Below are 133,835 nucleotides of genomic sequence, written 5' to 3' on the forward strand. Positions count from 1 at the left end.
AACCGAATACAGGGGAGAGAGGCACCGGGGGCTGGGAGGGGTGGGGAGACAATGGAAAAGGCTCCTCCAGGAATGGCCGTGTGACAGGGTGTTTTGGGGCCTGTGAGCTGGTGGGCATGGCGCTCCCAGCAGCCAGGCGAAGAGAGAGAACTTGGTCAAGATGAAGAAGGAAGCTGACTCATGGAGAGGAGCCCCACTCGCCAGAGCCCTGCCAGCGCGGCCCACGGAGGGGGAGAAACTGTCTGCAAACCACGTATCCGATAACAAAGAGACCCACTTCCACACACAGAAAGACGCACACAACTCGGCAGCAAAAAGCAGCAGACAATGCCGCTAAAAAATGGACCAGGGATCTGAACACACATTCTCCCAAAGAGGACACGTGGACCGCCGACGGCTCCGTGAGAAGACGCTCAGGCTCACTAATCATCGGTTTTGCACATCGAAACTGCGGTGAGGTGTTGCCTCACCCTCAGCAGGACGGTCATTACCAAAGAGGCCAGAAGTGAGTTTCGGGGAGGAAGTTGGAAAAAGGGAACTCTTGCCTATCGTTCATGGGAAAGTGAGCCCATGTGGCCGCTGTGAAAACCCGTCTGGACATAAAAATACTTTAAAATAGATCTACCACAGCATCTAGCAATTTTGCTTCTGCAGGGGTGTGTTTGGAGGAAATAAAAAATACTAACTCTGGAAGGCGTCAGCTCCGCCATGTCCACCGTGGCGTTATTCGTGGCAGCCAAAGCCGCGGGAGCCACCTGGGTGCCCAGCGACGGCGGAGGAAGAGGCGGTACGGTTACCAAACGGACCATCACTCAGCCTTAACGAGAAGGAAACCCTGCTGTTTGTGATGACACGGACCTTGAGGGCATTGTTTTAAGTGACACGCTAAGTCGGGTAGAGAAAGACAAGTACCGCATGACCTCCCTTACGTGGAGATTTAGAAAGAAACAAGCCCTGGCTGCTGTGGCTCAGTGAATTGAGCACCGGCCTGTGAAACAAAGGGTCGCCAGTTCGATTCCTGGTCAGGACACACGCCTGGCTTGTGGGCCAGGTCCTCAGTAGGGGGCGTGTGAGAGGCAACTACACATGGATGTTTCTCTCCCTCTCTCCCTACCCTCTGTAAAAATAAATAAATAAAAACTTTAAAAAAAGAAAAGAAACAAAAACATGTCACTCATAGACAAAGAGATCGGACCTGTGGTCCCCAGAGGTGGAGTGATGGCGGGGGAGGGAATGGGAAGGAGGGGCTCAGAAGCTACAGATGTTCAGTTGTAAAGGGGTAAGTGTCCAGCGTGGTGGCCGCACAGGACACTGCTGAGTGGTGCAGGCGAGTTCAGAGTCGAGCCTCGGAGTTCTCACAGCAGGAAAACAGCTTCTCCTTTTTGCTTGTGTCTCAGCCAGAGGACGGCGCTAACGAGACCCGGGCCACCTCTCCGCAGCTCCGTGTGCCACGCGCCGCACGCTCACCCGGTGACGAGCCTCACTGGCGCGCAGCCCCACACAGCTGCGAGGACGCGAGAACTTCCTCCCTAGGTTCCCCTCGGGTTTCACCTTCCTGACTCCTTCCTGCGGCCTTGCCTTGGGGCCTCTTGTCGTTTGAATACAGTTCCCTCTGGCACAAGACAGCCGGAGCTCGGTTTTCTGTCTCCTACTAAAGATGTCAAGTAAATCTGGCCTTCCGGGCAAAATTCTGTTGTCAGGTCCAAGGGCGCACGGGGCCGATAGGAGTGACAGGCCACAGGAGCGAGAGGCCCACGGAGCCTGGGCAGAGGGGCGGAGGTGGCAGAGCACCCAGGGTCGCCACAGCCCCCCGGTCAGGCTCCCCACGAAAAGCCACGCGGGGCAGGCGGTGTGGGTCTCCCGCTCGTTGCTGGGGTCTCAGCACAGCCTCGTCCGTCTTCTCCGGCGGCTGAGCACCATTCGCTGAGCGTGCTCACCAGTGGCACACCGATGTCGCTGGACTCTCTGTGGCTTGACGGGCAGAAGTGGCCGTGGGAGAGGCAGCCGGGCGGTGATGGTGCGGCACAGGCACACCGGCGGACTGGTGCTTCGTACCGAAGGCCGGGGCTTGTGAACACCCGCTTTTGCGGGTGTGGGAAGGGGCTGGGGTGTATTTTGAGTTGGGAAAGGCTGCAGACCAGCGAGTCAGATGACTTGATCTATGCACAAGTGTGTGCTTGTGTGTGGGAGCGTGCAATGCTCCTATGGGCATGTAAATGCTCAGAGAGAAGTCTAGAAAGAATTTTACCAACATACTAGCGAGGGCCGTTAGAGAGTTTCTGCTTTCTTTGTCTGCCTTTGTATTTTGTTTAACTTTTCTACAGTGAACTCATATAAAATGTAGGCCCTTTTCTCCAGAATCTAGAGACTTCCACACACCTCCTAAGGGCCTTGGGCCTGCACAAAGCCCCGTGCATCCCACCGCACATGGACCCCTCGCAGCCCAGATGCGACCCCACTTTGACTCCCCTGGCTCCCGGCGGACCCCGCTCCCGCCTCGGATGCACAGGAAGTCCCTGGACCCAGCAGCGTTCGCACGCTGGTGTCCTTTGCAAGCCCTATCGGGCTGTGCATCAGGTAGCACTTCCTGTCCACAGTCACCACGGGCCAGCTGCCTCTTCCTGCCCGCGCCCCCCACTCTCGCCTGGGGCCGGAGGCCCGGGAGCCGCCAGGGCGCCTCGCCTAACGGCTAACGTGGCGGAGCAGGCGGGCACTCAGCCTGGCGGGAGTCCGCGCCGCGCTCCCCGGCACGCCGAGGACGGGCCGGCAGCCAGCCCCGAAGGGATGGAGGGCACTCCTCCGGAGAGGGGCGGCGCTGCAGCTCACGGCGCACGCTGGAGGCAGAGCAGGTGCACGGAGGGCTGCAGCGACCGCACTGGGCGGCAGGCTAAGGGGCAGGAGCAGGCAGAGCAGGGGGGTGTGCAGGTCTGCGCGAGAGGCGGGGCGCGGAGACGCGGCCTGTCCGCGGTGGCTGGGGACAGGTAGCGCCCGCGGCGCTCGGAGCAGGTGTGGGGGGCTCGCCGGTCTCGCCGACGGGAGAGGCTGCCCTAGTCCCAGGACCACCTGCTTAGACAGCCTCGGACGTTCAGACGCTCGGAAGCTCCGCCTCCTTCCCTGGAGCCACGCCCACCCGGGCTCCCGCCTCCTTCCGGCGCAGGACCGGCTCTGGGTCCGCTTCCGGCTTTTGGCTTCCGGCTTCCGGCGGGGCGTGCGGCTTCCGGCGTCATGGCGGCCTGAGCCCGGCGGTGGCGGCGGCGGTGGCGACGCGCGGTGGGCCTCTCCCTGCGGAGCGGCCGGTGGCTGCGATGTGACCCGCGGGCGCGGCCGGCTGCCGGGCTTCGCGTCAGCGCCGCGCCGCCCTCAGTCCGCGCGGATGGCGGGGTCCGGGTGCGCGTGGGGCGCCGAGCCGCCGCGCTTCCTGGAGGCCTTCGGGCGGCTGTGGCAGGTGCAGAGCCGCCTGGGCAGCGGGTCGTCGGCGTCGGTGTACCGGGTGCGCTGCTGCGGCACCCCCGGCTCGCCCCCCGGCGCGCTCAAGCAGTTCCTGCCGCCCGGCGCCTCCGGGGCCGCCGCCTCGGCCGCCGAGTACGGCTTCCGCAAGGAGCGCGCGGCGCTGGAGCAGCTGCAGGGCCACCGCAACATCGGTGAGGGCGGCGGGCCGCCGCGCCGCGCGGCCCGGCGTGCGGGGGCGGGCGGGCGCGGGCGGGGAGCGCAGGTGCCCGGCCCCGGGACAGCGGGCGTGCCTTTGCTGCGTCGTCCGGTCCCGCGTGGGAATTTTTAGCCTCTGCAAGGCAGCGGGAGACGGACCCCTCTGCCCCGCTGGCGACGCCGGTGGACGCGGCCTGGATCCGCAGGTAGCCTGGCCTGGCGAGACATGACTCAGTGGTTCACGGGGGCCCTCGTGGAAGTGCGGCGGCCGCACGCCCCGTGCGCTCAGGGTTCTGGCGCCGACGCCCAGACTGGGAGGTCTGAGCTGGTCGCGGGTGAGGGGCCCACCACAGCGGCCCCGTTCCCCGCCGCCCCGCAGACCCCCTTTCGGGCTCTGCCTAATCCCTGCTCGCAGCCCGGGCGGCGTCATGGAAGATGGGCCTCCGGCATCTTACCGCTCGGGAGCACTGGCCACCGGGGCGTTTTCTCGTCTGTTGGTTCTCAGCTTGCCGCGTTTTGTACGTAGCCGTGGCCTTTCCGGGGGAAGTCTTGGCCGTTTTGCAGGTCTTGTTGAGTCTCTGAAAGACTAGACGTGTCTTCCCAAGGCACACTCCCTTCTTTTAAGGTTGAGGAACCAACCTTCAAATTCTGTTTGTCCCCATCGTGACATTCACCTTGGGTAGTATGTAATATTTGGTCCTTACCTTAAATTTGTTTATTGATGTCAGAGGAAGGGAGAGAGAGAGAAACATTGACTTATTGCCCCACTTACTGATGCCTCGTTGGTCGACTCCTGCGAGTGCCCCGACCGGGGGTGGAACCTGCAGCCCTGGAGCATCAGATGATGCTCTGACCCACTGAGCACTTGTCCAGGGCTGGGTATTTTGTTTTTGTTTTTTAATTTTCACTTGTGCTCAACCTTGCCGGGCACCCTCAGTGCATATGCACCCACCGCGAGCGCGTGGTGGAACGCAGCCTGAATTACTGTGCCTCATGTGGTATCTGTGAACAGTCGCCAGCGGCTGAAGGCCGACTCGTTTTATGTTGTTGAAATGAGCCAGTGGCCCAGAAATCTCCCTCGTGGAAAAGTAAGTTGCCGCAGGGGCTTCCTTGCCCATCAGAGCTGCTCTTCTGTAGTCTGTCCCGGGCTCGCGCCCTGCGGTCACCTGCTTCCGTGGTGGCTCCCTCGCCCGGCCTGACTCCTGAAGCGGCGCCGCCCGTCTCTCTCCCCAGTGACCCTGTACGGGGTGTTCACCATCCACTTCTCCCCGAACGTGCCGTCCCGCTGCCTGCTGCTGGAGCTGCTGGACGTCAGCGTGTCGGAGCTGCTGCTGTGCGCCAGCCCCCAGGGCTGCTCCCTGTGGGCCATCCAGCACTGCGCTCGGGACGTGCTGGAGGCCCTCGCCTTCCTCCACCGCGAGGGCTACGTCCACGCCGATCTCAAGCCGCGGAACATCCTCTGGAGCGCGGAGAGCGAGTGTTTCAAGCTCATTGACTTTGGCCTGAGCTTCAAAGAAGGCAATCAGGTGAGAAAGGCTCCCGCCCACTCCGGGGTCCGAGGCGGGTGTTGCGAAGAGCAGAGGCGCTTCCGCGGGGGCTTCAGACCTGCGTGTGGCTGTGGTTCTGAGCTCCTGGGGGCGAGGCAGGCGGAAGCAGCTCATCGCCAGCGTGTGTCTGGTCGGGGCGGGTGACCAGTGACATGCGAAGGGGCCTGACACTGTCGGGGGCGACTGCCCTGCGGGGTGCTCTCTTGTTTTTGCTGCATGACTGGCGCCCGCACTGCTGGGGACTCCACGGGTGGTGGGTCCGGCACCGCACCCCCCTTGTCTTGGTTCGTCAGGGCTTTGCCCAGTGTCCTTGATCACCAGCGGTCCCTTGCAGGCGTGAGGTTGTGGAAGCGAGGGGCGGCCCCGGCGTCCAGTTGGCAGTAGAGGCAGCGCCGAGGTGGGTGGGTGGGTGGACGGACAGCGGGCGGTGTTTCACTGGGCGCGGTATCCACTCGTCTGCTCAGGACGTGAAGTACATCCAGACGGACGGGTACCGGGCCCCGGAGGCAGAGCTGCAGAACTGCCTGGCCCAGGCCGGCCTGCAGAGCGACACGGAGTGCACTTCGGCTGTGGACCTGTGGAGCCTCGGGGTCATCCTGCTGGAGATGTTCTCGGGGACAAAGCTGAAGCACACGGTCAGGTCTCAGGAGTGGAAGGTAACGGCGCCGGCGCTCCCCCCGGGGTCCCCGGTCCCAGCGCCCGGGGCCCCAGCTCATGAGTCTCGTGAGTGCTCTGCCTCGTGCCCCCTGCGGCGGCGGCCCCTCCCACCCAGGCCGCAGCCGCGCCGCTCAGCGACCCTCCCTGCTCCTGGGCCAGGGCCGGAGCGGGGACCCGGGCCTTTTCCCCAAGAAGCAGAAGCGGTGTCTTTCATCTTGTAGTGCAGTTGTGCCACTCCCTGAAACACTGGCAGTGCAGCGGTGCGTTGCGGGGTGAGCGGTGCTCTCTGTGTCACGCGCACAGTTTCTGCGTCCCGTCGATGCGTTTTCACGCACAGACTCACTGAGTTCTCCCGGTGGTCCGGTGGGGACAGCGAGCGAGGGCGCAGGCCACTCTGTCCAGGGGAGCCGCAGGCTCTGCGGGGGCCACACGGCTGCCCCTGCCTCCTGCCTCGGGCGCTGCCCGCAGCGCTGCATGCCGCCCTCGTGGTGGCGCATTGCGCCTTCTCCCGGTGCAGCGGCTGCTCTGGCAGCTCGGGCCCTGAGCTCCCAGCCCGGGCGCAGCAGGGAGCTTCCCGCCTGTCCCTGCGCAGTGCGGCCTGCGCCCCCTCTCCGAGAACACTCCCTGGGGCGCGAGCGCGGCGGTGGCCTCGGCCGGCTCCAGGCTGGAGAGTCGAGGGCACAGCGCAGAGGCGTCCCTGGTTGTGGCGGTGACGCCTGAGGCACGGAGTGTGGCTGTCAGGGCCCAGGCGGAGCGCTGCCGTGGCCTGGTGCGCGTGCCGGGCACTCACCTTTGGCACGGAAGCACGGCCGAGCGAGGGGATCAGTGTCCTTTTTTGTCCCCGGCGCCCCCGACAGTCAGACCGGTGCCAGTCTCTGGTGCCCCCGTGGGTGGGCCCTGACCGCCTGAGCCCCCGGGACGGCGTCGCTCAGCCGAGCGAACAGAACTGGGTGGTGGGCGGACCCTGTGTGGGGAGACGCGGAGAGTGTGCACTGCGGGCGCCCAGTGTCCCGCCCCCAGGCGGAGACGTTGCAGTTGCACGTGGAGTCACCTTCTCCGCGGGGCTCGTCGTGTGGAGGCCCGAGGCCTGGCCGCCGTCTGCATGACGAAGGGGACGGCAGCGTGCGACCCTGTCACGGTGTCGGGGGCGGAAAGGAAGCGCCCGGCACTCAGCGTGGGGTGCCGGTGGCACGTGTCCGGTGCGTTTCAGTGAGCCTGCTCCTGTGCACGCCTCCGCACACTTGGGGCGCGGCGTCGCACGCGCAGGGCTGAGAGGGAGTGACGTGACGCCACGTGCTCCCTCGTGCCCCGAGCGGAGCGCTCGTCCTCCCCTCCGCACGCACACTGAGCTCCGTTCTCCCCGGGGCCGCTCCAGCGCCGTGGTGTCTCCAGTCATGCACCTGGTGCACGCCCGTGCGGGGCCGGCGGCGCTGAGGACCGAGGACCCCCACATGACTCCGGGCACGGTCCCTCCCTCCAGAGTGCGGGGCGGGGGAGGTGGGGTTTCTGGGGGTTTCGCAGGGCACCCGGGCCTGGCCCTCGGGAAGCAGTGGCTGAACTTGAACCACCAAAGGACGACTTCTCCCCCTCTCCAGGCCAACAGCTCCGCCATCATCGACCACATGTTTGCCAGTAAGGCGGTGGTGAACGCCGCCATCCCAGCCTACCACCTCCGGGACCTCATTAAAAGGTACGCGGCCACGCCCTTTGCCCCCCCCCCAGCTCACACCGAACAGACGCTTCTGCTTCTGACCCTGCACATCTCCCGGTTGCTTTTTGTGTGCAGTGATTGTGGGTTCGCGGGAACTCGGGGAAGGGCAGCCGAGAGGCCGGTCCTGCAGCCAGCCCCCCGCAGCGGGGCCTCTCCGCAGCTGCGGTGGGGGGTCTCCCCTGCAGGCGACAGTGCGTGTGTGGCGCTGCCTCCCGCCCCCCGCCATGCTTGTGTGTGACGGAGTGAACAAACCGCTGTCGGTGTCTGGACTGGGTGCCTTGTGGGGCATTTCGCACCGAGAAGAGGCCGTGCACGGCCAGGACGGGCTCCGCGTGGTCTCTCCCCGCTGGGTCCCCGAGCGGCGGTGTCTGGCTCTCGCTCACCCCGCCCGTCCCTGAGCGTCTGGGACACGCTGCTGCCGCCACAGGAAGGTCGGGGGGACTGCCCGTCCCGTCCTCTGCCCGGGGGCCGCCGGGGCTTCCACAGCGGGGCACCCGGCCACTCAGTCAGGGGCACTTGCTGGCTAAAACTGTCGGATGGAAATGACAGCGGCCAGCACAGCCATGGCCGTCCACTGAGAATGAAGCTAAGTTATACTTATTTTTTTTTTGTCAGATCAGCCAAAAATAAAGTTTTTGGGTGTGCTGCAAAATTTCGGCAGTTTATGCTGCCACAAGATGAAGAAGTTTCAAAATATTTGCTTTATATCAAGAGTCATTTGGCCTTTTTTTCTAGACGGCCAAAGGATTTTATCTTTCCATAGAAATCCCGAGATGGTCCCGGAACACCTCTCAGTCTTGGTGGTCTGGGGCTGGTGGTCTCGGGAGGTGGCGCTGCCAGGCCCTCCCGGGTGTCTGCTGGGGGCGGCTGTCCCTCGCCTCGTGTTTTGGCGGTTGTCACGGTTACCTGGTTCTGCAGACGCCGCCCGTGGGCGTTTGGTCTCGCCGTCGTCACGTCCGGGATGTGGGTTGTGGCGTGTCTCTAGAGGGCGTCCCATGGGCAAGCAGTCGGCAGGCCGCGCCGACGCAGCCCGTGCCTCGGCGAACACGCGCGCTGCTTCCCGGGACGGTGACGCCGGGCCCTGTCTGTGCCACAGCATGCTCCATGACGACCCGCGCCGGCGAGTGCCCGCCGAGGCCGCGCTCTGCAGCCCGTTCTTCAGCGTCCCGTTCGGTGAGTGCGGCTCCTGGCGTCCCCGGACCCCGGGCAGCTGGACGTGCGTCGTGACCAGCTCTGGGGGGCGGGGGGGCTCGCGCCTGACCGCGCCGTCCTGCCCGCCCCGCAGCCCCTCACATCGAAGACCTGGTGATGCTCCCCACCCCGGTGCTGAGGCTGCTCAACGTGCTGGACGGCGACCACCTGGAGAGCGAGGAGGGCTACGAAGGTCGGTGCTGCCCCCGGGCCCCGGGCCCCGGGCCCCGCGCCCGCCTCGCAGGCTGGGCCCGCCCCCGAGGTGCACCCCCGTGCGGAGAGGGTGCTGGGGTCACACCCAGTTACACCCCCGGGGTTCACGGGCCTGGCCCTGTCCCCTCTGTGGCAGCGCGTGGGGTCGACGCCAACCTCGGGGCGGGGTGGCAGGCGGGGGGATGGGTGCGAGGGCCTGGGCTGCTTCTGAGCCCCTCGGTCCCGGGCTGGGCCTGGAGTGGGGGTGGGGGCACGGGGCCAGGGTGGGGGCGGGGGTGGCGTTCACAGGGAGGCCGCTCACAGGTGAACCTCGCCCCCTGTCTTGCTGTGTGACGCTGTTTTTTCCTCCTAAATACAGTGTTTAGATGTTGTTTGGACGTAGATATTAAATCTTAGTGATTAAGTGTCTCACACGAATACCTCTGTTCTGATTAGAAGGTCATTGTCAGGTTATCTCAGATCGGGTAAGCTTGCTTGGTTAGGAGTCCCGTGTGGGGATGGCTGGCTGGCTGTCTTGTGACCTTGGCGGGGATGGTAAGGAAGTGGGACTCCAGCCTTCTGCTTCAGACCAAAGTGCGCTCTCAGTCCGGCGGGGGCTCTCAGTCCGGCGGGGACTGTACCGTCCAAACGGCCAAGCCCTCCACGAAGCGGGGGGTGGGGGGGGACAAGGCAGGGACAGGAGAGAAAGGCGGGCGGAGAGAGGGAGACGGGTGGGAGTAAAGGAAAAATCTAACTTAGAAAATCATGGGGGATTTTTAAAAATAATGTTCCCAGCACCGAAAGGCCTCTCCCAAGTTTACCACAAAACTCAGAAGCAGTGAGATGGTAATGCGACACGTTGCACCTTGACAGAAGCTGAAGAGACACAAAACCATCTTGGAAAACCCGTCCCGGCCCCAGAGAGGCCGGCCGGGGGTGGGGGTGGGGGACGGCCAGGCCCTTCCCGGAAGGGGTGCCCGGAGCTGCTCCCACGGGTGTCTCCTCCTTGCCTGTGGGGACACCAGTGCCCCCGCGCTGTGCAGCCTGCGACCCGCCACGCGAGCCCCCGTCACGGGCTGGCTGGCGTCGGCGAGCGTCTACGAAGGGCTCGTGGGTCGTGCTGACGACGCCCAGGTCAGGTCGCGTGGCCGCAGCCCCGTCTCCGGGAGGCAGCCTAGAAACGTGGGGGAGGTGGGGCCTGCTGGCCCGCCCGTCACGCTCTTGTGGGTGGGTGACGGCAGAGGACACGGAGATGCTGCTGCGGCTCGGCTGTGGGGGCCGGGGGCTCGCCCGCCGTTCCCGGGGGGCAGTGCCGCCGGACGGCCGAGAGGTGCGGGCGGTCTCAGAGACCCAGTGCCGCGCTGCTTGGGCTTTGGATTTCGAGTGTCTGGCTGTCGTGTCGGCCCCTCGGAGGGCTGCGCCAGAAGGAACCCTGGAGAGCGGTGGGCTTGTCGCGTGCTTGCGCTGCGCTTCAGAGGTGCCGGGAGAGGCGGCCGGCAGGGCCGGGTCCCGCGACTCCCCGTCAGGGTGGCTGTGCTCGCACCCGCAGACGCCGTGGAGGACGTGCGCGAGGAGTGCCAGAAGTTCGGGCCCGTGGTGTCCCTGCTGGTCCCCAAGGAGAGCCCTGGCCGCGGGCAGGTGAGCGGGCGTCCCCGGCGGTGGGGGGGGGCGCGGGGGGTGGCGCACGGCTGGGCGGGGAGGGGCGTGCTCGGCTGGGACCGGGCGGTGTCCTTAGGGAGGCGGCGTCCGCCAGCGTCCCCACTTCTCCCGGGGTCTGTGCCAAGTGTGCATCTGGCCTGTCCATCTGTCCTGTCCGCCAGCGTCTGTCTGTTACAAGGTGCCCGCCTGCCGTCCAGCCACCGTCGGCAGTGGCGCCGGCGGGACGGAGCCCTGGCGAGGGTCGGGGTCAGCTGCAGTGGCAGCTGGGCCCGCTCCACCCCAGCGAGGGCGGGTCGGGGGCCGCGGAGGGCGGGGGGCCGGCCGCCGGAGCCTCCCTGTGCCGCGCGCACTGGCAGCAGCAGGGTCGAGGGTTCCTTCAGAAGCTGTGGCTCGGGGTTGGGCTTCGGGGCAGAGAAACCTTCCTTCTGGGGTCAGCGTTTCGGGTTCTGGGGGCGCAGCCCGGAGCGGGCCTCACTGGCCCTGTGCTCGGGCGCCCCCTGCTGGGCTGGCCGGGCGCTGCGGGCAGCTCGGTGGCTCGAGGCCTCCCCAGGACGGTGCCCTTCCCCGCCCTCAGCGCTGACGGCCAGGGGGCCTGCAGAGGCTGCCAGGTGCCGTCCCCCCGCCCCCCGGGGAGAAGCCCCCTCCAGTTACGGATCGTCGTTTTGTCTTATGGCTCATGTCATGGGGGTTTGGGGAGACCGAAAAGGAACTAAGCTTCACTCTAGCTGCAGTGGCAGCGACTGCCGGTCTGGCGCCAACCCTGTTCTCCCGTCGGGGTCAGGAGGGCACCCGGCCCCTCACTGCGCCCCTGCTGTGTGCTCCAGGCGCGGGGAGAGGGCGGGGTCAAGGACAAGGGCACTGGGTACACCGTGCTGGGGAGGGAAGGGAGGGGCTGGAGGGGCCTTGCGGTGGGCGGGGAGGGGACAGCCGCCGGAGGCAGGGGGTGCCGGGGCTGAGAGTGCTGCAGGCGGGGGGGTCGGTGCGACCTGGGGGGGGGGCGGCCTGCAGGCAGGTCACGGGCCTCTGGGGGGCCGCACACACAGGGTGGCCCTTCACAAGCGCTGTTAGTGTGAGCCCCCGACCCTGTGGCCGAGAGGGCCGCCCCCCTGCCGGGAGTGCGGAGGCTGGAAGTGGCCGTGGCGGGGATGAGGCAGAAGCGGCCTCCCCTCCGTGCCACGTACAAACTCAGAAAGTCCACGTGGGCCTGGAGTCCCCCTCAGCCTCTCGGGGGCTCCTGCGGGGGCGGGGGTGGGGCCCGGGCTGGCACGGCGCTCAGCTCGCCGGTGCGGGGAGGGCTGGGAGGCGCGCGGGGTCTCGGGTGGAAGCGCTGTCCCCGGGCGGCCGGGCAGAGACAGTCACTGTGTCCTCTCTCCTCCCAGGTCTTCGTCGAGTACGCGAACGCCGGCGACTCCAAGGCGGCCCAGAAGCTGCTGACGGGCAGGATGTTCGACGGGAAGTTCGTGGTGGCGACCTTCTACCCGCTGAGCGCCTACCGGCGGGGCTACCTCTACCAGACCCTGCTCTGAGCGGCGGCGCCCTGGGCCGCGTCCCCGCGCTCCTCTCCGTCTCGTGGGTCCCCAGCAGCTCCCCTCGCCCGGGGCGGGGGGCTTCTTTGTACATTTGTGTTACCTGCGCAGCTGCAGGCGCCGGGCAGGACGGGGCCCGGCTGCTGTCCCAGGGGGCCCCTTGCTGTGGGTGGTGCGCTGGGGGGGGGGGCTCCCCCGTGTGTGGCTCGGACTGCCGTCGTGCGGGTGCTCGTGAGGCAGGGGCGGCTGCTGGGCTGCAGCCGGGGGGGGGGGCGGCTCCCGTGTCGTCCACGTCCACGTCCGCGCGGGCGCCGGGTGCGCCGTGTCCCCCTCTGCCCCGCGCTGCTCTGCGGACGCGCCGGGGAGTCCCGTGCCGAGCGTCCCCGCAGAGCAGCCGCAGTGAGCCCGTCGGCGTGTACGTGCGCGCATTAAGGCTTTTAAGGCAGGAAGCAGGTGCTTGGCGTCGCGTGGCTTGCTGTCCGGGGTGTGTGCTCCCGCGGGTGCAGGTTTCCTGCGGGTGCAGGTGTGAGTCCTGTGAGCCGCGTGGCCCCCGCCCCCTCGTCCCTGCGGTGCGCGCCTGTCGGGGCGAGGGCCGGGCGCTCCGGGGCCACCTGTGTGACGGGACCTGGGGAGGAGCCAGCTCCGGCCTGGGAGGCGCAGGCGGGGGGGCCAGACCGGGCCCCGCCGGGACTCGCGTGACCCAGCGGGTGGGTCCCGTGCCTGTGCCCTTCCTGCACCTGCGCTAGCTAGACCCTCTGGGAGCCCCTTTCCGCGGGGTGTGCTGTGGTTGTCGTTAGCTTTCCCACGGTGCAGTTCGCCTGCTGTGACAGAAAACGGAGGTGGTCTGGAGAAGGAAGAGTGGGGTGTTCGGTGGAGGGAGGAGAACCCCCAGAGATAGACAGTGGGTGACCAAGGGCTCTCCTGCTCCTGCTGCTCCCCTCCCTCCCACGCCCACCCTCCGCCCGGCCCTTCCTCCGCTGAGGGCAGGGCCGGAGGGACCACGCCCCACGCGGCCTGGTCTGGAGGCAGGGCAGCTCCGGGCGGTGCAGCTGCGCAGGGGAGCGAGGAGGGACGGGTGGAGAGGCCCCCCCCACTCCCCGCAGAGAGGGTGCTGGGTGCGAGGTCCTGCACACAGCTGGTCACGGGCTCCCTCCCACCTCAGGGGGTTGTTAAAGTTCAGGAAATCTTCATAAAGCACTGATTATATGTACACGAAATAGGATACAGAGTATGGGTTTTTCCTTGCTATTTATTTGTTTTTTTCCCGAGGGAGCCGGCTTTCACCTCTTTCCCTGCTGGCAGCCTCCTGCCTGGGCTGTGAGGTCCCCGAGAGCCCACACGGGGCCCCCGGGGGAGGGGAGGGGCCCGCTGCCCTGCTGGTCCCGCAGGGACCGCTTGACGATGTGGGGACCACCAGCTGCCCGTGGCTCAGGCCCCCTCCAGCGTGCACAGGGAAGCCGGGCTTGGTGTGCGGGGGCCAGCACATGAGTTGCCCCAGGCCTGGGCCCCAGAGGCGCATGCCCCCGCGAGCTCCCGGTATGTGCCCTTCCAGGGCCCTTCTGGCGGCGGGCGGGCCAGGCTGCCTGCAGATGCCCATTCGGGAGGGTGCGCCCCGTGCGGCTGACGCCTGCGCCCTCCTGGGACAGACGTGGGGGTGTGGGGCCGCCTCTGGGCGACGGGGCGCAGGTCCCACCGGGGGTCCTGATGGGCGTGTGTGTCGTGGGCGAGCGCGCGGGCCTCTCATTCCCCCGCCGCTGCCTCCAGGAGCCGGGTCCCGGGCGGGCTGCAGGTGGGCTGCTGGGCACGGCGGCGCGGGGGCCGCGCACGCCCCGCGCTGGGTCTGATAGCGTTTCGCATCTCCGTCCTGCCCTGTGCTCACACTGGGACGTGGCCGCCCACGCTGGAGGGCCCCGTGGCGGGAGATGCTGACCAGACTCGCAGGGAGCGGAGGGAACACTCGATGAGCCTAAGCAGCCGCTTACTGAGTTGGATGTTTTATATTAAAGCCACAGAGTTGGAAAAAGATGCCTCCTGTGATTTAAATTATTTTATCCCTAACCCTTAGCCTGTTGCCACCAAAGATGACATTTGTAGATTTCTCCTTCCTCTTCTCGTATTACCAGATGTGCAGTCTTAGTATCTTTCTAAACCTCAACCGAATATTATCAAAGATGCAACTTTCAGATTCTGTTAGGGTGAGATGTGTACCCAGAGACTCAGGCCCTTTGACGTTGCTGAAACCCTAGGGATTCTGGGGCGTCGGGTGAGGAGTCCGGGGGCCGGGTCTCCCCGCCCCACCCCTTGGGAACGTGGGATCTCAGGTAGTTTTTCTCTTCCTAAGTCGGTGTCTGTGCCCCCCCCCCCCTTTCTCTGGTATCCCTGGTGTTGAGGTGTGTTTCTGCCAGACAGGCCTGCCGGCGGGTTCTTTGGGGGCGTTTTGGTGGCCAGGAGACCTCTGAGGGGGTCGAGTCGAGACTTTGAGGAGGTTGGCAGGTAGCGCCTCCCCTGCTGCAGCGCTGGCGGGAGGCAGTTTCGAGGCGGCACTCGCCCGGAGGGAGGAGGAGAACCCCGCTCCGCCCCTGTGTCCTCCTCCGGGGGGACCGCGGGCCGCGGTGGCTCCAGAAGGGGCCCGAGCCTGGCCGTGCGCGAGCCCGGGCGGCCTGCTCTCTGGCACCCGGCCGCCGGGGCGCAGCAGTCCCTGCAGAAGTCAGAGGCGGCTCTGAGGGCCGCGTTGCTGTGTTGTTTCCTCCCCTCCCCCACGCGGGTTCCTCGCGAGGGGCGCTGCCGCGAGCCCGCCTGTCCTCCCCTCGGGCCGCACGTCGGGCTGCGCGACACACGCGAGGCCTGTCTCTCCGAACCTCCTGGGTCCCCCTGGGCAGCGCGCCTCCTGTTCTGTGCTGTCCTTCAATGAAGATCAGCACCGCGGTGACAGGCAGCAGCCGGGCAGTTTGGTTCTGGGTGAAGGGGTGCTCAGGATCCCGGCCGTCTCGCCAGGCCGGGGCTGTGTTTTAGGGCGGGGTGGGGGGTGCAGGTGTGTCACCGCGAGGCCTAGTCTGTTGGTGAGCGGCGGTCTCACTGGAGCAAGTGCCTTGTGGTTCCCGGAAGACGCGGACGCCCCTTGGGGTGCGAGCTTCCCAGGGGCCGACGGTCCGCTGCCTCTGGGTCTGCTCTCGGGTGTGACCTGCGGACTTCCTGTGAAGTGTGCTCACACGCACAGCAGCCTGGGTCCCGCCGCGGCTCCAGCTGCCAGCGAGCCCCCTTTCCCGGGGCAGGTCGCCTTTCCTGCGGGTCTGACTCCCGGCTGCCGCAGCCTGGAGACCCCGCCGAGCCGGGGGGTGAGCCGAGCCGCCTTCTGTCGGTCGCAGGGGGGTGTGGGTGTCCAGTTCCTGAGGCCCCTGGAAGGTGGCGGATCCGGCCTGGTTTCGTGGAGGGTTAGCTGCTTTCTGCCCGACACCGACGGGGTGCGTTGTATCTGTCCCTGCACTTTCGTTTGTGACGGCTGCTCACGCTGCCCGTGAGGACCAGTGGGTCCCACAGCGGTGGGCAGTTGGCAAGCGCTAGGGGTATTTAAGAAGAAGGCAAAACAGTCTTAACTGTGTCTGCTGTTAGAGGATGTTCAGGAGACTTTATCTGTGATGGGTGGTCATGGGGGGATACGGGGGGTGGGGGCGCAGCCCTCCTAACCCCTGTTCCCCTGATGAGAAGCTTCCGCTCCTCCCCCTGCAGCGGGCACCTCGCGCCTCCCGCTGCTGGGAGGGCTCACGCTCTGCATCTGCCCCGTCCGTGCTTTTCCGAGCTGCGTCCGTGGCCCCGTCAGTGCTAGGATCCGTGGGAAACTCGCCGGGTGACTGCCGGGGCGGCGCGTCCCGTGGAGCAGAGTCGCCGCCCGTGCCCCGGAGCAGCCGTGGCCGCCCCGCAGCTGCGCGTGGCCCTGACCCGGGGGGGCAGTGTCTCACTTCAGGGCCCAGGGAGGCAGCGGGTCTTACCTGCCTTAACGACCTCGCATCCTTCTGCAGACAAGAGCGAATGTTGTTCCACTCCTCGTGTGGTGAAGAGAAGCCACGTTCTGGGTAAAAGGGAAGACCGAGACTGGAATTGCTCGTTCTCGTGCTTCAGGGCCACTTGTGGTGGAAAACTCGGAGCCCAGCCCGGCCGTGCGGCCCTGGTGGGGTCGCTGCTGGGCGCTGGGGACGGCCAGACGCCCGGGCCGGGCCTCGCGGCGGGTGGGGCTCCCCCAGCAGGTCCCCTCCTCTCCCCTTCGTTCCTTCCAGACGGGTTCGGAAATCTCCCGTTCCCACCGGCGCTCCTGGCCGCATCCGCCTGGGGGCAGGTCTTCCCCAGCCCGTCTAGTCCTCCCGGCCGCCCCAGGCTGGCTGTGCGCGCTCCGTGGGCGGAGGGGGGCAGGGGAGGCTCCGCGCCCAACTGTGCCCCCTCCCGGGTTGACCCCTCCCCTGAGGGACCCCCTCCCCGCCGGCCCCTTCCACCCGCGCCCAGAGCCGCCCGCACAGTGCACGGTCCCGCGCGGTGACCGCGTCTCACCACCCGGTGGGGCTCCTCGCGTGCTCCCTGCCGAGAGGGTGTCTGCTCGAGCCCCAAGTCTGATTTCTCGTCGAGTCTTTAACACTTTTTTCCTTGCCGAGTAGCAACGAACCTTTTCTTTGCACTTTCCCGAGCACCTAAGGAGGCCGGGCCTGTGTCCCCGCGCGCGCGCTGCGCGTGGTTTCCGCGGAGACGCCCGTCCCCTCCGCTGCCTCTTTCGGTCTCGTGCTGTGAACCGACCCGTAGGACGCACCGCCGACGCGCGTCCCGGTGTGTGTGTGACGAGGTGACACAATAAAGCTCACACCTGAAGGAGCGGCTCCTGTTTCCGTGTTTCGTGTAAGAGCGCGCGTCGGCCTCGGAGGCTGCGGCACGTTGTTCTGGCGCCCCCCGCACAGCGACCCCCGCACAGCGAGGACCCGGCTCTTCGGTCCTCGCGGCAGAGCGGGCCGGTGCGCGTGCGCAGCAGCCTCGGAGCCAGGCCGGCTGCGGCCGGCGCCCACCGCGCGCTGGTGGTTCACGCAGCAGGTGCTGCGTGGGCGCGGCGTGGAGGACGCAAGGCATCGTCCGAGCATGAGCCTCAGCCCTCACGTGCATGTGAGCGCGCAGCCTTGGCGCCCCCCCGCGTGGCCGCGGAGGCGGAGGTGCACGCGGCGCGGGACCGCGCTCCTGCTGGAAAACACGCACCGGCCCGGAGGACCGGACCGCAGCAGCGCGCCCTGCTGTGCGTCGAGGGGGCGGGGAGAGCGCAGCCGCGCGCGCGCTCGGAGGGACCTTCCCAGGGTGGCGCTCAGGTCTAGGGGGCTGCGCTCGGGTGAGAAGCAGCGAGTCCCGCAGGCAGCGCGGACGTTTGGTCCCCGGAGCGTCCCCGCCCTGGGCCGTCACTTGCGTGTGCGCGGGCGGACCGGGCATCGAACTGTTAAAACGGTTGCCGAGGAGGGAGGCTCACGGAGGCAGGACCGAGCGTGTGAAGGCGGGTCCTCAGCCCGGCAGGGAGGGACCAGCTGGGGGCGGCGTCCCGGAGCCCGGGGCGCCGCGGGCCGTGGGCGGGCGCCGGGAGTCTCGGCCAGAGGCCTGCGCACAGAGAGTTGGGAGGGTCCGCCGCCCGCGGTCTGCAGCCCCCTGAACCAGGTGGCCATGCCCCCCCCCGTTTGCTTTTCCCTTGCCCCCCCCCCACCCGCCCGATGAACATAATGCAAGTGTCCGTGTTTTCTGAGCATGGGAAAGGCGCAGGCGCCTGCGGACTTGGGCGGGACTGCCCTCCAGGGGGCGGCGTCCTTCCTCTGTGGCCCCCCCTCATGGCCGTGGGGACACAGCCGCCGGCCGCACACACGCAGCTTTTCTCCGTTGTCCCCTCGAGTTCTGGGCCCTCCTGTCCCTGCCCGGGATGCAGTCACAGCTGTTGCATTGTTAAAGTGTCGGCTGAGAACCGTGGGGGGTCAGCGCTGCGCAGACCGCAGCTTGGGGCAGACGGGCTCAGTCGTGTGTCCCCGTGGGCCCCTGGTCGTCGTTGACCGAGTGCGCGGCTGCATCAGGTGCAGCCCTTTCCTTCGGGGGAGCGGCGGCGCCCGGGGCGCGAGTGTCGCCCTTGAGGGCTCTGAGGTCGCGGGGAGCTGACCGCACCCAGAGAGCAGCAGCACCTGGGGAAGCCAGCTGCTGCGGAGGGAGCCTTGGACCCTGGATGTGCGCTACCTGCTACCTGTGGACAGACCCACGGTGGGTGGTTACAATTCTGTTTCTAATTACAACTTCTTTTATAATCCCATGCTCAACACAAATTTGGACAAAGGACATTTTTCTTCCGCTCTTTTTTTATGTCACTGTGGGTTGGGGGCGGGGGCGCAGGGGAATGGCATCTGTTTGGGGCCTAAACTCTAAGACGGTGTTCTGATGGGGGGACTTGAAGAGGAAGGGGACGGAGCAAGCAGTCGCCCAAAGAACCCGCTTAATTGGCAGCTGCCCTGCTGGTCATCAGTTAAAAAACGAGCTATTCCACGAAGCTCCGGGACAGCAAACGCCTGGCATGGGCTTGGGAGCCGTGCGGGACCGACCCGGGAGGCTGAGGCTGGGGGCTCGTCCCCGTCCCCGAGCAGAGCCGTGGGCCGCGCCTGGGCCCTGCGCTCTGAGGAGGCGGCCCGGTCCCCCGAGGGCCCCCGGTCAGGTCAGCCGCCGGTCCCTCCCAAATGCGCGGGTGTTCTCGCTCACCAAGGGGGTCGGACGTGCACGTGGAGGTCGCCCCGACAGCCCTGTCACTGCCGGTTCCTTACGCGCCATTGGGTCGGCCACGGGTCTGCAGACCGCAGTCACACGTGGTGATTCTGGAGTCCGCGGGGGCCCTGCCGCGGCCCCGCTGCGGGGGCGTTCCTGGTCCCTCGGAAACAACGCGTCTGACTTCCCGGCGGGACCGCATCCGTGCTCCGCGGCTCGTCCTTCGCAGGCCCTTCCCCGTGAGCCCAGGGACGCGGCCATCCCCCCCCCCCGAGGACGCCCCACACAGGCCCACCCGGCCCCGCCCCCCAGGCCTCCTCTGGCCGCTCCACTCCTGGGGCCTGCGGGGGCGTCGGCCTCGAGTCGCCTGCTGTCCGTGCCGTCCCTGTCCCTGTCCCTGTCCCACCCAGAGCAGCCATGCCACTGAGCCGGGCGGCCCCTCCAGCCGATCCCGAGTCCAAGGCTGAGTGATGGCGACCCCCTGCAGTGCAGCCGGGCCTCCCGCCGTGTCAGGAGCCGGAAAGGGCAGCCGCCTGAGTCTCCAGGCCTCGCGGTTCTCCGTCTGCCCTGTGATGGCGGGGGCAGGGCGCTGCGGAGGCCCCTGTGGCCCCCCATAGCCCTGTCGGCGTGAGGGTGGCCCGGCCATCCTGCTCCAGCCTGGCAGCGGCTGTCGGGAGCATCTCGGCCTCTGGCCACCCCAGGGCGCTCTCTGCCGGCAGTTTGAACCCCCCCCCCCGCCTCTGGGGGCTCTGCAGTAGCTCCCCCAGGGCCAGCGCTGCTGCTGGACTTGCCTGACCTGGAAGCTGCCTGGGGTGCTGACAGAAAGAAGCCCCCAAGTTCCCCCCCGCCACCCCCAACTCAGTGTCTGCGGAGAGCGGCCGCCTGGGTTTCCAAGGAGCACGCCCTCCCGGCTGCCGCCGTCCAGGCCCGGGTCTCCCCTCGGCGCCGCGGGCCTGCCGCTCGCCCTCTGCCAGACTCCCCTCCCTCACGCTGGAGGGCGCCTTTCTGTCCCCTCACGGCACGTTGTGAGGCCTTTCAGAGGGGTCGGAGGTCTCACGGAGGTCGGAGGTCGCAGCGGGAGGTCGCAGCGGGAGGACGTAATGCATGCAGCAGGAACGCCCGCCTCCAGCCACGAGGACGCCAGGGAGGGAACCCTCCCCTCCCCCTTCTGCATCCCGGCCTGAACTTCGGAGGAAAAGTGGTCAGCAGGTGGGGCTCGGGAGGGTGCTGTCCACGGGTAGGGGTCCCGGAGAGCGCAGGCCGGTGCCCGGCGACGACACACCACCCCACCGCGCCATGGAAGAGGGCCGCTCCCCCGGCCCAACGAGTGCAGGACAGTCATGGCCAAGCTGACCGATGCCTGGCTTTGTCCCCAGAGGGGCGGGTCAGCTCTGCCCCTCAGCAGGTGAGGGAGGGAGGGAGGGAAAGTGAAGGTGGGCCGGGGCCCTGCGGCAGCCCTACGTGGGGCTCGGGTGGGACAGTGTCCCCTGACACGGAGGCACGGGCTCCCAGCTGTCATGGCCACACGTGGGCTCAGAGGCCTGTGGTCTCGTGGCAGCAGGCAATGCCGCCACCCCGGCCCAGGCTGCAGCCCCCTGCTCTTGGCCCCTCAGAACGGCTTCCGCGCACACGGCCGGGACACAGCCGTCCCCTCCTTCTTCCCGAGGAAAGGGTGGGAGTCAGCTGAGGGGCTGGCCCCGGGGCCACGAAGCTCCCGCAAGCCCTGGTCTCTTGCGGCCGTGGTTGGTGCCCCGTGGACGGAGGGGCAGGGTGAGGGGACAGGTTCTTTTCCTTTTCCGGCCTCTCTTCGGGGCGGGATTTCTCCCAGTGCCTTTGGGGACAGAGCACCGGGGCCGCTTGCCTGCTTGCACAAGGCCACGTCACCAGGGTCCGAGACAGAGGCGGCCAGACACCCCGTGGGCGTGGGAGTCACAGAGGGGACGCAGGAGGAGGAAATGACGGGCTGTGTGCGTGTGTGCGTGCGGCTTCCTCGCGTGACCCCCACGACTTGCGCAAGCCGCTCGACTCGGCACACCGTGGTGCCCGCACTCGGCCCAGCCACCCCGTGTGCGAACGGTCGTGAAACGGTGACTCGGCGCCTGCTCGGGCACCCGGGGGGGCAGCCGCCCTCTCCCCGGGGCCCGGCCCCGCTGGCGTCCCACGTCCCGCTGCGGGGCGTCCGCTCGCCACGGGTTCCTCCACGCCCCTGGCCGTGCGGGCGCGGTTTAGATCTGGATAGAGCTCGATCCTGGTTGCGGGGGCGGGGCAGCAGTTTGTGGGCCTTCGGGTGAAGTCAGTGCTCACGGGGCATTTAATGAGGGGTTCTGGGGGGTGGGAGGGAGCCGATGTGTTCATTTCAGTCAAAAGGATTGACCCCGCCCTGGCTGGTGTGCTCAGTGGACTGAGTGCTGACCTTTGAACCACAGGGTCACCGGTTCGATTCCTAGTCAGGGCACATGCCTCAGGTGCAGGCCAGGTCCCCAGTGGGGGGCGCACCAGAGGCAACCGCACAGTGGTTTCTCTCCCTCCTTTTCTCCTTTCCCCTTTCTCTGAAAATAAATATTTTTTTAAAGGATCTATTCCAGTCCTGGGTGGTCTGTTTATATTTGATCACTCTTACTGTAACTGCTGGGAGCACAGTTTAACTAAATTCATTCTTTTTTCCGTCTGGAGAAGATTCCAGAATCTGTTTTAAAAACAGTCTCTACGGCCAAGACGGACGCAGTCAGGTCTGGGTGAGGTGCCAGCAAGGCCGCGGGCTCCCGAGCGAACCCCAGAAGGTCTCGTCGAAAGCCTGTGGGTGGGAAGCGAGCCCAGCGGGCCGGGTGTGGCTTCGGTACGCCACGAGGCCCCTCCCAGCCCCTGGGTGGTCCGAGAGTGCGAGTGAAATGTAACCGTTAACGGAGCGGTTTGCCGTGGCAGGTCCTTGGGGCGATTTCCTCTCCTGCCTCCTTCCTCCCCACCTCCCCCTCTTCTCCCCTTGCTCCTTCTTTCCCTCTCCTGAACATTCCAAATTTTAATGCTTGTAATATCTGTGTAATAAAAAAAATTAAGAAATGTCTTTAAAAAAACTCCAAAGTTTCTGGCTTTTGAATCTCAGCCTTACGTCACAGACAGGAGCGTGAAGGAGCCTCCGGCTGCAGCAGCTGCGCGCGGGGGTCTGTGTGCTGCTGCCGCCCCGCCGCCAGGCCTCCCAGCCGCCTCGCCACGATGGGGCCTGGGGCCCGGGGCCCGGTGGTGTGCGGGCTGGGAAGTCAGCTGTCCACCTCTGCCACTCATCCCAGGCGCAGGGGCGGGAAAGGTGCTCCGGACAAGGTCGGAGTTCCAGGTGGCCGGCATCTGGTGGACCAGGGCGGGACCCGGAGGACAGGGGGCGGGCGGGGAGGTTCCCGCTGGGCCTTGTTTTTCAGCAGTGAGTTAAGGAGCCGTGGAGGGAGGGGTGCAGCAGGTGTCCCCTGGAGCGGCAGAGCTCCTGGGAGCCGGCCTTGGCTCTGAGCGTGGCCAGGGCAGGGGCTGTGGCCGAAGCAGGGTGGCCTGCCTGGAGGCAGAAGACACTGTCCGGGACGCTTCAGAGACAGAGCCCAGGGACTCCCTGGGGGGTTGGATCTGGCCAGAGAGATCGTGCCGAGGACGACTCCGGGGCTTCCGGCCCGAGGAGGGAGGAGCCCGGGGTCAGCAGAGTGCTGAGGAGGCGCTTGGTGGGGGGTGGGGGTGGGTGGAATGGGCGTAGACCAGGAGGTCGGTGAGGACCAGCCAGGCTGGGGACCAGCACTGCAGTGGGCAGGCCGGGCAGGGCGGGCACAGCCCGTGGGGACAGGGGCGGGACAGGGAGCCGTTTGCCCCAGGCACGGGGAGATGCTGCAGGAGGACAGAGGGCAGGACAGAGGGCAGGACAGAGCGTAGGACAGAGGGCAGGACAGAGCGTAGGACAGAGGGCAGGACAGAGGGCAGGACAGAGGGCAGGACAGAGGGCAGGACAGAGGGCAGGACAGAGCGTAGGACAGAGGGCAGGACAGAGGGCAGGACAGAGCGCAGGACAGAGGGCAGGACAGAGGGCAGGACAGAGGGCAGGACAGAGCGCAGGACAGAGGGCAGGACAGAGGGCAGGACAGAGCGCAGGACAGAGGGCAGGACAGAGGGCAGGACAGAGGGCAGGACAGAGCGCAGGACAGAGGGCAGGACAGAGGGCAGGACAGAGCGCAGGACAGAGGGCAGGACAGAGGGTAGGACAGAGGGCAGGACAGAGCGTAGGCCAGAGGGCAGGCCAGAGGGCAGGACAGAGGGCAGGACAGAGGGCAGGGAGGGCAGGACAGAGGCCAGGGAGGGCACGCGGTGGGCAGGTGGGGGGTGAGCCCGCAGCTCCATGGGTGAGCTCCCCGTTTCTGGTTCCTCGGTGAGAGGAGAGCAAGGTTCTCCCAGGGGTCCAGGGGACAGCAGTGACAGCCGGCGACCGGAAAGTGGGGGGAGCGACCGTGCTGGCGACAGGCCTAGTAGCCCGGGGGCCGCGGGGTCCGGTGCAGAGCGGGACGGTCGGAACAGCTGTGTTTCTCTGCAGCCCCGTCTGCTGCCTGGGAGGGCCCTGCCCCCTCGGGCCGGCGGCAGGAGTGACCTTCTGTGGCTGCGGCCCTGCCGGGGTCAGGGCTGCACGCTGGTGTTTTCCTGCCCGAGGCCACCGGCAGCCCAAGGAGAGGTGCAAACTCCGCCCCCCCCCGCCCCCCCGCCGCGGGCCCTCGCCGGGAGCAGCCCAGAGCCTGGCACCCGGGCCTGACGTCCCGTCCCAGCCCTTAGTCAGAAGCACGTCAGGGGGCCAGCCCACACCCAAGGGTGGGGACCCTCCCCTCCACAGGGCGGGCCCCGGGGTTCGGCTTAGTCACTCGCTCTGCGCCTAATCCCCGACACCCCACAACTTAGCTCATGTTATTTTTCTTATTCTGAGTCAGAAATGGTCCAGGCACTTTAAAAAGGTTCAACCCAAACAGCCCTAGTAGGTAGGGCCTGTCATTAGCCCCATTTCACGGGCGGGGAATGCGGGACTTCAAGTGACGTCAACTAACCTGTCCAGGGTCGGTCACTCGGTCGCTCGGGGCCAGGGCTCAGACGCACGCTCTGCCTGCGGGGGCCAGGGCTCACCCGCTGTGCTGGGCAGTCCAGGCAGGAGGCGAGCGAGAGACCGCCGCTGGGTGGGGGGCGCAGGACACCGGTGCCCAGCGGCTGTGCGCTGGGGCTGCGTCCTCGTAGCTCAGCTGTGACGCCGGGGCAGCCGGCGCCGCCAGGTGTGCATGGCCGTGCCGGCCCTTCTGTTCGCGGGAAGCAGCTCGGGGGCCGAGGGGAGGACGGGGCCTGGCGCGAAACCCGTTGGAGCACCCGGCCCACCGAGCCAGTCTCGTCCGTTGTGGGTTCGGAGGAGGAGCATGTGCCCGGAGGGGTGTCCAGCAGTAGCCCCTGCGCCCCATTCGTACCGAGTTGAGGAGCACAGGGCAGAAAGTACAATGAGCCCGAATACATCACCCCTCCCAGAGAGCCGAGGCCAGGCTGTGGGCGGGCGGTCACCCAGCCGACCAGGCACCAGGTAGGCGAGGATGCAGGCTCGCCTCGAAACTCGGTGCCCTCGGGTAGCAGGGAAGGTCAGACACCGATCCGGGCGGTTCCCTCGGGGTCTCCCCGCGGACACGCCCCCGTGCATCAGAGTCAGGACTGAGAACTCCACGGCGACCAGCAGCCGCCTGCCCCTCGGGTTCCTCCGTCCTAAACCCCCGGGTGGTTCTTAGAGAAGCCCCCTCACTTTGGGGGGATCCTGCTTTCTTGTCTGTGAGCTAGGTAGGGGACGTGGCCCGGAGGACCGCCGGCCCACAGCCCTGGGATGGGGGCCTACTCTCCCACCCGAGAAAATGCACTCAGTGCGGAGCCCCAGGCGCTGGTCTCTGTGACGGTCACATGCTGTCACGCTCGCCTGCTTTCTCCCTGGTCCATTCCATTCTGTCCCCGACACCCCTCCTCAGTTCCAGTTGCCCCCCTTTACCCGCGGGGGACACACTCCAGGACCCTCAGAGGGTGCCCGAAACTGTGGATGCCACCAAGCCCCGTCCGCACTGTTCCTGCCTGCACACACCTGTTCACCTGGACACAGGGGGTCCAGCTCGCAGCCCACGGGCCGCATGCGGCCTAGGATGGCCGCGAGCGCGGTTCAACACAGAACCGTAAATTTACGTGAAGCCTTTATGTTTGCTCATCGGTTTTCACTACTGTCTGCGTATTTAACGCATTGGTCCCGGACAACTCCTGTTCTTCCGGTGCGGCCCAGAGAGGCCGAAAGGTTGGACCCCCTAAGCGGAGCCCCTGCGGCTCCTCACTGGCAGATTGGACATGCCGTGGTCGCTCCTCCTGCGCGGTGGGCCCTTGTGCAGTGAAATAACGGCGACTGGAGCGCAGGCACGGAGACGTCGCGACGGCTCAGCCTCTGAGCAAGGTGGTCCCGAGGGCGGACAGGCGGGCAGCGCTGCAGCGTGGGCGCGCTGGACACGGCGTGACTCGCGTCCTGGGCGGGACCCGGCGGGGCCAAGCGGGCTTTCATCGCGCCGCAGAGAACAGCCCTCAGTGTGAAATCAGGAGTTGTTTGTTTCTGAAATTTTCCATTTAATATTTTTTGTGGGCAACTGAAACCGTGGATCTCAAAACTGCAAATCAGGAGGGACCGGGATGGTCGGTTTCAAGGAGCTGTAGTTTGGCCAAAATAAAAACCCAACATTTAGCAGGGTGGGTTCGTTATTTCACAATATTTCAGAACACACGCTGAGCTGCAGGGCGTCTGGAGTGCGGGAGGGGCGGTGATCTCCCGGGAGCAGGAGGTGCCGTGTCCTCGGAGGGTCAAAGCCCGGCCTCCACTCCAGCCGCCCGTCTCCTGGAAACGGTGACCTCATGCGGGCTCAGGCCCGGCCTTGACCCCGGCCCTGAGCCGGGCCAGACTCTGACGAGGGAATGCACTTCTGGGAAGTAAGCTGGGTCCTTCCAGAAGACGAGATGTCTGGCCTGTCCCTCCTGTGTTTTTGTGTTTTTTTTTTTTCTTTTCCCTGGAGATAAGCAGATATATACGTATTTTTCTAATGTCCCTGTGTTTCGTTTGTGAATACTCAGGCGCACTTTGCTTTTTTCCTTTAACAATATTTCCTGAAAGACGCTTTGTGGAAGTTCTCAGTCTCTCTCTCTGTCTGTTATTTCTTGGTAGTTAGGTGTAGTATGACTTGTTTTCTTCCAGTACTTGTATGATTTCTCACTTTACGCTGCCATCTCTGTTGAAGTTTATTCTCGTGAATGGTGTGAAGTGTGGGTCTGGTTTCACCTCGTTTCAAGTGGCTACCCAGTCGTCCCTCTTGCTACGACAAAAGTCGCTTTTTCGCTCCAGTGCTGGGAGGTGCGTCCTTTGCCAGACGGTCCTCGGGCCTGCCTTGGACCGTCTAGTCTGTTCCGCCAGTCACTTGCGGGTCCCACGTTGTTTGAATTGCAGAAGCTTCTTAGCATGTTTTATATCTGATGGGCAGGCTTCTTCTGTAGCTTCATGTTCCCCCCGTGTTTCCCTAGCCATTCTTTCTTGTTTCGTTGTCCATGACCACTTTGGTATCAGCTTGGCTGACTTACACATTTCTAATTCAACAAGGACTGCAATTTATAAGTTAGCTGGGGGTGGTTTTCCATTTGACCAAGCGTCTTCCGCAGGAGCGTTTTACAGCTTTCCTCAATGGGGTTTGCACATTTTCCGTGAGATTCATACTGAGTTGTTTATTTTTCTCTGCTGCTGCTGTAAACGGGGTTTCTGTGCATCACGTCTCCTGAGCACTGGTCGCGTGTGTCCGTGAGAACTCCTGTCGCTCCTGTGTGCGCCTGCCGCCTTGCTGACATGCTTGACTGAGCCTCATCGCGGATTTTCACAGCTGCAGTCAGTCGCGTTGATGTGCTGGGGTTTCCCAGGTGCCCGCTCCTGCCCTTTGAAAATCGGGATTGTTCTGCGCACTCTTTCCTATTCTGAAGCCTCACGAGACTTCCCTTGTCCAGCTGCCCCCGTTGATGCCTCCCATCTGCCGTTGAATAGTCACGGCCCCGGGAGCATCCGGCCGTGTGGGCGAGAAAGGTCTTAAAGGGTAGAAGTAACTCTTTGGTGTGAGAAGTGTCTGGGTATTTATCCAGCAAGAGATGAAAACCTTTCTTATGCCTTGGAGCTAGAAAACCAAAATTAGCAAAAAGGGTAAAAGTAAAAAATCTGATTTCATCATAGTTCACTGCGCACACTTGTGCTAGGCCCCGATTCTCCCTCTTTTCTCGACTCTTTATAAAGATTTTGTTCTTTTTCGCTCACTCCTCTGGGAGTGATGCATGCCCGCAGCCCTCCGGGCCCTGCCTGAGGCTCCTGCTCACTGACTTTTGCTGTGCCCACCTGCCCGTGCGAAGGAGGCATCGCCCTCGCTTTGGAAAGGGGGAGACCGAGTTCAGCGAGATTGGAGGACACGCTCCCTGTGAGGGTGGCACTGGGACTGTGAGTCTGTGTCGCCCGGTTCGAGTTTCTCCAAGCCCTCGTGTATTTCTTTCTCGAGGAGTCGGAATGTTGAGGAGTAACAATCAGTATCTTTTTAGAAAACAATGGTCTTAAACTCTTCCCTACGCTGAAGGTGACAGTGGTGGGCAGGCTCCAGGTCTCTACGTGGGACCTGGCACCACTGATGGAGTGGTTTTTCTTCTCCGATGTCATGGCAGATTTGAGAGGAATGTTCCCCGTGACGTCAGGGTCCAGACGGCAGAAGGCTTTCCCATCGACGGGATGTGTATCAAGGTTTCCAGGAGCTACTACAGTGCCCGAGAAAGGAAGCACTCAAATATCAAATATCAAATATCAAAAATTAGGATTTATTTAGTATTTATTCTATTCTACATTTGTTATTTGTGTTTACTGGTTTAATCCTCAGCACAACCTTAAGGTGGGGTTGTTTTTTTTTTTAAGAGAGAGGGGAAGGGTGGGATAAAGGGGGAGAGACACGTCGTGTGTCAGAAACATCCATCTGTTGCTTCTCATACACTCCCTGACCAGGCATGTGCCATGACTAGGAATCGAACCAGCGACCTCTCACTTTGCCAGATGATGCCCAACCTATGGAGCCACACACGTCAGTCATGGCACGGGTATTTTAAAAAATTGTATAGATGAGGAATAGATGCCCGAGAGTTAATAAACTTGCCCAGCAAGAGACCCCAGCAATATCAGGCGCTGACTCACACTCCAGGCGGCTGTCAGATGCACAGCTAAAAGGGCGAAGTTCTGGGGTTATGAGAGAGGAGCATGTTCAACCCCCTGAATGCAGGCCTGAGCCCAGCAGGACTCAACCTCCTGAATTAGTCTGTTTCTTCATGCAGTGGCTGCTGTTGCAACTCACAAAGGAAATGAAAAGGCCACTTGCACTCGGGAAGGAGGAAGGAGTCACCTAAATGCCTGGAATTCTTCATGTATCGCGTTAATTCAATGGTGACTCAGCATTCGTGTTTCTTGCAAAACTGCCAAGTGCATCCCAACTTCACACGCAACCGACGATTCTAAGGGCCAAGTGCCGAGCCCGCGCCTGCACGTGCAGCACGTGCACGAGGCCGGGGCAAGCCTGGCGGTGCACACGGGAGCTAAAACACAGGCCCTCCGTGGCCTCGGGGTCACTCAGCCAGAACCCGAGGAGGGGAAGGCCACAGTCACCCCGGGCGGGCCCTGGGCTTGCTCTCACTGCCTCAGTTTACCTAATCCCTGCACTTCCACGCCCTGTCTCCTTTCGCGCCTGTTTTGCAAAAGCAAAAGGGCCTGGCCTCACGCTCAGGACCTTCTGAAAACGCGAGACTGGCCGGCGGGGCGCTGCGGGCACCCGGAGGAGTGGAGCCGGAGGTCCAAGGGTGAGGCCCGCCCGCAGGCATCTTGGCTGAGAAACCGGGTCTTTCGCAACCGCCACGCGGGCGTCCGGACACGCGCCCGGGGCCGTGGCCCGCCCCGGAGCCGGAGTGCGGGCACCACTGGCGCAGCTGCCGCGCGCGGGCACCAGGCGGGCGGCATTCTGGGCTGGGGCACGTGGGCGGGGCCGTGCGTGACGGAAGCCCAGCGCCGCCCGCATTGGCCGGGAGGATGAGTGACGTTGGCGGCCCCACCCCGCGCCGAGGCCCCGCCCCCGGAGCTCAGGCCGCGCCCCGCGCTCGCGGCGCTGACGTGTCGGCGCGCGCTTCCTCCTCCGCGGGGCAGCTGTCCGCCGCCGGAGGGGCGGGCTGGCGGGCGGCGCTCCCCGCCCGGCCCCCGGCCAGCCCCCGGCGCGCCGCCCGCCCGGACCGCGGTATTTATGCCAGCGGCGCGGGCCGCGAGCCGAGCCCAGCGGACGCCGTCGCGGAGAGGTCGTGCGCTGAGAGCCGCACCGCGGAGCGACGAGCGGGGACCAGGTGTGGGGCGGGGCCCGGCGGCGGGGCCGGGGGCCGGGGGCGGGGTGTGGAGCCAGCGGTGGTCGCACGTGGACGGGGCCGGGGCCAGGCGGCAGCTCGGCCCGCGGGGGCTCCGGGGACGGGGTGGCGGGCACCGATGGGCCGGGGCCCCGCGGGGGAGGGGGCGACAGCGGTTCCGAGGGCGGCGCCCCGGGGGCGCGGGTGCCGGCGGGACGTGACAGCGGCACGGAGCCCACGCGCGCCGCTCGCGGCGTGGGACAGCCCTGGAGACGGCGGAGGGCGGCCGGGCGCGGGGACGGGAGGGCTCCGGACACGTGGAGGGTGGGCCGGGCCCGCCGGTCGCAGGGGTGGCGCTGTCGCGAGCGGGCGGGAGCCGCTCGGAGGCGGGTGATGCCGGGTCTGTGGTCGTCGGGCGCGCGGCATCGGGCTCGGAGCGCTGTGCTCGCGCCCGCCGGAGTCAGGGGACCAGGGCGCCGCCGCCTCTGCGGCTTCTCGGCCCGAGAAAGTCCCACACACGCCGCCCCGAGGGCGAGGCCGGGCGGCCCGGGCGCCTTATTTGCTCGGACTGGTTTTCTCGCCCGGAGGTGGGTGGGTGTCAACGGCTTTTAGGAAAAGGTCAGCTCGGAGCTTAAAGTGGGATACTGCCGTGTGCGCGCCTCGAGCACTCGGCCCGCGGGCTGCCGGGCAGCGTCCCCTGCGTGGGCAAGGGTGTGCTCAGGGGGGTGACACCGCTCGCATGGCGTCCCCACGGCGGGGGAGGGACCACGGGCGCGGACTCCTGCTCTCAGGTCTCCCCCGGTGCTTGGAAAAATCGTTTCATAGGAACCTGTGTCTCCCAGCTGTCTCTTCAACATGGTATATTTTCATTTTATTATTTTAAAGATGGTATTTATTTATCTTCAGAGAGGGGGGAAAGGAGAAAGAGAGGGAGAGAAACATCAGTGTGTGGTTGCTTCTCGTGCGCCCCCTACTGGGGACCCAGCCCACAACCCAGGCGTGTGCCCTGACTGGGAATCGAACCCACGACCCTCTGGTTTGCAGGCCTGCGCTCAGTCCACTGAGCCACACTGGCCAGGGCACATGGTGTGCTTTTAAAATTCAGCAACGGCATCCTATCTTCTGAAGCCCACGTGTGCCAGCAGAAAGGCCTCTGACATCTCAGGGAGCCCCCTGCTCTGCCTGCCGGCCGCCCTCCTGGGGTCCCACCGAGCCCTGACTCGGGTCTTGTGTGCCCGTCACCTCTGAGCTGCAGGCGCCTGCGTGTCGAGTCTTGTCAGCTCTTCCCTTGGGATGACTGACCCTCGTCTCAGACTGCCCACGGCCCTCAGTGGAGGTCGGGCCTGCCTCTCCGCTCACGCGTCACCAGGTCTGCATCTGCCCCTGCGCGTCCCCACCTCAGCCACCGTGTGGAGCCGTGTCGTCTCTCGGGGAGACAGTCTGGTGGTTCCACGACAGCCAGCTGGCTCCCCTTGGGCCTTCGTGACCGTCGTCCCCAACACGGCAGCGAGCCGTCCCGCCAAGCCTGCCTCCGACCAGCACACTGGCTGCTCCGAGTGCCCCCCTGACCCCCAACCCCCGCGCCGCTGCCTGGACCACAGGGCCCTGCGGGGAGAGGCCTCTGCTCGTTCCCCAGCCGCCGTTCCAGTCGCCCCAGCTCTGGTCCCCCCTGCTGTGGAGGCATCAGCCTCCCGCTTCCCTCCAGCGGGCTGAGCGCCTGCCGGGCCGAGTGCCTGCCGCCCCGCAGCCGCTGCGCCCGAGGCTTCCCCTCCGGAGCAGAAAGGAGGCTGCCTGAGACCCGAGGCTGCGTGAGGGTCTTCCGGGGCAGCTCGGGGGGCAGAGGGGGCGTGCGAGGGGGGCTGACGGCGTGCGGGGGCGCGGGAGCCCGGGAGCCCGTCTGCCTGTGCCCACATCCCGCTCAGCCGCCGACGGCAGAGACGAGGGGAGGACCCACGTCACGGCCTTGTGGAGGCTGAGCGAGACCATGCAGGCGAGGGGCTGGGGCAGCGCCCAGCAGCAGGTCACGCCGCGTGCCAGCTCATGGCTGCGCCGGCTCACGGCCCCGCTGTCGCGCGGGACTCGCGATGGGAAGACAGACGTTCGTGTCTCGCCCTCCAGGTCCCGCGTGCGCTCGTTCGTCGTGAGAAACACCCGTCAGGTTCTGAGGGTGGACCTTGACCTTCCGTTGATCCTTCCTCCTGCAGGTTTATAGGAGCAGAAACCACCCCCGTCCTCGCAGAGCGGGCGCCCGGAGCATCATGGATGTCACTGGCCTCAGACTCAGGCTGTCCCGGGCGGGGCAGGAGCACCTGCTGCAGTTCTGGGACGAGCTGGACGAGGCCCAGCGGGAGGAGCTCTACGCAGAGCTCCAGGCCATGGACTTTGAGGAGCTGAACGTCTTCTTCCAGAAGGCCACGGAAGGGTTCGGCCAGTCCTCTCGGCTGGAGAAGGTGGACGCGCGGATGGAGCCTGTGCCCCGGGAGGTGCTGGGCAGCGCGACGCGGGACCAGGAGCAGCTCCAGGCCTGGGAGAGCGAAGGTGCGGGCGGGCGGGCGGGCTGCTCCGGGCTCGGCTGCCAGGTGCGCTGTGCCGCGCTGGCCGGCGGGCTGTGTGATGGGCGCCGGGACCGTCGCGCTGCCTCGGCCAGGTGACCGTCAGGAAGTGGCGGTAGTTCTGCTCAGACCCGCGCCTGCCGTTGCCAGTCCCTGGTCCCCTGCCCGCGCCCATGCCCGACTCGGGCCTCTTCCTGTGCAGGTCTGAAACCACCACGAGTCCCTCCCCCCCTCAGTGCCCCCGCTCCCAGCGGTCCCTGCCTGAAGCACGACCCACGAGCTCGTGCTGCCCGACCCAGCAAGCACCGTCTCCGCCTCCTCCCCCCCTCGCCAGGCCTGCTGCTTTTCCCCCTGGGCACCCCAGGGGGGCCTCTCCTGCTTCTGCTCACGCTGCCCTGGGGCCGCTGTGTGCCCGCCTCCTGCAGCTCTGCCTGGGGGCCTCTTGTCCCCGTGCCGCGCCTCACTGCGCACTGTCTGGCCCACGGCCGTGTCCGCTGGGTGCAGGCCCCAGGTCCCAGGAGCCAGGAGGGCGCTGGTGCAGCCTCGCTTTCGTCCCGCCTGCGGTGAGGGTTGCTCACGAGCCCGGCAGAGCAGCCCGAGGCGCGCCCCGCGGACTGCGCACCACACGCCGCTGGGAGCAGGTTTCCGTTGTCGGTCGGTCGACATGTTTGCCAAGTCCCCGGTGCTTTTTCCTCTGAAGCGGAGCAGGAGCCTGCCCCTGTGACTAGCACTAAGTCGTGCTTTTGCGGTCGGGGGCACCCCTCACGTGCCGCTGTGTGGCTGGAGGTGAGGGCCGGCGCCTTGTGACCTCGTCCCCTGGGACAACAGTCTGACGGGGCGCGCAGCCCGGGCCCTCGAGTCTCGCGAGTGCTCCCGGTCAGCTCCGGACCCATTGCCCAAGGGCGTGGTTGATCTGAGGCCGGTCCTTCTTTTTAAAAACCACGACCTTACTGCAGAAGTAGCGTCAGAACGGCAGGAACGGCACAGAGAGGCTGCTGTCAGCTCCTCCGCTCTGTGGGGTTTGCGCCCCCGCCGCCCGGCCCCGATGACCACTTTCCTCAGGGGGCAGTGGTGGCAGTGGGGGTGGGCCTCGTGGTCTGTGCGCGCGCCCCCTGTGGCTGTTTGTCCCGCCTCCCATCCTCGGGCACTCACTGCCCTCCCTCCCAAGGACAGAGGTGACTGCTGTCACCGGCCCTCTGTGTAGCTCTCTGTGTTTTTGTCTGGACTTAGAGACCAGCCGACTTTCAAACTGTGCTCCAAAGAGCCCCAGGGGTCCCACTCCCGGACACTGTCTCGGGTGGGCTGGGGAGCGGAGTCTGAGCAGCTGGGTCTCCATTCCCCTCCCCTCCCTTCCCACCACGGGAGCGGTCCTAGTTGACCTGTGGTATGACTCTGATCTTTGCGTGAGTTTTATTGAAAGGGCTGGAGACATAAGACCACTGAAAACAGGTGGACAATCTTCAAGGAGGGCCTCGCGGCTCTGAAGGGCTTGGTAGTGACAAGCCAGCTTCTCTTCAGCGGAGGCCCCGCCGCTGAGCTGGGGGAGCAGCTTCCAGACAGCCCTGGGCAAGGAGGGCGTCTGAGGGACCGTGACCCCTGCTGCCCGAGGACTCGCCGGTCCGCCTCCTTCCCCGCGCCTCAGAAAGGCCGGGACTCCGGCTCCAAGCCCCACGAGCCTTGGGTCCCCCCCCAGGACCCCCACTGCCAGCACGCCCCGCAGCCCCGGGGGCGCGGCGTCAGGTCAGCCCTTGTGGACAGGACGGCCACGGCGCTGACCTTGCGGCGTGAGGGCCAGGAGTGACTCTCCAGGCTCCAGAACCCGAGTCTTTACGGCCTTTTGGCTGGAGCCCGTCCAGCTAGCCTGCACGTACGGCTTCTCCTCTAGATCGCACGCGGGGACCTGTGCGCCCTCGCGAGTGCCAGAAGGTCCAGAGCAAACTTCCTCTTGGCTCCGGGTCCGGGGAGATGTTTACTCGTGGGTGTGGAGAAGGAGACTTTGTCACTGGCGTTGTGTCCTTCTTGCTCAGCCCCACACTTCCACATGTGCAACCCCCTGGCAGGGCGCGGTTCCCGCAGGGGCCGTCGGGGGGGGAGGGTGCCCCCGTGAGCGTGGTGACGCCTGTTCCAGGAGGGACGCACCCCAGGGGCCGGTGCTGGGGCGGGAGGCGGCGTGTCCCCCCCCCCCCCGGGACGGGACTGGGGCAGAGGGCAGCGCTGCGCGGTCGTTCCAGAGTGCCTGGGGGCTGCCGACGGGGAAGACCGCTGACGAAGACACTCAGGTGGCCACAGTGCTCCCTGCGGAGGACAGACTCTGTTTTAATTCTTCTAAGCGTCCCGGCCAGCTGTGGGGGAGCAACCAGGAAACCTCCGTCCTGCCACGCTGAGCTCTCGAGAGAGAAGCAGAAGCTTCGGCCAGGAGTCATTTTAGGAAAGACGCTCCATTGGGAAAATACATTTGCTTAATACCCCCCCGCCCCTCTTTCAAAAACAACTGCGTGTTTACGCTAAGCACAGAGGAATCTTCCAACTCCACAGTGTGGTCGCAGGTCCGCACCCGCGGCCGGCCCTCTCTGCCCGGGGGACACTGGACGACTCACCCCCAGGGGGCTCTCGGTCGTGCGGCCGCCGGGGAGGGGTCCTCGGGGAGGGAGTTCACTGCCCTCTTCCCGAGACGGCACACTGACGTGTTCCACGGGCTCGTGTCACTCCACAAGTCACGCGTGCTCCCGTGGGAGGGGGGGGAGTCACTGACGGTCACGGGCCGAACCGGACACTGCCGCCACCCACGAGCCAGAGGCGGCCATGTGGTGGTGTGTTCTCGCACGCACACATGCACACGCACACACACGCACGCTCGCACGGGTTATGGTGCGTGTGTAGTTTCGTAGCCTGCTTCAATCGTTTGCTGTGATGAAACATTTCAAGCATGTTTGGGAACAGGTGTTCAGAGAGGAAAGCCGTGAGATGAACCCCCCCGCCCCCCCGCAGCCCCATCCCTCGGTTAGTTACCAGAAAGGTGCGACCTGTGCTCCAGCCCGTTTCGTCCCCTGCTGCTGTCGCACCTGAGGCAGGTGTGCAGCCCCCGCAGAGCTCAGCCGCGCCTCTGAGCCTCGGGGAGCGTTCCCCCTGCCCACACGTCATGTCACGTCATGTCACGTCACGTGACGTCGCTGCTGTGCCGGTGAAGTTCGCGGGGATCCCCAGTAACCGCGGTGCTTCAGAGGTTCCCTCGACCGGCCCGCTCACCCAGCGTGCTTGAAGTGCGCTCGACGTGTTGGGGAAGAGTTCACCTGTGACGCCAGTGTCGGCCGTGGTTAAAAATGACAGACAGGGCCTCTGCTCTGCCCCCTCCCCGGTCAGCCGCCTGTGCCCCCCATGCCCGGTCCAGGTCCCACACTGGCAGAGCGGCCTGGCAGCCTCCTGCCCAGCCAGGCAGGTGCCCACGTCAAGGTGTCTGCGGGGGGGAGGGGGGGGAAGGGGGGGAGGGACTTGCCTGAGGGGGAAGTTACCCAGGAAGTGCTGGAGCCGTGACACGTGGCTGTGAACTCTCTGGTGCCTGGAGACGGCGCCAGGAAGCGTGTCCGGGACGCCAGGGAGGGGCGGTGGGGCCCAGCCCCGGGCGCGGCGCCTGTGCCCTGGCCCTGGGCTCTCTCCTGACCTCTGGTCGGCCCCGCTCTCGGCCCCCACCCCCGGAGGAAGCTGTCTAACTCTCGTGTCCAGCAAGGGAAAGATGCCGTGGTGATCCAGCGATGTGTTTTTCTGGGGTTTCCGTATTCCTGCAGATCTGGAGGAGGGGAAGTTCGTAGTTTCTGGTGACACTGGACGGCAAAGACCAAGGCTCAGGAATGTTAACTGGGCATAAATGTACTTAACCCAAATGCCAGTCAGGAAACTGAGTGCTAGTTCACTGAAGTGTGTTGTTTGGCATTTGTTGGGTTGTGCGGGTGAATTTCTCCCTCACGCAAGTGTTCTTATCCACAAGAGAGCCCCTAGGACTGCGCGTGGGCCCCACTCGGTTCGTGGGAGGGCGGCCTGTGCCTGTGCGTGCCGGACCCCGGGGCTCCGCTGACCCCAGCGCCCCCTTCCCAGGGCTTTTCCAGATCTCCCAGAGCAAGGTGGCCGTCCTCCTCCTGGCCGGCGGGCAGGGGACCCGGCTCGGCGTGGCCTACCCCAAGGGCATGTACGACGTGGGCCTGCCGTCCCGCAAGACCCTGTTCCAGATCCAGGCGGAGCGCATCCTGAAGCTGCAGCAGCTGGCCGAGAAGTGCTGGGGCCGCCCGTGCACCATCCCCTGGTGAGACGCCCGGGGCCCGCGGGTGGGGGGGGTGCGCCTCCCCCACGGCAGACTCGGCGCCTGGCCCCACTGCGGGCTCGGGAGCTGCGGCTTCACAGGTCGGAGGCCGGGCGTGTGAGGGCGACCCAAGCAGGGGTCCCGCCCCTCAGGGAGCAGCACGCACGCTCCTCCAGCGCTGGCCCCGGCCGGCCCCCGTGTGTCCTGGCGGCGGGTGCGCTCACTCCGGCAGCCTCGTGCTGGTCGGTCGTCTGCCGTGTGTGCGGCGTCTGGTCGGACACCCGGATCTTTGAGACGGGAAGGCTTTGCTCCACTGTTCCCGGCACCGCGGTCCGCGGTCCCTGCTGCCCTGGGTTCCGCTGGTCTCTCTGTCCTGCCTGGACCCCAGTCGGCAAACAGACGAGGAAGGGGCAGCTGCTGTCTTCAGCCCCCGGGAGAGTCGCTCCCTGTCCTGAAGTCTAGTCTGATCAGGGCTGCTCCTGCAGCCCTGACACCTTCCGGACATTCTCCCAGGGGGCCTGGCGCTTCCCGCACGGGCTGGCCCACCTCCTGTTTCGTCTCCGTCCCTCTGGGGACGTCGTCAGAGGGACATTGGTGCTCTGAGCGGCCACTGTCGGACCCGTAGCCCAGGCCTCCCCGGTCCCGTGGCTTTCCTCCTCCCCTCACGGCACGCGAGTCCTGCTTCTTGTGGGCCCCTCTGTCACCCTGTGAGTCGTGCCCAAGCTGTTGGCATGCAGACCTCCAGGTGCCCAGGGCGCTCTGTCGAAGACACAGACACCAGCGGGGTGGGCCCGCCCGTCTCCTCCCCGAGCCACCTATCAGACACCTCGGGACGCTGCTGCTGGTGCCCCCCATAGACGGGAGCCCCCCTGGGCCTCCTGGCTGGGCCGGGCCTTCGGGCCGCACAGGGCGCAGCTCGCTTTGTGGTTTCGAGGCCGGTAACCAGACCCAGGCTCCGTTTCCAGACGGTCGCAGCAGGCACCAGAGAGCTCGTCAGAGTGTACTGCAGTCGCCTTCTTGTCCCTATTCACGTAGGGCAGGGGTCTTCATCGCGAAGTCCACCTTCCCAGAGTTCGGGGACAGTCGGACTCGCTTCAGCGGGCCGGGGGCCGTGTGTTGCGGGGTGTGTGGCGCTGTCACGCGAGCCCTCGGGTGCCGCGGAGCGTGAGGGCGGCGGGGGAGCCCCCTGCAGCAGGCCCGGCCCACTCAGCCCTCCTGCGGGCGGGAAGGGGGCCGCGCGGCCGCTCAGGGGGCGGGCTTTCTCTCGCAAGGTACATCATGACCAGCGGCCGGACGATGGAGTCCACCCGGGAGTTCTTCGCCAGGCACCGGCACTTCGGCCTGCGGGCGCAGGACGTCGTCTTCTTCCAGCAGGGCATGCTGCCGGCCCTGAGCTTCGACGGCAAGGTCATCCTGGAGGAGAAGCACAAGGTCTCCATGGCTCCAGGTGGGCGGCCTCGCGTGGGCGGCGGGGACTAGAGGCGGCCGTAGCCAACACCGTCGAATTCTTACTTTCTTTTTAACATGGGGGTTTGGGTGTTAAAAATTAACGTACTTTTTTTTTCAATTGGCAGTGGTTTTTAAAAACGTCACAGCCTGCGGGGGCAATGGGTGTGCTTTTACCCTCTGTGGGGTCTGCCCCGGCCGCACCGGCCCGGCTCAGGCTCTCCGCCCCGCGCTTTGCACAGCGGTGGCCGCGGTGCCGCGGCTTTGGCCGCGGACACGGGCGGCTCCTGCAGTTTGGGACGGGACGGGCCGGGCCGAGTCGGAGTTTGTCCGCCACGCCCCTCCTCACAGAGCGCTGGCCTCGCTGTCAGAGGCCCCGGGTGTGGTGCCCGGGGAGGAGCTATGGGGGGGTCCTCGTGCCCACGCCGGCCCGCGCGTGCAGGAAGCCTGGAGGAGGCGGCCGACAGGACACGGGCCGTGGCGCTCTCAGTCCGCTCCCTCCCCTTCCGCGCGGTTCTCTTCAGTCCGTGCGAGCAGCGCTCTTCCCCGTTCCCTCCCTGACCTCTGGGCTCTCGTTCTCCTTTAGGCTGCGGCCCAGGCTGCCCACGGCGGGCGTGTGTCGGGCGGCAGCAAACGCAGACGGGGTGGGGGGGGCGGTGGCCGGCGTCAGCCTGGGTCAGACCCAGGGTCTGGCACGAAACGCTCGTTCCCGCGGGAGGCGGGCGCCGTGGGCGGGCCGTGCGCACAGAGCCCATCGGGTTGTGGGACCGGACCTGTCCCAGACCGTCGCCGGCCGGCACACGGTTCTGCGCCGCCTGCCACGGCTGCGCGGTGAACGGGGCAGATTCCAGAGGAAGCCACGCCCTCTGGGGTGGACTTGTCCCTCCTGGGCAGCGTCCCGCTCCGGGTGGCCGGGCCGCGTCCCCTTCGAGGTCTCGCAGCGTGGCGACGCCGCATCTTCCCTGTGGGCGCCCCGCTTCCCTGGCCCCGGGAAGCCGCCTCCGGGGGGGGCGGGGGGGGGCCCTCCCGGGGGCGTGGCCGTGCTGAGGGCCTGTCCCGCCCGCAGACGGGAACGGCGGCCTGTACCGGGCGCTGGCGGCGCAGCGCGTGGTGGAGGACATGGAGCGGAGGGGCGTGGCGGCCGTGCACGTGTACTGCGTGGACAACATCCTGGTGCGGGTGGCAGACCCGCGGTTCGTCGGGTTCTGCCTGCAGAAGGGCGCGGACTGCGGGGCGAAGGTGAGTGAGGCCTCCGTCCTCCGGGCGCGGCCCCCGCGGTCCTTCTCTGTCGGCTCCTGGGTGTGCGCGAGTCCCGCCGGGGTCACTGGGGTGACCGGGCCACCTGAGGCCCTTCCATCCCCCCGAAGCACTCGGCCGCCCACCCCCACCTTAAACTGGCAGCGTTTCCCTCTAGAAGGAACTCGGTGCACTCGCCCGCGACAGCTCCCGCCCGGGGATGGCCCGTCAGTGCCGACGCACGCCAGAGCAGGCCGCGGGAGTCGCGGGTGCGGGTGGCGCAGGCGGTGGACTCAGATGTCAGCAAGGCGGGTGACAGGGCATCCCAAGGGTGTCCCGCGACAGGACCGCTGGGCAGGCCGGGGAGAGGGGTGGCTGGCTGGGTTTAAGAACTGCCGAGTGGCCCCGAGCTGACCCTGAGCTGGGGGGTCCGTCCGGCCGTGCGGCACGGCCCTGCCCCCGGCCCTGGCCCGCTCAGCATCTCTGTCGCTGCAGCGCCGACGCTGGCGGGTCGGGGCACCTGTGGGGTCGGTCTGACATCACACGTCCCCACGTTTCCCCCTGATTTCCGGCACACCTTCCCCGGCTCCCCACCGACCCAGGGCCATCGGCAGACGGTCAGGTCACGGTCTGCAGACTGTTTTGAAAGCGTAGCAGCTCCCACGCGAGCTCTGGCGTGGGAAGCCGATCAGCTGGGGGGCCTTTGCGTCCCAAGTTCCCATAGGGCCCAGGACCTGCCCGCTCTGCCCCGCTGCCTGGCGGGGCCCCGGCAAGTGAGGCCGGTGCTGCGTTGGGAGGGAGCTGAGGGAGGCGCCGCTTTGGAGCGGGAGGGCGGCTGGCGCGGTGCCAGCTAGGGCGGAGCACCGCGGCCCCTGGCACCTACGTGCGTGCGTGGGGGGGCCGGCTCCGCGCGTGCACTGCTCCCAGGCAGGCGCCTCCTCTGGGCTCCGGGTCCGGCGGGCGCTCCGCCCCCTGGTTGGTTGGGCGTGAAACCTCGCTTCCGGCTGGAAAGGGCCTTTCGAGGAAGATGGAGGGGCAGGTGACCGCCTGGAGGTGAAGATCCCTCTTGACGCGACGCCGCCGCAGAGAGAACGTAAGCGCAGCCGCGAGCGTGGCCTCTGGGAGCGAGCGGCCGATGCAGTGGCGGCTGTCTGTCCGGCGCAGGTGGTGGAGAAGACGAACCCCACGGAGCCCGTGGGCGTGGTGTGCCGCGTGGACGGCGTGTACCAGGTGGTGGAGTACAGCGAGATCTCGCTGGCCACGGCGCAGCGGCGGGGCCCGGACGGGCGGCTGCTGTTCAGCGCGGGGAACATCGCCAACCACTTCTTCACCGTGCCGTTCCTGAGGGACGTGGTCAGGTACCGGCGGGGGCGGGGGCTCGGGCTCTGGGGGCGGGGCTCTGGGGGACTTCCTTCATCCTCGGTCAGGAACGGAGCAGCGTGGGAAGTGGGAGGTGCCCCGGGCCGGCCCTGCAGAGCCCGTCCTCGTCCTGAGGGGCCCCTTCACCGGGGGCAGAGCCTCACACCGTGGCTGCCGGTTGGTGGGCGAGGAGCCTGCTCCCGGGCCGTGAGCCGAGGGCACAGTGTCGCCCTTTCTCCTCCCCCCGCCCCCTGCCAGCCAGGGCCTGGGGAAGTGCGGGCTGAAAATGACCCCGCCTGTCCCGCAGCTGGACACCTGAGGGTGCGGATGTCCTCAGGCTGCTGGGCCAGCCCTCCCAGAGGTGGACGTGGGGTGGACGTGTGCTGCGGGGCCGCTCCGGCACTTTAAGGGAGCGGGCCCCCCGCCAGCCTGGAGGAGCTGGTGCGGTCGAGTGGCCGGAGCAGAGCCCGCGGCCGGGGTGGAGGCGGGGCGGTCCGCCCTGAGGCCCAAGTGGGGGACGCACTGTGTGTCCCCAGGCCTCAGGGTGGAGGGCGCTCTGCCGCCCGGTGCTCCACTGGACAGCCCCGGGCCCTCGGGGTGACCGCCCGGTCACTGCGCTCAGAGCGTCAGCGCCGGGCCCACGCCGCTCCCCTGCCCACGGTGCTGCTCGCGCCCCGTTAGTCCACCGCAGTGGCCGTCGATGCCCGACTGTCCGCCCGACCTCGGCTCCCGGGAGAGCTCTGACGGGAGAACGGTTACGAAACCTGGGGTCGGGGCAGACCTGGCGTGAGCGGTGGGCGGGCGCTCTGTGGCCTGGGGAGCCTCACGTGGCACGGGGCTCTCGCGTGGCGGCCAGGGAGATGTGGCGATCGGCGTCCGCACAGCGGCCTCTCCCGTCCTGCGCAGCGTGTACGAGCCCCGGCTGCAGCACCACGTGGCTCAGAAGAAGATCCCCTACGTGGACCCCCAGGGCCGGCTCGTCAGGCCCGACAAGCCGAACGGAATCAAGATGGAGAAGTTCGTCTTCGACATCTTCCAGTTCGCCAAGTAGGTTCCGCGTGGCCGGCCAGACGAAGCAGGTGCCCGGGACCTGCCTGGCACTGTCCCCGGTGGGACGCCGTTCCTGGCCCGATGGCGGGCGTGGGGTCTGGTGGGGTCTCAGCGCGTGTGAGCTGCGGCCCGCGGGTGGCCGGGTGCCCCTGAGGCTGCTCTTCGCAGCCCCTCGCCCGCCGCCCGCTGTCCTGCCGGGTGGTTCGGGTCGCTGTTTGGGCCGAGACCACGGGTCAGGCAGAGGGTGGCCCTGGTTGAGGGCTCTTCGCCACCTGAGAGCAGGCGTCTCCACCAGGGCCACCCTGGTCTGAGACGGGCGTCTCCGGGCTGACCGGTGTGCAGATGCAGAGACAGGCCGGCCAGCAGTGGTCTTCCCACCAGACACGCTCCGTCCCTTCCTGCTCCCCGGAGCGGACGCTCCTGGCGCCTCTGTGCGCCGAGGTTCCTAGTCCGCCCGAGCCGCCGGGGCGGGGGTGGTCTCACTCCGCGGTGGAGACCAGCCTTGCTTCTCCCGCCCCCGCCCGCAGCCGGGCCAGAGAGCCTGCAGGCGCTGCGCGGAGGCGTAGCTGCCGGAAAGGGGGTGGGGGCGGGGGTCCCTGTGCGGAGCTCCGCCTCCAGCCGGGCCTCCATCCGTCCGCGTGTGGTTCCGCGCAGGAGGTTCGCGGTGTTCGAGGTGCTGCGCGAGGACGAGTTCTCGCCGCTGAAGAACGCCGACAGCCAGGACGGCAAGGACACGCCCACCACGGCGCGGCACGCCCTCATGTCCCTGCACCACTGCTGGGTGCTCAACGCCGGCGGCCACTTCGTGGACGAGAACGGCTCCCGCCTGCCCGCGATTCCCCGGTAGGCCGCCCACCGCACCCCGCCACGCCCGCTCCCTGGTGTCCCCCGCCCCTAACAAAGGCAGGTCCCTGGGGGCGCTGGCCGAGGTGCACCCACGACAGCTCCGCCCTCTCAGAGGGGAGTCCCTGCCGAGTCCCTCGGGTCTTCAGGCCGTGTCCACTGTGCTGTGAAGTGGCCCCGCCGGAGGACGGTCGAAGGCAGCCCCCTGGTGCGCCCTGCGGGCCAGGCCGGCAGCAGCAGCCGTACCAGAGGCGGGCGCGGTGGTCTCGCTCACCTCTGTGGGCTCACACCTCTGTGGGCTCACGGCACGGCTCGCTGTGGGGTCCCCCGAAAGTCCCACCACCCCCACGGACCTGCGAGACACAGGGCCCCGGCCCCGCGGGCGCCCTCAGGTCACAGAGACAGGCGCCAGGAGGGGAGGGAACGCCCCTCACCGCCCGGGGACCGCAGCTGTCTGAATGCTCTGGGGTTTCGGGACTAAAACGAGGAGGGGCCTGCTCAGCGCTGGGGTGAAGCCCTCCAGGCTCAGTCGTGTGTTCCGCGAGCAACCTCCACCGGCACCCAGAGCCCCGCCAGGTCGGCCCGTGGGCGCGCTCTGCCGGGAGGTTTGCGTTCCCGCGGACGGCGCGTCGGGCACAGGGGCACCGAGCGGCCGCACGCCAGGGCGCCGGCCGGCTGCTCGGTGCTGCCCGGGCGCGCTCATGCTCCGCCGTGGCCGTAGGGGTGCGTCTCAGCCGCACCCCCCCCCGCCCCCGCCTCAGCGCCGCCCCCCCCACCCCCGCCGCCCCCTCTCTGTCGCCAGGTGCACCGTTCACCGTAAACGCCGCCTCCCGGTCGCGTGCACTTGGCGGTCGCACGTCACTGGCGCGCCTGGTTCGCCCTTTCCCATTAACGCTTCTCTGTTCCCACCCAGCGCCGCTGCGAGCCGACAGCCCGAGGCCGGCACAGCCGATGTCAGTGACAAGTAAATATACCCGCCTGCCGCGGCGCATGGTGACGGGCTGCGCTTCCCCGCACTAACGCGGCGCAGCTGGCTCTGCCTTTCCGCGGCCGGGCGGGGGCTCCGGGGGCTCCGCTGCTTCCTCGGTGGCAGGCGGCTGCCTGGGCGGCACTAACTCGGACGCGCGGTGCATGCTGGGCGCGGGCAGCATGCTCACTAAGACCCACCCCCGGTGTCTGGGCGCGCGGGGACCCGCGAGTGCAGGGGCAGTAGGACCCGGCGCGGGGCGCGGGCCGGGAGCGCCCACTCCGCGTGGGCACAGCCGGGCGAGAGACACTCTGTGCTGTGCGTCTCCCGGACGGGACCGGACCGGACCGGAGGGACACTCAGGCTGCGGGGGCGGGGCGGGGGCGGGGGCTGCTAACCGGGCTGGGCAGACCACCGCTCTCGGGTTTACTCTCGCGCGAGCAGCGCCCCTTTTGGCCTCTCCACGCCCCTTTCGTCACTTACTGCCCTGCTCCGAGGCACGAGTCTGTCTGTCCCCGGAGCAGGTCACTTTCACCACGTGTCCTCCCTCCTCTGGGCGCCCCAGCCAGGAACAGCCATCACCTTCAGGGCTGACGGCCGGCGTCCTGTGCTTGTTCCACGACCACAGGGACGAGGTTTAGGCTGCGTTTCGCGTTGTTGGCTGGGGGAACTGGGGAGCGTGTGCAGAGCAGAGGGGCCGGGCCGGCCGTTTCTCCGCTCGGCGGAGCGCTGGTGTGGGTCTCGCCCGCGCGCTCTCCTGCCCGAGCCGGTCGCCTGTGCCCTGCGGGACGTGGCCCTGACCCACCGGACGGGCTCCCAGCCTGGCTTCCTCTCGGAGCCACCGATGGCCGCTGCCCCTCACGCGGGGCCGCCGGGGGCCCAGCCCTTCGCTTCCTGTCCCTGCAGCGTTTGGGAGCGGGCCGCCTTTGTGACTCAAGAAATAAGTGTGGGCCCCCAACCTCCTTCTCGCTGCACCACAGCTTTCCACCTGGAAAGTGACGGCTGCTTACCCACATGCCTGGCCGTCTGGGACGCAAGAAGTCATACACAGCTGGGCCTCGCTCGAGTGTGTTCAGTTAGTGCTCTTCTCCCCATTTACTTTGATTGAGCCATTTGTGGAGTAGTTGCCCTGGAGCCATTGTCCCCAAACGAGGTCACGTGGCTCCTGCTGAAACCCCCAGGTCCCCCAGAGAGGAGACGGCGTGAGCGGTGGGGGCGGGGGGGGGGCAGTGGGGGCCGCCGGGGCCCTGAGAATGGGAGGGAGGGGGGCTGGGTTCTGGCGGAGGGACACCATTTCTGTGGTCCCCTGCTGACCGGCATTCGCCTGTGAACGCAGGCCCGGCGGCAGCCTCCTGGGGCCCACTGCCCTCCCCTGGGATCTTAAGTTGGCGACAGGCTCCTGTCCTCCCTCCTCAGGGCGCCCGCTTTGCGCACTCACGTCGACGTCCTCGGTTTCTCCGGCCTCCGGGGCGGAGGGACGCTGAGCCCGGACCAGCTGCGTGCTCCCCGGGTCAGAGCCCCTCCGGGCCTGGCACCCCCGTCCCTCGGGGCTGCGGGCGGTAGGGCCCCGCCCGCCGTGTGGTGCACGTGGCTCTGAGCCGCCCTGGCTCCGGGCGTCTGGATGGGACCTGACGGGGTCGGGAGGGCCGCCGCCCGGACCCGCGGGTGCCGTCAGTGCGCCCAGGGCAGCAGCCGCTCGCACCAGGGCACACGCTGTTCCTGGCAGCCCGCTGGGAGGGGCGGGCGCGCACACGCGAGGTGCGTGTCCGTGTGCTCCGTGCTCCGTGCGGGGCACACGCGGTGGCGGCCCCGGGAGGCGGTGCCGGCATCTCTGGAGCCTCATCGCAGACGAGGGAGCGAAGGAGGCCGCTGCCGGGAAGCGGCGGTCGGGGAGGCCGGGCCCGGGCTGCGTCCCAGAGGGTGGGTGGGCCGCAGGGTCGCAGGCCCCGGTGGGGGGAGCTGGCACAGGCCTGAGAGCGGGGGAGCGGCCGGCGGCATCCGCTGGGTCCAGTGGTTCTGCTGGGCAGAGACCCCGGGGGGCTGCCCCAGGGCCCGCTGACTGCTGCCTGTGCCGTGGCCTCAGGCCGCTTGGCGGGGTGGGGACAGGGCCCGTGGGGACGTGGGCTGTGGCACTGGTGAGGGAGACGGGCCCCGGGGACCTTGTTGCCGGGACCCTGAAACGGCGAAGAGCTTGGAGGGCCCAGGACTTTATGGCGATTTACACGCCGCCGGTCGGCTGTTGCGTCCTGCGGTTCAGACACCGAGGCCGCAGGCAGCTGTCAGTGTGGCCGGTGACCGTGCCGCCTGTGCACGTCACCGCCGCCCTCGCCGCCCCCAGGGCCCCTGGCGGGAGCTGCGTAGGGGCCGCTCTGCGCCTGCGTCTCCAGTCGTCAGGATGCCTGGCCACGGGGCACTGGAAACGTGGCCATTACGTGGCAGAGCTGAGTTCTAGAGTCACAGCGAACGTTCACAGTTCTGGGGAGTTTGGGTGGCCCCACGTGGTGGCGAGTGGCTGCCGTGCGAGGGACCTCAGCGTTGGCAGCTCGGCTCACACTCCTGCCCGGGTCTCTGGGCCGCGTGCGGGACTGGAGGGGGGCGTGAGGGACCATGGCACCCGGTGACTGACCTGCAGCGCGGTGCGCGGTCAGCGCACGGCCCCCGCTTCCTCGCCTTAACCAGTGGCGCGATGGGAGGAGGCTCAGGGGAGGGGCGTGTCCCGGCGCAGCGAGGCGCTGGAAGGGCTGAAGGGGTGCACCTCCCAGACGGCGTCTTCTGACCTTGACCACTTCAGGCCAGCTCGATCCCCAGGGGACCCAGGGGCCGGCGGGGCCGTTTCTTAGCGGAGCGTTGCTGTGGGCAGCCTCTGGGGGCAAGCGCGCTGGCCCCTTCGCTCTGGCGGAGCACGCGGGCGCGGTCCCTGACGCGCCTGGTCTCTTCGCAGCTTGAAGGATGCCAATGACGTCCCGATCCAGTGCGAAATCTCTCCCCTCGTCTCCTACGCCGGAGAAGTAAGTTTCTTTGCTTTTTCCTTCTTTAAAGAAGTAGAGCCTGGTCCTGGTTCGCGTCCCGGTCACGCTGCGGTCACGCAGAGAGGCCAGAGCGGCGCGGGGACCCTGCCCTGCGCGGTCCCCCTGGGCGGAGCCGCCCAGCTACGTCCGCTCTGGGTCCTTTACCTGGGGTTGGCTCCGCCCCCTGAGGGTGCGGTCCCCACCCACCGCTGGAGCCCTCCGGTTTATCCCTTTGACCTGAGGGCTGAGACCTGGGCCTCTCAGCAAGGGCGTGTCCGCCTCCCGCCGCAGGCCGCTCACTTCCCACCCGTGCGCTGGAACGCAGGGGTCTGGGCTGCTCACGCACTGATGCGCTCACCCCTAAGGTGGGGGCACTGCCCTCCCGCTGGGCAGTGCGCCGCCGGGGCCCGAGAGGGTGGGGCCTCGTGTCCGCGGCCATCGGGCTGGGAGGGCCGGCACTCGTTGGGTGATCCCATGGAGAAGCAGCACCCTCCCGCCGACTTCAGAGACGACATTGTCCGCAGAACGACTGTACTTTCTGCTGACTGCTTCAGGCGGTTGCGACTGGGTCGTGAAACCCAGTTTAGCAGTTTACCTGATGGGTTTGTACTGACTTAAATTGGGCATCGCAGCCCAGCTCTTGCCTTTGAATCACGAGTCCCGCATCACGGGGCCACCGTGCACCAGCCCCTGACCTTGTCCCCGCTGTCGCCCCCAGGGCCTGGAGAGCCACGTGGCCAACAGGGAGTTCCACGCGCCCCTGGTCATCGATGAGCACGGCGTCCACGAGCTGGTGAAGAACGGGCTGTGAGGGGCCGCGTCCTCCAGCGCAGGGGACGCCTCCCCCGCCGACGGCCGCCGGGACCCTCCGGGACCCCCTCCCAGCCTCACACTGGAGCAGCCGCCCCACCTTCGCCGTGTCCACGTGCTGGACTTCAGAAAGGGTGTCCACGGTTCTCCTCTCCTTGGAGGTCTTATTTATATCCTTCAGTCAGGCAGGCAGTGTTCGTTCCCCAGGCCCAGGAGAACGTCAGCTTGTGGAGGGCCCGGGCGCACGGCGCGGCCCTGCCGGGGGGCCGGGGTGTCAGGTCTGCGCCCTGCTGGGTGGTCCCATGCTCTGTGCACCCAGGAAGGTTTCCACGGTACCGAACCTTTGTTTTATTTTATCAAAAGTGAACTTTCTAAAGAAAACAACTGGACAGTAAAATAAACTCTTTTTGTTTCTGGAGTGTCGCTTGTGCCTGGAGGACTTTATTCCTCGGGAAAAGGGGAGACTTAGAGGAAACCCGAGAAAATACAAAACCCCCAGGCGGACACCGCAGGGAACCGCAGACTCAAGGTGTCTGGCGCAGCGGTCTGACCCTGGGCCTGGGTCCCGCCTGGAGATGAGCTGTCCTCCATGCACGCACTGGGTCGCGGTGGGGCGGGTGGGCAGAGGGCGGGCACCGGGCACATCCTCGGTGGAGGTGCCTGCCGGGGCGCAGGGCCTTGCCTCAGCAGCTCTGGGTCCCCGTGCCTGGGTCCTAGGGGCACTTGGGGCCCAGGGGGGTCACTCCTGCCTTTCCAGGTGGGTGTTTTGCTTGTTTTTAGTGAAAAAGGGAGTGGGAATAACATGGTTCTTAGAATATGGGCCGTACATCATCTGTAAGGGTTCTGCGTCTAAAATACACTCTGCATGCAAACGCTGAGCTTTATGAAGACCCTGTACCTAGCGTTCATCGGCCGAAGCACAGACAGTTGGTGTCCGGGGCGAGGGAGCGTTCTGGCCGCCGCGTCTGCGGAGGAGACTCGTCAGTTCGCTTCCCGCTGGCGGCAGGCCACGGAGGGTTTTCTGTGGGATACCGAGTGGGGGGTCTGGTGTTTCTCCTTTGTTTTAAAGAGCATGAAATACACCTAAATTTATTTTTCGTGCCAAGGCCTAAATCCTGTGTTTAGCCTATTTTTTGGTCTGTTTCAACAATTTCAACAAATTGCTATTGTCCACCCCATTGTCTGAAAAGGATCTGTGAGGCGCCCCGGCGGTGGCCCGGCTGGCGGAGTGCCCCCCCCACCCCCCCACCGAGAACCGGGAGGCTGCGGGCTGAGCCCGGGTCGGGGCGCGTGCCTGGAGGCCACGCCCAGCGTGGGTGGGCCGGACGACGCCACGTGCCCGTGGGAGGCAGGAGTGCAGCCCTGTCTCCGCGGCCCCTCGCCAGGGGCCGTGTCCCTGCTGCCGTGCACGGGAGACCCCGTGTAGGGAAAGGCTGGCGAGAGCGTGGCCCCGCCCACTATGTACAGCTCCGCTCCCGACTGGGGAAAGCGAAATGAAGATGCCCGTTTCAGTCGGCAGGCAAGTAAAAGCGCTATTTCAGACGTGTTTCCTCATTTTTTCCCACGTGTGCAGCTGAAATGTGGACGATAGGTTCAGATTCCCATAATCTCCTTTTTTATGTTGAGCCTGTTCAGAGCCTCCCACCCAGAACACCGGTTTCATCTTCATTTGCTTCTTTCCTCCGAAAACTACAAATTAAGTTTCCGCGTATTATTCCAAAACCGGCTTCCTCCTTCTCTCCACCCCGGGTTCTCAGATGACCGCCGCTTTGTGAACAGCCGGACAGGAGCCAGCCGTTGGTGACCGGTGCGGGGGCTGGTCCTGCACCGACCGGCACGAGGCTCCGCCGGGGACCTCGTCTGGCTTGGAGGGGACCGGCCTTCGCCGGCTGCGTCTGAGATGCTCCCGTGTGCATTTCCGTGGGCCGCGGACATGCGTGGGGTGGGCGGGACACGCCATGGGGACATCCCCTGGTGACACTCGAACATGAACGATTAGAAAGTTGACCAGCCTCTTATTTGTATCGTCCCCCGGAAGACGTGTGTGTGTGTGTGTGTGTGTGTGTGTTGGTGTGTGTGGGTGTGCCTGCTTCTCTCCATTTTCTTTCAGACTTCACTCTCAACACGGGCATCTCAGGGCACGGTTACGTGTCTGCAAACACTGTTTCAGGTTTGGAGGCTCCCCGGGCTGTTTCCGGAGACCCCGTCTCTGACGCTAATTTCATGACAGAAATAAAAATGCTGCAGAGTCGGGTCAAGAGCTGGGGGGCCCCCGGCAGCCCCCGCCCCTTACCTTCTCTGGGTGGCCTCGGTCTCCCGTCAGCCACCTCAGGCGTGTGCCTCCACTGGTGGCCACCTTTCCAGTGTCTTCCCAGAGGTGGGCCTGGGTGCGAGACCCCCGGGCCCCCCCACCTGGTGACGGTGGAGCGACCAGGGGCTGGGTCTCCTCGTCTGCAGTGTGTGGGGGCGGGGGGGGCCGGGGAAGGGGCCGGGCTCGGCGAGACTCCGAGGGGCATTCCCGGGTTGTGCGGTGAGAGCCTCCCTCGGCCACCCCGACTTCTCCCCGTGCCCGAGAGCCACCCTCTTCCTCCGCGCTCCCGGCAGCTCCCAGGCTGCCCTCGGCGGCCCTCCCAGCCCCCCGTCAGGGTGCGGGGCACGGAGCGTGTGTCGTTTCTGGGGGCTAACCGGAATGACGACAAGAGATCGGACGGAGGACAGCACCCTTCAGAGAGGCGTCCACTCCAACCTGGGCCCGACCCCCGAGGCTCCGAGACCACGGCTACTCCGGAGGGGCGGGCCTGTCTCCAGCCGTGTCCGGGGACGCGGTGCGGGGGCGTCTGTCCCTCACTCATGCCCCGTGGGAGGCACCTCCCCACGCGGCCGCACCGCCCCCCCCCCCACGGGGCATAGATCGCCCCCGGGGCGTCGCTCACGGTCCCCAAGCACAGCGGGGGCGGGTCTCCCGCGTCGGCTCCCGCGCCGGCAGGAGCGCCAGCGCACTCCGATCCCGGTCACACGGTCCCCGAGGCTCGGGTGTCGCCCGGGGTCCCCTCCACTGTTCCTCCCAGCTCCCCCGTGGGGGGCACCGCCGCCCCCACCAGGGCCCGTGTCTGCAGACCCTCGACTCCGACCACCACCCCCCCGCCCGCAGCCTCGAACACCCCTCGGCCGGCTCAGGCAGACGTTGGGGTTTCCGCGGCGCCTCCCGCGGGCTCGAGGCCGGGCCCCGATTGGCCGGGCCGACATCGAGTGGCAGGCCTGGTGTTTTTCTTGGCGCCTCCCCTTCCCTCTGACTCAGCTCGGTGGCACTTGGGTCTTCTGTCCCCAGGAGTCCCCACGGCCGGCCGTGCCTCTGGTTTGTAGTCGGCGGCGCCGGCTGAAGCGGGTCCGAGTGGCTCGAGCTCACAGACCACGGACACGGGTCCTCGCAGGCGGGGCTCCCGCCCCTTGTTAGCACCCACCTGGCAACGTCGGGACAGTGCCCACGGTTGGCCGGCAGCCCCACCGAATCCGAAATCCCCGGCCCTGCCGCGGGTGCACTGTCTACCGTGACGTGGACGGGTCGACCACGACAGGCCCGGCTCCTGGGGGAGAATTCCAGGACTGCTGCTTTTTAGAATTTATTTTTTCCTAGTTTTGTTGAGAAATAATCGCGATCCATTGCTGTATAAGCTCCAGCGATGGTTCCATTCACATGCATCGTGGGATGGTCACAGCAGGTTCACCTAACATGCACCTGCTCATACAGGTACGGGCAGGAAAGAGGGAAGGAAGGAAGAAAGGGAAGAAGGAAGGAAGGAAAGAAGGAAGAAAGAGAGAAAGAAAGAAAAAGGAAGGAAGGAAGAGAAAGAAGGAAGAAAGAAAGAGAAAGAAAGAAAAAAAGAAAGAAAAGATGGAAAGAAGGAAGGAAGGAAGGAAGAAAAGAAGGAAGGAAAGAAAGAAAAATAGACAAACAAGGAGAGTTTTCCCCCTGTGTCGAGAGCTTCCAGGGCCCACTGGCCGCCCGGCCCTGGGCACCCTGTGCCGGTGAGAACGCACCTGTGGTCACCGAGCTGCAGTCCTGGAACTGGCGCTCGTCTGTCTGAAACCAGACGTTGGTGCCTTTCGACCCCCCTTCCTCCCGTCCCCCGGCCCGGCCTCTGGGAACCCTGGTCTGATGGCTTTGTCCACCAGTTTTTTTCTCGTTTTGAGATCGCCTGCATCTGCCTGTCCCCATCCGGCTGTTCCCCGGCCGCGCCGCCCGCCGGCCCCTCCAGTTGCCGCAGCGGCTGCACTTCCCTGTTCCTGAGGCTGAGCCCTGTTCCCTCACCAGGTTCACCCGCCGCCGCCGCCGCAGGACCAGGTCCACGACCGAGTGTCCGCCGCGGTGCGAGGCGGGCTCCCAGGACCGCGCCCCGTGGAGTGTGCGCCGCTGAGCTGAGGGCCCTGGCCCGGCCGCTTGGTGCCCCCCCCAGACCCTCCGGATCACTCGAGGGGCCGTCCCCGTGGGTCCTGTCTGCGCCGTCTCCCCTCTTCGCGAGGCAGCCCCGGTCCCAGTGTCCCCTCCGAGGTCTGGTTTTCTGCCTGTGGCCCGCGCAGGGGCGGCCCGAGTCCTCGCGCCCTCCGCTGTGACTCGGACACGCGTGGCCGGTTCTGACGGCTGGAGGGCTCCGGAGGCCTTGGCCCAGCAGCGTGGCCCTTCCCGGCCGCCCCCGGGAGCCCCTTGCCCGGCTCCTCTAGGGAGTAGCTCCTGCTCTGAAGTCGTGTGGGGCGGTCCCTCCACGGTCCCCGCCCGGGCTCCGGTCTGCCCCCCCCCTTGCTGGCCTTGGGGGTCATCCAGGTGCAAGTGGGCAGGAGAGTGGGTGGCCTCGGGCCTGAGGGTGGGGGTGTCAGACGGAGGCTGTCTCCGGAAGGTGTTAGGTCTCCCTGCCACCCCCTCCTGACCTCGGGCCTCGGCCTGCCCTGCACCCCTGGGCCTCTGGGGCAGCTGGGGGCTGCCTGGAACCGGCCAGGCTCTGGAGGGTGGAGGCCAGCAGCCTGGGCGGACAGACTGGACGATAAGCTATCATTTGCAGGCCTCCCCTCCCCTTGGCTTCCTCCGGTGGCTGCCTCCTCCCCTTCCACACCATCTCTGGCCATGGCCACAGACGGGAGGAAAAAAAAACACGTTTTCAAAACAATTTAGAAAGTCCTTGTGAACGCTTGTGTTTTCATGCAGCGGCCTGAGCCCGGGACAGCGACAGACCCTCCGCGGCAGCGACCGGCGGGGACTCGGGCGGGAAGACGGGGGGCTGGGGGGGCCTCCGATGGCCCCGTGTGTCCAGTGGGCGGGGGGGGGGGCTCGCGGGACGGAGCTGGGTCTCGGGGGGAGGGCCCAGCCCCAGGCTTTCGTGGGTGCAACACGGAGATCGGCTCCACGTATGTGACCCAGCTGCTCCGGGAGCTTTGCCGGGAGAGAGCCCCAGCCCTCCTCCGTGCCCGAGCTCCGCCGAGGGGGCAAACGAGACGAGGTCGCCGGGCGGGGGCCCGTCCTCCAGGGAGGGGGCTTGGGGACAGGGTGGAGGAGGCCTGTGCCTCTCAGACGGCTCCCTGGCCGAACGTGTTTTTTCTTCTATGAATGGGTTTCGCTGTAAATTACAGCTCTGCCCCGGGTCCCGTGGGTCAGCAGAGCGAGGCCCCAACAGCGGACGGCTCTGATTGGTGCCTCTGCCCCTGCTCCCAGCCCCTCCTAATTGAAACCAAATGTGCTGTGTGCTGGATGCTGGGAGCCTGGCGCCTCCCCAGGAATCCTCAGAATGTGAGGTTCTCGCGAAGGCGCCTTGCATCAGCCCGTGGATGCGTGCCTGCCGCCGGCTCCCGCGCGGGCAGGGCGGGAACCGGGGCCTTCCACACCCAAGCCCCGCCGCGTCGGGGCCGGGGGCCGCCGCGGGCCGCAGCCGCTCCGCTCCCCACCCCGCAGCCGCGCGCCCCTGGATGAATGTGAGTGACGCAAGTTTCTGTCTTTCCTTCGTTTTCCGAAAACGAAAGTGCCCGCGGGGCTTCTCCCGGCCTGGTAGGGAGAGTGGACAAAGGAGGCCCCAGCCGCCGGGGCCGTGGACTCCAGACATCAAGGTCCGGCCTTTTTTGGGGGGTGGGCTCAGGGTCTGGAGGGAGGCTTACGAAGAGCTGAGAACAAGGAAATGGGCAGAATCGGGGGACCCCGGTCCCCGCGGCAGCCCGCCGCCGACCCGGGGTCCGAAGGACCAGGCCGGGCGACACGGAGCCAGGCTGGGCAGAGGTGTGGGGTGGGCAGCAGCGGCCTCGGGCCTCGGAGGGGCCCCCCGGTCGGGAGAGCCGCCCTGGGCTGCTTTTGCCTGTGCAGAGGAGAGCTGGCTGGTCCAGAGAGGGGCGGCCTCCCACCGAGGCTGGGCGCCGGTGGGGCCTGAGTGGACCGCGGTGGAAACCCCGCCACCGGCCTGGACCTCCCGCCCGCTGGCCCGGGCTGCTGCCGTCCCCTTTGTTAGCAGGACGCGGGCTGCTGGCCGCCGGGACCTCGCGGAGCTGGCCGCGGCTCAGGAGTCCCGTCCAAGGGGAAAGGGAGTTTTTTTCCGAGTGGCGGAAACCGTGAGGCCAGCCATTTCGGGCGGGAGTCCGCACCGCCCGCCCAGCGCGGCCTCAGCTCCATTTTGCTGACGGCCGGCCCCGGCGCCCTCCCCAGGAAGACGGGGGGACGGGCGGGGAGCCGGGGCCTCCCGGGGCCTCGCTCCTCCGCAGGGGCTGCGAGCAAGCTGGCCTGCACGAGGGTCCGCGGACCCCCGCTGGGCGTCCGTCCCGGCCAGGGCCGGAGAGGAAGGAGCTCAGTTAGCGGCCGGCGCAGGACGGTGGCGGTCAGCGAGCAGGGAGCCGGGTGCCGGTGTCCCTGGGCGCTTTCGGCCGAGGGTGGGGATGAGCCAGTGACACCCGAGGGCCCCGAGCGCGGGGCGGCTACGCCCGCCATCCTGTGGGCATCGGCCCCAGGGTGCGGCCGTCAGGGCTCAGAGCGGGGGGCCCGCTGCTCAGGGAGACGCAGCCGGTGACCCAGACGCTCAGGTGCACCCGGCCCTCGCCCCGCGCTCGTCGCCAGGGCCGGCGTCCCGCCGTTCAGACGGAGACGCGGCTGGCACACGTGGGTGCAGGCCAGGCTCGGCCGTCCGAGCAGCGACCCCAGGTCCCAGCCGTCGGGGATCACGCGTCACCGCCACAGCTGCGTCCCCGCCCCTCACGTCGCTCGGCTCGGGAAGCGTGTCCCCCTGTGAGGAGGGTGCACGCCTGTGAGTCCCCGAGCCGTGACACCCGCTCGCCGTCCCCACACAGGGCGGGACCGGGCCGGGGGCAGCGTGGGCTCTCCCCCGGGGACGCCGGGCATCCTGGGTGCGAGGAGGCGCCGGGCCGCGTCCCTTGGGCCGATCTCTGGGCGCCGTGAGCGCCTGTGTGGCACGGGGAGCCCGGGACCCGCCGGGAGGCCCAGGTTCACGTCCCCCCGCCCCCTCCACCAGCGGGCGAAGAGCCAACCCCGTGTGCACCCCGGCGTCCGTGTGTGTGTGTCCAGGATGGCGGCCATGCCTTCGGGGCCGCGGCTTCCGGACGCTGGACACGGTCACGTCGGCCGGCTCCGGGGGCCCGAGCGTCCCGGCTCTCATGGGTGGCCGCCGCCTCAAACGGAAGCCACCCCCCTCACAGAGGGCCGTGGGTTTTCTGCTGACGCCGGTGCCGGCTTGGCCCGGACCCTCCCCGGGCTGCGGGTCACCGTGTCGGCCCGCACCCCCTGCACGGGCCCGTGCCGCCCCGGACAAGGCCGGTTCAGGGTCGGCGTCCCGGTTTCTCCCTCCGAGTTTTCCGGACGGAACATTCGCAGGGTCGCTTCTCTCCGAGGTGCCCGAGGGGCCTCGGGGCCGCGGGGCTTCTCCCCGCAAAGCCCGGTGTGTGTGTGTGTGGGGGGGGGGCTGTGAGCGGCCACGGTGCCGTCCCTCTTCAGGGCATGGGGCCCGGGGGGGGTCTCTGCGGGGGCACCCGCTGTGGTCGCCCACCGTCCCGGGTTTCCTCAGCCCGGGCCCTCGAGCTGCGGTCCCCGGGCGGGTCGGCACGAGGCCACAGGGAAGCGGCCGCCTGGTCGGTCGGGGGCGGATGAGGGTCGCACAAGCGGTGAGCGGGGGTGGGGGGAGCCGCCGGACTCGGCGGGAGTCTCACCGGCTCGTCCTCCGAGGCCCAGGCCGTCCGGGCGCCTGTTTCCCGGGGGTGCTCCGACTGTTGGGGGACACGAGACGCGCACTCCCACAAAACTAGCGTCTCCTTCCGTGAGGGTCCCGGCCCAGCGCCCACCTCCACCCATGAGTGGCTTTTTCTGCACGTGGGTGGGGGTCTGACTGCGCCCCCCACCCCGCCCGCCCGTCCCTGTGCCCTCGGGCTCAGCCCCGGCCGGCGTCGGAGGCCCCCGCGGAGCTCCGTGGACAGGCAGGTGCCGTCCCGGACAGGCGACCGAGAGCGTCTGTGGGCAGCAGCCGGGCGCCGGCGTCTTCTGGCCCCCCCTCCCTCGGGGGAGTGGGGGCGGGCGGTCCTCTGGTGCATTTTTGGGGCCTCCAGGCCCAGGGCCGTGCTGCGTCCCCCCTTCCTCTCTCGGGCTCGCTCACCGGGCGTCTGCCCAGCCCTTGGAAGAGCGGATGGAGGGCGAACGTGGGTCGGTGGGGGGTGTGTCCGGGGACGGACACGCGTCCGGCCAGGCCCCCGGAGAGCCCAGAGACGCCAGTGTGAGCGTCCCGCGGCAGACACTGTCCGGGCTCCCGGGGCCGTCAGGGCGGGGGCGCGGGGCTGTCTGTGCGAAGACTCGAGAACACTCGTGGGACCCTGGCTGGGGGGGCAGGGGGGCTCCAGGGCTTCCCTTCCCTAAAACAGAGAAGCAGGTGGCCGGGATCAGCACGGTTCGAACGGGGTCAGTAGATGCGACGTGTCCCCCCTCCCCTCCGCGTCCTCCGCGGCGAGCGGGACTGACTGCCCCCGACGGGCCCGCGTGGACGAGCGCAGTCTCTTCCCCCCGCGTGTGTCCTGGTGGAGTGTCCAGTGAGGGGGGCGGCCGGGGGCCCAGGAGCGGGTGTTGACCCCACACCCCTGAAGGCACGGAGGGTCGGGGCGCACTGGGGCGGCAGCACTGGCCAGGCGGGGGGCGAGGCCCAGCCTCAGGCTGCTGTGACCGGTGGGGACCGCACTGACCGTGACCCCGTCAGCAGTGGGGACACGGCCGGGGTGGGCAGCCAGCGGGGAGTATGGCGCGGTTGCCCACACAGGGGTACCCTCTGGCGTTTGGGGGTGCTCTGGGCCTCGTGCGGTCTGAACGTGTCCGTCACCTCAGAGCAGCAAGGAAGCAAGATGGTGGGGAGACGCAGTGGAGTTCCCCCGACGGAGAAGGCTGCGCCTGGGACCCGCGGGGAGCGCAGGGGGTGGTGCAGGCTGGCGGCAGGTGGGGTCCGACGGGCTGGGGGCTGCCGGTCGAGGGCCCGGGAGGGCCCGGTGGAGCGGGTTTTGCCGCTGCCGCTGGGGGGGCGGAAGCAGGGAGCAGTGGCGCACAGGACCCACGGCTGGTGTCCCCGCGACACCTCCGGGCTGGGGACCCAGGTCAGGGCGGGGCCTCGAATTCCCCGGCGGCTGCGCACCCCGGTTGCCGCAGGGAGGGGGGTGTGCTGGAGAGGCTGGGCCTCCTGGAGGGACGGACGTCTCTCGCGTCCTGGTCGGCCTCGCTCCGCCGCGCACGTCCCCTGGCCAGGGGCTCGGTGTGGACGCCTCTGCTGGGGACTGACCCACAGAGACGTCGCTGGCTGGACATGGTGGTGTCTGCCCTCCCTCTCCCCCGCCCCTCCCCCCACAGTCCCCCCACACCTGAGGCCCGAGGGGTCCCCGGCCGCCTCCGCGCTGTGCGTTTCGGAAGGGCACCAGGGCCCAGAGGACGCACCGCAGGGCCCTCCGTCTCTCGGGGTTCCTCGGACGGGACGTGTCTGCGCCCCGCTGCTCCGCTTCAGACCCGGTCATTGTGGTCCCCCCTCCCCGCCGCTTAATCCGAAGTGACCGTTTCAGAAACTGTTACCGCGGGGTCCGAGGCTCGCGCTGTTTATAGCCTCGGCTGCGTGGCTGGCCTGGCGCCCCCACCCCCCGGCGTGGGCCTGGGGCGGGCGCTCTGGGTGCCCAGGGAAGACGCGCCGGGGCCCCTGGTCTCCCGGGGTCCGGGCTTGGTCGCCTCTGAGCGCGAGGAGCCGGGGGGCCGCCTGTTCGGAGACCTTGGTTCCGGCTTCCTGTGCGCCTCGCTCAGCAGAGCAAGTGCTCGCTCAGCCTCTGAGCTGGAACCCGGCGAGGGCGGTCAGCGGCGAACTCACACGGGGACTCGGGGCGCCGTTTCCGGCCGCGGAAACAGTGGCCGAGCAACCGTGACGCGTGAGGGGCTCTGGAGGTGACCCGAAGGGGCCACATACGAGCCAGAGATGACCCCAGTGTGGGCCCCCCGCCCCGGGAGGCTGGGTGGGAGTTTCTCTGTGGAGAGCGGCGAGTCCGGCAGCCTCGGTGGTGCTGAGCAGCGACCCGGGAAGGGCCTCGCCGGACGGGAAGGTGGAGGGTGGGTGGGGGGCGGTGCTGGCTGCTGGCTGGGCCGGGACAGCCGGACACCGTGTCGGGGCGCAGCGTCCGCAAGGTGCCGCTCAGAGGGGGACGGGGAGCCCCGGAGACGCTCACTTCCGACACCCGTCTTGCGGGGTGAGGGTGCCGTTCTGGCCCAGGTCGAGGGGCCCATGGCGTCAGACCCCTGGGGGGACCCTCGGGCCACCGTCCTCTCACCGTCTTATCTGGTTTTGCCCCAACGCCCCCGTGCACCCAGTGGCCCAAGGGCCCGACCGCAGCTGCTCGGCCCTGGCAGCCGCCAGAGCCTCCCGGGCCCACGTCCCCCGCCGGCTCGTTCTCCCGTCACTGTGTGTGGCCGGCCGGGCCCCAGCCCGGGGCCCGGGGGACGGACGCTGAGCAGCCCCGGCTGACGGTGTCCGCCCCGTTTCCTCCTGAGCACGGCCCCTCAGGGCCCCTGCTCGCCCCGCCGAGGCTCCGCTCCCGCCTCGGGTGGCGGGGGCTGGGGTATCCCTGCGGGGCGCTCCCAGTGTCGTCAGGACGTGGGTGACATCCACACTACCTCCGGGGCGGGGGGTGAAGGTCCGTGCGGCCTCGTGGCCCAGGTCCCAGCCCGCCGAGTGGTTCTGCTCCTGCTGTGTGCACCGTCCTGTCCGGGGACCGAGGCCCCGCCCACCCTGCGCCCACCCCTCCCCGGCTTCTTGCAGGACAGCCTTTCCCAGGGGGAGGGCCACCCGCCCGCAGCACCCAGGACACCCCAGAGCCCGCTGGCGGCTCGGGCACCCGGGCCTCAGACCTCGGGGTTGGCCATGGAACCGGCGTGGCGGCCACACGGGTGCCCGGGGGAGACGCACACGGTTCGCCTGGGAGTCACGCTCGGGGGCAGGTCCCGATGCAAAGGGAAGTCACAGAGGTGACGGCGAGACTTCCGGGACCGAAGCAGCCAGGCCCCCTGGGGGGCCGCGGGGCTGTGCCCCTCCCTGGCAGACGGCCCAGCCCAGAGCCAGGGGCTGCGTCCGGCTCGGCCCAGGCCCGGCGGCCGCCTGCTTGGTGCTCGGAGGTGGACGAGGACACAGCTCTGCACCCTTGGTCCACGTCACCACGGCTTCTCCCGCGTGACGCCGGCCCGGGGACCGGTCACCACAGGGACCCCCGGCCACAAAGCCAAAGGCACTCTCTGCCTGCGCCTTCCCGGCACAGCGCCGGCTGGGCCCTGGCTGGTGAGACGGACTGCAAACACCCCGCAGGCCCGGTCATCAGGCCACACGACGTGAGACAGCGTAAGCCCTGTGGCCTCGACCGCTCAGCCCGGGGCACGGCCGCTGCCCCTCAGACTGTCCGGGGGGAAGGGACCGCAGCCACACGGCCGTCGGCGTCCGCTCCGGGTGAGCCAGGGCACACCCCTGTCCCCGTGAGATCGGCACACTGTGTGTGTCGGCGTGCCGCAGGGTTCCAGTCGCGGGTCTGTGCGCCGCGAGCTGGGGAAGGCGGAGGGTCGCCGCCTCCGGGGACGGGCAGTCGCTGTGGCATGCAGCCCGGGCCCCCGCTGCGTCTCCGTGCTCCGGGGAGAAGCGGAGCCGGGAGTCCGACCCCGACGCGGGCAGGGAAGGCCCTGGGCCTGGGGGAGCGGGCGGCGGCGTCCAGGCGTCCGAGGCTGCCCCAGGCCCCGCACACGGCCCTTCCCTCGGAAGACACGATCGGACCGCCTTGCGCTGACTCCCTCGGCCAAGCGTTCCAAATACGCTCAGCTTGCCCCAAGGGTGGGAGGAGCCAGCGGCAGATGCTGCGTGGGGGGGCGGGACCCGGGACCCCACACCGCCCGAACGTCTGTGTGCGGCCCCGGGCCCCCCTCCTGAGTCTCGGCCTCAGCCCAGTGGCTGTGGCCGCCTCACGGCGCCGCCGGGCTCAGCCGGCGCACCCTCTCGTCCTCCGCCCATGTCCCTGGGGCGGTGCCACCTGCGGCCTCCAGCCAATCACGGCTTCCAGCCAGGAGGTGCAGGTGCCCAGAGCCAGGCTGCCGGCGGAGGCCTCCGCTCGGGCACGCAGGGGACCGTGGGAGCGGGGGCGTCGGGGCCTATCCCTCCTGCTGGGTGACCGGGGGGCCCCCGGGGCTGCATGTGGGCCCTTCGCTGCGGTTCTAGGGGCTTCCGGCTCACGTGGACGCGAAGGGCTCTCCGGCCGCGCAGAGCAGACAAGGGGGGGGCGCCCCGCCCTCCACCCTGGGCTCTCCCTCCCCTTCCCCTCCTCCTGAGAGCCCCCGGGGGTGGTCTGGCTGCATTGGGCGGGGCCCCCTGCCCTGCCGCCCGCCGGGGGTGGGGGCCAGGTCTCGATGACGCCGCACACGGCCCCGAAGTCCTGCTGGGACGCGCCGTGAGAGAGAACCTGGAATGAGGGACGTTCTGTGAACAGCATTAGGTTTGGGAGGGGATGGGAGCTCAGGCGGGGACAGGGGACAGTGGGGCTGCAGAGCGGGCAGGGGGGCGGTGAGGCCTCGCATCTTCCCGGCCACGGCCCCCGGCGCGGGCACGGACCGCAGCTGAGAGACACGGCCGCCGGGCTGACCCGGCGGGGTGGGGGTCAAGGGTCCAGGCGAGTGTGGAGGGGGGACCGGAACCGTTCGCCCCGGGTCGAGCACCAGTGAGCTCAGCGCTCCCCCACGCAGAGCGCGAGAGAAAAGCTGGGGGCCCCTGGCACACGGCTGAGTGGGGGGGAGGGGCAGCCGGGCGGGGGCAGCGTGGCCCCGGAGCCTCGGCCCGAGAGGCCCCCTGGCGCAGGGAGGGGTCCAACAGCCTCCCGCGGCTCCGTGGGCGCGCCCAGCGGTCGCGTCCCGGCCAGAGAATGAGACACACACGGGCCGAGGGGCCGGGAGACGCCATTAGTCTCTGTGTTGCAAAACCTGCCCTCCCAGGCCCTGCAGGAGGGGCGGCGCCTCTGGGTGGGGACCCGCCGGGTGGGGACCTGCCCTTCACCCTTCGCCCTTCGCCCTTTGTCGGGGAACTCGAGGTGGACGGCCCTTGGCTAGCAGCCGGACCGACTGCACCCGAGGGTCCGAGGGGCGGATGGCCGGGGGCGGGGAGAGCGCACGGGAAACTTCTCGGAAAGGTGTCCCTCCCCGAGAGGCTACTTTTATGGAGACTCGTCTTTTCTGCAAAGAGGAAACATTCTTGCAACGAAAGAAAAGCTACTAAACCGGAGAAGCTCCTTGCGTTCGACAGAAACACTCGTGACTCTGCAGAAACAATGAAGCCCCTGGAGCCGTACATCGGTTCAGCAAGAAGAGTGGCCCTTGGCGGCGTCCGCACCGTTCCACGGACGAGTTCACTGTCACGGGTCTGTCCCGAGGGAGGGGGCAGCCCCAAAGGGACACAATTTCTGCAGGAAGACGTGGCCGTGGGCACGGAACAGGAACGGTCCCGGTGGCAGGAACAGGAGGGGGTGCTGGTTAAAGATGCCGGTTGTCGGCCTTTCCAAGGAGACGGTTTTGAGGGTTTAGACAGCAAGGAAGGTGCTTCCGGCTTCATACGCACTGAAACCAGAAGTCACAAAGTTACGGGACGGCGTCGAATCGATCACGTTAACACGCGCAGAGGGACACGGGAACGAAGACGGGCCAACGGGAACCACGTCTGGTGTTCCGAGACCACTGGGTCCTGAGCACCCTTGGGGGCTGGTCGCCAAGCCCCCGCCCCTCCCGCAGCAGCGGGGGCCGTGGAGGAAGGCGGGCGATAGTTGAAGGGGGCGAGGTCCCCCTCGGGACGGCCCGCCGGGCTCCCCGCTCGGTCCTGTCCACGGCCACGCCGCTCCTGGGGACCACGGACCGTGCCCGGCGCTCTGAGCTCCCCCCGCCTGCCCGGGTGCCGGCCCCCGCCGCCCTGCCGCCGCCCCCAGAGACCTGGGGTCCAAACCCTGCCCCGGGGGCAGCGGCTTCCCCGGTCTAGTCCCGGCCGCTCCCCCCGACGCCGCGTCCCCACACGCACTTCCGTCTCCCGTGAGCCCCTCCCCGACCCCACGCAGACCCTCCGCTCAGGCGTCCCTTCCGTCCCGACCACCTCCCCCCGTCAAGTCCACGCCTGACCCACACCAGAGGCCGGCTGGGGAAACTGAGGCTTCACTCCAACGCCGAGGGCGTCTCTGCCAGGTCCCAGCACGAAGTGCACGTCAGACCTCGGGGGGCCGGGGGGCTCCTGGGACTCAGCCTCACAGGAGGGGCCGGGCGGGGTGGGGGCGGGGGGCGGCTCCCCGAGTTGACTCTCTGCCCAGAACGTTCTGCTTCCGTCTGTGTCTCGTTCCCGGCACAAGGGGCCGAGCTGCTCAAAGGCAGAAATCCTGCTTGTTCGTCTCTGAGCTCTTCCTGGAACCCACTATGGCGCCACAGCCGGGTGGGCACCGGAGCTGGGACTGAGCCGAGGAAGGCCGGACGCTCTCGACGGCGGCGGTGGGGGCGGCGAGCACTCTGGGGAGCCCCGGGCCGGAGCCGGAGCTCAGCAGGCCCTCGGGGTGGGGCACGCGGTCAGCCCCTGCACCGTCAGGCGAGGTGTGTCGCCCAGGTGCCGCGGGCACGCCGTCCGCTTGCAGGGGTCCGGCAGCAGCAGCGCCGGGGGCCAAGCCGTCCTGCTGGAAACGCCTGAGGGGAGGTTCAGGGAAACTGGGCTGAGCTCCTCGGGGCCCATCGGGCGCGGCCTCGGCCAGGGACATGGCGGCAGACGGGTGCAGGGCACCGAGGCCGGGACCTCACTGGGGGCTCTGCACGACTGCGCCCACGGACGGCTCGGCTGGCGGCTGTCGCTGGGGTCGTGCGCGGGCCCCAAAGGTGCCTCACGGGCCGTCGGCGCCTCCGTGCGAGCGTCTCTGGGAAGCGACGACACAAGTCCCACGCCTCCTCTTCCTCGGGAGACTGACTGGTCCCTCGGGTGACGCAATTGGGGGGCGGGGGGGAGGGCGCCTGTCCGCTCCGAAGCGCCCGCCTAGCACGAGGGGGGGTTCCCAGCCCAGCTCTGCCCCTTCCCCGCTGGGCGACGGTGGGCAGGCCGTCTCCCGCTCTGGGCTGCGGTGGCCTCGCCTGCAGGGGCTCGTGTCCTTGGGGGAGGACACCGGCTGGCCGTGAACGCCGGCAGGGCTGCTCGGGGCTGGGACCGGCTCAAGCCCGGGCCCCGGCGTGGCCCCCACCACCCGGCCTGCTTCCCCTGCCCTCAGTTCGGGGCGAGCGACCCGCCAGCTCCTCTCGGGGCAGAGAGCCCACCTTGCACCCCCAGGCATGGCCGTGGGGGACCAGCGGCACCGCCCGGTGTGGGTTCGTTTTCTGTTTCGTTTCGTCGGTCTGGTTCTGTGCACCGTGGGGAGGGCCAGACTTTTTGGGGCGTTTGCCCAGCTGTCCGAGGGAAGGGGGCTGGTGGCGGAGCAGCAGCCCTGGGTGCTCCGGCCCGAGGCTCGGGTCCGCCTGGCTGTGGCATTGGACTGACACCCTGGCCCCGGTGCCTGTGCGTGGGGCAGGGACGCCTGGTGGCCGGAGACACGGGGCTGGGCACAGGGAGAGCTCAGCCCTGAGCCCCTGACCTCATCAGAGCTGGACCCGCAGAGTGACGAGCGTCCGGGGCCCAGAGGCCGAGCATGCGGGGGGGCAGGGACGGGGGTGCCGTTCTCGTGGGCGCAGGGCGTCCTGACACTGAGCCCTGCCCCCTCCAAGCTCCTGGCCGACGCCGGCCCGGGCGTCTGCTCCGGACAACCTGACCGAGGTCAATGCAGAGACAGGGGTGTTGTGTGAAGGACGGGATGGGCTGGGGAAGCGCCCTTGGCTTTGGGGAGTGTTCCAAGCAGCACTGACCCTTGGGGACCCGAGCTGGGGTCGGAGTGACCGGTGTGGGACCCACAGGTTGCTCCGTGAGCACCGGCCGTGGCCGTGGCCCCGAGCCCAGGCCGCCTCTGGGTCTGCCCTCGGGAGCTGGGTGCCTTCCCCGCCCCAGGGGAGTGTTGGCGCCTCGCCAGGCCCCCCTGGGGGGGTCACTGTGGCGTTTTCCCGTGACAGTGCTGGGGGCTCCAAGGGGCGACCTCCCTCCCGCAGTGGACCGGTGGTTCAGCCGAGGATTGAACTCGGGCAGCGCTGGCTCTCGAGTCTGAGTGTCTGACCACAGGCCACGCCGGCCGCGTGGACTCTGCCAGCTCCCTGACTTTGCGCTCTGTGTGTGGAGACACAGCGTGTGGGACACGACCTGCCCGTCAGGGACGCGCGGCTGTGACTCTGGAGCAGGGACCCCCGTGTGCGTCAGGGGCCCCGGGTGTCCCAGCGCCGCCCGGGGCTGCACCGCCCGCTGTGGCCGCCGGCACACCGGCCGGGGAAGGCCCAGGACAGCCAAGGGGCAGAGGGAAGGCGACCAGAGTGTGTCCTCGGCACCTGCCCTGCACCCTGCCCGGCGGGTGCTGGCCGTGGCACCGGCCTCCGACTCCCGCCCGGCACTGGGCCCCTCGCCGCCATGTTCTGCCCGCGTGGTGCCTTCCCTGAGCTGGGACACGGGGCTGTGCACTCAGGTGGGGGACCGGGTGCCGGCGTCCCCGGGCTTGGGTCGGGCTGCGCCGTGGGCTGGGGCTGGGGCTCGGGTGGCCGTGGGGACCAGCCGGCGACGGACAGCAGCCCGCCTGCCAGGCAGCTGCGTCCAGGACGACCTGCTGAGCCCGCGGGCGTCTCCTGTGTATGTGGACGGCCGACGCCGTGGGGCCGCGCCAGGGCCGGTGGCCCCCGAGGAGGGGCCCACTGCCCACGCGGGGAGCCCACCCCCTCTCAGCTCTGTCCTCCCCCCTTGCACTGACCCAAGTCGGCTCCTCGTCGCCCTGCTCTTCGCGCCCCTGGGGTGGCGATCCAGCCGCTGCCCCTGCGTGCGGCCCGCCTTTCCCACGCCAAGTGCTCCCACGGGGCCCCCCCCTCGCGCCCAGAGCCGGGGCCGGGCGAGGCGTCTGCTTCCTCTGCCATCCCGTGGGCACGCATGCCGTGCTCCGGCCTCACCCCACGCTCCTGCCACTGGGGGCTCCCTCTCCTCCGGCCCCTTGGAGCCGGCTCAGCCGCTGCGCCCAGCTGCCCGGGGAGCCCACCCGCGGGCTCCCTCCCCGCCCCACCTGCCACCTTCGCACACCGGGGCTCGGGCGCCGAGCTGGTTGTCCTGGGACGCCCCCGCAGGGCCCCCCTCACTGCTTCCGCCCCGGACCTCACCGCCTTGGCTCCCGGACCCCCAGCTGAGCTCCCAGACACGGGCGGCGGGGGGGGGGGGGGTCCTGGTCTCTGCCTGTGCCCGGTGCTCCACGCCGCTCGCCAGGTTTGGAAGCTGCGGACAGGCTGTGGGACGACCGAGGCGTGCCCATGGGCCCACACCTGCTCCTGTTGTGACCGACGGGACGACGTCACCGTCTGGCAGAACTCGCCCGCGTGCAGAGCTGGCCCGGAGCGGGGCGTCAGCCCCTCCCAGGAACCTCGTGCTCCGCAGAGTCTCACGCACCTGAGACTCCACACGCCTCTCAAGGGCCCCGTTTGCCGCGATCGCCCGGTCCTCCGTCGCACGTCAGCTCACAGAGCCCGGCCCGGCCGGAGAGCGCAGAGGCTCGGACGCCGCCCCCGGCCCACGGCGGCACCACTGTGCTGGCCGACCTCAAACTCGAGACTTCATCTCCAGAACACGAGTCGAGTTCAACTTTGTGGACTTCGTCGAGGTTCTGGCCGGCCAAGTGGGCGTGATCCCCGATTTACCACGGCCCCCCCACGCAGAAACGGGAGCTTTTCCTGAGAGCAGACGGTGGGGAGACAAGAGGAAGAGAGAAGGCGGAGGAAGAGGAAGTGGCCGTTCCCGGTGACAAGTGACACCTGCTGGGCCCAGGGATGGGACACGGGCCCAATCCTCTCAGAGTGAGGGGATCTTTTAAAAACTCATCTTGGTCCGGGCTGGTGTGGCCCAGTGCACTGAGCACTGGCCTGGGAACTAAAAGGTCACCGGTTCGATTCCCAGTCAGGGCACATGCCTGGGTTGGGGGCCAGGTCCCCAGTAGGGGGCACATGAGAGGCAACTGCACATGGATGTTTCTCTCTCTCCCTTCCCCTCTTTAAAAATAAATAAAATAAAACCTTTAAAAACTGTCCTATAGGATTATTTGGAGAGCCGAAGAGGTCTGTGCTTCAGACACACACAGCTGCCCCGGGTGGAACGCTCGCTGACGCCAGGGGCTCCCAGGGGGCATCGGTGCCATTGCAGCCCCGTCGCCTCGCTGAGACGGGGGGCTCAGAGGGGGCGAGCGACGCGGCCCGGGGCGCCCAGCAGGCTGGCGGTGGTGCGGCGCTTCGGAGCCCCTTCCTGAGCCTGGAGCACGCGAGGCTCCCAGCCGCCGGCCCTGCTGCTTCCCCGGCGGAAGTTCACCGACCGGCCCGTTCTGGGGCTCCACGCGTGTGACTGCGGGGTACCTGTCCCCGGGGGTGGCCCGCGCACGGCTCCCGCTTGGCTGGAGGTGGGGAGACGGGCTCTGGGAGAGAGCGAGCGTCAGACCGGCAGAGCGGCCGGCGTCTCTCTCCCGGGCACAGAAGCCTCCGCCGAGCAGCGGGGCTCGCAGGGGGGCTCTTGGAGCAGCGCCGAGCCACGGGCGGTGGGGGGGGGGGGCCCGGGCTCGGAGCGGAGCCCCTCCTTCCTGGGGAACCGGGCTCCCAGCCGCCAGAGGGCCGGCCGGAGGGGAAACAGCTGGCCCCCATCCCCGGCCCCTCTCTGGCCCCTGGGCTTGGCCCACTGTGGCCGAGGGCGTGTGTGTTTGGCTGTGACTCCTTCCCTGGGGTGGGTGTCCTGTTTCGCCGGCGCCCGGCCAAGCCGAGCCCCTGGCCTGCGTCCCGGGCCTCGGCCGCAGCGGGGCGGGTTTGGACAGAGACGCCGGCGGAGGCCCCTCTGGTGGGCGATGGCAGGGCCGGCCCCTCGCCCGTCCTGGCCGGAGATGCAGCTGACAGCCTCCCCTCTGGGCTGGGGCTGAACCCCTATCTTGGAGGGGGCCCCCTCCTCCCACCCACAGCCTGCAGCTGCCCGGCCCTTCCTGTGCACCCCGGTTTCTGGACCTGAGGCCCTGGCGCGGCTGCCCCCACCGGACCCCTCGAGCCCCGCCCCACGTGGTGGGTGGACGGCCACACGCACGCAGCCTCTGGAGTCTGAGCCTCGTCCCGCCCACGGGGGAGCCACAGCCTTTGGAAGCGGCCCCTCCTCTGCTCTGTTGCCGGGCTCCACGGGAGCCCGGGACCGGGCGTATGGGTTAGCGGTGTCTCTCGGACGGGGTGCAGTCAGAGGCAGTTTTCAGGGAGCACCAGGACCCGATTCTCCCCGGTGAGCCCAGAGCAGCTCACGGCTGGGCCACGGTGGCCCCTAGCAGGTGGCCCGGCTCAGGCCCCCGCGGGACGCTTGCTGCAGAAGCGGGTCCCCGCAGGGGCTGGGTTCCGGCAGCTGCACAGGCTCGGGCGCTGCCTCCGTGGGAGCCGAGGGGGCAGGGCCTGGGCTGCCGCCCGAGGGTGGCAGTGTCACGGCAGATTAAAGTGTGTGACGCTGGCCCTGCCCTCGGGGGCCAGGGGCGGTCAGAACACAGTCCCCGTGTAATGAGACGGGCCCCGTCGGGTATAGCCAGCGAGAGTGACAGCGGCACCGGCGGGAGGCCAACCGCGCCTCTGAGCGACCGTCCCGGTGTCCACGCCGGTCCTGCCGGGCACGGCTGCCGTGAGAGTCCCGTTTCCAGATGAGGAAACTGAGGCACAAGGGTGCTGTGACTTGAGAGCTGAGCCCACGCCGCACGACGCAGCCCGGAGGTGGCCCCCGGAGCTGACCCCTGGAGCCGACCCCCGGAGCCGACCCCCAGATCTGGCCGGCTTGTGGGGTGGCTGTGGCTGTGGCGTCGCACAGAACTGCGGGGCGGCCCACGTCTCTCCCGACCGTCTGGGCCGGTGCCGTGCGGACCCACCGCAGAGGCAGCTGCGGCTAACCGCACGAGTCCTGTCTGGGCCGGGGCAGAACCTCCTCACCGGCTGGAGGCCGGTGTCTGCGGTTTATCTGCGTGTCCGTGTGCCTGAGCGCAGTCTCCAGGACGCTTCGCTGGGCGGGTGCGGCCAGACCGGGGCAGGTGGGAGTCGGGAAGGGGGCTCAGCGGACGAGAGGCCCGGGCGCTGCAGGCGCGGGTCCAGGAGGGGGTGCTCGCCGGCACCTTGCCGATCCAGGCTCCCAGCTCCTGGGGAGCCTCCTGCCTGCTAGGAGGGCGTCAGCCCCGAAGAGCTCGCCCCTCAAGCCACAGCGTCCTAGGGACGAGCTCCGTTCCCAGAGGCCTGTCCTGGGGTATCCAGGGGACGAGGGGGAGGGACCGGGGGCCTTTCCCAAGCCTGGAATCACTCCGTGTGACTCACGGGACGAGGAGCTTGTGACTGGACGCCCCGGGGTTTTCCACGCTGCGAGGACCCCGGGGGGCCGTCCAGGCCCTTACTCAACGCTCGCGGCCGCTCGAGGTCCAGGAGGAGCAGGGCGTGCCGGGCGCGCCCTCCTCCACGCTCTCTGCAGAGGACGGGTCTCGGGAGGGGGCTCGGGAGGGCCCAGGTCACGCCGCCAGCCGGACAGAGGCCGTGTCTGCTGCGCCTCTCAGCTGGCGGAGGAGGAGACGTAGGGGGCGTTTCTGATCGATAGTGCGTGTGCAAGCGTGTGTGCACATGTGCACTGTGTGTGCCGGCGTGCACACACGTCAGGTCTTTTCCTCTCCGCCGTCCGGCCCGCGCGCTGCTGCTGCGGGGTGAGCTGCCCGCGGCTGCTGGTCCGCGAGCGCGTGAAGCCCTTGACCCTCCCGAAAGGGGGCTCGCGTGTGAGGGGACGAGGCCGGGGACCGGCTCCGGGGGCGGGGGACCAGGCGCCCTGGCGACGAGCCGGACAGCGGCTTCCCGTGGGGGCGGCGGGTCCCCTGGGGGCGTGCCTGTGGCCGGGGGACGCCCGACCCCGCTCCAGGCGCCCACGGCTCCGTCCCATCTGAGGGACGCTTGCAGCGGGGCCTGCGAGGCTCCCCAGGCCGGGCAGCCGGCCTCCTTCCGCAGAGACCTTTGGCTGGACTCTCCCGCCCCCGTGGGGGGGCCGGGGGGGGGCGAGGCCGCGGTTCCTGCGGCCTGGGGCTTGGCGCCCGCCACGCTCGGCTGGGTCCCTTCTCTGGCCCGGCCTCTGTCCCAGAGTGACCCCGGCTCTCTCTCCGCGGGCTCCCGACAGCCGGGCCTGGTGGCCTCCCTTCCAGACATGGGCCCCAGGGTCCTGCAGGGGGCGCTGCAGCCTCTCTCCTCCGTGGCCTGGGGGCTGGGGGGCCGGGGGTGGGGGGAACCAGGCAGCCATCTGAAACAGCCGGTGTCCCACCGCTCGTCCCGCTGGTCCCACGAGGATGCAAGACTGGATGCCCCCCTGCGCCGCCCGCCTGGGGCCCACCCGCCCCATCGGAGGGTGTGTCTGGCGACCTACGTCCATGACGGTGATTTTGCCCGGGGTCCCATCCTCTCCCGGACCCCAGACACGCCCCCCGGTTCTGCAGACGGAAAGGGCGGGACAGAGCAGGGCAGCAGGGTCACCAGGGTCATGGGGTGTGCCCTGCCTTAATGCGGGTGGACGGACGGACGGACACTCCCTGGAGGAGCTGGGAATGAGGAGACCTCGGCAGAGCTGGAGAACGGAGGGAAAGCTCGGGTCCATCGGGCATAGCCGTGGGTGTGAGCACACACACGTGTGTGTGTGTGTGTGTGTGTGTGTGTGCGCTTGGGGCTGTCTCCTGCCAGACCCAGCGCGTCCACCTGCTTGTTTGCCGACGGGAAAGGCTCCCGGGGGGCTCTTCCCTGCTCTCGACTCGGAGATGGAAGCGACTCGGCAGAGAGGACAGTTGCCTGTTCAGTGGCCCCCGAGGGGGACCGTGGGGCCTAAAGCCTGCAGGTCCCCGTCCCCACCAAGGCCTCGTCTCCCAGGTGGGCCAGCCCAGGTGCTGCGCAGCCGTGCCCATGGTGCCCACGGTCCCTGCTCCAGCATAGCCCAGGCCCGTCACCCGGTGGCCCCTGCCCACCCCGCGCCCCAGGCCCACCTGCTGGCGGGGAAGGCCTGCCTGGGCTTGGGCAGAGCTGTGTGGGCTGCCGGCCGCCTCCGACTTCTTCCAGGAGGGCAGGCCTCTCCCCGCTGGCCCCATCACGGGCCCAGCGAGACGGTCCCTGCAGAAGTCGGCGACCCGGGTCAGGGTCCGCAGCCCACGAGGACAGTGCCTGAGACAGTGGCTGGACCTCCTCGGGCAGCTGGGAGGGCTGAGTGGCCGCCGGCCAGGTGCTCAGGCCTCTGCACGGGCATTGCCCGTCACAGCGGCGGGCTGGTGCTCGCCCACGGCCGGGCCCACTGTCTCCGGGGTCTGCCACACGTCTCCTTCCCTGGGCGCGTGTGTGGGGACCCGTTGGTGGGGAGGGTCCCTGGTGCCGTGGTGACCGGCGCACGGAGGCCCCGTGCCGCCCTGTGCGTGGCGACGCCGCGACCTCACACCCCTTCCCTTGTCCTGGGAAGAGCCGCTGGGGGCCTGCCACGCCGGGGTGGGGGAGGGCGGGGAGAGCACCTGCGGAAATGGTCTGGAACTCTTCTCACGGGGAGCTCGTCTCTTCACCCTCACTGGTTGACCCAGCCCCTTGTGCAAACACAGACGTGCGGGTGTTTATTTTACACCTTGAGCTATGATCCAGCCCCACTGTATTCATTTAGTTTTGCTCAAATTGCCCCGGCCCTGGCCGCTGGGAATCTCTCCTGGGTTCAGGGTCCCGTGGGCCCGTCCCTGTGAGGGGTGTGTGTGTGTGTGTGAGACTGTGTGTGTGTGTGTGTGTGTGTGTGTGAGCGCCGCCTCCATGTCTGACCCTGGAGGAGTCTCCGGGCCCCTCCTGCGTGTCCCACCCCCGGGTGAGAACCTCTCCCAGGAGCCCCCATGTTCTCGCTGGCGCTGGTGCCGGGCACCGAGGTCTGGACGTTGGGTCTGCTCGTCACTGCCGAGGTGTCACTGCTTTCGACCCGCTCGGCTGACGCAGTGAGGTGGCACAGGCGTGTGCACACCCCGTGCACACACACACACACACACACACACACCTGCACACGTCACCACCTGCACCTACCTCTGTAGAGTAAACGGGAGTTTGCACTGATGCCTCTCTCCGACCCACCGCTGCGCTGCCGTTCCGGGGGACAGGAAAACTCGGGGGGGCCGCTCGGGGGACTCGTGAGGCAGGACTCGGCCGGCCTGCCGCCCAGGGAAGGCCGACACGCTAAGATCACGGAGTGTCTCCCTCGGTCTGACGCGGGAATCCACGTCAGAATGACGCGGACGTCACAGGTGTCAGCTTCGCTGTCTCGCCGCCCAGGTTGGGTCAGTCCAACCTCGGGGACTCCGCGCTCCGTCCGGCTCCATCCAGTCCCGTGGGCGCGTGGGACCCCCTGTGCTACGTGACAGCTGACGGTGCTTCCAGCTCTCGGGGCTGTGGTCTGCGGCCCCAGGCACCGAAACGGGCCCTGGGAACCCGGGGGACCGGGCGCGCGGCGGTCTCAGGGCGTGCCCTCGCCTCCCTCACGTCCTCTCCTTCTCTCTCTGGCTCCCCTCGGCCCTGGTGGGCTGCAGGCTGCAGGTCGGTCGCCGCCCTGGAGATGACCCCGCTCCCCAGGATGCCCCTGGCGCCGGTCCTGCTGCTGCTCCTCTGGAGTTCTGCCGAAGCTCAGGTCAACCCAGGTAACAGGCCGCTGCGCCGCCGTGCACTGCCCACCAGCCCGACCCCAACGGGCAAGCCCCCTGGTGCCCCCCGCCCCGGGGGACAGCTCGGCCGGGGGTGTCGCGGGAGCAGGGGGGGATTGCTCTCTGTGACTCGATGAACTCTGGGAGCGGAGTCCAGACTCCAGCAGGCGGGGTGTGAGGAAACCTGTGGAACATGGGGGTGGAGCCCTGGCTGGTGTGGCTCAGTGGATTGAACACCAGCCTGTGAACTGAAGGGTCGCCAGTTTGAATCCCAGTCAGGGCACATGCCTGGGTTGTGGGCCGGGTCCCCAGTAGGGGGTGTGTGAGAGGCAACCACATGGTGATGTTTCTCTCCCTCTCTTTCTTCCTCCCATCCCCGATCTCTAAACAAGTAAATAAAAATTTAAAAGAGAAAAGAACAGAAAACAGAGGTGGAGGAAAGACCCATTTCTTGTGCACCTTTGAGAACAGACAGGGCGGATTTCCTGGTGCCTCGGGGACCCCTGCAGGTGCCCTTGGGTGGCTCAGGCCTGTGCTCCTGTGTGCGTCAGGGCTGCTCTGGGGGCCCTGGTCTCGCGGGGTCTCAGGCGGGTCCTCTCCCACAGGGGGCGGCCCGCTCCTGAGTGAAGTGTTCGGGGGAATCTTTCCCTCCCAGCACCCCTCCCTCTGCATGTTTTCATCGCACGAACGTTTACACCCAAAAGGACGCAGACAACAGGGTCATGTCTCCGTTGCCACGGTGATGCCGCTTGACCACTGTGCGGAGGTGGTGACCGTCCGGGCCGTGGAGGGACTGCTTCCGGGGTCCCATGGGCCCCGCTGCATGCCCGGTGTGCAAGACGGCCCAGTGTGCGGACGGCCGGGGGCTGGGCCGCGCTGCCCACTGGCAGGCCGGCGTGGGTGTGTGTGTGCGTGAAGATCGCCCGGCAGCCAGCGCAGCAGCAGGAGCGCGCGGCGGTGTTCATGGCCGCGCCGGCATCTGGTCCGCTGGGATTGCCACGGCTTGAGTCTCCGTGGCCGGGACCCGCTCGGGGACTGGGAGGGCCTCGACGGCGCCTGCCCCAAGTGCACACGTAGGGAAGCGTGTGTGGCACGCGCATGTTCCATGTGATGGACTTGACAAACGTCACACCAGCTGGGTGGCCCCCGGCTGGGGACACGGCTCTCCCAGCGCCCCTCCCCCTGCCCCACGGCGCCCCTGCCCCGTGCGGCCGGCTGGACTCGTGTGCACGGAACCCCACGGCGGGAGCACGCCCCTTCCCGTCTGGCTTCTCTCGCTGCACGTGTTCCTTGCGCCGGTTCGCGCTGTCCTGCGACACCACCCGCCCCCGGGCGTGCGTCATGCGTGCGGTCAGCCGCGGTGGGGGTTTGGGTCCCGTCCAGGCTGGGCGGTCAGAGCCGCACCTGCCGTGGTCACGCCCGTGCCCGCGTCCGGTGGAGGTGCCGGCCCAGTCCCTCGGGGGCAGCCCCCAGCGTGGGTGGGGCTCCTGGGTCGTGTGCCGCCTGTGACCTTTCTTTGCCCGCCGCCACCGTGTCTTCCCAGGGGCCTGCACCCGTCGGCCGGCCAGACAGTGGGTGGGGGTCCCGGCCCTTCGGGCTGTGGTCCCTGAGACGGTGTTCGTGGCCCCTCCACGGAGCCGTTTGTGAGAACCCCCACCACCCCCGCCCTCCGCACAAACCCCGCGTCCACGCGACCTCTAGTCAAGACAAGTGGGGGCCACGGCGCCTTCAACTCGAAGGTTCGTCGCCGTAATGGGGCTGGCGCCCCCGGCCTCCCCGGATGAGCGTGCTGGCCCTCCCACCCTTCCCCTTGTCCATCTCCCCGAGCGGCCTGCCAGCCGTCCCCTCCGGCCCCGGCTCGCCCGCCGTGGCCCGGCATCCTGTCCCCGCCCTGCAGCCGGGGGAAGAGTCGCTGTGTGAGCACGGGGTTGGGGGCACGGCCGCTGGGCGCAGCCTCGGAGACGGGGCGACGCGGGGATGCCTGAGCACCTGACTGGACCGCGCCAGCCCCCCGTGTCGGCGAGCGGCGGCCGCCCCGGAGCGGGGGGGGCCGGCCGAAGATGGCAGCTGTGTCGGCCAGGGCGGAAGAAACGCGGTGTCCGTGTGCACCCGTCTTTCCAGGAACACGAAACATCTGCGTGCACGCGTGTGGTGCCCGTGTCGACACAGTACGGCCCGAGCGGGGCCCGGGGAGGGAGGAACTTGAATTTCCTGTACGGGAGCCAGCCCCGCGCTGCCCAGGTCGGCCCTTTCTGCCCGTGAGAGTGTTTGGTGAGTCCGCCCCGAGGGCGGCCTGCGGCCTCCTTCCTGCCGGCAAGGGGACCTCTCCCTGGGGACGGCAGAGACGCCCCTGCCCCTGCGGCGCCCTGGCCCGCGCCAGGCGGGGACGAGGAGAAGGTGGCCCCCAAGGGCAGCAGCAGCTCGCCTCCGGCGGACCCCCGGTCCGTCCCCGGAAGGGGTCGGAGGGGCGTCAGCCCGCGCAGCCCTCACGGGGACCTTGTCGGGCGGGCCGTCCACTGTGCCAGCTTCTCGGAGGAGGAGCCGTGGCCCCAAAACATCGGGGTGGCTCCCTCCAATCCCCCAGCAGGGCTGGGGGCAGGGCTGGGCTGCCGCCACCCTGGGTGGCCCGCCCCTGGCCTCCCGCGGAGCCAGCCCCAAAGCTCCCGTGTCCCCCAGCCGGGCGCCTCCGGTGGTCTGCTGGGGCGACACAGGGGGCGGGGGGGCGTGAGGGGGGGCCAGTGGCGTGGGCTCCGCCGGGCCAGGTGCTCGGAGGAAGGAGGCGGCTGAGCTGAGGCGAGGGAGGCCCCGAGGCCTGGATGGGAAGCGAGGGTGTGGGCCGCCTGCGGGGCAGGGGGTGTCGCCGGGCACAGGTGAGCCCAGGGCGGCGCCCGGACCTGGGCCCACCTGAGCTGGGGACCCTCTGGCCGCGAGCGGGGCTGTCTGCTGGGCAGCTCCGTCCTCCCCTGCGACAGCGGGGTCCTGCCGCCCCGGTCCTTCCTCCGGGCACGCGGGTTCTGGTTGGTCTTGTTTGTTGAGGTAGACTCTTCATTTCATCTGATTTAAAAATTTTTCGGTAAACGTGTACCCCTTCCGCCACGTCTCCCGTCCTCCACTGCCCGGCCCTGGCAGCTGGCAGCACGTTTTCTGTTTGCATGAGCTCTGCGTGTTGAGCTCCGCGTGTTGTTTTTTGTTTCCGTGTGTGTGTGTGGGGGGTGGGTGTGTGTGTTCAGGCTTCGCGCTGCGAAAGAGCACGTGGTGTTTGTCTTTCTCTGACCTGTTTCTCGTAGCCTCCACCCCCCAGGTCCGTCCGTGTTGCTGCAGAGGGTGAGACCTCACCCTTTCCCAGGGCCGGGTCCCGTCCCCTCGTGCGCTCACACCGCACTTCTATCCACGCGCCCACCGGTGGGCGCCCGGCCCTGGCAGCTGTGGACTGCGCTGCAGCCAGCACGGGGTGGGGGGCAGCTGCTTTGTGAGGGAGCGTTTTATTTTCCTACAGACGTGTTCCCACAGGCGGACTAGACGGGCCATATGGTGGTTCCATTCTTAACTTCTCGAGGGTCCTCCGTACCGTTCTCCCCAGCGGGTACCCCAATATGCGGTCCCACCAGCAGTGCACGAGGGTCCCCTTTCTCCACATCCTCGCCAGCCAGCTCCTACTGTTTCCTGTCTCTTTGATGGCGGCCGTCCTGACAGGCGTGCAGGGACATGTCGCCATGGTTTGGACATGCGTTTCCCTGGTGACGAGAAGTGCTGGGTGTTGAGCATCTTTTCACGCACCTGTTGGCCGTCCGCGTGTCCTCTTTGGAAAAACGTCTATTTATGTCCTCCGCCCATTTTTTAATCAGATTCCCCCCTTTTTTGCTATTGAGTTGTATGAGTTTTTATGTATTTTGGATATTAATGGATATTAACCCCTTGTAGATAGATGATTTGCAAACATCTTCTCCCGTCCAGGAGGCTGTCTCTTCACTCCGTTGATGGTTTCCTTGGCTACGCAGGTGCATTTTAGGTTGCCGTGGTCCCACTTGCTGTTTTTTCCTTTTTTTGCTGTTTCTTTTGGTGTCAAATTCGAAAAATCACTTCTAAGGCCTACATCAAGGTGCTGGCTGCTTCTATTCTCTTCAAAGAGTTTTACGGTTTCCAACCTCACGTGCAGATCTTTAACCCACTTTGAGCTGAGGTTGGTGTGTGGGGAGGCGTTGAGGCCCGCGTCCATGCTTTTGCGTGGGACTGTCCGTTTCTCAGCACCGTTTACTGAAGGCACTGCCCTTCCCCAGTTCGTATTCGAGGCTCCTTCATCATTAGTTAATTGATCATATGTAGTCGCGGGTTTATCTCTGGGCCCTTGATTGTTTTCCCTTGGTTTCTGCGTCTATGTTTCTGCCAGAGCCGCACTGTTTTGATTACTGTCAACGTGCAATGTAGTTCTAAGTCAGGACGTGTGGTGCCTCCAGCTTTGTTCCTCTCTGTCAAGACGGCTTTGGCTGCTTGGAGGTTTGTGCGTGCGTGTGTGTGTGTGTGTGTGTGTGTGAGAGAGAAAGAGAGAGAGAGAAAGAGGTTCCATACAAATTTTAGGATTACTGTCCCATTTGAAAAATGCCACTGGAGTTTGGAGTTTGGACGGGGATTGCCTCGGCTCTGCAGGCCGCGTTGGGTGGAGCGGGTGTGCGGGCAGTGCCGGTCCTTCCGCTCCGTGAGCACGGAGCTCTCCCCGCACGCTGGTGTCGTCTCCCACGGCGCGCGTCGGTGTTTCGTAGTCCTCAGTGCGTGGGTCTTGTGCCTCCTCGGTCCAGTGTGCTCCCAGGCCCTTTCTTTCTTCTCGATACAATTGTTAATGGTGTCGTTTTCGTCATTTCTTTTTCGGACAGCTCACTGTCGGCGTGCAGAAGTGGGACAGTTTTTCTGGGCGTCGATGCTGTGCCCTGTCACCGGACACAGGTTTCGTTGGCAGTCACAGGCCCCGCGACCCCGGGGCTGGGGTGTCCCAGGGCTCAGGAGGGTAGCAGACTCCCTCGGCCGCCACCCAGGCCACCGCCAGCTCGGCTCCTTCTGGCCCTGAGGTCTCGCGTGTGGAGGGTGCGCGGTGACGGTGGCGTGAGGCCACGGGGCTCGCTGTCCAGCTCTGTGGCTTTAGGCAGCCCTCCGGGTCCCCCCTTGCTCCCTCACGAGACAGGCAGGGTACACGGCTCCCGCCCCACAGGGACCAGAGGAGACCGTGGGGGCCAGCGGGCTTTGGAAAGTCACGAGCAAACATCACGGTTGGGATTTGCTACTTTTGGGAGATAAGGCAGTTAAAGCAACCCCAACGCCACACAACGATGGCTTCTGTCAAGTAGCTGACAGAAGAGGAAAGAAACAAACAGCTAGTTAGTGACTGCTGGGGTCCCTGAGGTCTTGGGAGAGACTTGAGTTACCTCTGGGGAGCAGGAGTTTCTGCCAGCCCTGCACTCGGCGGCCTAACCCAGGGGACGCAGGGCCCTGGGCCCGGGCCGGGCCATTCCGCGACGGCGTGCTTCTCTGCAGAGAACAGCCTGACTGTTGACTTAGCTCTCAGCCTGACCAGCATGCCTGGGAAGAGATGGATGTGGCCAGGCTGGCCTCCCAGAATTCTTCTGGTGGTTTTTGGACGCGTACGCAGTGAAGGGGGAGCGCAGGCATTCACACAGTAAGAGTTTGTGCGGTGGGGGGTAGTTGGCCTCGAGCAGGAGGTGACGAGCCGTTTAAAAACCTGTGACTTCTCCCCGCTTCCCACATGCTCATGACCCTGGCCCTTGTCCTGGGTGCTGTGGTGGCGATCGCGGGGGACGTGTGGCCGTCACACCACACTGGGCGGGCCTGCCTCTCTCCACGCTCGAGGGGCGCACAGGCTCTCCTGCAGAGAAGGGCCGGGATGAGGCCCCGTGGGGCACGAGCGCACACCGGTGACAGGAGGCCGAGAGGGACCATTGTCCCTTTAAACGCGGGGGGTGCGAAGCACAGAGCGAGTGAGCTGGCAGGTGACAGAGGGACGGACGGACGGATGGACGGAAGTGGGGGCTGCACGGCTGAGGCCCCCCCAGAGCCTCCGAGCGCACCCCTGGAGCCTCGAGTCCCCTGCCTCGGCCCCGGGCAGCGGGCAGGGGCAGCGAGTTTTAAGGACATTCTGATTTGGTCTGCGGGGGGCTGGAGGCGAAGACGGGTGGCCGCACCGCGCCGTGCCGTGCCGAGAGTGAATGAGTGCCGAGAGCTCCAGCCACGGTGCCACCGGCGCAGGAGGGGCTCCGGCTATAGGCGTGGGACAGACACACGCACGCAAGAAAGCTGGGATTTCAATTTGCTTGTTTGCTGTTGGTGGGCTCTGGGGTGTCCACCCCACGGCCCCTGGGCCGCACACAGCCCAACAGAACATCGAGAATTTAGTTAAGACATTATGAGACGTTTTTGTGATTACGTGTCGCGCTGTATTTAACGTGGGGCCCAAGACAACCGTTCTCCTCCCAGAGTGGCCCAGAGACGCCGAAAGGTTGGACGCCCCCCGCCCCCCCCCGCCCCCGGTGCAGACGAGGGACCCAGTTCACTGTGGGAGAGGCGGCACGGCCCAGGCCCTGGCGTGGGGGCCGTTCCTCGTCGACGCTGCGTTCGCTTCTCCTAAAGCAACCCGGAGTCTGACGGCCCTGGGGGGGGGGCGGTTGCTTACTTAAGCTCCCAGCCCCGCGGGTCAGTGGCTATAACGGTGCTTCTTTACAGGAACACCGAGAGGCATTGTGGGTTACTACGTATGTCCGCTCCTGAGAGCCACCTCGCTTGGCAAAGGTCGAGATTATTCATCTTGTGATTAGTTTTACTCTGACACCTTCTGAAAAGAGATTGGAGAAGGCTTCCAACGTTGTATAAGAAAGTGAGAGAGAGAGGGAGAGAGAGAGAGGGAGAGAGAGAGAGGGAGAGAGAGAGAGAGAGAGGGAGAGGGAGAGAGAGAGAGAGAGACAGGGAGAGAGAGGGAGAGGGGAGAGAGAGGGAGGGAGAGAGAGACAGGGAGAGAGAGAGGGGGAGGGAGAGAGAGACAGGGAGAGAGAGAGAGGGAGAGGGAGGGAGAGAGGGAGAGGGAGAGAGAGACAGGGAGAGAGAGAGGGGGAGGGAGAGAGAGACAGGGAGAGAGAGAGAGGGAGAGGGAGGGAGAGAGGGAGAGGGAGAGAGAGACAGGGAGAGAGAGAGGGGGAGGGAGAGAGAGACAGGGAGAGAGAGAGAGGGAGAGGGAGAGGGAGAGAGAGACAGGGAGGGAGAGGGAGGGAGAGGGAGGGAGAAGGAAGGAAGAGCGAGTCTACAGCCACACCACCCTGAATGCGCCCAATCTCGTCTGATCTTGGAAGCTAAGCAGGGTCAGGCCTGGTTAGTATTTGGATGGGAGAAAGCAAGAAAGAAAAAGAAAGAAAGAAAGAGGGAAGAAAGCTGAGTGCAGGGCATGGAAAACAGGGACCCGAACGGGCCGGGCTTATTTCAGGTTAATGTGCAGAGCACGCTGCATCCGGCTCCCCCCGGGGTCGGCCGGTGACCGCCTCACTGGGCTCTGAGCTTCCTAGCAGCCAATGCAAAAGTAAAACAATCAGTTAGCAGGACTCACCCCGGCCCCAAGGAACGAGTGAGGGTTTGTCCAGTGGGTGGAGGAGCTGCTGCCCCCTGAGAAGAAACGGAAGAACCAGGCGACACCCCCAGTCGGTCTCATGAGGCACCGACCGGCGCTGAGGCCCCGAGAGCCGAGTTGCTCAGAGCAGAGATGGGGGCCCTGGGACGGGACGGCACCTCCTCCCTGGCCGCTTTAGCCGACGGTCAGTTTGGGCCAGGGGTGGACGTGGGCTCCGCCCAGGCAGACGGCACCTGCGGGACACGCCCAGAACTTCCGAAGGGCCCTGCCTCCCGCCCAGCCCGTTGCCGGGAGCCGGGCTGGGGCGGCGGAAGCACAACGTGAACATGGCGGGAGACACCCCACAGAGGCTGAGCTGAGCTTCGAGTTGAACGAGACAAGGCTGGACACCCCTGGTCTGGACCCGGCCGCACCTCTGCAGCCCCGCCCGTGGGGGACGAGGAACTGGAGGCTCACGGGTGTGGGCACCTGTCTCGGAGCCCTGTCCCCGGGTGTGGTGGGACCGAGTGTCCAGCACCCACGGTTCCAGCCGTGTTCTCCGCTGCTTCTCCACTCCCAGGGGCTCGCCTCAGAGCCCGGCCCCCTCGTGGGGGAGCGAAGCCTTCCCTGACCCTGAGACCCTCACCTCGGGGCCCTGAAATGCAGCTCGCCCTGGGGACCCTCCCTGGAGCCGGGCGGGAACTGTTTCTGGGAAGTTTGGGGTCTTCTGGGAAAACGGTTGTCCCGGTGGGCAGCTCCTAAGGGGGATTTCGACTGGGCCAGAGAGGTCGCGGCGAGACAGCCTGCCGGCGCCCGGCGGAAAACCAAGGAGCCGGCCTTGGCCCTCAGCGGGGCCCACTGGTGGGGACGCTCACGTGAGCAGGGACCGCCTGGCGCAGCCTGCCGTGTGGCTCTGGTGGGAGCCGGCCCACGTTTCAGCTGCTTTAACCGCGTCCCCCTGTCCTCTCTGGATCTGGAAGAACCGGACTGTGGTCTCCTGGGGCGGAAGACAGAGGGACGAGGGACCGGGTACCTGCGTCCCAGGCCCGGCCCCCTGAGCTGGCGGGAGTCACTCCCTCTCCGGGCCACCGCAGCGGCCAGACTCCTGGAGGCCCTTCCCGGCTCGGCCCCGACCTCTCCCGGGGGCAGGCGCTCCTGCGGAGTGGGGCGCCGGTGGTCCCGGTCCCCGTCCTGCTCGGTCCTGTCTCCCCTGTGCCGACAGGGCGGTGGCAGCTCTCGGGGTCCAGGCCTGGCGTGTTCTGTGCGTGGTTTCCCGGGAGCGGCGTGCGGGGCGCCCACTGGTGGGCAGCCGCGGCGTGGGGCTCACGGCAGCCAGAAGTGCACAGCATCCCTCAAGCGAGCCTCTCGGGCGGCTGCCCCTCCCGGGCCACCGGCCGCCTGCCCGCCCGCCGGCTGCAGCGCTGGGGTGGGGGATGGCCCTCCTTCGGGGCAGCAGCCGTTGCGGGCTCTGGCACTCCTCCGCTCTGGGAAGCTGGGAGAGGGAGTCGGCGCCTCCGTCTAGGAGGGGGAGGGGGCCCGGAGCCACCAGCACAGCCCAGAGCAGAGTCAGAAGCGCCGGCTCTGCCGCGGGGTCCGCCCATCACACTCCTGGCCCGGCCCCGTCGGGTTCCCAGGCAGGCTCCGGGTCTCGGTGGGGAGGGTGTGTCTTTCTGCTGGCGGACCGACCGAGGGGCTTTCTGTCCTGTTTCCCTCTGAGGGGTTTCCATGGGTTTTTTCAAGTTCGTGGGTCTTTGCTTCAAGGCGCCTCTGCCTTTGGTCCCAGCCAGCCTGCTGGACCTCGAACTTCCAGCCCGCACCCCCAGAAACCCGACTCGCACCCTCCCCAAATCGTCCGGCTCCCCTCAAGGTCTGGACACAGCAGCGCCCGCCCGGGGCGGCTGGCTGAATTGCCCAGCTCCGCCTCCCCTATCGGCTCTGCATCAGTTTCGGTTGGCTGGGCTCCCCTGGGTCCTGTTTCCCGATTCCACAGTGACTGTTTGCTTCTCCAACTGCACGGGGCCTGTTTATGCTGAAAATGCATTTCTGCTTATCTGAAGTGTAAGTGCCGCTGAGAGCCCCACGGGTGCAGCGGTGGCCACACTGTGTGCTAGGAGCTCCTGTCCCCTAGTGCTCTGCAGGCTCCCCCGGGCCCCTCGGCTCAGAAGCGCTCCATCCGGCCCCTCTGCAGTGGCCACGGCCACGGCCGGAGGCTGGTGCCATCGTGGGGCTCACCGCCTTTGCGTCCTGTCTCTCGGGGGCCATTGCCCTCGGCCGACTGACGGCTGTCACATCGAGACCCGATATTCCACTCGCACCACCCACTCCTTCCTTGTCTGTTCGGTTTACCCAGCACAGCGAGCCTGGGCCTTGTGCCCCCCCCCCCTTGGGGGGGTGGGGGTGCTCATCTCTGAGGGCCTGGGGCCCAGCCCGGGTGCAGACAGGGCAACGCTGTGGGCCCGGCCCCTGCACGGGGGCGTCTGCCGGGTCTGCGCCCCGGTCTCCCGAAATCCGCTCCCCGGAGAGAAGAACGCTCTGGAGCCCTGGGGGCCGGGGGCAGGGGGATCAGCCGTCGGGAGTCCTCCCACCTGCTCGTGACGGGCGGGCCGGGCCCCGGGCTTCACCAGAGCAAAGGGGGAGTCACCCAGTGGGCCGCAGTGCGGTGCTTGTCCGATTTGGGACCAAACGGCAGCCCGGCCCAGGGTCAAAGTGCGGGCGGACGACCGAACGGTAACCCGTGTGGAGGTGGATTCGGGAAGAGAAAGAGGCCGAGGTCACCGTGCCGCAGCCGGGGCCCCGGGGGGCTTTGGGGGACTCGGGGCCGCCTTCCCCACGTCCACTAACCAGCCCCTCCCTCCCGGGGCCTCCGGGAGGACGCGTGACGGTCTCCTGTCTTTGGTTCCCCCGGTGCAGCCGTGTGCCGCTATCCCCTGGGCATGTCGGGCGGCCACATTCCGGATGAGGACATCACCGCGTCCAGTCAGTGGTCGGAGTCCACGGCTGCCCGATACGGAAGGTGAGGGCCGTCCCCAGGACCGGGGGCTCTGGGCGGGGGCGGCGGGGGCTGGAGGGGCGGGGAGGACCGCACGGGCTGGTCCCCCGCCGCCACGCTGTGCGTTTCCAGGGAGAGAGTTCCCGGTGCTGGTCTGGTGCCATCCAGACCACGGTGGCCCAGAGCCACCTCGCAGCCGGGGCTCAGTGGTCCGCGGGGGCTTGTGTTCCGTTCTCACTGGGAGATGCTGGGGGCGGGGCTCGGGGTGACACTGGGGGCGGGGAGGACCGGGTAGGACACTGGGGTTAGAGACCCCGTCCTCTCCCTGGCCCCCTTCTCTGTGGAGCCCCCCACTCCGTGTGACGCGCAGTGAGGGCCCCCACAGGCCTCCCCTCCGTCTGGGGCCCCAGGGCGGCACGTGGCGCGTGCCTGGGCTCCAACGCCAGGGGTCCCACGGAGACACAAACACCTTCCCTCAAACCACTGCGATCCGACCCTTTGGGGGCACGGCGTTGACTGCCGCTCCCCGGGCGTCACCCACAGGAGAAGCAGCCCCCCTAAATTCCGTCTGCAGGGTCCAGGACGGGAGTGGGCGTGGGGCTGGAGAGGGACACCGGGGGGCAGGGGACCCCTGTGAGGGAAGGCACACAGCAGGGGAGAGGGGACGCGGTCACAGGGTCCCCACCGGAGCCCGGCGCCGACTTCACGACCCTGCTCCCCGGCAGCCGGACACACCCGCACCCCCCATGCCCACCATGGGCTTCCGCTCAGCTGGGCGGCTGTGCCCACACCGGAGACCCTGGGGCCCGCCGCCCCCCCAGGACTCAGCTCCCAGGGGGCGCGGGGCCTGCGTTGTCCTGCTGAGACCCTCGGGGGAGGGGCCATGCATGGCCGTGGGGAGGGCTGCACGGCGTGGGACCTCCCTGAGGTGCCAGGTCAGGACGGAGCTGGGCCCCGTGTCACCCAAGGGCCTCCAGCTCCCGGTGGTGGCTGCCCTACGGGTTCCTGGGGCCCACGGAGAGGCGGGGGCCCAGCCCCCGGCGGGCACGGCGGTGGCAGTCTGACCGCTGGGGAGGGAGAGCCCAGGGCGCCCGCCTGGCCCAGACTCCTGTCATCCTCTCCCAGGACGGGCAGCTGCTCGCCGAGGGCTGGGCGGCGAGCCCCGGGTCTCACGCTTGGTGCCCCCTGTGCTGCAGGCTGGACTCGGAAGAAGGGGACGGCGCCTGGTGCCCTGAGGTGCCGGTGGAGCCGGACGACCTCAAGGAGTTTCTGCAGATCGACCTGCGCAGCCTGCACTTCATCACGCTGGTGGGCACCCAGGGCCGCCACGCCGGGGGCCACGGCATCGAGTTCGCCCCCATGTACAAGATCAACTACAGCCGGGACGGCAGCCGCTGGATCTCCTGGCGGAACCGGCACGGGAGGCAGGTAGGCGGCGGGACGCCCAGGCCCCGCGTGGCCGCGGGAGGACCTCACGGGCCGTGTGTGGGGCCGTGGGCCTGTGGGTGGCCGTGAGACCCGGCGCGGGGCGCGGGCCCACCGGGTCAGCGCTGTCCTCCGCCCTCTCCGCAGGTGCTGGACGGGAACAGCAACCCCTACGACATCTTCCTGAAGGACCTGGAGCCGCCCATCGTGGCCAGATTCGTGCGCTTCGTCCCGGTCACCGACCACGCGACCAACGTGTGCATGAGGGTGGAGCTGTACGGCTGCGTCTGGCTGGGTGGGTGTCGGGGCGGGCGTCCGGGCCCCCGCCCCAGGGAGGCGGCTCGGCCCTCCCTCTGCGGCCGAGGGGGGGAGGGGGTTTCCCTCGGCCGGCCCGGGGTGCGGCCCGTCCCCGGGGCGGAGCGTCCCTGTCGCCCCGCTGACCGCCACGGAGGCGGTTCCTCGGGGCTCCCACGCCTGCATGCAGTGCAGACGGCGCCTCGGGGCTCCCGGGGCTGGCCGGCCACCCCGTCCCGCGGGTGCTGACCGCCCGCGTCTCCCTGGCAGACGGCCTGGTGTCCTACAACGCCCCGGCGGGGCAGCAGCTGGTGCTCCCCGGGGGCTCTGTCATCTACCTGAACGACTCCGTCTATGATGGAGCTGTGGGCTACAGGTGAGCTCGGGGGGCACTCGGCTGTCAGGACGGGGGGAGGGCCACCGGAAGGGACCCCTTGGGACCGACGATCCATCAGTCAACCCCGACCGGCGTTCACGCTGGCCCGCCCTGGGCACCGGGAGCCCACCCGGACGAGCTCGAACTGGCAGTCTTCACGTGCAGGGGCGCTGACCCCTGTGCCCGCGCCCCTCACGTGCCGGGAGGTCAAAGCAAAGGCGGGCAGACCATGAGCCCCACTAAGCTCCTCTGGGGCCGGGAATGTCCACGTGGACGGCACTGGCCACGTTGTGAGTGAGACTCACGCACCTTCCTCGCTCCTGGTCTGCAAATCGGATGAACATGAAATCTAACGGTGTCTCCCGTCGGCAGGGTTTCAATACAATTCCCAGTTACAGCTTCCGGTGTTAGTTTCTGTCGGTTTCAGGGGTACAGCATAGGGATTGGACGTTTCTGAGATTTGCGCAGGGGTCCCAGCGTTAGGTCCAGCGCCCGCCTGGCCCCGTGCAGAGTAGCGGCAAGACCCCCGACTTGGCCGGGGCTGGACTTCCCAGCCCGGAGACGGTTCCGGGACCGCCCGTCTGCACTTTTCAGCCCCTCCCCCTTTCCACCCGCTGGGCGCCGGGGTGCTGGGCTCTCTCGCCCTTGAGTGTGATGTCAGGTCGGGCGTCGAGGCGTGGGGCGGAGAGGCTGGAGCCGACTCCCTGAGCGGGGACGACACCCAGTCGAAGGCGCGTGGGGACGGTTTCCCCGCAGCCCCGGGGCCGGGCGGCCGCCGTGCGCTCCCTCCCTCGCTCCCCGGCTCCCTCGCTCGGGGGCCCTTAACCAGCGCATTTGGTAACGCCGAGTCGTTATAAAGAGACTCGTTACACGGAGTCCGTCTTTCAGAAGGGGTCAGGGCACCCAGGGTTGCGGAGAGCCCCGGAAACGGCGGGATGTTGCTGGAACGTTTTGCTGCTGAAGAGGCAGCCAGAGTCAGACGCTCAGTAAAAGTCGTCTCTGGGGAACGTAAATGTTCGCTGACGCAGGACGTCCTGGGAGACCCCGGGCCAGGCAGGGGTCGGGCTGCCCGTGTGCGGTTGCTCGGGTCCCAGTATGGGTGAGACGATGCACGGTTCCCACTTGAACATGCCACCTAACGTGTCTTAGCGTGTGCTCGAGTGTGACACTGTGATGCAACAGGATGCCGCGCCTGTGTCTCGGTCATAGAAGGTTCTGGGATAAGCCGGGGCATTCTCTGTGCTGGGCCCTGGGTCCAGGGCCCTTCACCACCCGCCCCCTCCCCCCCACCACAGCTGGCTTCCCCGGAGCCCGGGGGCGGGTGAGGGGAGAGCCCTGCCCTGGACGGGCCCTTCACCATGGGCACCTCTGTCCCCTCCCCCCCACCCCGCCGCGGCCGAGCAGCATGACGGAGGGGCTGGGCCAGCTGACGGACGGGGTGTCGGGCCTGGACGACTTCACGCAGACGCACGAGTACCACGTGTGGCCTGGCTACGACTATGTGGGCTGGCGGAACGAGAGCGCCGCCCATGGCTACGTGGAGATCGTGTTCGAGTTTGACCGCGTCAGGAACTTCACCACCATGAAGGTCAGCGGGCCTGCGCGGCGGTGCGGGGGGAGGGGGGACGGAGGGGCGGGGCCGCAGGACAGGCTCCCGACCTCCTCCTGGGCCAGCGCGGCGACCGCCCCAGGCCACCGCCCCTTGAGATCTGGGGTTCCAGCCCCGGGACGCCCTCTCAGCACGGTCTCCAGGACCCACAGCACGCTCAGGCCCGTGACGGAGTTGTGCCTCCTCCCACGGTCAGGAGAAAAAAACTAATTTCGGGCCAGCAGTTGGCCTGGCCTTTTAGCAGTGCAGCTGTAGGCTATGATTTCAAACTGGTGGCTGTCCCTGGGAGAGTGCTGACGGTCCCCCCCCAGGGAGGGGCTGCCGGCAGGCTGACCTCCGTGGGAAAAGGGGGGGCTTCGCATTTCCAGCCTCTGCCCACCCGCAGCACCCAGGTCCTGAGAGAAGATTCCTGCTCTTCTGTCCCCCAGTTAATTTATTTTTAAAGGTTTCATTTATTTATTTTTAGAAAGAAGGGAAGGGAAGGAGGAAGAGAGGGAGAGAAGCATCCATATGTGGTTGCTCCTTTGCACCCCCTACTGGGGACCTGGCCGGCAACCCAGGCACGTGCCCTGAGTGGGAATTGAACCGGCGACCCTTTGGTTCACAGCCCGTGCTCAATCCACTGAGCCGCACCAGCCAGGGCTGTCCCCTGTTCTTGTCTATCGTCATTTGTCTGCATCGGGTGTCAGTTCTCTTACTGGACCTCAGGCCCCTCCCAGGAGGGGACCCTGCTCTCCGACCTCTGTCCCTGGCACGTCACCTATGCCAGTGAGATGGATGCCTGTGATGACCCGATTATAACGGCGGTGTTGCCTACGCCAGCCTTCACGGTCACAGAGGTCTCTGCCGCCTCCGGCGCAAGGAGGAGCAGGCGTGTGGCAGGAACAGGGTCGGGGGAGGAGCCTTTCCTTCCCAGCGCAGGGACCCTTGCAGGAGAGCCGGCCAGGCGGGAGGTGCCGTGGGGACTCGGTGACCGCTCCCAGTCCGGGCAGTGGGTTCCGGAGGGGGCTGGAGGGTGGGTGACCCTGGAGGTCTCAGTGCGTGGCCGGCGTGCTGGCGCTGGGGAGTCCCTGTGCCCACGGGCCCCTGTGTCCCCCCCCCCCGCAGGTGCACTGCAACAACATGTTCGAGAAAGGCGTGAAGATCTTCAAGGAGGTGCAGTGCTACTTCCGCTCGGAGTCCAGCGAGTGGGAGCCGCAGGCCGTCTCCTTCCCGCTGGTGCTGGACGACGCCAACCCCAGCGCCCGCTTCGTCACGGTGCCGCTGCAGCACCGCATGGCCAGCGCCGTCAAGTGCCAGTACCACTTCGCCGACACCTGGATGATGTTCAGCGAGATCACCTTCCAGTCGGGTGCGGGCCGCGCGCCGGGGCGGGCCGGGGGCGGGGCCTCCCCGCGGGGTGGGCGGGGCCTCCCCGCGGGGTGGGCGGGGCCTTCCCGCGGCGGCGCCCTGGCTGCCCCGGTGGGGGCGCAGGAGGGGCCGGAGGGCTCGGGGCGTGCACGCGTTGGTGGGAAAGACCCGGCGCACGGAGGGCGGGGACAGTGCAGTGCGACCTGCGAGGGAGGCCCCGCGGGTGCAGCCCCTCGAGGCGCAGGGGCGTGGCCCCGGCGCCACAGTTGAAGGGAAGTGTCTGAAGACACACGGAGCCGGGAGGACGGCGCGCCCGCCCGTCCCTCGCTCTCCTGTCCGCCCCGCCTGCCCTGCCGGCTCCGGTCCCCGCTCCGCTGCCGTACTTTGGGGCGAATCTGAGACCCCGCCCGCCCGCCCGAGCATGGCTGGACACTCTCAGAAAACAGCGCGGTCTGCGTGCGGGCGACGCCGTGGTCACGCCTAACCCCGGTCACCGGTCGGCTCGGTGACGCCCCCACGCCACCTCGTGGCCTGCCCACGCTCCGTCCGCCACAGGGATCCGAGCAGGGCCCTCTCGGGGCACCGCCTCAACTATATTCCCAAGTGTCCCCTTTACGCGGGAGCAGCCCTTTCCCAAACCCTGCGTCCGGTCTGGCCGGTGGCGGGTGCTCGCCGACTGGCGCAGCTGCATCCGTCTCCGCCTGTACCGGGTGTAGTTTGGCCGAGGGTTTCCCTACACTGCTTTAAAAAAGTTCTTTTTCAGGGTTGGGGGAAGCAACTGATTGTTTTATTGGGGGGAATTTTGCTCAATTAGCCCGAGAGAGTGTTCGGGGCCCCCGCCCCAGGCCCAGTCCCCGGCCGAGTGCTCTGTCCACTTTGCTGACTTTGGGCCTCGCTTCTTCCGCACGCTTTACGGTGACGTGTGGCCCCAAACCTCCCCATCACCATCCCTTAAACCTCCTTGTACCGTGGCATCTAGTGTACAATAATCTAAACAAAAATTTTACCAAAGCTGCCCTTATGCCATAGAAGACTGGTGATACTTTTGTTCAGTTCGTTACATGAGGTCACTTTTAAACTCTTTTTTTCAAGGATTTTACTTATTTATTTTTAGAGAGGGAAGGAAGGGAGAAAGAGAGAGAGAGAAACATCAGTGTGCGGTTGCTGGGGCCGTGGCCCACAACCCAGGCATGTGCCCTGACTGGGAATCGAACCTGTGATGCCTGGTTCGCAGCCAGTGCTCAATCCACTGAGCTACGCCAGCCAGGGCTCACATGAGGTCATTTTGAAGAAAGGCTGGTGGCAGCCCAAGGAATCGAGTTCACCGTGTGCTGGGTCACGACCCGCCTCCCTTAAACCCGAGGCCTTGTGGCCCTGCCCGCAGCCCTCACCCCGACCCCTGACCCTAACAGACGCCGCCATGTACAACAGCTCTGGAGCCCCGCCCACCGCGCCCTCCGCACCCGCCACCTACGGTAGGTGGGCGTCCTCCCTGGGGACACAGGAGGGAGGGAGCCCCTGGAGGGGGCAGGGGGCCATGCAGGTGGCTGTGCAGGAGGCCTGGCCCCCGGGGGTGAGGAGGGGCCCTGGGAAGGCAGACGGCTCACCCCCAGAGTTACAGGCGCCCACGCGCTCTCTGTGGCTGGGTCGCTGACTCGGCAACCCAGCCCAGGGGGCCCCCGTTGTTCCCATTGCTCCACGTGGGTTTGGGGAGCGAGGAGCAGAGGCAGGGAAAGGGACATTTCCACCTGCACCCCATGGTGGGGGGGGTGCTCCCTGGGTGGGTGGGGCTCCAGGAGCGAAACGCCAGGCTCTCTGATGGAGCCCGTGGGTCCCGGTGCTCTCTGGCCCCAGGAGCCGCCCTCTGGGAATGCGTGACCCCGGGTGTCCAGGGAGGCCCCTCTGCCACCTCGTCCTGCCTCAGAGACGCAGTGTCCCCCGGGCTCACGCGGTGTGACCAGGGCCCCACAGACCCAGGCCGCAGGGACGGGGAAACACAACTTTGTGAGGAACGGAAAACCTGCCCGTTAGTGGGTCTGCCACTTGAGGAGGCGGAGCAGCAGGAGGCGCTGCTGTGCCCGGGGCGGGCGGGGGGTTGCGGTGGGCACAGAGCCCAGAGCCCAGAGGAGGTGGAGTGGCCGCTGGAGAGATTGTCCTGAGGGCCAGGTTCTGCCGCCTGTCCCGGCCTGGTCCCCGGCCCCCCCCGCCTCACGAGAGGCTCATCGGCCCCGTCTCCGTGTCCCCGGTCCCAGACCCCATGCTGAAGGCCGATGACAGCAGCACTCGCATCCTGATCGGCTGCCTGGTGGCCATCATCTTCATCCTCCTGGCCATCATCGTCATCATCCTCTGGAGGCAGTTCTGGCAGAAGATGCTGGAGAAGGTGAGGCCGTGCCGGAGCTGTGGCTGCCCAGGCGTGGGGGCGGGCTGGGAGGAGGGCCTGCGGGCGGCGGGAGCTCACCGGGCCGCCGGGAAGCGCGGGGACGGAGGGGCTCGTAGCTGCAGCAGCCAGAGGGGCGTGAGCACGTCCACGGTCTGGTTTCCAGAGCGAACTCCCTGGACCCTCCCCAGAAACCCCTCCCAGCGTGTGAGATCTCCGCCCGGGCGTTGCCCTTGGAGATTCTGGTCCCCTGGGGGGTGGGGGTGTGCCGCAGGTGCATTTTTATCCTCCCCCAAGGATAGCGTTGATTTGAGCGAGAGCGAGAGAGAGAGAGAGAGAGGGAGAGAGAGAAACATGACATGAGGGAGAAACGTCAACCAGTTGCCTCCCGCATGCGCCCAGACCGAGGAATCGAACCCGCAACCCTTTGCTGTATGAGACGATGCTCCAGCCAACGCTGCCCCCGGGCCAGAGCCCTTGCCCTTTAAATACAAACTAGCACGTGGCTCTGAGGGCCAACCCAGACCTCCCGACAAGTCCCCGACAATGAGTGCTGTTCCCTCGCTGCTTTGCCGTTTGCTTGGTCGCTTGATCGGAGGGCGTGTGTTCGGAAAACGTGCCAGCCGCGTCCTCACGACCGTGTCCCTACTTCGCTGAGCACTGGAAGTCCTGACCGTCCATCCCTCGTCCGTCCCCGTCTGTCCTCAGAGGGCGTCTCAAATTATCGGAGCAGTTTTTCTTCCGTCTGTCTAACACGTAACGTCCGCAGAGACTTTCGGGCATGTTGTTGCGCTGGGACCTCGTCGAGGGTGGGGAGCTGGGCGCGGCTGCAGGGAGGGTCTTCCGGCCAGCTCACCCGACACGCTCCGTGTCCTATGACTCCTCCCAGTTGTCAGTATTTTTTTTTTAAGATCTTATTTATTTATTTTTAGAGAGAGGGGGTGGGAGGGAGAAAGAGGGAGAGAAACATCAGTGTGTGGCTGTCTCTCATGTGCCCCCCTACTGGGGACCTGGCCTGCAACCCAGGCATGTGCCCTGACTGGGAATCGAACCGGTGACCCTTTGGTTCGAAGGCTGGTACTCGACCCACTGAGCCACACCAGCCAGGACTCATTTGTCAGTCTTGAAATATGTTCACTTCTTTTCTTTCAAAACATACATATTTCACCCAAGGTGGGACCTGTGTGACTTCCTTGGTTCCTTGGGCCAGGTAGTGACCTTCTGGATGCAGCAGCCAAGTGCCCCTCGCTCCTGGGGGCTCCTGAGGGTTCATGTTTCTGTGCCTGGCCGTGGACGGCCCCCCGGTCTGTGAGCTCACGTGGCCGTGGACTCTGAGCGGTCAGCGGAGCCCTGGGCTGTGCGGGAGGGAACGGGGGCCGGCAGGGCCTGACCGATGTCATGCAGGGAAGGGGCTTTCGGGGACCAGGCCTGCCTGTAGGGGAGCAGAGGAGGAACAGGGCCCCTGAGGGTGGCCTGGCTCTTGGGAACCCCAGACGCAGGACAGGAGGCCGGGGCTCGAGGGGGGCCCGGGGGACGAAGGGTCTGGAGCACGGCCCGCGATCCCTCCCAGCCAGGTCCGCAGTCTGTGTCCGGGCGAACCGGTTCACTTTAAGATTGTTCTAGGCGGCGGTATTCCCCAGAACGGAGGGTCTGCTTGCCTCCCTTGCGGGCCTCTGTCATCGCTCCAACAGCGCTTTCCCCGGAGGAAAGCTCCTGGCCCACAACCCGCGCCCAGAGACTGGAGGGAGACGCCCACGGCAAGCGTGCCCCTCGGGAAAACGCTGGGCACTGGCCGGGCAGTCCGGGGAGAGGGGGGCCTGGCTGGTGGCCCAGTTGGCGTGGGTGGACGGGGGTCGCCGGCCAGCTTGAGGCTGCGGGGCTGAGGGGGGGGTCCTCACCAGACAGCCCGCAGGACGGGGCTGGGAGCAGGGGTCTGTGCCCTGCACTCTACACCTGCTCCTCTCAGACCCACCGCTGGCCACGCTGCTTGGATTTTCTTCTGAAAGGACCGGGCTGCCCTCCCAGGCTGGGAGGGAGTGTGGCCTGGAGACTCTCCGGGGACAAAGGGAAGAAGGGGAGACAAACTTTGCCCCTGACGACTGGACTTTGTCCTTCAAAAACCTCCTTCTGCCCCGTGCGTCCTGAGCAAGATGACTCAGGAGGCCCTGGAGGGACGCAGGACTTCTCCCTGCGCGGGAGTTCTCGGCGGACGTTTAAATGTGCACCCCCACCCCCAGAGACATTGCTCGTAGGCCACCCTGATGGTGCACCCTGCACGCTCTCTTTGGGAGACTGCACCCTGCGTGCTGAGCCTACTGTGTGCCAGGCTCCTGCCGAGTGCTGGGGACTTTCCTGCAGCAGGCGGGCTGCCAGGCTGGGGGCGGCCCAGGCGTCCGAGTCTCTCACTGCCCCCCCCGTGTGTGGTGACGAACCAAGGGGCTGCCCATGTCCAGGTTCCGGCAGGTTTTGGAGGGAGCAGACAGGTCACCTTAGGTAGGGTGAGGGCTGGCTGTTCTATTCCTGCGTGAGGTGTGACCCGCCTCCGGATCCCTCTGCCCTTCTCTAGCCATTTTAATTTTGGTTCCCAAAAACGTGGGGCCCGGTGACAGGGCGAACCAGCGGTTTGCCACGTGACAGCGAATTTGGGTGAGTTAACCGGCATCTGAACTCAGTTTACAGCTGATCTGTGCGGTGCAGGGCCGGCCAGCCGAGTCCTCTCTTGGACACAACGCCGGCCAGCCTGAGGGTGGGCTCGGGGGTCACACTGATAGGTTCTTCCAGCGTCAGGTGAACCACAGGTGCTTCAGGGCAGCCGGCAGCACAGAGGTCAGGTGGCACTTGCCCTGAAGGAGTGAGGGGCCGTCCTGGGTCACCCGGCACCCCTCCTGGGAGCCAGCGGGCGCGTGCGGTGCGTCTGGAGATGGGGAGCCGGACGCAGAGGGGACGCAGGGTCCCTCTCATGTAGCCAGCACCCCCCTTCGCCTCCCCTCCCCCGCAGGCCTCCCGGCGGATGCTGGACGACGAGATGACCGTCAGCCTGTCCCTGCCCAGCGAGTCCAGCATGTTCAACAACAACCGCTCCTCGTCGCCCAGCGAGGAGCAGGGCTCCAACTCCACCTACGACCGCATCTTCCCCCTGCGCCCCGACTACCAGGAGCCCTCCCGGCTCATCCGCAAACTTCCGGAGTTCACGCCGGGGGAGGAGGAGCCAGGTGCGGGCCGGGCGTGGGCGGGGCCGAGGGAGGGGCCTGGGCCCGAGGGGCCGCTGTGCCGTCTCTCCGACGGTTAGTGGGGTGAAGCCCCCGCTCCTTCTCCGTCTCTGAGCGCCTCCTCTTTGCTCCTGCCCGAGCAGAAGTTGGCAGGGGGCCCTGTCTCTGGAGGGGAAGCGAGGGGACCACAGGGACCTCCAGCAGGGCAACTCCCTGGTTTTACGCAGGAGGAAGTGCCCCGGCCAGGGACCTGCCCAACTCGGGGTGCACTTGGGGCTGGAGCTTCCGCTGGAGGAAACAGCCCTCGGTCCCAGCTCGCCCGCCCCTTGGGCCTCTGTGGCCTTGCCAGGGCCGATTGCTCTCTGGCGGAAGCGTATCGGAATCGCACCAGATTTTATTACGAGAGTGACCGTTCTCGGCCTCGCTGGGTGAAACGGGGCTGGCTGGCTGCCGCCCCGTGTAGAGAAACTGGTGTGGATCTGGCGGTGACAGCAGGGGGGGGTGCTGGGGGCGTTGCTGAGGCTTGGCTCTCCCCGAGGTCGGCCACAAGGGCATCCCACGGGGACACAGTGGGGGCGGGGGGACAGACCACCCGCGGGAGTGCCGGCTCCCAGGGGTCGGTGCTTGGTCCTTGGAGGACAGAGAGGAAGGGAGCGCTGGACTCGGGTCCCACAGGCGGCGAGAATAAGGGAGTAAACGCCACGGTTTCTGGGCTGGCCGACTGGCCCTATTTCCTGAAGTCTAAAACATCCCCCCTTATATTTTCATCTCCTCCCTTAAATTAGGGAGTGTCTGAAACTAGATCATATACATTTGATCAGAAAAATGTTTAAAGATTTTATTTTTAGAGAGAGGGGAAGGGGAAAGAGAGGGAGAGAAACATCCATGCATGGTTGTCTCTCACACGCCCCCTACTGGGGACCGAGCCCGCAACCCAGACATGTGCCCTGACTGGGAATCGAACCAGTGACCCTTTGGTTCCCAGGCCAGCACTCAACCCACTGAGCCACACCAGCCAGGGCTGGTCAGAAGCATCATAAATACCTAGGCCATTAAATCAGCAACAGGGTCTCACAAGGAGAGAGACCTGCTGTGAGAGCACCAGCCTGTAGCATCCCTGCCTTTCGGAGCCGGACCTTCCTGCCTGGCTTTCCCGCAAGGTCACCCAAGGACAGGCCCCTGTAGCCTGAGAGAGAGTGAGGGCCAGGCCCGCGGCCTCCCCACTAAAGGCCACGAGGGCAGCCTCTGAGGAGCCCCGTGGGCGAACCTCGCGTGGGGCCCCAGGGACACAGGCCTGCCCCCTTCCGGTCCCTCAGGGCGCCCCCCTGCAGAGACCCCCGGAGCCGCCTGCACCAACCCTGCCCCTTGTCTCCCAGGCTGCAGTGGCCTGGTGAAGCCGGTCCAGCCCAGCGGGCCGGACGGGGTGCCCCACTACGCCGAGGCCGACATCGTGAACCTGCAGGGGGTGACCGGGGGCAACACCTACTCTGTGCCGGCGCTCACCATGGACCTGCTGTCCGGCAAGGACGTGGCAGTGGAGGAGTTCCCCCGGAAGCTGCTGACCTTCAAGGAGAAGCTGGGGGAGGGCCAGTTTGGGGAGGTGAGTGGGGTCCCGTGCCAGGCCTCGGCTGTGCCAGCCTCCGGCGGTTTCCCAGGTCTCCCGCTAGGTAGACGTTCTCACAGCGGGCCAGCTGCGGGGCTCACCAGATGTCCTGAGAACCACTCAGTGTTTGCAAATGCTGTCCAAGGGGACCCAGAGGGCAGGGCCCCATGAGATGCGACCATCCTTCACAAACTGCCCCGGGGACACCCGCTGCTGAGAGCCGCTTCTGCTTCCACTTTTTCCTCTTTTTTTTTTTTAAGGTTTATTTATTTATTTTGAGAGAGAGAGAAAGAAACATCTGTGTGCGGTTGCTGGGGGCCATGGCCTGCAACCCAGGCATGTGCCCTGACTGGGAATCAAACCTGCGATGCTTTGGTTCGCAGCCCGCGCTCCATCCACTGAGCTACGCCAGCCAGGGCCACACTTTTTCCTCTCTAACGAGAGCTTTGTGCGAAATGGTCAGAAGCAGCCTTGCCCGGCGCTGGGTCCCAGAGGCACCCTCTCGGGGCCAAGTCTCCGGCCGAGACCAGTAGGAGCCCTCCCTCCGCTGAGCAGCCTCCGAGTCAGGCCCGCCGCGCCTGCCCCTCCCTCGGTCCCTGACCCCCCGGAGAGCGCGCCGCGGGGACCGAAGTTGCGTGGAAAGCTCCGCGCTGCCCTCTGCTCTCCGGCTGTAATGTTTGGTCATCGGGGCCCTGTTCCCGAAGGTCAGGGGACAGCCTGTGTCCCCTGTGTGTAGGTTCAGTGTGGCAGGAGGTGACGCGTGTCCCCGACTGTCCCCGGGCTAAAGGTGCAGGCCAGCGATCCCGATCCCGTGCTCAGGGATTGTTCGTAGAGAGGAAATTGCACGACCCGGAGAACTCCGGGCGCTCGCACCGAGCCCCATGTATTCGTGAGCTGAGCCGTGTCACACGCGTGCCCGTTCACACTTCAGCGAGCCCCATGTATTCGTGAGCCGAGCCGTGTCACACGCGTGCCCGTCCACACTTCAGTGACCCACGTTCAGCCAGCCCCTTCACAAAGCGTCAGGCCCCACACCGTTTCTGCCCGTTACCTGAGCCGCGGGCTCGCCCCACAGGCCCCGGCGGGGCCCCTGCCAGCCTGGCTGCCTGGTGAGGCTGGGCGCGTCCCCAGGGCCCGCTGTGGGGCGCTGTGGCCCCTTCGCAGGTGCAGCGGCGGGGCCCTGAGTCCTGCCTCTTGTCCAGGTGCACCTCTGCGAAGTGGAGGCCACGGAGAAGCTGGGGGACGAGGGCTTTGCCCCCGACACCGGCGCCGGCCCGCCGGTGCTCGTGGCCGTGAAGATGCTCCGGGCTGACGCCAACAAGAACGCCAGGTCTGTGCCCGCGGCGTCGGGGCCTCCCGGGGACTCCAAGCTGCCCCAGGTTTCCATGGTTACGCTTCCCCTCCCGCGAGACCGGCGTCCTCACCTGGGTCCCCCGTCCCCCGGACACAGACGCACATTCCCCGCCGGACTCCTGACCGGTTCTCCCCTGACCGCCCGTCCCTCCGCCCGGCCCGAGCGTCCACGCCTGCCAGACACTCCCGGTCACACACGCACTCCTGCTCCTCCGCTTCCTGTGCCCTCCGGTCCCCTCCCTTGTCACCGCCTCGGCCTTCCCTTTCCTCCGCGCTCCCTCCCTTCTCTGCCCGGCACCCCTGCAGCGGCACCCCTGCAGCGGGAAGCCGCCTCCGCCTGGAGAAGCACACGCGCACCCCAACGAAGGACGCACGGTGCTGTGGCTGTGCCCCAGCCTGGGCCCTCCCCTCCACGGGGCGCAGTCCCGCCACACCACTGTCCGAGGGGCTTTCCGGGTGTGTGAGGGTGAGCTGCCTCACCCAGAGGTGCGTCCAGAGGCTGTTGGACGGGCCCCCAGTGAGGCCCCGTCTGGGGGTGGGGCACGCAGTTCTCCACTTGCGTCAGCTGCTTTCTCTCGCTGAGACTTTCTCAGACCCCCGCCCTCCCCACTGCCGGACCCCTGCCCTCCCCACCGCCGGACCCCTGCCCTCCCCAGCACTGGACCCCCGCCCTCCCCAGCACCGGACCCCTGCCCTCCCCACCGCTGGACCCCCGCCCTCCCCACCACCAGAGACACCCAGCATGCTGAGAGGGCTTCCTGGAGACTCTCTCGAATGGCAGGGGTGGGGCGGGGGGTGCAAGGAGGAAAGACCAGGGATGGGAAGGAGAGGGGTCGGATTTCACCTGAGAATACCAGTCTCCAGGGTGCTAGCCTGCACGGCAGGTAATGCCCTGGGGTCCCGTAGGGAGGGGAGGCAGAGTGCTTCTTCCTAATATTGATCTCAGCACTTGAGCAGAGACGCTGCAACCCCCCCCCCAGGCCCCCCACAGGACAGGCTCCTGCCTGCTGTCCACTTCGGTGGGGACGGCGTCCCTGCTCCTGCGTCCACGCCCGCCGAGCCATGGGTGACAGCCGGGGCTCTGGCCCCTCTCTGGCCGTGGACACCCCCGTTTGGGGTTGATGTGCTGGATGTGGTTTGGGGGTCCCACCGGTAGAGCCCGACTCCTGGGCCCTAGAGCACTCAGCAGACCTGCCCCTGCCACGCGGGCAACCTGGGCTGTGGCCCCAAGACCCGAAGGTCGTTACCGGGAAGCACATAGCCGCTGTGTGACTCGGGGGGGCTGTCACCAGACACCCACACAACGGTTCGTCCTGGCCAAGGGGCGCTTGCTTTGAAGAAACCCCAGGTGGCCACCGAGGGCGGGGCACGTGGGGACTGACAGCTGGTGCTCCCTGTTCGGAAAAACCGAGAGGAAGCGCAGAGTCAGCAGACAAGCCTGAGGGCCACGATTCTGTCTATAAAAAGTTTCTTTGCTTCGTCAGGGCGGGGGTCCCGGGGCTTTTTGCAGGGGACACACTCCAGTGCGCTTGGGGCTCCTTTGCAGTGAAGAGCGTCCCTTCCCAGAGTCGTGCTGGGCGGCGCACCCCTCCCCCCCGTCCAGCCGACACCAGCCCCGGTCCATGCAGCGGGCGCGTCCTCGGGCACCGGGGTGCAGGCGTGCCCGGGCGGACCACAGGCCCTGTTTCCTGAGCGCTCACAGCGCGTGTGGGGCCAGACAGCCCCCGGGTGGGGCCGGGGGCCGGGGGCCAGTGCCCGTCCTCTGGAAGGTGGGCCGGGGGGCTGGGCTGGGTGTGGGGGCGGGCCAGCCGTGGCCGCACCCGCTCCCCCTCCGGCCCCGACTCCGGCCGCTCAGGGCCCGCCCGTGTGCGTGTCCCCCCAGGAACGACTTCCTCAAGGAGATCAAGATCATGTCTCGGCTCAAGGACGCCAACATCGTGCGCCTGCTGGCCGTGTGCGTCGCCGACGACCCTCTGTGCATGATCACCGAGTACATGGAGAACGGGGACCTCAACCAGTTCCTGTCCCGCCACGAGCCCCCCGGCCCCGCCCCGGGCGAGGCGCCCACGGTCAGGTGAGCGGCGGGGCCCCCACACCCCGACACCCCGGGGGGCCCACTGCAGACGGGCCCTGAGCCCCGAATCTCGGCCGCGCTCCACGCAGCGCGCTGCCCCGGGCGGGGGGCAGCAGAGACCCCGCACGAGCCGAGAGGGAGGCGGCGGCCTGGGCCCTGGAGCCCACGGGCGGACCGGCCCGGCCCTGGCGTCCTGCGTGGGCGACTTCCCCGTCCGTGTTCCCTCAGCTACGCCGACCTGAAGTTCATGGTGACGCAGATCGCGTCGGGCATGAAGTACCTGTCCTCCCTCAACTTCGTCCACCGGGACCTGGCCACGCGGAACTGCCTGGTGGGCAAGAACTACACCATCAAGATCGCCGACTTCGGCATGAGCCGGAACCTGTACAGCGGGGACTACTACCGCATCCAGGGCCGCGCCGTGCTGCCCATCCGCTGGATGTCCTGGGAGAGCATCCTGCTGGTGGGCCGGGTGGGCGGGGCCTGGTCCTGGTGGGCGGGGCCCGGTCCTGGTGGGCGGGGCCGGTCTGGGTGGGCGGGGCCTGGCCCTGATGGGCGGGGCCGGTCTGGGTGGGCAGGGCCTGGCCCTGATGGGCGGGACCGGGCCGGGTGGGCGGGGCCTGATCCTGGTGGGCGGGGCCCGGGTGACCCTGCGGGTCTGGGGCGCCCAGGGTGGCCCAGGTGAACCTCCGGCCTCCGGGCCGCGTGGACTTGAGAGCTGATCATCATTTTTAACACTCACCCATTTCTGCCAGCAAATGTAATACGCTCCCGATAAAAAATTTGCATGAAAGGGTTAAAAACACACCCACATGATAAGAGATTTAGTGTGTTTTTTTCTCTCTCTCCTTTGCACCCACTGAGGGGTCTTAGTTTCAGATATTTAAAAAATCACTTAGAAGACATGTTATCCACACAAAACCATTTTTTTTGAATTCCTAACTATACTTCTAATTAATTATTTACATTGTTCTCTATATTTCTATTTTGATGAGTATTACTATTTACTTTTTATTTTAAGTTCGTCGTATTCTTTGCTTTGAGATTTTTATTCAACTCTCGGCCTTCCGGGCCACGGGTGGGGCGGAGAGACGTTTTCCCACCAGTGTCCCCGCTGGAGCTGTTTCTCCTGCCCCCCCCCCCCCCCGTAGCTGAGCGGGCGTCTGGCGGCCCACGGCCGCGCCCCCAGCAGCCCGGAGCGGAGACGGGGGGGCCGCGCCAGCTTCGCGCCGCCCTCTCCGCTGCTCCCCCGCCCACCCCCACGCAGGTCGCGAGGGGTCCACGCGGGGCCCTCGCCCTCAGCGGGGGCCGGGGTGACGCCGGGCGTGAAACCCTAACCTGTTCCGCTTTCCCTCCCCCCACCCCCCTGGAACCAGGGCAAGTTCACCACCGCGAGCGACGTGTGGGCCTTCGGCGTGACCCTGTGGGAGACCTTCACCTTCTGCCAGGAGCAGCCCTACTCGCAGCTGTCGGACGAGCAGGTCATCGAGAACACCGGCGAGTTCTTCCGGGACCAGGGCCGGCAGGTGGGGGCTGCGGGGGTGCGCGGCGGCGGCGCGGGCGGGCGGGCGGGCGCTCTCCGCGCGGGGGCGGGGGCGGGACAGGCCCCGGGCTGGGAGACGGGCTGCCCGGTGGTGTCCCTTGTCACCACGACCCAGATGCTTTGGGGTTTAACTGTTTTCACCCATTTAAAAACACCCAGTGTAAAAGGGGGCACCATCCTCCCCCTCATTAAATACTGGTGGCGAACCAAAGACATTCTCAGCGGCCACCAGGCGGTTGAGTCGTGACGCCCAGTATTTGACTAAAGCCGTGGCCAGAGCCACAGGCCGCCACCGTGTGCTGAGGGTGCGCCTCGCCACCAGCTTAAGTTTACAGCTTCAGTAAAAACGTGTTAAATTTAACCCTTGAACTTGGGGAGCATGATTTATTGTGAGTATAGCTTATTAAGTGATAGCATTGTATTTTATTAGATATGACTGTGTAAATATTGTAGGGAAGTTTATAATTTTTTAAAAGATCTTATTTATTTATTTTTAGAGATGGAAGGGAGGGAGAAAGAGAGAGAGAGAAACATCCATGTGCGGTTGCTGGGGGCCGTGGCCTGCAACCCAGGCATGTGCCCTGACTGGGAATCGAACCTGCGACACTTTGGTTCACAGCCCGTGCTCAATCCACTGAGCTACGGCAGCCAGTGCTTGAAAGTTTACAATTTATAGTCTATTGCTTTCACTTTTATTATTAGAATTTTGGGAATCGCACTGTAAAAGGCTGGCCTTTGAGTGAGGGGCAGCGATTTCTCCCCACGGCCCGCTGCGCGCCGGGTGCTGTGGTCACGGGCCACACGCGTGGGGCCTCGGTCGTCCCCGAGTGGCCTGGCCGACGTCACCAGCTGATTGGAGGTGGCAGATGTGATGCAGGAGACACCTGCAGCGGCCCGCACTCGGGCAGGGTTCGCTGCGTGGGGCCGTAGCCGGGGCCAACCCTGACCGCTCTGAACGCCATCCTGAGCGCCTGGCGTGCGGTGTGGGGCGGGGGGGGGCGCGGCCATTTCCCTGACGGAGAAGCGCAGCACGTCCGCGTTCAGTTCCTCTCGACAGAGTGTGGGGAGTTTCCTCGGACGCTCATGGTCTGAAGGGACAGGCTGCTGGCCCCTGGGTTCTGGCTGTGACGTCTCTCTGCTTGGCGACGGGGGCCCCAGACGGGCCCTCGGGAAACCCTGCCGCAGGGCAGCGGGGCAGGCGGGGGAGGGGACGGGCGGAGGGGTCCGACTCCTGTGACTGTGCCTCGGGGGAAGGGACACCACGCGGACCTCAGCCCAAGACCGTGGGACGCGGGCAGGTGAAACAGCGATGCAGCGACTCCCCTCCCTCGCCCCCTCCCCGCCCTCAGTGTTCTCTCCCTGTGTTCACTCTGGTTCCCACAGACGTACCTGCCCCAGCCCGCCATCTGCCCGGACTCCGTGTACAAGCTGATGCTGAGCTGCTGGAGGAGGGACACCAGGCACCGGCCCTCCTTCCAGGAGATCCACCTGCTGCTCCTCCAGCAGGGGGACGAGTGAGGCCCCGCGCCCGGCCCCCCGCCGCGCCCCGGCCGCCGGCGACACGCAGCACCCAGCCCCGCCCGCCGCGCCCCCGGACCCAGTGCGCCGAGGGCGGGGGCTCCCGCGGCTCTCTCTGTCCTCGGCTCCCGCCGCTGCACCCCCACTCTCCGCCCCGGCCCATATATACTTGTTTTTTACATTAAAGAACTAAAAAAGGAAAAAAAAAAGCCTAGGGCAGATAAAATCCAGTCAAGAAATCTTCACCGATGCACCGAAGTGCTGGATGAGAAAGGCTAGATGATTTAGATAATTTATAAAGGTTAAATATGCTTGTGTTTATACATGTGCAGATTCTACAATGTTTTTTCCACGTTGCCTTTAAAGAAATAGTTTCAGCGAGGAAAACTTGAAGAACACCCGCGTCTCTGGACACCCGCGGTCAGGCTTAGGGGAGAAAACACCCAGCGAGTGTGGAGACTGGGAAGAAGCGGTTCCCGTGACCAGCCCCGGACGGCCTCGGTTCGCCCTGCGTCCTCTGGGCTGGGCTCCCTCCGGGCCTCTCTCTCCTGCCAGCTCAGCTGACACCTGCTTGAGAACCGCCCCCCCGCCCCCCCCCGCTTCCCGGAACGGGTGCTGTGTCCTGTCACGGGAGGGGCTGGGGTGGTAGTGGGTGCACCCAGAAACACAGGACGGCGCGGGCGAGAGCGTTCGCTGCCCGCCGGCCGGCGTGAAGGGAACTGTCGTTGGCTGAACAAGAAGCGTACCTCATGCACGGAAGGATTCTGCAGTAGAGTGGACACAGGGGAGCAGGCCCGAGGAGGACAGGTGACAGGTGTGCTACTCCTTTCGGCAGAGGGTCCTCCTCTTCCTCTTGTTCAGACACTTCCGGGGTGTGTCTTAGGGAAAGTTTGCTTTTGGATCCGTAAGAACCGGCGTTTCGGCAGCTCCGTCCCAGGCCCTGTGGCTCCTCCTCTCCAAGGCAACCAACTGGCTGTTTGAAGGGGTGAATCCCCCGCGGCCCTCGCCGGCCGGGGTTCGAGTTCTCAGGCGTGCACGACAGGGAGCAGGTCGGCTGTGGGTGCTCCGAAGGGTTGGCCTGGGACCAGCAAGGGGCAGCTGCAGGGCGCGGATGCCCTCTGTGTGCGGGGAGCTCCCAGGGTGCACGGGCTGCCTCGGAGGCGGAGGCCTCTGTCCCTCAAGAGGCTCAGATCCAGGCCGAGGAGCTAGGGGGGACAGACAGACGGACGGAGGTTTTGGAGCCCAGAGAAGTGGAGGGAGATGGTGCTGGCTGGCCTTTTGCGCAGGTCAGGTGCAGCAGAGATGTCGCCCACGGCGACAGCTCAGTGGGCGGGTGCCTGGGAGATGCGGTGACTGGGAGAGAGGAAGGGGGAGGCCCTGTCTCCAGAATTCACGGGAACAGACACACATGGTCCCATCGGAGCCCGGTCAGACCTGGGGCCGAGCCACGCACCCTCAGATGCGGTGGCAAGCAGGGAAGGGAACCCCCAAGTCCCGCAGAAAAAGTGGCAGAGACACGTCCCAGGCTCAGAAACAGAACTTGACCTGGGGGCCGGCTTCCGCCACCTGGTCTCACTCAGCCCCCCATCCGCCCTCACCTGCTCCCGGCCTCGGCAGATGCAGAAGCCCCACCCCCTGGGGTCCCTTTGCGGGTCCCCTTCCTCCCCCGGAGACTGAGGTGACGGCTCAGACTCAGCATCAGGCCGGAGGGAGCCGTGTCCCCTTTTCTTCCATTGGGTGAGGCCCCCACCCTGGCCCAGGGTCGGGCCTTGCTCCGCCCAACTGTTGAGATGCTAATCTCTCCTGGAACCGCTCGCAGAGTAAGACGTGACCAGGCACCAGGAGCTCCCACACCGAGTCACCTGCAGCCCCCTGCAGGGCTGCAGCCCCGGACCCCGGACTCCGCAGGTGCCCAGGGAAGCGGTCCCCTCCCCCTTCCTCTGTCTAACATCCCCCACTTATTTTTTTTAAGCATTCAGGCTCAGCATCTCATGGTCCCGCAGGAAAACAGTCAGAGTTCAAGTGAGCGCAGTGTCTGGATCTTCCCGGGCTTGCGTCCGAGGGGCCGCCGTTGTCGGGCCGCTGGCCGGAGCGCGTTGTCACGGGCTGCCACCCTTTCTGGGGTGAGGGAGGGCCCACCTCTGTGCGGCCGACACGGGGTTTGCCGCGGCCTGGCCGTTCCCACGGAGGTCACAGCACAAACCCGAGAGGGCCAGCTGGCGCGTCGTGCGCGGCGAAGGCCTCGTGTGGAGAATTTAAAAGTCGCTGGGATGTACATTAGAGGAAGGAAACTAGAAATGAATTAGAAAAGGAGGCGGGAGGATGTGGAACGTTCTGTGTCGGACTGTGGTTCTGGGGCCAGGGTGATAGTGTCCGCAGGCTGGTCGGTGGGAGGAGAGCTCAGCCCGACCTGGCGCCCGCCCAGACTCTCCTGCCCAGAGTCGGCCTGGCCTGGGGAGGCCCCTGGGGAGACCCCCATGGAGGCACGTGGCTTCAGTGCAGGGGCAGGACGGCTCGCAGGTGCCCGAGGCTGGGACGGCGCACAGCGTGGGCCGGGGTGGCGGACGAGGAAGGAGCGCGCAAGTGGCCGAACGGGAGGCAGGTGGGCGGGAGGGCGGACCGTGCACAGGTGGGCTGTGGGAGCGCGGTCGGTCGAGAGTCACGCGGGAAGCGGAGCTGAGACAGGGCAGGGCAAGCAAGTGTGCTGGGACAAAGGGCAGCTGTGTTTGGGGGGAGGAGGTGCCAGACGATGGAGATCGCACTGGCGAGAAATGAGACGTCGGGGGTGGCGTAGGGAACCGAGGGGAGGAGGGAGCTTCGGGGGTTTGAGACAGAGAAAGTTCCTCGTGGGTGTGGGGCCCGGGAGCACCCAGCGGGGAGGGCGCTGCACTTCAGAGGAAGCGGGTGACGAGGGCCCCAGTGCCTGTGTCCTCCAGCTGAGACGGGAGCAGCCCTGCGCACCCCGGACGCGGTTTTCCCAGGGTGCCCTGCGTGCAGGCCTGGAAGCAGGCTTTGGCGGAGCTTGGCCAGGCTGGGGTCCCGGCCCTCGCGTGTGTGAATGGGGTCCCTGCTGAGCCCAGAAGGGCACGGGAACAGGGGGCGATGGGCCCCAGTGAGGCTGACTCGGTCTGGTGTGACGCCCCAGCAGGGGTGGGTGCCGGGCGCCGTGGGAGCTGCGTGAGGCTGTCACCCCACCCAGGCGCCCTGCAGGGAGCGGGGCTCAGCCATGTGTTTTGAGTGAAAGGAGATCAGAGGAGGAGAGAGTCCAAAAGAGGGAAGCAGAGGGAGATGTTCCAAGGAAATGCTCTGAGACAGAACAGTGACTGTTTTGCCCAAAAATAAAAAAAAAAAAAGAATGAAGAAAATTACAGTCAAGGCGCAGCTCGCTCCCCAGACAGGGCCAGTAAGCCTTGAATTTCCAGGCTTGCCATCTCAGTCCTTCAGCGAGGCCTCTGACCTCTGGCCTCTGGCCTCTGGCCTCTGGGCGTGCCTGTGGCAGCTCCCAGAATGTTTCTGGACGTTTCAGACCTGGTGTATGCTGGGAGAGCGTTCTGAACTAAAATGTAACGTTTCCGTAGAAACAGAGGGATGTCCGCTCCCCGTGGCGAGTGTCCTGGAGCTGATGGGGAAGGGGGCGGGAACCGTTCTCGGTGCCTGGATCTCGGGGGCCTCTGGGTGCCCTGCTGCGGGGGCTGCGTCGTTTGGGGGACGATGGCTCTTGTGTCCTTCTCCCAGAACTTGTTGTTTTGGGAGACTTTCGGACTCCCAAGAAGTTGCGAAAGCAGTGCAGCGTGGCCCACCCTAACGCCACTGCTCGCGTCTTACGTAACCACTGTGCGCTTCCAAAGCCGGAAAACCGACCTTGCTGCAACGCCAGCAACGAAGCTGAAGGAGCGTTCAGAGTTCGGCAGCTCTTCACACGCGCTTGTTCAGTTTCCGGGTGGGGTTAACCCCTGGTTAAGTAGCTGGTTCGTAGTGAGAGAGACGCCACCTGGACCCACTTGTCCTTCAAACCCCGAGAGAGAGTGTCACAAACCAGCCCGTTTCTTTATCAGCGAGCGCTGTCCAGCCCAGCCGGGGTCCACATTGGCCGTTTAGCACCTGGAACAGCCCAGAACAACCTGAAAGGACTCGGGGCAGGAAGACCTGCCCGCGGCTTGCTGGCTAGAGAACCAGGCGAGGAGGGAAGTCTGGGTGACGAGGGCTTGAAACTGTGGCAGAGAGGACTGGAGAGTGGCCAGTGATTGGTCAAGAAGTAGGTGGCACCAAGTGCCGGCCCCAGGGCCGCTTGTGGAAGGAACCGAGAACCGTGGTGTGGTCCTCTGATGTGGGATGGACCATTGTCAGAGTAGCGGAGAGGTTTCGTTTGCCTGGGTGTCTGTTCTGAAACGGAGCCCCAGCCGCAGTGGACCGAAGGGAAGGCAAACCCACGGCGACCTCGGGGTGCGGAGCTTCCGGCTCCGATGCTCCTGGCTGCCGGTGTCCTGACTGCTCCGTGTGTGGGTCACAAGGCTGCAACGTGGCCACCGCTGCCTGCTGTGCGGTCATTGCGTACGTGTTTGCGGGGGGCTGTTTTTGAATGAAAATATGGAAGCAGAAACCTGTCATACTGTGTGCTGGGGTGAGTTAGGGAGAGTTGCCCCGCTGTGGCGTACAGAGTCTGTGTTCAAACCGGGAAAGGGGGGAAGGGCCCAGGGCTCACCACCTGTCTGTTCCTGATGGGGAAGTCGACCTTTGAGGGCTTGAGACAGCCTTTCAAGGTCGTTCTGTACAGGACACCCCGTCCAGAGCGGGCACCACACGCTGGCCCCAAACTGGCCCACTGGAAACCAGCCTTATAGTTTCTCCCGCACACGCCTGGTCCACAACTCCCCAAACCTCCAAAGGGGCAGGAGGAGCCCAGAGGTCGCCCACGCTTCCCCGAAGGCACCGCCGCAGGTGGAGGGAAGGTCAGCAGAGACACCGGGGGAGCCCAGCGGGGTGAGGCGGTCGATTACGTCAAGGGAAACTTGGTTTCTGGAGGAGAGGCTTGGAACTGACACAAGGCAGGAGGGCTCCGGCAAACACCCCGAGTCTGCAGTCCCGGGGCTCACTTCACGCCCTTCTCCGTCTGCACGCCGGTGCCCACCCCCCGCCCCCCGCCGTCTGGTGACCGCTGGGAGCAGCACGACGCAGGTTTCACCAGCGGGGAGGGGCTGGGCCCGCTCTGCGGACTGTGGAGGGCCAGGTGTTGGGTCAAGGGGCAGAGAGCAAACCGACTCAATTTCTGCTTAAAACTATCCTAGTCATTCCAAAATAGATTATGTAAGAATTCTCTGTATTAGGAAAAAAAAGCCACGAGATACCAATTGTATATTTTCTTTTCTTTATTTATTCTCTGTAAGTCTGTCAGATGATACATTGTAAATAACAACGATTAAAGAAATACGCTACTAAGGAATGAGCGGCCCCTTTCTGTGCAGATGGCACGCGTCCTGGGCTGTGTCACCCCTCCCCCGTGGGCCTTGCATCTTCTGGGGGAGGCGACAGGGCACGGGGTGGAGTCCACATGTGTGCAGAGTGCTGCCCCTGTTCGTGGGGGGGGGGGCGCTCCGCAGGGAGGTCCGACCCAGGCCTCTCACCTGTCAGCCGACTTGGTTGGGAGAAAGGCAGCGGGGGCTCGGGAGACCCGGACCCACTAGAGACGGGGGCTCTCTGCTGCTGCACGAGCCCAGCTCTGGGGGATCCGGCCCCGGAGTAAGTGGGGAATCTTTGCGGCTGTCACGAAGGTGTCTGGTCTGACACTCAGAAATCCCTTCTGAATTCACACACGCTCTGCCCTGGCGTCCCGACCGCCCAGGCACGCACACGGCGGAAAAGGCTGCGAACCCCGGGAACGAGCCGGTCTCTGTAGCGGAGACAAGGACGAAACGCCCCAAACCACACGCTTCTCACCTGCGAGACCGCAGACTGCGCCTACGCAGGACGGTCGCTGTCCTGAACACTGTGAACACCTCCCCCCACCCCCCCGTGGTGCCCGGGACAGATCGGGGGGCACAGACAGTGCCCCGAGAACAGAGAACAGCCGGGGCGGGCCACAGGACGACCCCCTTCGTCCTGTGAAGTTCCGGGGCCCTTCGATTCCGTCGCAGGCCCAGGTGTGGGAAACTGGCATTGCTGCACGTTCGTAAAGTCAGTGTTCCAAAGACGGCGTTTTAGAGGCCCGGGAGCGGAAGTGGTTGTGAAGCGGCGCAGGTAAAGAGGAGGGGACAGTGCCCAAACCTCAGCTCCCGGGCCCGAACCTTCCCTGGGACACGTGGGGCTCCGCGGCAGAAGCCCCAATCCCAGCGGCCGGAGGCCAGGCCTGCGCGCCGCGAGCGGACCCCTGCCGCAGCCGCAGCCGCCACCTGGCGGGCGGGGCCGGCGCCCCCGCGTGGCGGAGGCGGGAAAGCGCAGATTGGCTGGGAGCTGGCCCCTCCCCTCAGCCTATCTCACCCCACCTGGGCAGTCGCAAAGAGCACGAGGTGTAACGCGATTGGTGGACGTGGCGGGGGCGTTGCAGGCGGTGTCACCGGCCCTTGATTGGGCGGCGGGCGGGGTACGGGGGCCGACCGGGATCTGATTGGAGGGCGTGCTTGAGTCATAGACCTGAGGGTATCGCCGGGTCCTGATTGGGCAACGCGCGTGGGAGGAGGGGCCGGCCGGGATCTGGGCTCTTCCTCCGAGAGCCCCGCGGGTCCTGCCGGCCGTCGGGCGTCAGTGTGCAGCGATGCCGAAGGTGGTGCTGGTCACCGGGGCGAGCAGGTAAGACTTGGTGCGCGGTCGCGGCGGCGGGTCTGGGGGCGGGCCCGCGGTGCCTGGTCCCGCTTTCCCTCCTGCCGCCTGGGCTCTCATCCAGCGAGGCAGGCCGGCGGGGCACCGCGTGGGTAACGCAGTTTCCGTGTCCGAACCCCAGCGGCGTCGGCCGAGCGCTCTGCCAGCGGCTGCTGCGGGAGGAAGACCAGCTGCACCTCTGCTTGGCATGCAGGAACCCCGGCCGCGCCGAGGCGCTCCGCGCCGAGCTGGTGGCCGCCCGGCCCTCCGCCCAGGTGAGCACCGTGCAGGTGGACGTCTCCGACCTGCGCTCGGTGCTGCGGGCCGCCGGGGAGCTCAGGCGCAGGTGGGCCTCTCGTTGACGGGCGTTCTCACCTGGGGTTGTGCAGCGTAGCCGCCGTCGGGAGGAGAAAGGGCAGGGAGCCCTGGAAAGGAACCCCAGGGCGAAAGAAGTGACGCTCAGGAGTCCGTTCCTCTTCCTCGCGATCATGCTAATTTAATGAAGCTTGATACAGGAGCGCACGGAGTGTAGCTCCTCTGACACCTGAGTGCATTTTCTACCTCTCCCCTCCTCGGATCGCTGGGTGAGTCAGGCAGGTGCTGACCGGACAGCTTCTGGCACAGAGACGGGAGTAGTGTGCCCAGGGCGGTCCCAGGGCTTTGCCCTGCTGTGCTGGTCCCCGAGCCCAGGTCTCCTCCCGGGTTCGTCAGGGAGGACACTGAGTTGTCACAAACGAGTAAGTTCGTGTCTAGTAAGATATTTAGTGATTTAGCCCCAGTTTACGGCGGTGAGGCCGTGGGGGAGAAGGAAGCACCCAAGTAACCAGTGGGTTGACCGACCGGCCACACGCCGTCCTGTACATGTGTGGCCTTGTGCTTAGTTAATTCTCCAAACAGCTGCCCTGGAGGTGGGCGGCGTCGTCCAGATTTGGGGAACGACGGTCGATACGGACTGGGGAACATGTGACTCCACATCATAGCCCCCCAGTCCCGTCGTTCGAAGGCACCGCCGGGGAGGGACAGCCCCGGGGCCGACGCGCCCGTCTGGTGTCCTGCCCGCAGGTTCCGCAGGCTCGACTACGTGTACCTGAACGCCGGGATCATGCCCAGCCCGCACCTTAACGTCAAGGCGCTAGTCTCCAGCCTCTTCTCAAGGTAGTTCCCACGGTCCAGGCACCCTGCCGGTGAGGAAGGTGCCTGCTTCTCACCTCCTTCTGCCCTGGGCACGTTACGCCGGGGGGCAGCGGGGCGCTGAGAAGAGTAGACCGAGGGCGGGGAAGCATCCGTCTCTCGTGGGGACAGTGGGCGGCCGGGTTCTGCGTTGTGCTGGGCCGGCGATGTCTGTGAGCAGAGCCCCTCAGGATCAGGCGGGGGCCACCGGACTCTGGCCCCCAGGACGGCGCCTTCCTGGCAGGTCCTCTGCCCGGCAGGGGGGAGGCACTGAGCACTGACCAAGCCCCCGGAGACCCTCAGTGCCGTGTGGCGGCTTCCAAGGTGTTGGACCCCAACCTGCCAAAGGAAGGCCGTCCTATCCCGTGACCTAGAGTGCGTGCTCACACACAGAGGTTCTTTGGGTTTAGTTCCCATTACACACTGCACACAGACACTCAGTCCCACGCTGGCCCTGACCTCCTCAGTGGGCCCACGGCACACACCGTATTCATAGTGTTCCTGCTCTGAGAGTGCCCAGTACGAACCCCAGGCGTCCGACCGACTCGGGGGGCGCAGCTGGCACTGGTTTGTGGGGGGAGGACTGTCCTTGGCGTAGCTGTTGTCCCCGGAGATGTTGGCCCGTAAGCTGATTGGCAAAGGGGTGGAGAGGGTTGGAGCAGGTTCTCAGAGGCCTGGGCTCCTACTGGCAGCGTGACCTGTGGTGCGTGAGTACTTCCGGGGGAAAGGAGGCATCCTTGCTCCGTATCTGACAGAGTCGCCCAGACTCGGGACTGGGGGGTGTGGGGCAGGGACGGCAGCGGGGAGCGGGGGTCTCCTCATGCCTCCAGTGGCGGGAGCTGAGAGTCACGGCATTTCTCCTGCCGTTTCAGGAACGTGATTCATGTGTTCTCCACGGCCGAGGGACTGCTGACCCAGGAGGACAGGGTCACGGCCGACGGGCTGCAGGAGGTCTTTGCCACCAACGTCTTCGGCCACTTTCTCCTGGTAAAGCCAGCGGGCCAACAGTTGGCACTGGGGGTGTAGCCCGTTGCTGGCGTTCGGTCTCTGGGTGTTGAAGTGGGACGGTTGCTCTGAAGCCCTGGTTCCCTGCTGCAGCCGGCCACGCTGTGCTGCTGCTTTTGAGTCGGCTCTGCAGAGGGGAGAGGAAGGAGAACGGACACACAGACGCTTTCAGAGACGAGGTGCAGGGTGCACAGACCGACCCCGCTGGTCTCAGGGCTGGGCGTGGCCTCAGGTGGGAGGGGAGCCGGCTGGCCTCTCCGAAGCCACCGTCGCAGCCAGCACTGATCCTCCCAACCCCTGACCTCCTGAGCGCAGCGCCTGCGCGCTGCTGTTCTGGGCACGGGTGGGAAGGGGAGCAGAGACGGGCACTGCGTCCGCTCGCTCCGTGCTCTCGGAGATCTCCACACGACACCGCCAGCATCTCAGCTGGGGCGAACACGAGGCTGCGTGGCCGTTCAGGCCCCTCCCCTTGGTTTCCCGGGAGGTCCCCTCCCCCGGTGGCTGACCTGCTGCACCCCGGGCGACACTCTAGTGGTTTCAGAGTAGCTACCTGTGCCCCCCGGGGGACGTGGGTGCAGTTTCTGTTCCTCTCTTCCCCACTCAGATCCGGGAGCTGGAGCCGCTCCTCAGCGCCGGCGACAGCCCGCGCCAGCTCATCTGGACGTCGTCCCGCAACGCCTGCAAGGCCAACTTCCGCCTGGAGGACGTGCAGCACCGCAGGGGCCGGGAGCCCTACAGCTCCTCCAAGTACGCGGTGGACCTGCTGAGCGTGGCCCTGAACCGGCACGGCAATGGGCAGGTGAGGCCCCGCCGGCGCTCGGCCCCCGCGGGCGCCTCTGGCGGGCGCAGTGCGGTCTCTCGGGCGGGGTCTCTGGGGGCAGGGTGGGACCCAAGGGGCTCTGGAGGTGGGTGTGCGCGACCGTCGCAGGGCGGGGAGGACAAGCCCCAGCCTGAGGCGTCTGGGGCTCACTCGTCTGCAAGGGCTGCAGTGTCCCCAGCGGAGGGACCGTGACAGCACCCGCCGCTGCGTTTCCGGGGCACGCGCCGTCCCTGGGTGTGCGGCACCTTCCCGTCAGGTGGGGTGGGCCCGAGGACGCTGAGGTTTGCAGGGGCTGTCCTGTACCCAGAGCTCACGGGACCGGTGGAGGGTGTGGCCCGGGCGGAGGTCCCTCCTGCCCTGAGAGTCCGGGCTTGCTCGGGCGTGTCCCTCGTCGGCCACCCTGTGCTGGACCCCCAGTGCTCAGTGCGCCCCCCATGCCCCAGGGCCTCTTCTCCAGCGTGGTGTGCCCGGGGACCATGCTGACCAACCTGACCTACGGGATCCTGCCACCCTTCGTGTGGACCCTGCTGATGCCCTTCATATGGCTGGTGAGTGCGCGCCCGCCGGCACCTCCTTCCGCCGTGCCTGCAGGCGGTTCCCTGCGGAACTGAACCCAGGTGTGGCAGAATCCCGTGTCACTGGAGGTCTGGAGTCACTTAGCAGGTACCCTCTGCCCCCCAGCTGAGCCCCCGGAGCCCCCACACCTGTCTCCTTCTCCATGCGGGACCATGGTCCCTGGGCCCCAAGGGTGCCAGGGCCGCGGATGTGGGAGACCTGGGTGCCCCGAGCGCGCCGTGGGGCCCCGTGAGTGGAAAGCCCCAGGTCAGGGCACGCATGGGTCTCGTGACTGTGGAGCCGTGTGGACCCGGCCGCTGCTCCGTGGTTCCCATGCCTTGTCGGACGGCGTACCTCCCGCCCCCCCGGACGCGTGCTCCCTCGTGGGGCCCAGAGGCCGTCCCTCGTCCCGCCCGGTGGGGACACGGACCGAAGGAAGTCGGCCTCTGTGTTTCTGGGGGTGGACTCGGGGTGACGGGGTTCAACGACACTTCGTTTTCAGACCTCCCTGTGTTCTGGTCCTTGGAAACGTCCGGTGAGGAGACATGCCGGTCGCTTTTGGGTCCACGCGGGAGGCGGGCTGTGGGGCCTTGTCCCGAGCCGCCGCACGGTGGGTGACTCCGTCTTCTCTCCCCCAGATGCGCTTCTTCACCAACGCCTTCACCCTGACGCCGCACAACGGAGCCGAGGCCCTGGTAGGTCGCCGGTCCGCGGCCCGTCCGGTTGCTCCAGAGGCAAATAGTCTGCCCCCGCCCCCCAGGGAGTGGCCTCTGCCCCCCGCCCCCCCCCCCCCAGGGAGCGGCCTTGGTCTCGGCAGAAGAGACCAGCTCTGTGCACAGTCAGGGGCCCACTCGGGCCAGGGAGTGGCTCTCTGCAGGGGTGGCGCTCACAGGGTGGTGCCCGCCGGGGGTCCCGCGGGGCAGGAGGGTGCGGGGCGGCCGGGCAGTCGGGGGGCTCCCCGGGGAGGGCGCACCTGTGGGGCGGGAGCAGAGGTGGCTGCGCCCAGGCCTGTCCACGTCAGGTCCAGCCACTCCTCCGTCCGGAAGCCGGGCTGGAGGACGGCGCTCCTTCCGGACTTTTCTGCTGGTTGGGGCCCTCGAGGACCTAGCGCCGCAGGGCGCACACGCAGTGGACTCCTCAGTCTCGGCCGAATTAAAACAAGCAGGGAAGCATCGACGAGGGAGGGTTTCTGACGAGGGAGGGTTTCTGACGAGGGACCCTGCCGGGCACCGCAGCCTCGGTGAACGGTGCCCAGAGAAGCTTGGTGCCCAGAGAGAGCGCTTTCAGGTTCACCTCAGTTGGTCCTCGATGTGTTTGCCAAGCCGTCGGGGGCGTCCGTGAGCAGCCCTTTCGGGAGGGATGTCACGACCCCCTGCGTGTCAGACAGAAAATCGAGCCCGAGGGTGTGGGGCGGAGAAGACAGACTCTCCCTTACGAGGAGCTCGAGTTTAGAGAAAAGACAGGGAGCGGGTGAGCCAGCGAGACGCCCAGCTGTTGGCGGCGAGTGGTCTCGGGGTGCTCGGAAGTGGGGGACAGTGGGCAGGGTGGGAGAGTGGGCAGGTTTGTTAGCACAGGCAGCCGGACCCCAGGGTCACGGCTGGAGAAAGGCACGTGGCCCTGCTGCGACGTCCTGGACGGTGGTGGGCGGGCGGCCGCCTCCTGCTCAGCCCACCTGGGGAAGGCTGGGGCGCGGGGGCGGTATGTGGGGGGGGAGTGCGGGGGCGGGGGGGGGTGGCGCGGGTGTGAGCACCGCACGCACGTGCGTTGCACCCTGCTCACGTCCCGCTTCTCTGGTTTCTGGCCGCGACCCCGTGGGCTCACCTTTTCCCGAGTAGCCTTTTACTGTCTGTGAAAAGCAGCGGCCGGGGGGGTTCTGCCTTGTCCGGAGCCAGGCGCCAGCCCGGAGCCCCCGCCAGCCCCGCCGGCCTCGGGCAGGACGGGAACCGCGGCTGCCTCCCCTCTCTCCGCGCAGGTGTGGCTCTTCCACCAGAAGCCCGAGTCCCTCAACCCTCTGACCAAGTACCTGAGCGCCACCACGGGCCTCGGGAGCAATTACGTAACGACCGAGAAGGTAAACCTGTTTTCCCCGCCGCCACGTGGCTGCTCCCCGCGCTCCTGCCCCGCCCGCGGCCTCCTGGCTCCCTCGCCAGGCCCTCGCCGTCCTCTTTCAGCTCCTTGGTTTCTCCCGTTCGCCCTTCAGGTCTCGGCTTGTGCCTGGGCCTCTGGGGCGCGCCAGGCGGGGCCAGGGCCTGCTGAGGGGTGTCGCCGGCTGCTCACTCTGGGCCGGCGCGCGTGTCCCTCCCGAGGGGGCCCCTCCCTGTCCGAACGTCAGCGCTGGGGGGCGGACTCTGCCCCCTTCCCCGCGCGGGGGCTGCGCACTGGACGAGAAGGAGAGGGCCTCGGAGCGGCGTCGGCCCCCTCCGAGTGCAGCCCGCCCAGGGCAGACCGCCGTGGGCCCGAGGGACGGGCGTCCTGCGGGCGTGGGGCCGGCTGCCAGTGTCAGACCCCCAGTCCCCCGAGCAGGACTCGAGCTCAGAGCGCCGGTAGGGAGGAGGAGACTCATTCCACAGACGGCGCTGTGTTCCCGTCGTGCGTGGGGTGTGTTTCAGCCGCCGATCCTCCCGCCCAGCTCCCTGTGGGAGGCGCTGTTATCACGTGAAGTGGGCCTGAGGCTCGTCCGGTCTCCGCTCGGGGCCGGGGCGGGCAGTGACCCTGCTGCCCGTCGGTGGGGTGGCCGGAGGCCCAGGGGAGTGGCGCCCTGTTGCCCACGGCACTGGCCCCTGAAGTCACCAGCGGCCCTGCAGGGTGCCCGGCGCCTGTTCCGTGGGGTGCGAGGCCCTCGACGGGGTTCCAGAGAGCTCGGGCGGCGAGTGGGTACGAGGGCCGTGCCGGGTCCTGCTCCCTCGGCCAGTGTGCACGGCCAGGTCCCCTGCAGACGCGCGCGCCCACCACGCAGACGCGCGCGCCCAGGGTGTGACCTCGGGTGACCGTTTGTCCTGGACTCTGTGACTGTCTTCTTCACGCTTTGCGTAAAATGCGGTGACACCCCGAGCCCTCCTCGGGGACGCTGGTAGCTCAGCGACCTTCGGGACCCTCGGTGTGTCCGAATGTCCTACTTGTCAGTCTCGGGGGAGTGGCCTGTTCACTTGGGGAGACGGTGCTGAGCTCTGCAAACGGAGGTGTTTCAGTAGCGTTTCGGGGGAGCTGCATGGGAGGTGGTGTTTCCGTCCTGGGCGAACGCAGGCCGGCCCTCCGTCCTGGGCGGGGGCAGGCGGGCTCCGAGGCAGCCTGGCGGGAGGAGGGAGAGGCCCCCCTTCCTCCCCGGGGCCCCCTGGGTGTCTGGGGACGATGCGCAGGTGGGTGCGGGGGTGGGTGCCGGGAGCTCACCGCAGTGGGACGTGAACAGAAACCCTTCGGACCGTCCTCCTCGGTCCTTTCTCCCGTCCGAGTCGGTTGGGGTCGTCCGTGACCGGGTCGTGGCGGCCAGGGGCTGGCAGACCTGGGCCTCCCCGTCCGGTGGGGGGTCTGTGGGCTTGGCGAGTGTGGTGGGGCCCCGAGAGCTGCCGTGTGTGTGTGCCCGGGTGTCGGGGTTGGAGGCCCCGGCCCTTCCCTGCCGCCGCTTCTCTGTCCTCCCCCACGGTGAGCGCCTCCCTCTCTGCCTGCAGCAACGTCCCCGCCCCGGCCCGTCCGGCCACCCTCGTCTCCGGTTCTCTTCCAGATGGACCTGGACGAGAACACGGCCGAGCAGCTGTACCGGCACCTGCTGGAGCTGGAGCGGCACGTCCGGGCCACCGTCCAGAGCGCGGACTAGCGGGGCGGCGGGCGGCCACGGGACATGCCCGCCTCCGTCCTCCCTGGCGTGGGGGCTGCTGTCTCGCGGGGCGGTGCGGTCTGGGGTGAGCGGGGGGCCTCCCGCCGTCTCCCTCCCCTCCGAGGCCCCGGGCGCCCCTGCGCTCTGGTGAAGAGCTTCCTCGGGTGACAGGTGGTGGCTGCGCTGGTACCTGGGACGGGATGGTGCCCCATCACAGTCTGCGGTGACCCCGCATTCACCTCCTCGTGGTGCGTATCCTGCCAGCCGGAGCCCACGCCAAGCTCTGGGACACGGCGTGGCCTCCAGTGGCTGAGACGCAGGCCGGCCGGTCCTCCTGCTGGCCTGTCCCCGCGGGAGGTTCACGGCCACTCTCAGTGTTTCCTGGGAGTGTCTCCTCAGGTTTTTCACCTTCTTCTTCCTGCTGCTGCCTTTAACGACCCCCCTGCTCAGGGCCCTGCCCCCCCAGGGGCTGGCGCTCGGGCCCAGGGGCTCAGGGACAGGCGTGTGTTTGGGCCACTCCGGGGCTTCCTCCCTGATCTGAAGAGCCTGTCACTGCTGACCTTGCAGCCGAGGTGGCCCGACCCCACGCCGTGCGCACTGGCTCGTTACTGACCAGCTGGCTTCCTCTTTCTGATCCTGGCCCGAGGGGATGTTTGTCACTGGTTTTCCAGAGACAGGAGGGGGTGGGGCGAGGGTGGGGAGAGAAAGGTCGATGGGTTGCTGACCGGGACTGAACCCGCAGCCTCTTGGCGCCCAAGGCAATGCTCCCCCCAGCGGAGCCGCCCGGCCGGCGGGGGCCTCACGCTCACGTTGCACTGGGCGTGAGCTCGCACGTGACCTGCTCACGTCGTCTCAGTGGAGTTTTCCACCGGTTGCTGCTTGCAGGCGGGCGGGTGGGGGCTGCCTGCTGGTGTCGGCCGAGGTCGGAGGTCGGCGCAGACTCCACCTTGGTGACAAGAAGAGAATCCTGAAACGCTTCAGGTGTTCTGACCCCAAATGTAACCCTTACCTGGGATAGAGTACAGCGAGTGAAGTTTTGGATGAGTCAATAAAAGTGAAAAATTATGCAGAAATAGAATTGCTTTGTATTTTGAAGTATGGATTTTTTTTTTTTTTGGTCACTAAAGGTATTTTCAACAAAGTTCAACGTTCTGCACGGGAACACGAGGGCTAGACGGGGGTGGGGGGTGAAGCGGGGGACCCGAGGGCGGGCAGGGCTGGGGAGCAGCGCCTGGCGGACGCCCACGCCCCAGTCTGTGCCGGGCGGAGCCCCTCCGCCCCCTCTGTCCCTGGTGCTGTGACACCTGTGAGTGAGGGGAGGCGGCGTCTCTGAGCACGGTGGCCCTGCGGCTTCTGCCCGCGGCCGGTACGTCGGACATGGCGGCCCAGACACTGCCGTCAGGGCACCGAGTGAGCGCCCGATTTTGCCGCGACACGTGACATGGGGTTGGACACGGAGAGGGTGAAAGACTGCAGGTGGACGGGCGGCAGGTCTGGGTGCCCCGGGTGCGTGAGGACGGGGCACGGTGTGCCAGGAGGGGCACAGACCACGGTGCACGCGCATGAGTTTTGTCCAGGGCGGAGGCCCGGGCAGCAGCCGCGCTCCCGCTGCTGTGGCGGCTCGCGCCCTGGTGCCCCACAGCTTGGCTGCAGGAGAGAGACCCTGGCGGAGTGGAGAGCTCGGCCTCGGGGGGTCCTGAGGGAGACGACAGGGTGTGAGGGGGAGGCCGGAAGGGGCCCGGCCGTGGCCACTGTCAGTGGGTTCATGCTCGTGGCCGGCGTGGCACCCTGGCCGGCCCCCCCCCCCCAGCCCCTGGTGCTTTGCTTCCTGGAAGGGAATGTTGGAGGGAGTGTGTTTCTTGTCCACGGTCCACGGTGAGGGGGCAGGTTGGGTGAGCGGGCTGGAGGTGGGGATCGGAAAACCGAAGTGAGGCCACGCGGAAGGGAAGGTGGCCGGCGCGGGCCAGGCCGAGTGCGGGTGCCCGTCCAGTCTTCGGGGAGTCCCTGTTCCGGCCCCGGCTGTGACCGGGAACGGGGCCTCCCCTGTGGCCAGCAGGTGGCACCACGGGTCTCAGCAACGGGGGGGTCGGCCTGCAGACTCCCATTTCTGTCGTCAGCAGCCAGCTTGGGCGGTGGCCTCGCCTGTTCTCAGAAGCCCCCCCCGCTGTTTCGTGCTGGCCTTGCGGACGCAGCGAGAGGGAGAGAACGGGGATCGAAAGGAGATGGGACAGGGGACAGGTCTCTCCGGTGACCCTGATGGGGTACTGGCCGGTCACAGAGGAGGTGATTGAGAGGACGCCCTGCCCGGCGGGGCCCCGGGGCCCCTGTGCCCGAATATCTCGGCGAGGCTGAGCTCCCGCTCGGACTCGGGGGGTGCCCGGAGCCGCAGGTAGCGGGCGTGGGCGGCCCTGGCAAACAGCTCCCGGAGGGAGGATGCCGAGGCCTCGCTGCTGGGGTCTCCCTCGCACCCCGTGGCCCTCGGGGACGTGGGCTCCCCAGCGCTGTGGTCCGGCTTCCGGGAGGCATCTCCTGAGCCGGCCTCCTCCCCGCGGACCCCTCCGCGGTCTCCCGCGGGGCTGGCCCCTGGGTCTGGGTGTGCGGGCTCCGTGGGGGTGGCTCGGCCTGCCGGGTCCCCTTCTGGGGCGTCCGAGGCTGCGCTGCTTGGGGACGGCGGCGACGGCTCTTGGCTTTCCACGGGGTCCTTGAGGCCGGTGGGACAGGGAGGGGGCTCCCGGCACCCATTTTTGTGGGTTCCCTGCGTCGGGCTGGCAGTCGCTGGTGCTCTGGGGACGGAGGCGGGAAGAAGGAAGGTCTCTGACAGCTGACAGAGGTGCCCGTAGTTTGAATTTTTAAGTCACTGGCCCACGGCCCCTTCCTGTGGTGTGAGCCAGAGGAGCAGTGGGGGGTGTGTGGCTGGGTGACCTGTGGGGGTGTGTCTGTGCTGGGGGAGGGGCAGCGTTTCCTCGGGGAGGGGACAGGGGGTGGGGCGGGGGCGTGCACACCGCCAAGGGCACCTCTCACCTGAGCCCCGAGGCCCGTGGGGCTCCTCCGCGCCTCCCTCCCCGCGCCGGGCGCAGGGCGGCGTCTGCTGGTCTCTGCTGGCATCCGCCCCCGGAGGAGGAGGGGCCCTTGCTCTTGAGGTCTGGTCGGGGCGAGCTGAGCGTTACAGGTCGAGTCGCGTCCCCCCCACACCTTGTCGTGCATTTGAGTCCTAACCCCCGGAGCTCAGAACGTGACCTTTCCTGGAGACGGGGCCTCCACAGAGGTGACCGAGTCAGGATGAGGTCACTCGGGTGTCCCCAAGGAGCGGGGGCTTCGGACAGAGACGCGTGCAGAGGGATGGCAGCGCGGGGACGCACCTTAGGGGCCGAAGACGGGGGGCCTGGACGGGCCTCCCCTCGCGGCCTCGGGAGAGCAGCCCGCCCACCCCTCGGTCTGGGTCCCTGCCCCCAGAACCGACCCCGCGAGTTCGGCGGGTTAAGCCCCGGCCCGTGGCACCTGGCTGTCCCGGCCCTAAACCTGAGAGGGAGGAGGAGGAGGAGGAGGAGCCGGGAGCCGGTTCTCTGGGCCGGCGTGCAGGTGGCCGCCGGGTCACGGCGTCCGGCAAAGCGGGGGACGAGACACCCGCAGACACCCGGCCGGGCCGGGCGGTGTTGCGGTGTTTGCCCAAAGCGTGTTAACCAGCGTTTGGGAATCCCGGGTCAGAGGCCTGAACAGGCTGGCCGAGGAGGTTTTGTTTGAAGGTTCTGTTTGCCGAGCACGAGCACGGTGTTTTCGAAACAAAGTAACCCCAGGGTGTGGGCCACAGGAGGGGAGGTGGGGGCGGTGCGCCGAGAGTGCGCGCTCCTCCCTCGCTCAGCCGGCCCGAGGCCGCCTGACCCGGGCACGCTTGGGCCACGGGTGCTGGGGGTCTGACTTCACGCCCGTCCCCGCGGCCACTTCACGCTGGCCGTCGCCCAGTGAGTGGCAGCTGACCGGGCATAAAAAAAGAGGTGGGGCCCACTCACCCCAGTGCAGCGAAAGGGAAGCAAGACCACAGGCGACGAGGGGTCTAGCGAGAGGGGCCAGCGGGCAGACTGGGGGACCGGGGTGTGGCCGCTGCAGCAGGGGCAGCGGGGGGCAGGGGGGGGGCAGGGTCCCCGGGCCCCGGGCGCTCACTCCGCTGCAGCCGCTCCCGCTCCCCGCGCAGCTGCCTCTGCTCCCAGCTCAGCAGCCTCAGGTGGGACCGGCAGGCGCGCTCCAGCCTCTGCAGGTGCTGGCGCAGCCTGGCCTCGGCCTGCCGGGCGTGCGTCCGCTCCGAATCCAGGCGCCTGCGCAGCCGTCCCCAGGCCTCGCGCCCCTCCATCCCCTGCGCGGCCTGCGGACGGCGGGCCGGGTGCTCCCGGGCACCACGGCGGCCCCGGCTTTCCTCCGGCGTCCGGGTGTGAATTCTGTGTGTTTCTGACTCCTCGCCGACCTGGGGGGACCCTGCTCTGCAGAGAAACGCGTTCCTGGGGGACCGGGGAGGGTGGAGGGTAAGCCGCTCCCCAGCCCCTCGGTCTCCAGCGAGTCAGTGACAGGAGGCAGGCGGGCCCCCCAGCCCCAGCCCCAGCCCCAGTCCCGTGCCGGCTCTTCCGAGGACAGGGTCCCGGTCGGGGACCGGGCGGAGAGCCGGCCCTCGAGGAGTCTGCAGGTCGGTGACCGGAGTCAGTCGGACAGTCCATCTTCCAGAAAGTGTGAAGGGTCACGGAGAGCACGGACCCCGAGGACGGGGCGTCTGGGGGCTCTGGGGGCCCCTCTGGGACCGGACACGGCTCCTGGGCCCGAGCTCGGCTGTTTGCCCGGAACTGCCGCCCTCCCCGCCCCGAGGACCGAGGACCCAGCCCAGGGCGACTCCTCTCCCCACCGAGCTCCGTGCACCAACAGGCAGGGACGCCTCCCCCGCCCTGGGCCCCTCGCGGTACCGTGAGCCCTGTGCTGGGGGGTGGGTGGGGGGGGGAGAGTTTCTGTTACAGCAGCAGCTTAGCAGTCTGAGCCTGGACAGGACAGGGGAGCAGTGCTTACCTGCAAGCCCGGTGCTTGCCACGGGGAGGCCTCGGGGCCTTCCGGGGTCTGGGTGAAGGAGCCCCGTTTCCTCTGGCCCGCCCGCCCGCCCGCCCGCCCGCCCGCCCGGGGCTGGGCCTGGGGGTCCGCCCGCCCAGGGCTGGGGCTGGGGCTGGGGCTGGGCTGCCCGAGGGGCCGTGGAGTGTGGGCTGCAAGGGAAAGAGCTCCACACCCCTCCCCCGCTCAGGAATGCCGGCTCCCCGGGCAGGCCCGTCCCAGCCCTGAGTGGCTCTCGGTGGCTCTGCTGCCAGTGCCTGCCCTCCCCTGGCCACCCCCCCACACCGTGTCCATGGGAGCAGGGAGGGACAGAAAGCATGAGAGTCCCAGCCCTCACCCCCCTTCTCCTCCACTCTGCCATTCCCCTCCCCTCCCCCACCCCTACTTCTCAGCTTCCGGGCCAGGCCCCAGAGGAGGCACCAGGTCCTTGTCCTCAGAGGGGGCACATGTGTCTGCGGGGGGGGGTACAGGAGGGGATCTGCGGACCTGGCCTTCCCGCTGCGCCTCCTGTTTCCCTGCTGACTATTCGGGTCTCCCAGGTTGTGGCCACAGGCGCAGTGGGACTCCCTCCCTTCCCCTGGGGACAGGCTGCAGTGGGCCAGGCCCCCTGCTGGCCGTGGGGCAGGGGTGAGGTGGGGCTGTTGCCGTCGCCTCAGCTTCGTGTCGGAGCAAGTGGGCTGAGGTCCCGCGGGGTTGGAGAGTGTCCCCGGAGCTCCCGGGGCGGAGGCCAGCCCAGCCGGTTACCCGCTGTCACCCCAGCAGCAGGCTTTCCCCGGGGACCCCTGCGGGTGGCGGGGCCCGCCCCTCCCCTCCTTCCTGTGACGGGGTCCTCTCCCCCGGAATCTCAGTGCCGCCGCCAGGGTGGCTCCCGGCCGGGCCACCAACCCGAGCAGGCATCTCAGCGTCATCTGAGGACCCGGCAGGGCCCAGCGCACCCCCACGCCAACCGTGGGGCGTGGTGGCCCTGGGGAGGGGGTGGCAGCGGGACCTCGGGGGCTCCGGGCCAAGTGGGGGGGTCACAGGAGGGAGCAGAAGCTGTCCCTAGAGGGAGACTCTAGGTCACAGAAGGTCATGCTTCACCCCGAGCAAACACGGAATCATGGGCAGGGCCGCAGGCGGCCGATGGCAGGTGGACGCCCCCCTGACAGCCACGCGTCTCGAGTGCAGAGGACAGCAGGGCCCACGGGTCTGGACTGACCAGGGCTGGACCAGAACGCTGTCCCCAGGAAGGACGCTGCCTGGTCTGTTCCTGCCGGTGCCTCAGACGGGCACAGTGTCCGCACAGAGGGGAGGAGACAGGGCCGCCCGCCCCCGCCCGCCCCCACCCGGTCCAGGGGCCGGAGGCAGAACAGGGACGGAGCAGGCCACTCTCCTTCGCTCCACCCCTCGCACCCCGGCCCGGCAGGGACCCAGGTGCGTGAGCTCGGGCCTTCGGTGCGGACTGGCCCGTGTCACCGCCATGGGGGTCTGCCTCGACGACGCCCTCCAGGCAGCAGAGTGCAGAGGGTGGTGGAGGGAAGCCGTCGTTTCAGCCTCTAAGGAAGTCGCAGGTCTGGGCAGCCGCCCTCGGCCAGGGAGGGACTCACAGCGGCCCCAGGGACACCACGCAAGCCCCCGGCCTGGGTCCAAGTCCCCGAGAGAAGGAAGACCAAGCAGCCCAGTGTCCTGAAGACGCTCGGAACAAACGGCACCTGAGTCTCATCGAACCCGGACGTCTCGTGGCCGACGTCCAGAATTCTGAAGACGCTGTCCGGCAGCCGGGGAAAGCCAGACCGGAGTCAGGGCCTCTCTGCCGGGTTCTCCGGTGTCTCTGCCGAATCGAGGGCGAGGGGGTGACTCGGAGAACGGGCCCCTTGTCACGACGTAGCAGCCCGAGGAGGAAGCCACCAAGGTGGAGGGCGGGCCCCTCCAGGCCCTCGTCCCACCCACCAGCTGGGGTGGGGGGCGCCTTTGGGATGGTGCGGGGGGGGGGGGGCACCCGAGCCGAGTGCGGGCTAGAGGACCTTCACACATTCTCGCTGCTTTCTCTGGTCGCGGTGATGGCTCGGTGCTTCGCTGACAGAGTGCTTGTCGGCCAGGGACTCGGCCGGGTGTCTGCGCCCAGGAGCAGTTGTCTGCTCTGACACCGTCCAGCAAAACGGGACAGAATTCCAGCGCGGAGGGCCGCCTGCCAGAGTGGCAGGGTGGTGGCCACGGAAACCGGGATTTGGGCACGAAAGGGCCCATTATCTGGGCCTCCCTAATTTTGGAAATGTTGTCAATTTTCCGTAATAAGTAGTTAGCGTTCTTCTGAGACAACCAGGTTGAGGGTCGTGCGTTTCGCCGACTTTTCCGCGGAAATAATAGGAACCAGAACACAGCAGACTGTCTTCAGTGTCTCGGAAGACAACAAGTGTTTGACCTAAAATTTGATACACGGGAAAATGAGGGCATTTGCAGACGAACAATCGGAAGGCAGAGTCCGTTCTGCACTAAATGACGCTCCGCAGGGTGCGTCCCCAGAGGCGGGGCGAGGGGCCGCACGCCGCAGGTGAGGGCACGGCGGACCGCAGGTGCGTCTGAAGGAACCCCGTGGCCGCCCGGCCCCTGGGGCGCCAGGCGCGGAGGCAGTGGCTGCAGGCGGCCGAGCTGGGGGGGCCGAGGGGCCGAGGGGCCCGGGGCTCCGTTCCCGCCCGAGAGAGAGGGTGGAGACGTCAGTCAGTGTTCCCCCTCCGTGAAGTGGGGTCCACGTGGCCACTCCCCGGGTGGGCACTAACAGGACCAGAGAGGGAGAGAGATCGGGAAGGAAGAACGAGTACGATGGGCGTCTCCACCGAAGTGTCGCAGTCAGGGTGTGAGGGCCTGCCCGGGTGGGTGTGTGAACCACCCGGCACCACCAGCCTGGCCGCTTGACCCTGAAACGGCGATAAACACCTGCGAGGGGGGACGGTGAAATCCTCTGAAGTGTCTCGGCCCCACGGTGGTGGCTGAGCCGACCCGACCCGGACGTGTTTTAAGGTGGGTCCCCAAACCCAGACCCGAGGTAAACAGGTGAAAGCTGAAACACCTGTCAGGAGAAGCGGACGGCCCGCATCCCGTGGGTCAGGAACTGAGGGACGCACTCAGGAAGCAGGCGGGACGGGGCGGGGGGCGTGTGGGCAGCGCCAGGCCACCCCACCCCCGTGGCCGTGTGTAGGCAATCTCCTTGCCTTGTAGGAAGGTTCCAGAAGCTGCCGCAAGGTGCTTCCGCTCAGGATGCATCGACCCGGACCTATTCAGAGGGCAGCGTGCTGTGCTTTCTGGGTGGCCACGTGCCCCCCGAACCCCCCGGGTGCCGTTGCTGTGGAGGAAGAGGAGCTGAGTTGCTCTAGGAGACGCCTTGGTCCGGCGGATCCTGCAGAGGCTGGGAGCTGAGTCGCTGACGTCCGCCCCTTGGTGGGGGCAGGCGGGGACAGCGCGGTGCTGCTTACTGTACAGCTCTGTCTCATCCCGTGTGGCGGGACTCACTCATCAGGTGCCTGTCCAGGTGGCCACGTGCTGATACGAGTATTTTTAGATGTCATATTTGTTTTTTAAAGGTTTTATTAATTTTTAGAGAGGGGAAAGGAGGGTGAAAGAGAGGGAGAGAAACATCCGTGTGCGGTTGCCTCTCTCATGCGCCCCCTACTGGGGACCTGGCCTGCAACCAGGTCAGGCATGTGCCCTGACTGGGAATCGAACCGGCGACCCTTGGGTTCACAGGCTGATGCTCAATCCACTGAGCCACACCAGCCAGGGCACTGCTATGAAGTTCTTTAGATTTGACTAGAAACAAAGCAGGAGCCCACGCGGGCATGCACCCTCTTAGAGAAATCCAGGTGCCCTGTTTAGCTGGCCGACGCCGGGGTACAAACAGCTGGGTCTGAGGGTGGAGCCCCCTGCCCCCCCGATGATGTTCAGGAGCTGGCCCCTCGCCCTGGCTGGGGTGGCTCCGTTGGTTGGAGCATCGCCCTGTAGACCAAAGGGGCTTGGGTTCGATTCCCGGTCAGGACACGTGCCTGGGTTGTGGGTTCGATCCCTGGTCGGGGCGTGTACAAGAGGCAGCTGACCGATGTCTCTCCCCCCGCCTCTCTCTAAGGCGATGAAAACAGGTCCTCAGATGAGGGCAAGAAAACAAATCCGTCTCTGGCCTCGTCCTGAAATTTCCCCAATCGCTCGTCCTGCTGTTCACTTCCCGTCCGCCCTGCTCCGCCCTTCTCCCCGGAGGGCGTGGACCCCAAGGCTCTGTCCTTGGCCCACCCTCCCTGCCCTGAGGGCCCCCCCGGAGGGCCGGGCCGTCCTGAGAGGAGGGCAGACGCTGGTCTCTGCAGAGGGACTGGGGCGCTGACGTCACTGTCCTGCCGACGTCCTGCAGCGCCAGCGCTCGCCCCGGGCGACTGGGAGGCCCGTGCCCTAGAACGAGCTGTGTGTCTGTTTCCCGGCAGAGTGCAAGCGCCTGGAGAGGAGGGATTTTTTAAAAATTGTTTTCCCCCAAATCCACGTTGGCTCCTTCCGCCTGCAGGTCAGCGCCCGGCCCGCGCCAAGCGTCCAGGAAATGTTTGCTGGGAGAGGCATGAATCAGGGGAGAGCACCCCTCCCCCGGGAGCTTGCGTAATCAGGCCCTTCACGTTCCTGGTAACTCGGGGACCGAGAGCACGCCGGGGCTGCTCTCGCCGACCTGAAACCAGGGGCGTGTGTCTGAGAGGATGCCAGAGCTCCTGCAGCACTTCCCGTGGGGGGGGGTCAGACTGGGGACCCCCGTGTGCGTGGGGGTGCTCAGGTGGGGAGCGGGGGGGGTGCCCTCCCCCGATGCCCCCTTCACGCTCCCTGTGCACCTGGGCCCTCCCCCCTGCTTCAGGCTGAGCTTCCCACCCTCCCTCCTCGCGTCTTATCTCGAAGCAAACAGGTTCTGAGGTGTCGGGCTTCTGACACCCGGCAGCCGCGGCCACCGGCTGCCGGGATGCAGCTCTCGGGGGCACAGCAAGTGCCGGGAAGCGGGCTGTGCCGGGGTTTCCCCCCCTCGTCTCCCAGCGATCAGGGAACAGCTGCAGCGCCCTTATCGGGGGGTGGGGGGTGCATGGTGAGGGAGCATTGCTCAGGGACGTGGCCCCCACCCCGTCCCAGCTTCCGGGGGCTCAGATGCTCGTCGGCTTGTGGCCGGATCAGTCCTGTCCCCGCCCTCTCCTGGCCTTGCAGGGACGTGGGCTGGCTTAGAGCCCTCCCTAGTCCAGCGTGACCTCACCCGAAACGGGTCACATCGGCCACGACCATGTTTCTAAACGAGGTCACGCCACAGGGGCCGGGGTTAGGACGGATTTCCTTCCGGGGCCACGGTTCAGCCCGTTCTGTTGGGTCATGTGACCTGACTTTTATTTCCGTTTTTAACAAACAGGTAGTTTGTGTATTCTTTAAAAATGGCTGTCACCTGAATATTTATTACAGTCATTGTGGGGAGACACACAGTTTCAATGGCCATCATCCCGTCAACCCACTGCAGCGTGCTCTGTCACTGATCCGCTGTAGCGTGGCCCCCATTCTTAGGTCAAAGGCGTGAGATGAGGTGGGGAGAGGCAGGGCGACGAGGAGACCCAGGGCTGAGTGTTGAGTGCGTTCGCCCCTTTAAAACGCGCTTTGGTCCAGCGGCACGGAGCGAGGCGGTCAGTCGGCCGGGCGTCCGGGAGAACGATGACCAGGAAGGGGGCCCGGACGAGAGGGCCGCTGGGCCCAGGGTCAGCAGACGCCGCCCGGAGCCGCGGGCCGCTGGTCGTTACCACTGGGGGACGGGGACGGCAGGTCTGCCGCCCACCAGCGAGGCGGGGGGTTACTCTGCAGTCAGAGCTGCTTTGCTGGTTGGCTTGGTTTCTGCAAGGAATGGGCGGGGTCGTCCCACGGTCACTGGGAGACACCAGGGTCTGGGGGGGGCGGCGGAGGGGGTGCGTTAGGGGAGTGGGGGGAGAGGCGCCCTGGCTCCGAAGCGCCCGCGTGTCTGGGGCCGCGTCCGGCTCCCCACACCCCGACCCCGCGGGACCCCAGCACACCCCTCCCCCAGGACCAGAGCTGGACCCCAGTTCAGCGAAGCCGGGACCAGGGGCCGCGTCCCGGAGACTCACGGGCGCCCGAGGCGGCGGCTGTCACGCGAGGAGGGTGGGGGCCTGAGGGCGGGACCGGGTGGGAGACAGGACCAAGGACGGTGACTCAGCGGACGAGAACCAGGGGCGTCCGCTCGGACCCACCAGGCTCTCGGGCCCTGGGTGGCCAGGGCGGACACGCGGCCGGTCACCAGACGCCCGGCGAGGACAGCGGTGACGATGGGGTGTCCCTCCCGGCTCTGTTTCGCCTCAGACGGTTTCCGGAGCCTCCCGCACAGAACTGCCGCACCCGTGCGGGAACGCAGCGGCGTGGGCGGGGGACGTCGCGCCGGCCGGGAGCTGGGTCACAGACACCGTTCAGCCGGGCTCTTCCCGGCCCGGTGTGTCTGGGAGGGAGACGTGTAGTTCCTGAGTGCGACACGGGGTGGCGCCCCTACACCACGCACTGCGCCGCGGCCTGGGCGGGCCACCCGGACAGCCGGGCTGCGTGTGTGACCTCGGGCAGCGCCCCTTCCCGGCCCCTTCCTTTTCCGTCCACTTCTGGCTGGGCCTGCGGTTCCTGGCCTGTGCTGCGGCACCGGGTTCTCTTCCCCTTCCCTCCCCCTTCCCCTTCCCCTTCCCTTTTTCTTTTCTCTTTCTTTTCTTTTTGCTTCCTTTTCTTTTTTCTTTCTTTTCTCTTTGCTTCCTTTTCTTTTTTCTTTCTTTTCTCTTTGCTTCCTTTTTTCTTTCTTTTCTTTTTGCTTTCCTTTTCTTTTTCCTTTCCTTTCCCCTTTTCTCTTTCTTTCCTTCTGTTCTTTTTTTGCTTCCTTTTCTTTTCTTTTTGATTTCTTTTTTCTTTCTTTTCTTTTTCCTTTCCTTTCCTCTCTTTTCTCTTTCTTTTCTTCTCTCTCCTTTCCTTTCCTTTTCTTGTTTCTACTGCCACATAAGCAGAGGCTTTTTTTTTAAACAGTACAAGTAAGGAAATGTTTTTAAATGCTAAAACTGCCACGTGACATCATTCTCTGTCGTGTTCAAGGGGAATAAAGATGGCATTTCTGTCCATTCAGAAGAAATTCTACCAGCTCACCCAGCGGGTTATTCCAAACCTCCAAGGTCTTTTTGGGGTGAAATTCATAAAATGGTGTGACAGAGGGAAAGGCTTTAAAAAAAGTGCCCCCCCCCCCGCAGACGTGAGCTGCGATGCGGCCGTTATGAGGGTCGTGTGGGCGGCGGCTGCCGTCCTTCAAAACTGCCGGACATTTGCCACTCACGTCGCCGTCTCGGCCGCCCGCGCCCTCTTGTCCGGCTCGTTGCCACCTCCCAGGCCCCAGAGGGGCACGTGGGAGCAGCCGGCGGAGCACACCGCCTGCCGGGACCACGCCCCTCAGCCCCCTCACGAGCTGCCGCAGGTCCCGTCTGCGCATCTGAACGTGGGGCGTCCCCTCCGGCCTGGGGGGCACGCCGTCCCAGCGTCCAGGGTGCGGACGGGGCCTCCGTGGTTTCGGCCTCACTTTATGCATCGACGGAGATACACACACACATACAAACAGAGCCGCCCTCCACCCACTCGGGCTCGTCCTGCGCCGGCTGCCTCCCCTCCTCGTTTCTCTGCGCCTCTGAGGAGCGCCCCACTTTTCCAGACGTGTCTCTGAGTTGTTTGTGCTCCTTTCCGGACGTTCCCCTGCGCCCCGACGTCCCCCTCCAGGGGGCGCTGGCCCGGCGTCTCTCCGCCCAGGGCCACGCTGGTCTTCACGTCTCCAGCGCCTCTCCTCCCCCGACCGAGTCCCTCGTGCTCTGGAAGCCAAGCTCCCGAGCCACGAGGCCGGGGACACACCAGATGGAGGTCAGAGACACTACTTATCAGTCAAATAATAAAGAAACTACGTATTAGCACAAATGAGTGTCTTGGCCACATGCCCGGCAGAGTGACCGCCCATCGGGGCAGGAGAGTGGTTTCCCACCCGGGTTAACCCAGCACACGGCTTTCCAAGTGCCCGCCGGGTGCCAGCCCTCGGTGGGTGCCGGGGCCGGGCGGCCGCAGTGGCACCCTTGCCCCGGGAAGCCCGAGGCCAGAGCCCTGCGCCGGGGAGGGGAGGGGCGGGAGGGGGAGGGGCGGGCGTGTGACTGGAGCCCGAGGGCAGCGCGGCCCCTCGCCGGGGGAGGTCCGTGCGGGAGGCGGGGTCGGCGCCCTCTGCAGCCGTGACCCACGTCCACCCGTGCGTCACGCAGTCCGGGCACCGGTTTCGTCCCTCACCGACACGGACCAGTTCACCCTGAAGACAGGTGAGCGGACGCTGCTGTCCGCTCGTCCACGGGTCACAGGACAGGGGACGAGGGGACCAAGGGGACAGGGCGGGGGCAGCTGCTGAGGAGCCCCCGCCCTCAGAGTGGCCTCCCGGGAGGTGGGTGTCCAGCCTGGGGACGGGCCTGCTGGTCCCGGGAGCACGGCCCGAGGGTCGTCACAGGAGGCCCTTGTGTGTGCGGGAGACAGTGGTCATGCGAGAGGCAGTGACGCGCAGGACGTCTCAGGACGCCCTAACGTGTGTGTGTGTGTGCCGTCGGGCTGGCCTGTGTCCGGGGGGTGGTCGCCCATGCTGGGGAGGGGGGTCGATTGGGCACGAACCGCGGGAGCCGAGTGGGGTCCTGCCCTTTGCCGCTGTGCCCAGCTCCACAGGGTCGCGGGTGCAGGGCTGGGCAGCGAGGCCTGTGCTTCTCCGCGGCTGCGCGTCCCCCCCCCCCACCTCCGTGAGCCCCAGTGCAGCCTCCTCCTGTCGCAGGCCAGGCTGTCTGCAGGGGTGACAGTTACCAGGTGGCTTTCTGCCCGACGTCCCGGTGTCCCTCGTCTGCCCCTGCCGTAAGTGGGCTGCGTTTCTGGCGTGGCCCTGGGAGAAGGCTGTGTGGACGTGTGGATGGGTGGGAAGTGGCGGGCGCTGGAGCCCGGGTCCTGGCAGCTGCCTGTGCTGGTGCTCACGTCCCTGCTTTCTCCTCCCTGTGTCCCCGAGGGGGGGTGGCGGGTCCCAACACGTGCTCGCTAAGTGTGTGACTTCAAGCCTGAGCCGGCGGCCGCCTGGCACGGCTCTAATGGGCCTTCCGAGCCAGATGGCGGCCCCCCGGCCCCCTCACCTCCGCTGGGCGCAGGGCAGCACGTAGCCAGGCGGCCAGGCCTCGGGGAGGAGGGTGGAGGGACTGTCTGTGCCGCTCTCTCCACATGTCCGGGCCCTTTTCTGGCCCCCAGCCGGCCTCTGACCCCTGGGCACGAAGACCGAAGCTGAAACCGAACTCCCCTGTGGACGCTTGGCCCTTTAGCCCCACCATCAGCCTCAAGGACCAGACCCGCTGCCCGCTGACCGCAGCAGGGCCCTAGAGGAAGTGTGGGCAGTCAGCAGCCCCCGGAAGCCGTGACCTGGCGTCCGGCACGCACGCTTTTTTGACGTGGGTGTTCGGGGACGGGCTGCTCGCGGAAGCCGTGCTGGCTTTGGAGCCGAGACGCGGTCTGGAGCCCACCCAGCCCTTTCACCTGCTGCCCCCGTTTCTGGGTGTGGGGGGGACCGGGGTGCCGGTGGATGAACACACCTGCCCGGGCCCCACGCTGGGTGGGAGGCAGGACCCTGGCTGTGTGGCCCACGGCCTGGAATTTCACCCACAGTGCCCTTGCGCTCAGGCGGCCGTGACAGTCTCATTTCCCACGGGCGTGACTGATGGCGGGCGGTCGCCAATCCAGAACAACACAGAGTAAAACCAGGAATAAATGTGGACAGCTGTTCGTTCTTCAAACCTGCCTGTTCCGAGCAGGCCCCGCCTGCCGGTCCCCTGGGGTGGGCACCTGGGCTCTGTGGGCCCCCGGCCTGGGAGGAGCCAGGCCCGGGGTGCGGATACTTTGTTGCCGACACCTCAGTTGTCACAGTGTTCCCAGGTTGTTGACGCCTGTTACTCTGTGTCCCTCCGTTGTTACATTGTCTTTCTCGAAGATTTTATTTATTTATTTTTAGACAGTGAAGGATGGAAGAAACAGGAGAGAAACATTAATGTGTGGTTGCCTCTCATGCGCCCCCTGCTGGGGACCCGGCCCGCAACCCAGACCTGTGCCTTGACCGGGAATCAAACAGGTGACCCTTTGGTTCTCAGGCTGGCGCTCTCAATCCTCTGAGCCGCGCCAGCTGGGGCTGTTGTCACATTTCTGTGACGTCACGTGCAACGCTGGCCCTGGTTGGTCCGTGTCCCCGCTGGCCGCCGCCTCCTTTCCTGCCCCGTCTCTCGCCATCTTCCTCGGCCTGGGGTGTCCCCACCTCGAGCCGGACCAGGCGCTCGGCCTCCACGCCCCCCTCTGCTGTGGGGACACTCGTCCCGGTGTCCTCCCTGGGGGCCGCCCACCCCCAGCCCCGCATGTCTCAGGAGGCACCGCCACCTTTCTGCCGCCCCGGCCAAGCCGTGCGTCCCCTCCCTGAGGAAGGGAACCCGGGTCGCCTCGTGCGGGCGCAGCTCGGAGCCAGCCACCCAGAGCCGCGCCCGGGCTGCGGGGTCAGCACGCCCAGGCACAGTCACGGAGGGAGTCCCTGACTCTGAACCCACACGGAGGCGGAGGCGGAGGCGGAGGCGGGGGGAGGGGGGGAGCAGCTGAATATCAGCGAGAGGGTCGCTGACAGGCCGTCGCTGCTGGGGGACACCCACCGCTTGTGAGAGTGAGGGCCGTGTCACGTTCGGCGTGTACACGGCTCGAGGAGGCGTGCTTTGGGGGTTTTTGGAAAGGAGTAGCAAATTCACGGTCAAATGGGTTTTGTGTGAGAGCACAGGGTCATTTCACGTGGGACCACAGGCAGCCCCGCCCCCACCCGTGTCCTGCAGGGGCGGCCCCCCCGTCAGACGTTTGTATCGGCCTCTGGAAAGGCCGGGGACGCCCGGGGGGTCCGCTCCGTCAGACTGGAGGTGCTGCACGGCCGGGCCGGGGCCGGTCAGTGACGCGTCGGGGGCTGGACTCTGGACTCTTCGCCCGGGGTCCCCGCATGGGAGCCCGAGGGGAGCTTGTGCAACCCGCTCGCAGCCCGGAGCCACGAAGTCCGGACATCCCTGGGGGCAGGCACAGGCCTCGCCGCCGTCCTCCCGCCGGTGCTCTGGGGTCCGAGTCACCTGCGCACACGGGCCGCCGGGTCCCCCGGGCCTCGGAGGCGGCGGCTGTGGCGTGAGGCCCGGACGTGTGTGTCCCCACGAGTCCCGGGCCGTCGGTGCCGGTCCCTGCTCCGAGGGCCTACGTCTAAGCAGTGGCCCTTCCTGCATTCAGCCCCAGTGCGGGCAGCAGGTGGCCAGCGAGCCCGCCTGGCACTGACGTCCGTCTCCGTGCCCTGCCCACGCCGGACGGGCTCGCGAGGGGTCGGCCATCACGCCCCGCCTGCCCTCCGTCCGTGAGGCGGGTGCAGACACCCGCGCCCTGTGAAGAGAAAACGTCACGTTCAAAACTTCACATCGGGCTTCCCGTCTCCCGTGCGCCATCCCCGGAGCCAAGACGGCCGTCTCGCGAGGGTGCCGGATGGTGCCCCGCCGCCCGCCGTGCCGGCCCATGGCCAACACTGACCGTCTGGGCCGGGAGGTGCTCGTCCTCCCGACACGCGCTGCCTCTGCTGCGTCTCCGGGACCTCGACGGGGCTTCTCCTCCCGCGGGTTTGTGGTGGGTGGTCCCCGGGGGGGGGGCGGGGGGTCAGACAGCCTGACGTCGGGGGTCTGAGCTGCGCGGGGGTCCGTGGGTGGGCCTGGGCTCTTCGTGGGGTGGGGACAGGCCCGTGGTCTCCCCTCAACGTCGTGCGGCCCTGAGGGGGCGCCTTGCGGCACCGTGCCGCCAGGGGTTGTGCTGCCATGTCCGGGCCCCGGGGGGCAAGGCTGGGCCCGCGGAGCGCGGCCGACTGTCCTGGGGGAGGGACGCGGGGTCGCGTGGAGCCTGGCCCCCGGCAGCCCTGGGACCTCCCTGCGACTCAGCCTCCTGGACTTGGCCTTCTCTCTGCAGGGGGGTCCCGTTTTCCTTCTGAAATGCAGAAAAAGTAGCTTCATGAACCTCTGTTCTCAGCTCGGCCACGCCCGTCAGCCAGGGGTCCCCAGGGAGAAGTGCTGTGTTTCCGGAGGGTTCCCTCGCTGCTCCTGTCCCACCCTGGGGACACCCGGGGCTGCCACCGTCCGGGTCCCGAGGATCAGGGCCCTGGGGGGGGTCGCACCGCCCGGTAGGGGGCGGGGGCCACTGGCTGTGCCTTGGGCCCGGGTTTGCCGACCGCCGCGGACGTGCTCCGCTCCCCCCAAGCCCCGGACGCGGGCAGGCTTTCTGCCTCCGTGCCTAATTACCTCTGTTTCCACCAGATGAGCTCCGCTAATGGCCACTTAAGTTTCGATGGGCGGCCACACGCGGGCCCTGGCGGCCCACGGCGGCCCAGCTCTGCAGAGTGACCGGGTCCGGGCCCCATCTGCTTCACGTCGCTCTGCCCATTAAGGGCCTTAATGCTTCCCTAATTGTTTGCCCTGGGAGAGGAGCCCGGGCCCCCGCCCCCGGCAGCCGGCGTGTGGGCAGGAGGGGATGGGACCGGGAGAGGGGGAGACGGGGGCTGGTGTGGCCAGGACCGAGGGGCGGGGAGCCCAGGCCGGGGCTCAGGCGGTGGCTCTGCCGTGACCCGGCTGGGGGGCGGGGGCTCAGGCTTCCGAGGCAGCGCCCACCTGGAGGGCGGTGTACGGGTGTGAGCCCTGCCGCGGGCCGGCCCGGAGCCACCCCCACCCCCCGGGGCCCCCGCTGTCTTCGTCTCCAGCTGCTGTGACTGGAGGGAAAGACTGGGGCGGGGGGGTGCTCCGAGGTCGGCGTGGGCTGGGCGAGGGACAGACAGACAGGCGGACGCGGCCCGAACTGCGGGTGTCGTGGGACAGCACAGGTTGTCACCTCAGCGCTGCGGAGGGGCCCCGAGGCTCCGGGGGTGGAGCACTCACGGGAGGAGCAGCTGCGGCGGTGACCCAGCGCCACCTCGGCGGCTCTGCGCGGCGTGGGGCCGGGCCGGGTGCACCCTGGCGCAGCGCCCACCTGCTTCTTCGCGCAACCGGGCCGTGTCACGCAGAGGGGACGCGTCTGTCGTGGAACCAGCACAGCAAGTGTGCCTGTCATTTCAACGCGTGAAGTCGCGTGGCCTCCACGCTTGCACGCAGAGGTGTTCGCTCCCCTCCGAGGGTGGAGGGGAGGGGGCAGAGTTCACAACGGGCGGGGGCAGTTCTCTGCGGTGCAGAGGGGACTAGGGAGCCGGGGGCCGGGGCCCATTGCCGGGCCGAGCGTCGGAAGGGCGGGAGAGGCCCGAGGAGTGTCTTCCTCTCTGTGTCCCCCTCACGGCGCTGGCCCGAGGCCCAGGCTCTGCCGCCCGGGGGGCTCCTGCCTGCGGCTCCATGCGGCCCCCACGCCCCGTGCCGTGTGCCGTGTGCCGCCCCTCGGCCCCACCGCCCCCTCGTCCCGCAGTCGGGCTCCACGTCACGCACTCTCCGGCAGGAGGCAGAAGTCTGTCTGGTTCCCGCCCGTGAGACGGGGGCGGGGGGAGTGGGGCGGGGGGAGTGGGGCGGGCCGAGGTCAACGGGAGGTGCCCCAGCTTGCGGTGGGGACCCCATGTCCTGAGAGCAGCCGCTGGGGCGAAGAGTCAAGGACGGTCTGACCTCGGCACCCGAGGACGGGGCCCACGTTCCGGAAGAGGGGACCGTCCGCTCTCGGAGCTCGGAGCCCGGGGTGGGGGCTGCTCCTGCTGCGGACGCCCGCCTGCGCGCCTGTCTGTCTGTCTGTCTGTCTGTCTGTCTGTTACAGGCCTGGGACTCACGGACGGGGAGGCCGAGGCCGCCCGGGACCGACCGCCCCGGAACTCGAAGCCCAGGGTGCTCAGGCCGCGGGCGTCAGCCCTCGCCCCTGCAGCGGACGGGGCGGCGGCCCGGACAGGGGCACGGTCTGCCTGGGGAGCGAGGGGGCCTGCGGCCTCGGACGGGCAGGCCAGGGTTTCCCCCTCGCCCT

At 67.1% G+C, this 133,835-nt stretch overlaps 5 protein-coding genes across 8 annotated transcripts; 4 read left to right on the plus strand and 1 right to left on the minus strand.

Moving 5' to 3' along the window:
• The first annotated feature begins 3,179 nt into the window (after positions 1 to 3,179).
• UHMK1 (U2AF homology motif kinase 1) lies at positions 3,180 to 16,987 on the plus strand. The gene is made up of 8 exons (XM_045838410.1): positions 3,180 to 3,641; positions 4,879 to 5,171; positions 5,657 to 5,848; positions 7,445 to 7,539; positions 8,657 to 8,733; positions 8,846 to 8,944; positions 10,493 to 10,581; positions 11,982 to 16,987. The coding sequence occupies exons 1-8, from the start codon at positions 3,374 to 3,376 to the stop codon at positions 12,126 to 12,128; spliced, it is 1,260 nt and encodes a 419-aa protein (XP_045694366.1). The 5' UTR covers positions 3,180 to 3,373; the 3' UTR covers positions 12,129 to 16,987.
• Positions 16,988 to 29,104: 12,117 nt separating this feature from the next.
• On the plus strand, positions 29,105 to 47,299 carry UAP1 (UDP-N-acetylglucosamine pyrophosphorylase 1). Of its 3 annotated transcripts, none has more exons than XM_045838633.1 (11): positions 29,105 to 29,321; positions 31,523 to 31,856; positions 35,960 to 36,164; positions 37,433 to 37,608; positions 38,674 to 38,846; positions 40,008 to 40,201; positions 41,109 to 41,249; positions 41,907 to 42,095; positions 43,009 to 43,059; positions 46,004 to 46,070; positions 46,789 to 47,299. In XM_045838633.1, exons 2-11 carry the CDS (start codon positions 31,577 to 31,579, stop codon positions 46,879 to 46,881), a joined length of 1,569 nt encoding a protein of 522 aa, XP_045694589.1. In that variant the 5' UTR covers positions 29,105 to 29,321; positions 31,523 to 31,576; the 3' UTR covers positions 46,882 to 47,299. The 3 variants fall into 3 exon arrangements, with proteins under 3 accessions (XP_045694589.1, XP_045694591.1, XP_045694590.1); XM_045838635.1 differs by having other exon boundaries at positions 29,106 to 29,321; positions 43,009 to 43,048; XM_045838634.1 differs by lacking the exon at positions 43,009 to 43,059 and having other exon boundaries at positions 29,106 to 29,321.
• A 5,332-nt stretch (positions 47,300 to 52,631) lies between these two features.
• DDR2 (discoidin domain receptor tyrosine kinase 2) lies at positions 52,632 to 105,976 on the plus strand. 2 transcript variants are annotated; one of them, XM_045838411.1, is made up of 17 exons: positions 52,632 to 52,838; positions 71,106 to 71,213; positions 81,724 to 81,826; positions 82,999 to 83,230; positions 83,375 to 83,522; positions 83,792 to 83,897; positions 85,302 to 85,485; positions 86,614 to 86,857; positions 88,269 to 88,331; positions 89,109 to 89,239; positions 92,235 to 92,448; positions 93,822 to 94,045; positions 95,251 to 95,378; positions 97,284 to 97,475; positions 97,704 to 97,938; positions 98,852 to 99,001; positions 100,402 to 105,976. In XM_045838411.1, exons 2-17 carry the CDS (start codon positions 71,132 to 71,134, stop codon positions 100,534 to 100,536), a joined length of 2,571 nt encoding a protein of 856 aa, XP_045694367.1. In that variant the 5' UTR covers positions 52,632 to 52,838; positions 71,106 to 71,131; the 3' UTR covers positions 100,537 to 105,976. The 2 variants fall into 2 exon arrangements, with proteins under 2 accessions (XP_045694367.1, XP_045694368.1); XM_045838412.1 differs by lacking the exon at positions 52,632 to 52,838 and adding an exon at positions 52,888 to 52,970.
• A 1,229-nt stretch (positions 105,977 to 107,205) lies between these two features.
• HSD17B7 (hydroxysteroid 17-beta dehydrogenase 7) lies at positions 107,206 to 115,767 on the plus strand. Its single transcript, XM_045838781.1, has 9 exons — positions 107,206 to 107,319; positions 107,471 to 107,674; positions 108,391 to 108,483; positions 109,371 to 109,485; positions 110,108 to 110,302; positions 110,767 to 110,871; positions 111,517 to 111,573; positions 112,851 to 112,949; positions 114,597 to 115,767. Exons 1-9 carry the CDS (start codon positions 107,285 to 107,287, stop codon positions 114,687 to 114,689), a joined length of 996 nt encoding a protein of 331 aa, XP_045694737.1. The 5' UTR covers positions 107,206 to 107,284; the 3' UTR covers positions 114,690 to 115,767.
• A 1,105-nt stretch (positions 115,768 to 116,872) lies between these two features.
• On the minus strand, positions 116,873 to 119,791 carry CCDC190 (coiled-coil domain containing 190). The gene is made up of 4 exons (XM_045838738.1): positions 119,733 to 119,791; positions 118,848 to 119,161; positions 117,711 to 117,831; positions 116,873 to 117,472 (listed from the first exon to the last, which is right to left on the minus strand). Exons 2-4 carry the CDS (start codon positions 119,032 to 119,034, stop codon positions 116,962 to 116,964), a joined length of 819 nt encoding a protein of 272 aa, XP_045694694.1. The 5' UTR covers positions 119,035 to 119,161; positions 119,733 to 119,791; the 3' UTR covers positions 116,873 to 116,961.
• Positions 119,792 to 133,835: the final 14,044 nt, after the last annotated feature.

Source organism: Phyllostomus hastatus, unplaced genomic scaffold, assembly GCF_019186645.2.
Source record: "Phyllostomus hastatus isolate PE091 unplaced genomic scaffold, TTU_PhHast_1.1 phas_contig_283, whole genome shotgun sequence".
Lineage (NCBI taxonomy): Eukaryota > Metazoa > Chordata > Mammalia > Chiroptera > Phyllostomidae > Phyllostomus > Phyllostomus hastatus.

Coding starts and splice junctions, on each gene's coding strand:
- UHMK1 (XM_045838410.1), top strand. CDS start 3,374: ATGGCGGGGTCCGGGTGCGCGTGGGGCGCCGAGCCGCCGCGCTTCCTG. Junction 3,642..4,878: donor GCAGGGCCACCGCAACATCG/GTGAGGGCGGCG, acceptor CTCTCTCCCCAG/TGACCCTGTACGGGGTGTTC. Junction 8,734..8,845: donor GTTCTTCAGCGTCCCGTTCG/GTGAGTGCGGCT, acceptor CCCGCCCCGCAG/CCCCTCACATCGAAGACCTG.
- UAP1 (XM_045838633.1), top strand. CDS start 31,577: ATGGATGTCACTGGCCTCAGACTCAGGCTGTCCCGGGCGGGGCAGGAG. Junction 41,250..41,906: donor GACATCTTCCAGTTCGCCAA/GTAGGTTCCGCG, acceptor GGTTCCGCGCAG/GAGGTTCGCGGTGTTCGAGG. Junction 46,071..46,788: donor TCGTCTCCTACGCCGGAGAA/GTAAGTTTCTTT, acceptor TGTCGCCCCCAG/GGCCTGGAGAGCCACGTGGC.
- DDR2 (XM_045838411.1), top strand. CDS start 71,132: ATGACCCCGCTCCCCAGGATGCCCCTGGCGCCGGTCCTGCTGCTGCTC. Junction 71,214..81,723: donor CGAAGCTCAGGTCAACCCAG/GTAACAGGCCGC, acceptor CCCCCGGTGCAG/CCGTGTGCCGCTATCCCCTG. Junction 86,858..88,268: donor CGAGATCACCTTCCAGTCGG/GTGCGGGCCGCG, acceptor TGACCCTAACAG/ACGCCGCCATGTACAACAGC.
- HSD17B7 (XM_045838781.1), top strand. CDS start 107,285: ATGCCGAAGGTGGTGCTGGTCACCGGGGCGAGCAG. Junction 107,320..107,470: donor CTGGTCACCGGGGCGAGCAG/GTAAGACTTGGT, acceptor TCCGAACCCCAG/CGGCGTCGGCCGAGCGCTCT. Junction 108,484..109,370: donor GTCTCCAGCCTCTTCTCAAG/GTAGTTCCCACG, acceptor CTGCCGTTTCAG/GAACGTGATTCATGTGTTCT.
- CCDC190 (XM_045838738.1), bottom strand. CDS start 119,034: ATGGAGGGGCGCGAGGCCTGGGGACGGCTGCGCAGGCGCCTGGATTCG. Junction 117,832..118,847: donor GCGGGAGCGGCTGCAGCGGA/GTGAGCGCCCGG, acceptor CGCCCCGACCAG/ACCTCAAGAGCAAGGGCCCC. Junction 117,473..117,710: donor CCACGGGCCTCGGGGCTCAG/GTGAGAGGTGCC, acceptor CTCCGTCCCCAG/AGCACCAGCGACTGCCAGCC.